General features: G+C 39.5%; 7 protein-coding genes and 1 pseudogene across 10 annotated transcripts; 5 read left to right on the forward strand and 3 right to left on the reverse strand.

Annotated features, from left to right (window-relative positions):
- Positions 1 to 3,135: 3,135 nt before the first annotated feature.
- On the forward strand, positions 3,136 to 39,976 carry LOC104598841 (Polynucleotidyl transferase, ribonuclease H-like superfamily protein). Of its 4 annotated transcripts, none has more exons than XM_010261082.2 (11): positions 3,136 to 3,270; positions 14,934 to 15,080; positions 16,689 to 17,373; positions 17,510 to 17,594; positions 21,797 to 21,881; positions 32,776 to 32,960; positions 34,981 to 35,113; positions 36,804 to 36,940; positions 37,108 to 37,182; positions 38,982 to 39,101; positions 39,659 to 39,976. In XM_010261082.2, the coding sequence occupies exons 2-11, from the start codon at positions 14,942 to 14,944 to the stop codon at positions 39,755 to 39,757; spliced, it is 1,743 nt and encodes a 580-aa protein (XP_010259384.1). In that variant the 5' UTR covers positions 3,136 to 3,270; positions 14,934 to 14,941; the 3' UTR covers positions 39,758 to 39,976. The 4 variants fall into 4 exon arrangements, with proteins under 4 accessions (XP_010259384.1, XP_010259382.1, XP_088757556.1 ...); XM_010261080.2 differs by having other exon boundaries at positions 3,160 to 3,270; positions 14,923 to 15,080; XM_088901430.1 differs by lacking the exon at positions 3,136 to 3,270 and adding an exon at positions 11,032 to 12,851 and having other exon boundaries at positions 14,923 to 15,080.
- A 3,306-nt stretch (positions 39,977 to 43,282) lies between these two features.
- On the forward strand, positions 43,283 to 43,612 carry LOC104598840 (uncharacterized). Its single transcript, XM_019198016.1, has one exon. It carries the CDS (start codon positions 43,283 to 43,285, stop codon positions 43,610 to 43,612), a length of 330 nt encoding a protein of 109 aa, XP_019053561.1.
- Positions 43,613 to 56,512: 12,900 nt separating this feature from the next.
- LOC104599048 (uncharacterized) lies at positions 56,513 to 57,418 on the reverse strand (annotated as a pseudogene).
- A 3,862-nt stretch (positions 57,419 to 61,280) lies between these two features.
- On the forward strand, positions 61,281 to 72,527 carry RECQI1 (RECQ helicase l1). Its single transcript, XM_010261078.3, has 10 exons — positions 61,281 to 61,541; positions 62,906 to 63,306; positions 63,737 to 63,994; positions 70,011 to 70,174; positions 70,324 to 70,420; positions 70,544 to 70,587; positions 70,963 to 71,077; positions 71,154 to 71,507; positions 71,605 to 71,829; positions 72,010 to 72,527. The coding sequence occupies exons 1-10, from the start codon at positions 61,427 to 61,429 to the stop codon at positions 72,118 to 72,120; spliced, it is 1,884 nt and encodes a 627-aa protein (XP_010259380.1). The 5' UTR covers positions 61,281 to 61,426; the 3' UTR covers positions 72,121 to 72,527.
- A 3,911-nt stretch (positions 72,528 to 76,438) lies between these two features.
- On the reverse strand, positions 76,439 to 76,981 carry LOC104598838 (uncharacterized). Its single transcript, XM_010261077.3, has one exon. The coding sequence runs from the start codon at positions 76,979 to 76,981 to the stop codon at positions 76,439 to 76,441; it is 543 nt and encodes a 180-aa protein (XP_010259379.1).
- A 6,816-nt stretch (positions 76,982 to 83,797) lies between these two features.
- On the forward strand, positions 83,798 to 84,379 carry LOC104598837 (uncharacterized). The gene has a single exon (XM_010261075.3). It carries the CDS (start codon positions 83,798 to 83,800, stop codon positions 84,377 to 84,379), a length of 582 nt encoding a protein of 193 aa, XP_010259377.1.
- Positions 84,380 to 88,033: 3,654 nt separating this feature from the next.
- Positions 88,034 to 89,683, reverse strand: LOC148801815 (uncharacterized). The gene is made up of 2 exons (XM_088900427.1): positions 88,307 to 89,683; positions 88,034 to 88,108 (listed from the first exon to the last, which is right to left on the reverse strand). Exons 1-2 carry the CDS (start codon positions 89,681 to 89,683, stop codon positions 88,034 to 88,036), a joined length of 1,452 nt encoding a protein of 483 aa, XP_088756553.1.
- Positions 89,684 to 118,764: 29,081 nt separating this feature from the next.
- On the forward strand, positions 118,765 to 119,148 carry LOC148801816 (uncharacterized). Its single transcript, XM_088900428.1, has one exon. The coding sequence runs from the start codon at positions 118,765 to 118,767 to the stop codon at positions 119,146 to 119,148; it is 384 nt and encodes a 127-aa protein (XP_088756554.1).
- Positions 119,149 to 121,546: the final 2,398 nt, after the last annotated feature.

A 121,546-nucleotide genomic window follows, 5' to 3' on the forward strand; every position in this document is an offset into this window, starting at 1 on the left:
CTCATTGAATGTGCTTTCTATGTTGTGCCTACTAGATCCCATCCCAAAAGATAGCAATGGAATATGCCTTGCCTGAGAATTAATGGAGCTCACCATGTTTGGTTTGTACGTCGCATATGACTAAGACAACACCGGCTGTTTTGGTTCCATTGCAGAGATTAATTTTTAGGAGGTTTTAACAACAAAGAATGAAACAAAGATTTTACTTTGGTTAATATTGAGTGTAGATGGGGATAAGTTGAGGAATAAACATAATAGTGTTTTAAAATTCTAACATTTTCATTAATATTTAGGGCTGTCAATATTTGACACAACACATGAATATGATCCAAACATGATACAAAGTTAGTGAGCTTGAGTTTACCTTAATCATGTTCATGTTAAAATTGTGTTAACCCATTTAATATGATTGATAAATGTGTCAATCTTAATAGTGTTTTTAAAATTCTAACATTCTCATTAAGATTTAGGGCTGGCAATATCTTTGACACAACACATGAATTATATTTTGTGATGTATTTTGTAAAAATATAAAATTATATTTTGTGTTTTTAATAAATATTTTAAAGTTATTATATAATTTTGTTAAAATATTTAAGTAATTCTTAAATTTTTTAATCCAAACTTTTTGTAGATAGATATAGATAAAAGGTAGGGGAGAGGATAAATAGGAATTAGAGATAATTTAGTAGAGAAACTCTCTACTAAATTAGAGGTAATTGTGGAGATAAATAGGAATTAGAGATAATTCTCGAGAAAGTGGGGGAGGTAGTTTAGGATAAATTTTAGGAGAAGAGATTATTTAAGTTATTGGGAAAGTGCATCTTATTGGTTGTTTCAAAAATGACATGGAATAAAAAAACAAAAAATTCAAAAAAAAGGAGAAAATTTCTTGACTGTTTTGTTTTATATATGTATATATATATATAGCAACTCTTATTCTAACCCCTAAGACTTTGCTCTCGCATCTCCTACGGTCCTACCATAAAATCTCTATCATGAGGCTTTGGGGGCAGTTTATTGATTTGTCTTTTTAGTTTGTAAGCCATATATTAAAGGGGAAATTCATGATCAGTACCATGTAATTTGGCTCGAGTGATAATTTGGTCCCTGAACTTTAAAATGCGATAATTCAATATCCGAACTTTCAAAATGTAACAATTCAGTACCTACCATTAACTAGTCCGTTAATCAACCGCTAAGTGACATTTGAAAAGTCAAAGATGCCCTTAGAATGCCATCTAATTCTCTTTATCAACCATCCAAACATTGACAATAAAATGAACAATCCCAAATTCTAGATTATTCTAAATATTCACAAACTTTTTTTAATAGAAAATGTTAGGATTTGAGACTGTTCAGTTTTTTGTCAATGTTTAAATGATTGATAAAGAGAATTATATGGCATTTAAAGGACATTTTTGACTTTTCAAATATCACTTAACGATTCATTAACGGCAAATACTGGATTGTCACATTTTAAAAATTCTGAATGGATTGTCGCATTTTAAGGTTAAGAGACCAAATTGCCATTCGAACCAAAATACAAGGTAGTGATCGAAATTTTCTCGTATTCAGATTCTTACAGCTGAATGGAATATTAGGTTTGTATTCCTTTATTCGACTATATTACCATATGGCCTCTAAGATATTCAGTCACCTGGCTGTTACCAACCGGTCCCTTAATCTGTCATGTGGCCTCATTTGATAACACTTGGTCTAACATGAAAAACCCACTTTCCAAGACATTGGACGTGTTTGCGTATGAATAGAAGATCTGAAATAGTATTTTAAACCTAGACCAAAGTAAAAAATAACCTCATGTAATTTTAAAATGATTCGTTATGCCATTATTTTAAACCCAACAATAATACCTCATTCGAGCTCTTCCTCTCGAACAAAAAAGGATTGAGACTTTATCATTCAAAATAGAACCCATAACAGGGGTAAAACAAGAGAGTTAGGTAGGCCTAGATCAGCCAAAGCTAAAGACCTTAACCAGGGCAATTAAGAACAAATTGACCCTGATCCTGGAGGCCCTTCTTAGCTACATAGTGAGTTAGGCCATTACAATTTATGTTTACAAAAAACTTTGGGATTAAAATCTGAAATATTCTGTTAGCAGAAAGAACCAAGCTCAAACAATCTGATTCTAGAATAATTTGAAAAAACTCACATTGACGGGCCAATAATAGGCCTTGACACATAGCAATTGCCTCCGATTGAATACCTGAGAAAGAAGGGCATGGGCCAAAACAAGCAGCAATACAGTTTCATTGCCTGTCTCTAATCACAATACCAAAACTAGCGTCATTAAGACTAGTAAAGCCTCCATCAGAATTCAACATGTATACACCATAGTTTGGAGGTTGCCAAAAAGAAGAGCCATTTCTAGAAGAATCACTTGGAGGTGAATCTCTCCACCATAGCTTCAAATTCTCCTTCATTTGTGTGGCAAATGAAAGATAGGAAGAAATTAGGAGAAATGTTAGAATCATCTAAAGTTAATTGACTGCACAAACCAATTTAGTTAAGAACTGAATGCAATGTAGGCATCTTTTTCAACACTATTCTCTGCATTGCACGAGTCTATTATATTAAAACTTTCTAAATTCTAAAATTTTTGATTTCCTTGTAGGGTGTAAACGGACCGAATTCGAATCGGATCAAGCAATATCCAAATTCGAATCCGATTAGAAAATTCGATATCTGACGGATTTTGAAAATTAATATCTGAATTCGAATTCGATTAAATATTCGAATATTCGATTCAAATTCGATCAATTAATTATTCTAGGTAATTAATAAATATTTTATTTATAAAAGATATATAAATATATAAATTATTTATATAATTTAATTATTATATATATAAATTATATAAAACATTTAAATATTTTATATATTATATATAAGAATTAAATAATCGATCAAATTCGAATATTTATCGAATGAAATCATGTCATATTCGAATTTGAGTCCGATTGGAATATACAGAATATACAGAATATCCCCATCATTCGCTCGATTGGAATTAACTATTCGGTATATACAGAATATCCCCATCATTCGCTCGATTGGAATCCGGCGCAAGATAGCAAACGGAACGAGGGAAAGACGATATAAAATCCAGTAAGTGAGGTTGCATGTCGCACTGTTCATTTATTTATTCGATGTAGCTCGCAGTTCTCGCACAAACGGAAGGAGGGAAAAAAGCTTCTTAAGCAGTTTTTCAGAAGCCTTGAAATTCTTCGGTTTCTATCCAGCAAGGTAACTGCTGTTGAACTCGAATCTGTTTATTTTCTTATTTGCAATATCTGTTCTTTTCCTTCATCTTAATCCATATTATTAAGTTACCCCAAACTACTTTGACATTTATGCATGCCGGCTATTCGGTCAGCTATCTCATCGACGAAGTTCCTATTTCATTTCATTTCCTTTTTTTTTTTTTTAATTTTCGTTTATATTGATTTTTCGATGAGTTCTTTGTTTTGGTCTATCTGTCTAAGGTCTTGTATCGTGGATATTGCTTCATTTGGTGGTGTGTAATGGATTAATGGTGAGATTGGTGATTATGAATTTGCTGCAATGCTTAGTCTTTGTTTGTATGAAACGGAAAATTGATTCCCGACTATACACTGTGTTCTGCTGTTCAAAAAAACGCCCGTGCAGAATGGCGAAACCTGCTTTTTTGGTCTGTTTGATCAAGCATTCACGGCTTTACTTGTTACTCGTGTTCTCTAATCTCCTTTCGAACTATACCAATATTATTGTTGACTTTGATGGAAATGTTCTGCTAACGTACAAAGTCGTACTGGGTGAAGTTCATTGTACTGGCATCTATCTCAATCCTTTGTCATGAGGGATGAGGAGAAGAAGAAGAATTGCATAGTAACATATACAGATTGAAATAAATTTTAAAATGAGAGTTGTAACATGTAATAGGTGGAGATATTTCATCTCTTTTCTTGTAGCCTTACATGCAACACATATTTCAAACATTGCATGGAAATGTTTAGCTTGACTGTTGGCATTATCATGGAATTAGAATGGCACGAGTGTTTTTAATGTTTTCATTGTTGTGGTATTAGCTCTGTGTTTGACATTTCAAACAACTTTTAGTGATGGAATATTTTGTTACCATGCAAGCTCATTTGGTCAGATTTCTGTTACAAGGATTTTCTTGTTACATTCTGACCAATGAGCATACCTTTTTTTTTTCAAAGGTCACCCTTCTCTAGGTGGTAGATTTGGGATCGAGTCCTGTGTACTCCTTTGCAACAGGTTGAAGGAGTGCGTGTTCAACCCTTTTTGTTTTGTTTTTTGTTGGATAGAGATAGATAACAGTGAAAAACTTGTCATTACTGTATAAAATGCTAGTACAGAGAGATACATAGAAGTGGCAAGGCTAGCCACCAAGAGCATTACAATTACAGCTCCCTTTTACAAAATCAGACCTCAATACATTTTCTCCCTGCCGACTCCTTGCCTTGCAAACCCATCCACCAGTCCATTAGCCGATGCACCCATTTTACAATTTCTCCCAACCATTGTTTTAATTGCTTATATTCTCTTATAACGTGTTGGTATTTCAATGGTCCAATGTGATTACTCCTGTCTATTCAACTTTTTCTCCTCTCTTGACAGTATCTACATGGTAGATCATTTCAAAAGAGAGGCTATAGGATGCCTAGTGTATTATGAGCAAAAAGTATGAGGGAAATGCAATACATATGCTCCTAAAATGTGAGATTTCCAAAAACTGAAGACTGTTTGAAGGAAAGTGAACCTAATTTTTTTTATCAGCGGAAGTGAACCTAATTAACATGCTACATGATAGGATATCGTGTCTGAAGGAGTCTGAGGGCTTGGACAGGGTATTTTGGAAATTTATAACTAAAATAGTGTAATGTACCGAGAACAGAAAGTTTCTTGCATCAGGTAAACCCGCCCTCTAGAATTATTAGAAGACCTATCATAAAATCCTGGGGCCCTCATTGTTTCCTTTCACACCTTTTCTTGTTATGGTTTCAGGTTCTCTTGGTTTAATGTTAGAAATATTTATCTATTTTTTTGATAAATGAGTGAAATTTTATTAAACCAGCAAATAAGAGTTACATGCAACCCGTGGAAAGGCACGAGATGTGACCTTTCCTTTAAAGCTAATTACAGAATTATAAGTACAAAAGAAATTACACTGAAGCCCAAAATAAAGTATCCCGGGAAACCCCTTGTTTTGCAAGTGAATCAACCAATGGATTTGCTGATCTGCCTACCCACTGAACTCTGATTGTCATATTCCTTGTTAACCATTTAACCTTTTGAGAAGATCTCTAAAACCCCAAATCACAGTGTCCTTCAGCCAACCCACTATCACTTGGGAATCTCCTTCAATAATCAGATGCTCTATGCCTAGCTGATTTGCAAGCTGGATTCCTTGTACAACAGCCAGTAATTCGGCCCTTAAAGAGTCTCCCACACCCGCACAAAGATATCACGTTACTATCTTTGTTTCTTAGCACTCCTCCTATGCCTGAAGGTCCTGGATTTCCTCAGCTACTTCCATTAAAGTTCAGCTTGATAAATTTCTCCCCTGGTGGCATCCATTCAACCCCATGTCTGCCCTTCCTGGTAGAAGTATTAGCCACTGCTAACCAACTTCTCCATAGGTCATCAAAAGAGTACGCATCAAAGATCTTTAGAGTTTTCATCCACTGAATTGCCCTTGTCAAAATACATTCTTTAACTTCCGAGAAGCTCCGTTATTTTTCACAAAAGATTCTAGTGTTCCTTTCTTTATGCAATTCCACATAATTCTCCCTCTCTTTGTGTGCCATTCAAAAATAGACGGACTAAACAACAAACTAGTATCAAATGGCAGGTTCCACCTACACTCAAACAACGTAAGAATCCAATTCCATAAAGCTGTAGCAAAGGAGCAAGAGATCAGTAAGCGGTGACTGTCCTCATTCTGAGATTTACAAAGAACACACCAATTAGGGGATAAGCACCAATTTAGTCTTCTCTTTTGTAGGTTTTCAAAGGTGTTAATCTTACCATAATAAACTTCTCAACGAAAAACAACAATCTTTGGGGGAATGGGCCTAGTCCAAAATTCTTTAACTGGGAAATTCTGAGGTGCAGAAGTGGAATAAAGGGACTTGAAGAAAGAGGAGCAAGTGAACAAACCATTCAGGTTAGGGGTCCAAATTCTTGTGTCAGGTTTGAGGGGATCTAAACAAATAGACTCAAGTGAAGACAATAAATCTGAAACAAATGTTAGAAATATTTATTTAGGACTGCAATAAATATTTATTTGTTTAGGGGCCACCATTTGGTGCAAAATATGCTCTAGTTGACTTAGGACTAGGAATAAGTCTAAGAGTGGTCACTTTGTGCAAAAAGATGTCAAAGGTTAGATCCGTATCCAGTCTATCCCTCCCAAATCCCTGGATAGCCGGGACCATCATTGGGTAATGGACCTTTTTTTATACACAGACCAGAAAAATAAGAAAAAGAGGCTAAGATGGCCTAGAAAACAGCACCCAAGGAATCAACCCCTAGATCAACTATTAGTAATTGACACCTAATAGCTTTTAGAGGAAACCAATACCATGGAAAAAAAAGAAATACTCAAAATTTAACAGCACAACAACAAAAAAAAGAAAAGAGAGGGCCATAAAGGTATATATAGGCAAAGAGGGGGAACACTGGCCTACCCTTACCTGTTTTTCCTATCTAGAACCAACCAAGAAACAATACAAAACGGTTATTGGGAATAGGACAACTCTTACTTGACTTATCACTAGGACTTTGACGTGTGATTCAAGTAGGACAAATCCTACTTGACATAGGACTAGGAATCAGACAACTCCTACTTGACTTAGGATTATGACTCTAATATGCTAAGATGGCTCTGTCGAATTAGAAAAACAGATCCTAGTTAATTAGGAAAAGCAACTCCTATATAATTAGGAAAATTGACTCCTAATGCAATTAGGAAAAACTATTAATGACTCAAAAAAAAAAAAAAAGATACAGAAAGATTACTGCAATGCCCCTACTATCAAAGAATACATTAAAATTCCAAAAATCCCAGATTTGATATATTGGCTTCTACATTATTCTCCTACAATTTTTTTTTTTGATTTCTTTTGAAGGGCTACACAACAGGGGTAGCCCATCCAACCCAGGTGCAGGTGGGATTTGATCCCAAGTCTCTGCTATGACCAGCAGGAGACCTTACCAACCAGCTGGTTAGCACCTTGCTTTCTCCTACAGTTTATCACCCTTGAGCTTTAAAGAACTTGAGGATAAAAAGCTGCTTGTCTTAGAATGCACTTCAGCAAATTTCCAAAGTTCTTCAACAAGATTGGATGTCAAGCATGTCTCTCATGCATGACAAAAAAGGATCTTCATAACTACACATGCTTGAAAAGTGATTGGGGCCGCTCTTCTCTTAAAGCCTAAAACATTATCCTCCATAATCTTCTCAACTAGATTATCAGTACTATCAACTACTAGCTAACTTATCTTTTGTTGAATCTTCTTTTCTCTTATCATTGCAAACCTTTTGGATCTGAAATCTAGTGCTATATTCAGTTTAATTATGATATGTTCCTTAGTGTCTTCATTTGACTCTACCTCTGAGGTCTGAAATCTACAATTACATCTTCTTAAACATTAACGTCAAACTGATCATGAGTATTAACATTCTTCTTTGAAGAATTTCAACCTCGGATGACTCAACTTCAAATTGAAGCTCTTGTAATTTTTAATATCAATTTTTGTTTGCATGTATGTATTTCTTTAATGTCATTCTTCATCACTTTAAAGTATTATCATCTTATTGTTCTTGCAATTTAGAGATATTGGAAGTTTTTTTTGCAAGATTTAGCATCTTATTTATTCCAACATTCCAACATTCAATAAGATGTACGAGTAAATAATATCTCCTTGGTTTGCAAAGAATTTATGCCATAGGGTTGGCCACTTTAATGTTTTGAGGAGGTGGTAGTTGGGAGGTTAGGTGTGGATTTGGGTAGGAGGGGGGAAGCAAAAAAAGATTTTAATGTGGTTGAATCTGCAACATCCAATCCGGGTAAGCATTTGGAATCTGGTCAACATGAAGCTGTAACTGAGAATGAGTCCATTTTTATTGTAAAAGGCCTTGATAAAAGTCTCGAAAGAAGGTTGGAGAAATTTGGAAGTATTTCTATTGAAGCAGCAGTTAAAAGGGATGTAGAAATTGTTTTCTGGGGAGGTGAGGAATTTGCTAAGAAAGCCTTTGAAGAGTTTGAGAGGAAGAAGAAGGAGGAAAGTTCGAGAAAGTGGGCATTTGGTAGAGGGAGTTGGGATGAACAAGGCAATAACAAAAAGGAGGTGTTTATAGGGGAAGATTAGTTTCTTCCCTCTGTTAGTCTCATCTTGCCTGTTCTGTAGCTGACCTTGTTTTGGTCTAGGATCTGGTTTTGGAGGAGTTAGTTTTTTTTTTTCTTTTTTTCTTCAAAGTGTTTCTTCATTGCTGGCTGTTTTAGTGTAAGAAGTGTCTAAGGTAGTCTGTTCTTCTCTCGGGTGATTTCTTATCACCTTTCTTCCGTATTCTCTTTTTATTTATTATGGAATTTTTTATTTACTCTTAAAAAAAATTTATAAGAACATAGCGGCAGATTATAAGCTCTAATACCAATTTGATGCAGGACAAACATGCAGAATAAGAAAAAGAGGCTAACTTTTATGTAGGAATCAACACTTGGGCATCTTTGGAACCAACACCTAAAGGAACTATTAGGAATCGTATCTAATAGTTTCTTGAAGGAATCAACACCACCAAGAAAATTAGAACCAGTCCAACATTAGAAGTAAAACTCATTATGTCAATTGATGTCTAAAAGAGAAGGCCTTAACATGTATTTAATGGCAAAAAGTGGAGCATTGAACAACTCTTTTCCCTTGTTTCCTACTCTAAAACCAACTAAAAAATTACTAAGACACTAAATTAGGAATAGGGTAAGACATTCTACTTGAGTTGTGGGACTGTGACTCCAATGTTCAATCTACTAACATGATAATGTCCAATTAGGAAAATCATGCAAATGCAAAACTACTAGCGTACCAATCAAAAAATAGCTACTTGAAGATTACCAAAGTACCTCTATCATGTATAACTACATAAAAATTCAGGGAATCCCAGATTTGACTTGTTGGCTTCTGCATCAATAATCATATACATTTATAAAATAAGTATGATATATGTGTTGTGTGGTCGTAATGTAATAAATATAATATATTTGGAAAGAGATTATGAAGTTCAATAAGGAATTCAGAAGTTTAACCGTTTCTCAGTAGGGGAAGGAGCAAGGATTAGGTTTTGGGAGGATGATTGGTGTGGGGTAGGCAAGCTGAGTGAGCTATGTCCAAGATTGTATAGGCGGCCGGGGACAGCTGGTTTGATGTCCAAAATTCAGAAGACCTTTGTTGGATAGGGAAGTCAATGAATGCATTTATTTGCTGGAGAATCTAGAGAAGGTGAAAATTTCAGATTGCTCAAGGGATGAATTATGGTGGAAAGAATGTTCACATGGGAATTTCTGTGAAATTCTACTACATTGCTCTAGCTAGGGACAATTCAAGCTCAGATCAAGCTGGAGTCCAGTTCCCCCCAGGGTTGAAGCCTTTGCATGGTTAGTGGCAATGGACAGTATTCTGACAGTGGACCACCTGAAATCGAGAGGTTTTAATATGGCAAACATGTGTTTTTCTTTGTAGAGTGCAGGAGGAAAACATTTGCCACTTGTTTTTCTCCTGCAAGATAGCTGGTTTTATTTGGAGGTTGTTCACAGCCATGTTTGGGGTTAGAGATTTTCACCCAAGATCACCTGCAGAAAATTTTTTCTTCCTGGCCAAAGATAAGAGGAAGCAGGAAAGCAAAAATAATTTGGAGCTGCATCCTTTTTAAAATATGCTGGAATATCTGGAAGGAAAGGAATAGAATAATTTTTGAAGACAAATCTTGGTCAATGGATAGGCTAGTGGCAGCAATCAGCAAATCTGTTTTTTTTTTTTTTTTTTTTGATAAATGATGATAATTTTATTAGATCATAAATAGGTTTGAGATTGAAAGCTCATACAACCCTTGGAGAGGCGCGAGTTGAAATCCACAATATAACAAGGGAAATTGGTGCATGCTTCAAATGGACAAGGAGATCAGCCAATGGTTTAGCTGACACGTTGGCTAAACAAGGGATTGTGAGGGAGAGTATGATCTGGGCAGTTTTGTAAGAATGATTACTGGGGGCTCAACACCTACTTAGAAGTTGACAGCTGTACTTAAATCTGGAAAGTTATTTAATGAAGTTACCGTTTCCAATAAAAAAAGTTGCAGCCTCCCCCAACAAATTACAAGGAAAATAAAGAACAACACAAATCACAATTGAGCCCAGAAAAGGTCTTCCCTGTTTGTCCCTTGCTTGGCTAACACATCTGCCAAAGCATTTGCTGATCTCCCCACCCACTGAATAGAAGTAGATATATTCTTTATCAGTCATTTGAACTTCTTGATTTCATTTGTGACGAGGCAAGAAAAAAAATAAATGTGTGAATGTATTCTGTTTTGTATGTTTTTCTTGTAGTAGGATCCCAAATTGTTGTTTTAGGGTAGCTTTGTTGCCAGTTTGGAACCAAGGGATATTTTCGTCATTTTATAAGTTAGACTTTTGGTTGGGGGCGGTTGGGTGCATATCTGTTGGGTTTTGGTCTCTTGAGTCTTTTTGTAACAAAAGTTATCTTTTGAGGGTTCATTTGAAGTTTGTTTGTTCTTAAGGTTCAGTTTGGAAGGAGTAGAAATGCAAATACATACAAAATAATACAAAATATAAGGCTTTGCACTCTACATCTTTGCATTTGTACTCCTTCAAAATTGAGCCTAAGGAGTTGCTTGTGAGAGGGAAACATTCTAGGGGCTTATGTGTAAATATTTTAACTGGCTTGCTGGAGTGAGTCTTATAAAAGAGAAGGGGGCTGTTTCTGTAGGGGTCTTTTTTGGTTCTTCCTCTCTTGTTTGAGCTGTAGCTCAGGCCCAACTAGGGTTTTCAAGCATTGGGAGCTTGGGTTTTGAGGAGTCAACCCATTTTGGCACCTTCCAATCCCTCCATTGCTGCGTGTCCACGCGGGAGGCCAGCTTGCTGCCATTGTTATTGTAGCGGAACTGTTCCAGGAGGAGTTTTACTTCAGGTTCAGGTATGAAATACTTAAAAATCTAACTTATTTTGCTGTTCTCAGCTTGGTATTCCTTGTGCTTATTGCTGTATACTTGAGGTATTGCATGTAATTTGTCTTTCTGTCCACATCAAGTGGTATCAGAGCAAGTTCTTTCCTTGGGTTTGTTTCAAAGTTCTCTCCTCCTTGTGTTTCTCTATATTATCATGGCTGTAAGGGGTGGACATGGTAGGGGTGGTAGAAGACCACAACATGTTATTGTAGAGGTTTTCCAAGAGGCTATAAGAGGATTGCAAGAATAGATTGAACATCTTGCCCAACTTGTAGCTCAAAATGCTGCTAGGGGTGGTGACATAGCAAATGATTTGGGGCTAGGAAGAAGAAGACAAGCTCCTAGAGTTGATGAACAACTCACTGACATTATTAGTGAAGCATCAAGTGAAGACATTGAGCAACCTAAAGGTGATCAGCATGGAAGGAATAACAACCAGCGCTGGGAAGACCGAATAGTGCAAGCTTTACAATCCAATCAAGGTCATGGTGTTCAACTTCATATTTCCGAGTTTGATGGTGAGTTGGAACCTGAAGAGCTTCTTGACTGGTTGGAAAACATTGAAAATTATTTTGATTGGAAAGAAATGAATGAAGAAAGAAAAGTGAAGCTTGTAACAACAAAGATGCATGGGACAGCCTTAGATTGGTGGAAAAATTACCAAAGGGATAGAGAAGGGAAGGGGAAAAGAAAGGTTAGTTCCTGGGGAAGAAAGAAAGAGAAGCTGAAATCCCAATTTTTACCACCAGACTATGAGCAAACTCTTTACCAAAGGGTGCAGAATTTAAGGCATCGGGAAAAGAGTGTGAAGGAGTACACAAAAGAGTTTAATAGATTACCTCTTCAGAGAAATATGTTAGAAACTAAACAACAAAAAGTTAGTAGTTATATCAATGGTTTGAGGTTGCCAATACAAGATCAAGTCAGCCTACATTGCTCGTATACGGTAAAGGATGCATATCAGCTAGCATTAAAGGTTGAAGCTCAATTGAGTCGAAGCTCAGGGCAGAGGCCAAGTGCTGTCCAAGGTACATCTTCATCAGTAGGTCGAAGTGTTGGGGCTGGTAGGGGTTGTGTGATCAACCAAACACGATCTACAGTCCAAGGGACTTCAAATGCAACAAAGAGCAGTCAAGGGCAGCTTACTATTAGATGTTTCAGGTGTATGGAGTTGGGACATCGTTCAAATGAATGTCCTAAGAGAAGGATTGTAGGGCAAACACATTTGGTTGATGAAGTCACTGATGAACAACAAGATGATATAGGCCATATTGAGGATGAACAAGTGGCTGAAACTACTGAAGCTAATACTTTAGAGGAAGAAAACTTGGATGGGGATATTAAGGGTGAAGCTCTAGTGATACGACACTCTATGGTTGCACCTCAAGAATCACTATTATGGGACTGGTTGAGAAAGAATATCTTTAGGACACGTTGTACAACTGGTGGGAAGTTGTGCAACTTGATTATTGACAGTAGTAGTGAGAATCTTGTTTCTCAAGAGATGGTGGATAAATTACAGCTCAAGACTATTCAACACCCCCGACCATATCGTATTCTGTGGTTCAACAAAGGAAATGAGGTAAGAGTTTCTTCTAAATGCCTCGTTAATTTTTCTATTGGTAATACATTTGAAGAATCGGTATGGTGTGATGCTGTCCCAATAGATGCATGCCATATTCTCTTGGGTCGCCCATGTCAATATGATCATAAGACCATTCATTATGGGGACAAGAACACATATAGCTTTGTGAAAGACAATAAGAAGATAACTCTTAAACCAATGCAACTTGATTCATTTCCAAAGAAGGAAACAAAGCCAATCACTACACTCTTCACCTCAAATAAATTGGCTTAAGAAGATGGGAATTTGGATGTTGTTTATGTGCTGGTTGCAAAAGATGTTAACACCTGTTCTAGAGTTGGTGAAGAAGCTACTTCATGAGTATGCTGATGTGATGCCTGAAGAATTACCCGATGGCCTTCCTCCCCTAAGAGATGTACAACATCATATAGATTTAATGCCGGGAGTAGCATTGCTTAACCTACCCCACTATAGAATAAGCCCTAAGGAGCATGAGGAGCTCCAAAGACAAGTAACAGAGTTGTTGAAGAAGGGGCTGATCTGTGAGAGCTTAAGCCCGTGTGTTGTACCAACTTTGCTCACACCAAAGAAAGATGGTAGTTGGCGTATATGTGTTGATAGTCATGCCATTAACAAGATTACAGTTAAATTCAGGTTTCCCATACGCCATCTTGATGACATGTTAGACACATTGGCCGGCTCACAAGTCTTTTCAAAGATAGACATGAAGAAATATAACAATGATTACAAGAAAAATAAGGAGACCTTTATACATTATTAAGTTTATAAAGGTCTTAGTCGGGACACAAACCACAGAACCATAACCAACATAATCAATTTATTCAGGTCAGTTCCATTGGGTAGACCTGATCGATTGACAACTCCACTTAACCATTGGGGAGCCCTTGTCTTTTTATGCGTACCTTCCCCATCTAAGTTACTTAATGTTCAATGATTATACTGTCATCAATTTGCCTTCTGGTGCCCCTCAATTCTAATTGTAACAGTATGAAAGTATGGAGGTTATTCAGGTAATATAACCCGTGTCTTTCGTGACATTGACATCAGTCATGCTAACTACTTTTCTATGCTAGCTGGTCACTTGTTTAACTTCGACAATAATGGAGAATTGCACTTTTCATTTGTTGTTGAATCATGTTTGTGGGCTTTTAGTTACCAAATGCATGGGCAAAATTGCAGAAATGCTTTATGTATAATATTGGAGATCATTCAGAGATGCATAATCAGTGAGTGTAAATCATCCATATTCATAAGAGAGGTGGTGCTCACATTTTACCAATAACTAAACCAAGCTATCGTTAAGTTAATTATTGCTATTATTTATGGTAATCACAGTTATTTGGAGCTATAGTTCTTTACTCATTAATTAGTTCTACTAATGTTGATTGTCTGAGTTATAGATATGCCATGTAATTGGCATATTCTGGAATAGAATCACATTAGGTTCTTCTGCTTTTTTAAGATTGATATATCCCCTTAATAACTTTTTCAAAAAGGTTATGGGCTGTTTATTTGATTGAACAGATAGAAATTCTAGAATTGAGATGATCTTATAGTTTCTTTCCTGAAGGTCTTCTAACATATCATTTTAGCCTGGTTATTTATGTTGGCTATTTTCTATAAATAGAAGTCTAAGATGATATAATCAAGTTTAACGTGAAAGTCAAATAATCCACACACAATGGCTCTTTGTTCAACATATGATAGAAACAAACTCAATATATGGACTTAAATACCGTAAATAAATCAATTTCTAGTAAAATCTTTAAAACAAGTCACCCTTGACAAAACTAAATATAATCAAAACAGTGACAAAGTAGATAACTGATTTGTAATTGAATTGATTTGAATCACAATGAATCATAGGAATTGTATAAATTGTAAGATTCGAACAAAAATCATGAGATTTTTGCAGAAAAGGATTCAAACATAAAATTCATATTGAATCCCTTGTGGTTCATGACTCAAATCATAAATTGTATTGTAAATCGTAAAATTTTAACAACATTGTTTCTATTAGTTTCATTTGCCCTACTTTTGTTTCTAGGTTTTCCCTAGTTTCTAGCATGGAATCGGTGGAAAGAGTTGGGAGTGAGGAGAAAGAAGCTCATCAAATGTGGACCCTTTGCTTGCATGCTTCCTCAGATTTATCCCGTGTTTCACCAGCTGTATTTGTGTACCTTCTTAAAGAATGTTATGCCCATGGTATGTTTAATTGGACTGAATCACAATCACTTTTTTATATTTGCTTTGCCTTTCCATTATTTGTAATACATTTAACGTCCTAAGTTTATAGCTTGTCTATTTATTTATTTATGTTGTCATCTATTTGCAGTAGAGATTATGTTCTTGTGTGATTCAAATAAAAGGCTATCTATGGTATATGCCTATATATGAATCAGATGGTAATTTCGACCAGGCCAGAGTTCCATACTCATGGTGACCACATCCTTATATGTGACTGAATGAATGAGTAGAGTTTTTCATTGAAAATATATGGATGACAGATAAACACTGGGCCAAGCCAAAGTTCTGTAGGCATGGGGTCATGCCCTCAATTGCATGTCAAGTTGGTGCTACAAAAACCTAGGTGTATCTTTTTGGACTGTACTTGGAAAATTCTCTTGTAAAACTAGTTGACAGGATCAAATCTAGGGTTTACCTTGGTTTGATATGATATGGAACTGTAACTTTGCTGCAGTAGTGTGGAACCATTTCTTGAAGGCAGTAAACCTAAACTGGTGCTTTCCCAAATTAGTGAAAGCACTCTTGGAAGAGTGGCAGGTCTCTGGAATGACTTAAAAAAGGGAAAGTTTGCTGGTTGGCTATTTCCCTGGCAATGATTTGGGCTATTTGGTGTGAGAGAAATATCAGAATTTTTGTACAGAAAGCTACATATGAAGAAGTCATCAATATGGTGGTGGGGTTTCTTAGAGATTGGCTGTCTATTCATAATGTATTTAAGAATGATAGTTTTGCTGTTTCTTTTTTGAGGATAGACTTTTTCTGAGGTCCTGATATGGCTTACACTTGTACAGAAACTCATTGTACAGAGGACCATATACTTTTGAATTAATAGAATATACTTTGCCTTTCTTCAAAAAAGAAAAAAAAGATATGCAACTACTTGCAGTCTTGACCTGAGAGGCCAGGGGACTGGGGTACATTGACAATAAATGAACCTTTATTGGGCTATAGAGACCTCAAAAAAGTGAAGTGGCTGACCAGCAATATGATAGTTGATGTTAAATGGGTAAGCAGGTTGGCAAATACTGTGGCTGATTCATTGGCCAAGCAAGGGGTATCAGGGAAAATCTTTTTAGGGGTAGTTTGTAACTTGTTCTAGTAAATCTAGGAAGCTGTATCTAACTTTTCTGGAGAGGTCACATCTCGTGCCTCTCCTTGGGATGCAGGATGCTTGTACTCCTTATCTTTGGTGATTAATAAAATTCATTCATTTATCAAAAAAAATAAAAAAGCAACCTTTTTTTTTTTTCAATTTCTGCACTTGCAGTCTTGACCTGAGAGGCCAGGGGACTGGGGTACATTGACAATAAATATACCTTTATTCCATTTCTGCATTTTATTTTAGACTAAACCAAACTAAGATATTTGTCCCCTTCTCTTCCATGGCTTTGTGCCAGACCTCTTAATTTGTTAAAATGCAAGAAAAGAGAAGCATTGTAAAGGTCAACCTGGTTATGCTATGTATTCTTTATTAACTAACCTTGATAGTCTGCAAAGGCAATGTTTTGTGCATATTTCCAAACACTTGTTTGCTGTTGATTGCGTTCTAAGTTCTAACCTTTTTAGGTACATGCAAGGCAACGATGAAGTTTCAAGTTCTTCAGCAACAAGTCCACAAAATGCTGCATAATGATCCTTACCCTGGACCTGCCACTTTTGTTGTTCAATGTCTCTATGTCATACCCTTACTAGGACCTCCATATACTGAAGGCTTCAGTCACCTGGTGGTATCTGCTCTTCGGCGGTTGCAAATTGGACAATCCATCCCAATAGATCTTTCTGAAGCAAAGAATCTGGCAGCGCAGTTATTTATCAATGTGGTTGCTGGCTTGATCATCCACGAGGACAGGATCATTGTAAAGCTGCTTGAAAATTTTGATGTTAGGTTGGAAGACATTGCAAGAGTTATATGTGGTGGATCAGAACTGAGTGGTGGTAGTTTGGACACAGCAAGGGCATGTATTGAACAATACATATGTGGATTGATAAAATCTAAATCTTATATGACAGCTGTGAACCTCTCAGAACGCTTCTCCATCTGCCAATCTAGCCAATGTTTTTTAGACTTGATGCTGGAAGGCAACCAATTCAAAGCAGCAGAAAAGTGGGCAGCATTTATGGGAAAGCCAATGTTATCTATACTTGTCCAAAAATATATTGACATGAAAATGCTAAAGAATGCTTATGAGATTATAAAGAATAACAATCTTCAGCAGGAATTTCCACATGTATACCATATGTACAAAGAGAGGTGTTTTTTTACAACTTCATTTGTCACCTCACTTTCTTTTCTATACGTTTTTATGGATTCTTGACACCCTTATGGTTAGAGGAGTGGTTTTCTTTTTTTCCCCTCAGTTAATTAGAATATTCCATTAAAATTGCAGTACACTAAAGAAGTTAGCGGAGAAAGGATGTTGGGATATTGCCGAGACAAGGACTAACAAAGATATTCAACTTGTTCAATACCTGGTAACAACTTGCTTTGGCATTAGATGTTGTTATATCACATCTTCGGGTTTGGGAACTTTGTTGGAATTTGTTCTTCAAATCATATGCATCTACTATTCTAAGAATAATCTGACTTTGGAATGGAACTCCTAAATGGGTTGCAAATTAATTTTTTTTTTTTTTTATTTATTGATAATGGGATGGATGGCTGAAGGAACTGGAGACAGTGACTTGGAAATACTGGGAGTTAATGAAAGGATTTAAGTGGTTAAGTAGAGATATGACTACTATCATCCAATGGGAAAGGAGACCAGCAAATAAGATGGCTGGTTATTTTGCAAAACATGGGGTCCATAAGTGTGTACTATTTTTGGCTCAATTGTAATTTGATCCTGTAATGGGGGGCTGCACCTTGTGCCTCTGTTTGGATGATTTATTGAGAAGAATAGTATATTTACAAGCATTACATTTTCTGCCCCCCCAAGCCAAGGCGTCAGCCAATCTGTTAGCTGATCTACAAACCCACTTAAAGCTAGTCCAGAAAACTTGGCTAGTATTTTTAAGCCAATCCACCACTACCTTGGAATTTCCTTCCAACTTTACATTTCTGAAGCCAAGTTTTCTACTCAGTCTTAGACCTTGAAGGGCATCTGATAATTCAGCCGTTATTGAGTTTCCACTTCTATTGGTCCAGAAAACATGGCTATTATTTCTCCATGGCTATTTCTAGATACTCCTCCAATGCCAGTCAAACCTGAATTGCCCATATCATATCCATCAAAGTTTAGTTTTGACCTGATAGGATGGTTTAAGGATCCAGAGTCTATAACCTGGTGCTTTAGGGATGAGATGAATAAATTTAAATGGCTAACCAGAAACATGAATTTGAGAATACGTTGGGTTAGGATAACAGCTTAATGCTATGGCAGATGTGTTGGCTAAACAAGGGGTAAATAGGGATAATTTGTTGTATTGGGCTCAGTTGTAATTGACTTTTGTAATTTGTTTGTTATGTGAGAGGTAGCATCCCGTGCCTCTTTGATACTGCCTATTTTCATTTCTCTTTAATAAACACTTATAAAAGTGTAATCCATGGTGAAAGGGGCAAAGATATCTAAAGTTTTTTTTTTTTTTTGCCACTGAATCACTTGAACCAAGAGGAGGCACGAGGTGTTACCTCCCCTTAAAGGTGATTCCAAGCCCAACTCTTTTCAGATTACAGTTACAAAACAGCCAAAAACAGAGAATCCCTTGAAGCCCCTTGTTTAGCTAAAGAATCTGCCAAAGCATTTGCCGATCTACTAACCCACTGAATCTAACTGACATGGTTCTTGTAAGCCATTTGACTTTTTTGATGATATCCCTATATCCCCAAACAACAGTTTCTGGGTCCGACATCCATCCCACTATCACCTTAGAGTCTTCTTCAATTATCAAATTAGTCACTCCAAGTTGTTTGGAAATCTGTAGTCCTTGTACCACAGCTAATATCTCAGCCCTTGTAGAGTCTCCATAACCCACTGGACTTGAGAATAAGGATAGAATGTTGTCATCATTTTTCCTTAAGATCCCTCCTATACCTAAATGTCCTGGATTACTTGACTGCTCCCATCAAAGTTCAACTTTACAACCCCTTCCATAGGGGGTAACCAACTTGCTTGTGTTTTATTTTTCTTGGATGAGGTGGAGGCCACTTCTGCCCAACTTCTTCGAAGGTCATCACTAGAGTAATCCACAAAGAGATCAGTAGTTTTTAGCCAAAGGATTGCCCTTGTCAGTATACAATCCTTTATTTCAGCAATGTTTCTCTCCTCCTGGAAAATTCTAGCATTTCTTTCCTCCCAAATGGTCCATAAGAGGGCTGCCCAAATGCATTTCCACATTACTTTCCCTCTCTTTGTTGGCCAACCAAAAAAAGACGGATCAAAAAGCAGATTTGCTTCAGGAGGCAGGTTCCACCTGTACCCAAACAGCATAAAAAACCAATTCCAAATATTTACTATAAAAGAGCAAGAAATCAGTAGGTGATAACAGTCCTCATTCTGCACTTTACATAAAATGCACCAATTGGGGGACAAGCATGAATAAGGTCTCTTTTTTTGTACATTGTTTGCAGTATTAATTTTACCATAATACACTTCCCAACAAAAACCAACAATTTTAGGTGGAATTGGCCTTGACCAAACTTCTTTAACTGGGAACAACAAGGGGGAAGGAGTAGAGCATAGGGACTGGAAGAAGGAAGAACAAGAGAAGAAGACACTCGAGGTCAAAAACCAAAATCTTCTATTTGGTTTCCTATGAACGAGATCTCTCTGTAAATATTCTCTCATTCCTTTCTTCCCAAATAGACGAGAAGATTGCTGCCCTTGTACATTTCTCCAGGAGAGTTCCACCTGCAATCAAATAGAGAAAAACCACTCTCAAATGCAAGATGTAAACAAACAAGGGATTAGTAAGCGAAAAGTAGATTTACTGCTTGCATTGCAAATAAAGCATTTATGGGGTGATAAAGCCTAATATTGCCTCTTTTCCTTTAAGGTCTCACAAATGTTGATTTTCAGATAATAGACCTCTTAATAAAAAGCCCTAATTTTTTCTTTGGAATTAACCCATTTCAAATAGCCTTAATTGGGAAACCTTGTGATGACTTTGGGGGATTGCAAATTAGTTCACCTGGTTTTAAGGTCTTAAGGCATAGATAATCAACTAATGCAATTAAAATGTAAAGTTACTGGTGTTGCAGTTCTATTTGCATTATGATAAATTGTGATCAGTCCTTGTAAAATCTAAATTTTGCATTGGATAAAATAACTAAGGTACAAACACTTCAGAATAAATTTGAGTTTAATGACTGTAAGACCCTATCTACGTTATCAGTGTTCTTCCAGAAGTTTCTAATTATGAACCATGGACCATTGAACATGGTCCATCTAACCACATGCTATGGTTTTTATTAATCTAGAATTATTTGTTGCTTTTATTTTTGGTTATTTGCAGTATCTCCCTCTGCACTTAACTTTAGTGGCCTGTAATCCGTATGTACTAGCAGACAAATTTATTCTTAGCAGAGAATGGTATGGTCATTTTCTAATAGAGTGCAATCCTTTTTTTTTATAATTGAAAAATTAATTCATTAATCAAACAGATAGATAAGTTACAAGTATCCCCAAGAAAGGCACGAGGTGAAGCCTCTCTCAAAAAAGGTTACACCCAACCAAAAAGAGGAAAAGTCTGAATAGACAAAACAGAAGGTTACACCTTGTAATCCTTTATTTTTATGCATCCGAAAATTTGAGTCTCACAGCACAATATTTGTGGTTATGGCTTGCGAGTTCCTAAATTCTTGGAGGGGTCAATGTGTTGAATAGGGTTTCCCACCATTTTTTCTACTGAGCTAAAATTGTAAATTGTGGACAGTTGTTGAAAATGAGGAATATATGGAAATGGAAGAACATGCACCATGTTGAATTATTGAAAATCATGTTATCAACTAAAAATTGAAAAAAAAAGACATCATCTGCATGTTCTTGTCTATTGTATTGCATTGCAGTTTATTGCAGTGTGCAAAGAGGCCACAACAATCTAAGGTTGTCTTAACACATCAAACCTGATATTGATGCTAATGTTTTTGATGTATTGGATATACAAGCAACTATGGTCCTTGTCTGGTAATGGAGGCTTCACATGACAAGAGGACAAAATATAAACCTTTTTTTTTTTGGTGTGTGTGTGTGTGTGGAAACACAAGGCGCCATTGAGTGTTAGGTGTTGTCCCTTTTATGATTAAGGGGCCCATGATAGCCAATCCTGTGAAATCAGCACCTATCTTGGGGATGTTCCTATTTCTCAATATTTGTTGCATCTCAAGTTCTGTTTGTCAATAGATTTTTTTTTTTTCTGCTTTCTTTTAATTGAAGTGCAGCAATATGGTTTCTAAGTACATTGTGACAAATAATAATTTCCTCCATTAGTAATGGAAACGATGAGCTAGCTGATAGAAATCACAAAATCTGCAAAAAAGATGAATGAATTAGAAGTTCTAGGGCTCTGGAATTTTGTTAAGAAATAAAGCACAGAGGTTGATCAATGTGGTAGTTTAGTTGTGTTGGAAATGGAGTATTCAAAAAATTTCTATTGATTGGCACTGGATTTTCTTTGGAAATCTTATATGTCAACATGCTACTTGAAAGTTTTTGATGGATATATATGTTTTCTAACAGGTGTATTTGGCAATGGAAGCGGGCTACTCAGAGAAGGTTGATGAATTATGTGAGAGATACTCCCTTCAAAGTCCTATGAAAAAAGGCATGCAAAGTCCCTCTCTCTCTCTCTCTCCAGAGAATTAAATTTGATTATTGGAATGAATTATTTATGGTGAGGGTGGTGAACTGGGTGAAAACTATGCCTCTCTTTGCACATTTCACTACAGAATATTATCACAAATTGGCAAACCGTTGCTGCCTATCTAGGATAAGATTACTGATCCAATGTTTGCCTCCAACTCAACCTAAGACCAAATTGAACTTTGAAGGCTGCAGCTTAGAGAATCATGGGACCTCTGGGATCGAGTGTAATTAGAAGATATTTTGGGACTTAAATGACATTTGTCTTGGGCCCTGTAGATATGGTGGCTCTACTAAGGTAGAGCTTTTGGAAGTTCTATAAGGGCCAAGGCTGAGTCAGAACTTTAACTATAGGAACATGGTGGAGCGTAATTCTAAAGTAGTAGTGGGATGGCAGAAGAATTGGATGCAAAATTCCATGTTGCTCCTAGATGTGCTAATAGTGTGGCTGATGCTTTGGGCAGACAAGGAGTAAATAGGACTCATCTATTTTGGGAGGAGGTCCCTTGGGAGAGCCTGATGTAACTAAATATGAAGAAAGGGGTAGGTAGTATATACTTGCCTACAAAAAGGGCCACCTTAAATTATGTACTAAACTTGCAAACCATTCTTTTACATATAAATAAAATGCTTAATGATAAAAAATTAGTTGTTGAATATTATTGGGCCAGTATTTTTTCTAGCTTAAATGTGCCATTTCTTATTTTTCTTTATTTGTTTGTTGAGTGGTCCCATGAATTATCATTTCATCCTTTGTTTGTAGTTTTCAAGGTGTCGAGGCAAGGCTAGGCAATAAAGGGGGCACCTTGTCGCCTAAGTTGGCACTAGGCGTCCCCTAGGCAATGGGATCTTTTTGAGTAAAATCCATGAATACTAGGGTAATTCCCTAGAGCATGTGCCAACCATCTTTCACTATTAATTGTCTACATAAAAAGTGTATAAACTTCATTTAAAACATAGAAAATCAACATATTCATGAAAAAAGTGGAAAAAAGAAAGAAATTTCAGAAAATAGAGGGGCTGAGCTTCTATTTTTATCCTAGAAAAGAAGAAAGAAGGAAGAAAAAGAAGTTTAATTGTTGATTGGACAAAAATTTGAGTTTTCCATGCCTTATTGGTTCAGGTTTTGAAGTCTTTGAGTTAAGAAAAATAATAAAAAGAAACTAATATTTTAGTTCAAGGTTTTGAAACAGGAACTGGAAGATCTTCTTAGGAAGGAGGAGATAAGTTGGAGGCAAAAATCTAGGTGCAAATGGCTAAAGGAAGGGGACATCAATACAAGGTTTTTTCATTCGTTGGCAAATGGGAGGAGAAGGAAGAATTTTGTTTCAAAATTGGAGTGGGATGGGCAATTGCTGACAAGGGAAGATGATATAGCTCAAGCTTTGGTTAATCACTTCAAATTAGTGTATGACAACCCAGGGAGACCTAGTGAGAGGTTAGAGGACTTGGAGTGGAAGGTGGAAGATAGTGTCTTATTGGAATCTTTGGAAAGAAGATTTGAGGCCCAAGAAGTGAGAAATGCAATCTTCTCCATGGATCGAGCTAAAGCTCCTGGGCCTGATGGTTTTTCGATGGCCTTCTATCAAGATTGTTGGGAGATAATTAGAGAGGATTTGTTGGAGGTTTTTGAAGAGTTCTATGAGAGAGGCAAATTTAACTCGGGAGCAAATGCAACTTTTATTGCCTTGGTTCCTAATAAGAAGGACGCTCTCCAACCAAAGGATTTCAGACCTATAAGCCTGGTGGGAAGCATGTATAAGATCATCTCTAAGGTCCTAGCGCTAAGATTAAAAAAGATCCTCCCGTCTCTAATCTCACCGTATCAAGGGGCCTTTGTAGAAAGAAGACAAATTGTAGATCAAATACTTATTGCCAATGAATGTGTTGAGGTGAAGATGAGGAAAAAGGAAAAGGGGTTGGTTTGCAAATTGGATCTTGAAAAGGCATATAACATGGTGGACTGGGATTTTTTACTAGAGGTTCTCAAGCGGAGAGGGTTTGGGGAGAGATGGTGCAGTTGGGTAAAGGGATGCATTTCTTCATGTCATTTCTCAATATTGGTGAATGGTGTAGCTAGGGGTTTCTTTCCTGCAAAGAGGGGTATTAGGCAAGGAGATCCATTGTCCCAATGCATCTTTACCCTAGTAGCTGATGTGTTGAGTGCCATGATTTCGAGGGTGGTCACACACTTACAATTTGCAGATGACATCATCTTGTTTTGTGACAGGAAGGAAGGGGAATTACGGAACTTAAAGAGTCTAGTGCTTCAATTTGAAAGGAAGTCCAATCTTAAAGTGAATTGGGGAAAAAGTTGTGTGGCAGGGCTCAATCTAGGCGGAGAGGAGGTGGATTCCCTAGCTAGGATTTTGGGGTGTGAAGTGGGGGCTGGCCTTTACAATATTTGGGGCTACCACTGGGAGGGAACCCAATGGTTGAGAGTTTTTGGTACCCTGTAATTGAAAGATTCTCCAAGAGGTTAGCAAATTGGAAGAGGAATTACATCTCTTTAGGGGGTAGGATAACCTTAATCAAGTCAACCTTAGCCAACCTGCTAGTTTATTTCCTATCTACCTTTAGAGTACCAATGAAAGTAGCTAATCAGTTAGAGAAGATAAGGAGGGATTTCTTGTGGGAACCAGGGGATACTAAGTAGGATCACTTAGTGAAGTGGGAGGTGGTTTCTAGGAGTAGGGATGATGGAGGCTTTGGGTTAGGAAATATAAGATTAAGAAACATGGCTTTGCTGGGGAAATGGATTTGGAGACAACCGATGGAACAAGACAGACTTTGGTCTAGAGTGATTGTTAGTATTCATGGATTGGTAGATAACGGCTGGGATGCAGGACTCGACCCTGGGGCTTCTCAGTGTTCTCCTTGGAAAGCTATTCAAGGTATTTTGCCTTTTATGCTTCCTTATTTCAAATATGATGTTTGGGTTGGTGAAAACTCCCTTAAAGATAGATTTCCTTCTATTTACTCCTTGTCTGAAAACAAAAGAAAAGTGATCTCTTCAGTGTTTGTTGATAACTCCTGGGATTTGGGCTTGAGAAGAGGTCTAAGGGATTTTGAAATGGGGATGGTTGATGATTTGATCACTCAGTTAAGGGAAGTCTTTCTTGATCAGTCTTGTAGAGATAGCAGAATTTGGAAACTTTCCCCTTCTGGTTTTTTCAATTGCTCTTCTTTCTATAACATTTTGCTTCAGACCTCTAACCTTGTAGGGAACTTTCCTTCAAAGGTGGTGTGGGGTAGCCCTGTACCCCCTAAAATTCAGGCCTTTTGTTGGGAAGCGGTACTCCAAAAAATCAACACCTTGGATTTATTGCAGAAAAAGAGGCCAAATATGTGCCTCTCCCCCCATGTTTGTTGCCTATGTTTGGGTTCTGGTGAGACAATTTCACATTTACTAATCTCATGTCCTTTTGTGTTCTTTATTTGGTCTTGGTTCTCTTCTCTCTTTGGCTGCAGGTGGACTCCCTCCTCAAGCGTGGTGAACCTCTTTGATCCAACTTTTTACAGGCAACCAACGGTTCGTGGAAGGATTATGTGGAGAGCCACTAGAGCTGCTGTATTGTGGTCAGTGTGGGAGGAAAGAAACAATAGGATCTTTAAAGGCAGATGTAGATCCAAGGAAGAGGTTGTGGAAGGAATAACTACTAAGGTTATCCATTGATTGAAATCCTGTGATCTTTTTAAGTATTTCTCAGTTGAAGACATTTATAGAAGTTGGGGTATTGTGGCATCTACTACTACTTCCAAAGCTATGATACAGGAAGTTTGGTCCCCACCGGCACAACAAAGGGTGAAACTGAACTTTGATGGAAGCTCTATAGGTAATTCAGGCCCATCTGGTATAGGAGGTGTTTTCAGAGATAATGAAGGCAAGATAATGGCTTTGTTTTCAGGTCCAATAGGAGTTGGAGATTCCTTAAGAGCGGAAATCTTGGCACTACATCAAGGTGTAAAACTGGCCAAACAGTTGGGGCTACAGCAGATTGAGATAGAGGGAGACTCCAAGTTGGTAATTGGGTGGATGCAATTAGGGCAGCTGGGAATTTGGCAATATAGACAGCTGATAAGGGAAATTCTTAGCATAACAAGGGAGGTGGGTGTTTGGTTCAAGTGGATAATGAGATCTGCAAATGGTTTTGCTGACGCCCTAGCAAAACAAGGGACTGCAAGGGAGAGTCTTTTTTGGGTAGTGCTGTAATGTTTGATGTTTATTGGATCAACCTTTTCTAATAAGGGTTGAATTCTGTATTTCAGGTTAATTTATCTGTAATGAAAGTTATCGTTTCTGATAAAAAAAAAATTTAGTTCAAACTAAAACTAAATAGTGGGTTCTTGTATCATATGGTGTAGGAATAGTAGACATGCTTTCTGCTGATAAAAAAAAAAGCTGACATGCTTTCACTGGGTTATTTGTTTTTTCATTTGATTGATGGCAGCATACTTGTGTTTTATTGGATTGTTGCAACTATGTGAACTCATGAAAACCAAATCACTTATGCATGCACTCACTAGGTAATTTGGTTTATCCTTTGACTTTTAGCATGTTTGGGTGTTTTTAGAGGCCACAAGAAAGTGTTATGATTATGTGAACTCATTGCTCCACATGTTAGGCTACCTTTCCTATTTTTTATATTCCTAGTGTTAGAATCGATAGTACAAGGCTACCTTAATGAGGGACAACACTGTCTTTTGTAATCTATTACAAGAGTATAAATACAAAGTGGGTTGGTTGAGAGAGGTGACTTTTCTTCTTCTCATACCGAACCCTTTCTCCTTCTTTTCCTTATCTTACTCTTCTTCTTCTTCTTCTTCTTCTTTTTTTCCTCTTCTTACTTACTTCAGACCTAGAACTGAACTAGGGTTAATCGAACTATTCACATGGTACCAGAGCTCTAGGAAATCAGTTTAGAACTCAGTCTTCTTTTCTCTCCCTTCGTCCTCCTGAGGTTGCCATATCAGAAATTTTCTTCGAAGTAACTTCTAAACGGATTGGAGGATCGATATTCGATAAGGGACCAAAAAGGAGTGGTCGCTTTTCCCTCTTGGAGGTAAATATGCCTCTAGTTGCTGTGGTGGTGGCCGTTGTGGTGGTGTGCTAGAAGCCCTCTACTCGATGACACGAAGGGAGTTGGTTGTGGACAGGTGTGAATAGAAATCTCTAATCGACTAATAGTGGAGTGTGATCCTTTTTTGGGGGTTCGATTTCATTCATGTGGCAGTGTTGATTGGTAGGTATGCATATGAACCTCTTTTTTTTTCTGTTTATACCTGGATATGTGCGATGATAGTAGGGTTTTCGGGTGCTGAACCCTTAACAACAGCAGTGTGGTCATAACACTACTTTATTGTGTGGTGTAAGGTGTAGTGCTGAATGGTAAAGGGCGATTTGTTTTGCTTATCATAGTTGAATTCTTTGTGGTTTGAGGTGAATTGGTTATGATGGCAACAACTGGAGAGGGTAGTGATAATAAGACAAGTGTTATGATTTCTCTTGATTACCTAAATGTTCAGATGACCTCTATCAAATTAAATGGTGAGAACTATGTGCCATGGGCTAAATCTGTGGAAGTGTTTTTGAGAGCCAAGAAAAAGGTGAAACATGTGAGAGGAGAAACCATCTTCTAATTCTCTAGGGTTTAGTGATTGGGAACAGGAGGATGCACAAATTATGACTTGGTTGTGGAATAGCATGGAACCTAAAATTAATGTGAATTTTATGTTCCTGAATACAACTAAGGAAATCTGGGACCATGCTAAGAAACTTTATTTTGGCCAAGATAATACCACTAGAGTGTATCAACTTTACCAAGAGTACTTCAACCTGAAGCGGGGTAATCAAAACATAGAAGAATACTATGCAAGGATGAGAAACCTCCGTAATGAGCTTAATGTGTATCACCCTTTGACTTTAGATGTTCAAATTCAGCAGCAATAGCAAGAGCAACTTGGTGTGACAAGGTTTTTAGTGGGTTTAAATTTTGAATATTGGGTGGGTCTGTTCTCCCCTCTCATGAGGAAGTGTTTGCCCGACTTCGGAGGATTTCTATTGACCCTACGGAGTCTTCCTTTCTCTTGGACAGCTTTGGTTTTGTGGTGACAAGAGGGGGAGGTCGTGGAAATAGAGGTGGTGGATGTGGTCGTGGATTTCCATGGACCCGAGGTGGTCCTATGTTTAATCATATTGGTGGTCACAATGAAGGTCGAGAGTCAAGGGGAGGTCGTGGTAAAGGAAGAAGTACTGGTCCTAGGAAATGCACATACTATGGATTAGAAGGACATATTGTTAACTTTTGTTATGATTTACATGGTCCACCCAACACTTGGGCTAATCATGCTGTGAGTGTGACTAGTAGTGGTGGTACAGTTAGTGAGAACCAACAGATTGATCAGACCCCCTCCACATCAACTAGTGCTTTTGGGAAGGAAATGGTGAGCGTCCCACATGAGCTATATGAGAAGTTTCTTTAGACATCCTCTCAATAGAACACAACTACTATTGCACATTCAGGTATGGCTTGCTTGGCTTCCAAACCCTTACACTGGATCATCGACTCTGGAGCCTCTGATCATATGTCTGGAATTTTGGATGTGTTTTCTTCACTTTCTCAGTCTTCTACGTCCCAAACAGTTACCCTTGCTAATGGTTCTACCTCTCCCATTTGCGGTGTTGATGATGTTGATTTTACCTCCTTATCTTTATCCTCTGTCTTATATGTACCCAAGTTTCTTTTTAATCTTATGTTTGTTAGTAGATTAACCAAGTCAATTGTTCTATAACCTTTTATCCCTCTTCTTGTGTGTTTTAGGATTTCAAGATGGGGATGAAGATTGGTGGAGGGCATGAGGCAGGTGGATTGTATTATCTTGATGGTGGTGGTCCGGAAGTATCTCTTTAATCCTCTCTTACTCCTCTCAAGTCTCCAGTGGCACTGTAGACTTGGTCATCTGTTGCTCAAGGCTCTGAAGTTATTGATCCTGTCTTTAAGTTGTCTTCCATCGTTAGATTGTGAGTTGTGTCAGCTTGGGAAACACCATAGAGTTTCTTTTAGCCCTAGAGTTGATAGTCGTATTTTGAGTCCTTTCTCTTTAGTTCATTTAGATGTTTGGGGTCCAAACAAAGTAGTGTCTTACAATGGTTATAAGTATTTTGTAATTTTTGTTGATGATTTTTCAAGGATGACATGGCTCTATCTTATGAAAGACCGAAGTAATTTGTTCTTTATTTTTCAAAAATTTTATGCTGAAATGCGTACCCAACTTGGAGTTCATATTAAAATTCTTCACTCAGATAATGCAAAAGAGTACACCTCAACACCATTTCAGAAATACTTAGAGCACCATGGGGTAATTCATCAAACTTCTTGTTCTTATACCCCACAACAGAATGGCGTGGCTGAACGGAAAAACCGAAACTTACTTGAAACTGCTCGGTCAATTATGTTTGATATGAATGTCCCAAAGCGTTTTTGGAGTGATCCTTACATCATGTTTTATCATCAATTGGATGCCCATGTCCATCCTTGGAAGTCAATCTCCTTTCTCAGTCTTGTTCCCTACTCTTTTTCCATTCCCTTTTACTCTTAGAGTCTTTGGTTGTGTTTGTTTTGTTCAGAATATAGGGCTTGGACTGGACAAGTTAGATGCGCATGCTACAAAATGCATCTTCCTTGGATACTCTAGAACCCAGAAAGGGTACAAGTGTTATAACCCTAGCTCTCATTGGTCCTTTGTGTGTTTTGATGTCACTTTGTTTGAGTCGGTTCTATTCTTCTTGAATACTGATGCCCCTTCTCTTGCTCCTATGGTTCCACTTTCAGTCCCAATTGAGGACCCCCTTTGGTTTCTGTTCTACCTTAGTTGCCGTCTCCCCTAGCGCAGGTTAATACTAAGAGGCCACCAATCACACAAGTGTATACTCACAGAAGAGCACCGGCCCCTCCTCTAGTTCAGCCCTCGTTGGCGGATCCTGTAGTTGTATCTCCTCCTTCTGACCTTAATTTTCCTATTGCATTGCGGAAAGGTAAATATAGTTGTACATCTCATCCTATTTCTCATTATGTTTATATTGCTCACCTTTCCGCTTCCCATCAACATTTTATATCCTTGTTATCATCTGTTTCCACTCCTAAGACTGTCCAAGAAGCCCTTACTTCTCCAGGGTGGTGGCAAGCAATGGAAGAGGAATTGTATGCTCTGGCACACAATCACACATGGGAACTTACCACTCTCCCTCTTGGTAAGCATGTTGTTGGATGTAAGTGGGTCTACACAGTGAAGTATCTTCCAGATGGTAGTGTGGAACGATTGAAAGCCAGGTTAGTGGTCAAAGGCTATTCTCAGTTATACGGTGTTGACTATACGGAGACATTCTCTCTTGTGGATAAGATTGGTTCAGTTCGGGTGTTGATGTCTTTAGCAACAATGTATAATTGGCCTCTCTTTCAGCTTGACATAAAAAATGCCTTTTTACATGGTGATCTAGTTGAGGAAGTATGTATGGAGCAACCACCAGGGTTTGTTGCTCAGGGGGAGGATGGTAAAGTTGGCAGACTTATGAAGGCGATTTATGGACTGAAATAATCTCCACATGCGTGGTTTGGCAGATTCAGTGAAGTAGTGAAGAACTTTGGCATGAAACAGTGTCAAGTAGACTATTTTGTGTTCAACTGTGAATCAGAAGATGGGAAAATCTTGTTAGTGGTGTATGTGGATGATATTGTCATAACTGGTAGTGACAACAATGGGATTGACAGGTTGAAAAACTTTCTACAGGATCACTTCCACACAAAAGATCTGGGTAAGCTAAAATACTTCTTGGGAATAGAAGTTGCAAGGTCAAGGGATCGAATTAACTTGTGCCAAAGGAAGTTTGTCCTTGATTTACTTGAAGAAATAGGGTTGTTGGGTGCCAAACCAGCTGAAACACCCACGGAATCGAATGTTATGTTGAGTATTGATGCAGGTGATGGGAAAATTGAACTACCCAACTATTACTCAGCCAAATATATCATTTACTGTAAGCATGTTGAGTTAGTTTATGCAACATCCTCGGGTCCCACATTGGAAAGCAGTTCTAAGAATAGTTAGGTACCTGAAGGGAGCTCTAGGTCGTGGGCTGTTATATAAAAGTGGAGGAACTCTTGAGATAGAGGGGTATACAGATGTTGACTAGGCCAGATCTGTGTTTGGTTGGAGATCCACTACTGGGTATTGTACCTTTCTTGGTGGCAATCTAGTAACTTGGAAGAGCAAGAAACAAACAATGGTGGCAAGAAGCAGTGCGGAAGCTAAGTAAAGGGCTATGGCTCATAGTACATGTGAACTAGTGTGGCTGAAAAATCTTTTGCAAGAAATGGGGTTCTCAATTGACAAGCCAGGAGGGTGTACTATGATAATCAAGCTGCTGTCCACATTTCTTCCAATCCAGTCTTTCATGAGAGAACAAAGCATATCGAAGTTGATTGCCACTTTGTAAGAGAAAAGGTGATCAATGGAGTGATAAATACAGCTCATGTGAGTTCAGAAAACCAATGGGCAGATCTGTTTACAAAGGGGCTGAGTCGGGGAAGAGTGGATTACATATGTGACAAGCTGGGATTTATGATATATATTCTCCAGCTTGAGGGGGAGTGTTAGAATCGACAGTACAAGGGTAGTTAAGTCTTTTGTATATCTAATTAAGGTTAAATGGTCTATTATGTCTAGGTTTAAGTTGTGTGTCCCATACTTAATGAGGGACAACATTGTTTTTTGTAAAATAATACATAGAGAGTATAAATACAAAGTGGGTCGGATGAGAAAGGTGACTTTTCTTCTTCTCAGACCGAACCCTTTCTCCTTTTCTCTCTCTCTCTCTCACACACACACTCTTCTTCTTCTTTTCTTACTTCAGACCTAGAACTGAACTTGGGTTAATCGAACTATTCACACCTAGTAAGTTTGATCCTAGAGGTAGTTTTCATTTTATCATATAATAGCAAGTAGTTCATGTATCATTTGGAGTGGCAACAACGGGCATGCACTCATTGGGTGATTTGGTATTCATTTGATTGATAGAATGCTTGTGTTTTATTGGAAGGTCATAAGAAAGTGTTGTGACCATATGAACTAATCGAAACCAAATTACCAAGCCATGCACTCACAAGGTGATTTTGTTTAAATTTGATTATTAGGATTCCGCGACTAATTGGAGGGTTACAAGAAAGTGTTGTAACCATGTGAGCCGTTGAAATAAAATCACCTAGGCATGCACTCACTAGGTGATTTGGTTTTTCTTTTGCTTGATAACATGTTAATGTTTTATTGGAAGGTCACAAGAATGTATTGTCACCATCGGAACACAGCACACACTACTTTGGCATTTCTTGATTGTCATAGTAAGGTAGTAGGCCTTAGAGGTAGTCTCTATTTTTTCATATGTTAATGGGTTATTTTTGTATCATTTGGGGTAGGAGAGAGGCATGCACTCATCGGGTGAGTACATTTATCATTTGATTGTTAGCATGTTTCTGTTTTATTATAGGGTTGCAAGAAAATATTGTGACCATGTGCACTTATTGGAATCACATCACCCATGCATGCACTCGTTCAGTGATTTGGTCTTTCATTTGATTGATAGCATGCTTGTGTTTCATTGGAGGGTTGCATGAAAGTGTTGTGGTTGTGTGAACTCATTATTCAACATTAATTTTTTGCCTAGCACCCTTAAGAGAAGCATTTAGGCCAGCCCTACCTACTACTATGATACATATTATGCCAATATGAACTTGTTTCCAGGTAATATTAGTAACAATGTTTCCTGATGTACTTTTGTGTATTTGTTAATTTTCAATATGCTACAGATCTCGAAACAATTTCTGTGCAGACTCATTATTTACATCTTAATGAGTTAACTTTGGAAGATGTTATATGGGTTGATGAAATTGATGGTTTGCTTAATGCCACATCCCATATTGAAGAATGTAAAGTTGTTGGCATTGATTGTGAGTGGAAGCCTAATTATGAAAAGGGCAGCAAACCAAATAAGGTAATTGTAGGTTAAAATTTGCCATATTCCTTAGAGTTCTCATTTTCCAGTTCTCTATTCAAGTCACTCATTTACATATTGAGAATTTGGTATTCCTCTTCTTTATGTTCTTTCATTTCATTCTAAATTTGAGAATGGACAAGATATTGACATGTTTCATAAGCAAACAAGGAAGAATATTTTAAAGCACTCCAATAACATACATTTTTATGTTGGGTACTCTCATGTGGGTTAGAGGGTTACATCTTATTTTGGTTAAACTTTAGTTTACTTGATTTTATATCTGGTATTGTAGCTCCTACCATTTAATCATCCATTTGAAACCATTGTTCAATATACTGCACGTTCTTTGATGGTTTGACTTTTAAACTTGTTCTAAATCCATTGTTAAAATGTTTAATGTCTATAAGGTTTCAAACAAGATTGAAAGACTGCATAGTGAAAATGGGATTACAATTTAAATAGAGAAAGAGAGATAAGGTTTAAAATATCGTAACGTATCGGCCCGTATCGGCCGATACGTACCGTTTCCATAAGATTCTGATACACGGGACATGTAAATTTCATGTGTTCCGTATCTTTTCATATGTATCAGCCGATACAGGCTCGTATTGAGCCGTTTCGGATCTATATCGGCCTGTTTCGGGATTGTATCGGACCGTTTTGGATTTGTATCGGCCGATACAATCCCGAAACAGGCCGATACAAACCGAATCGTTTCGGTTTCCTTGTTCAATTAATCTATATTTAATACCAAATCTCTCTCATTAGTGTCTTTTATTACTTATCTATTTAAGTCTAGCTTCTTCATTAATTAGTTAATTACTCCTATATTTAAGGCAAATTTAAATTTAAATTTGAATTTTAGCGCCTAATTACATATCTCTCATTAATTCTATTAATTAATGACTCTCTCTTTCTCTCTCTCTCTCTCATTAATTTCGTTTTGTTAGTGTAAAAACTACAAATATTAACATTAGCTAGACTCGAACCTTGGTCACCAGATTTTAATGCACATAATTTTGCCACTAAACCAATCCAATTTGTTTGGTGTAATTACATGCATTTTTAGTTTTAAGTCAATTGTTTTTCTTTTCTTAGTGGTGCTTATTAATAAATGCTGAAATTAATTATTAAAATTTATATATAAATAAATATTAAGATAATTATATCGGTTATTTGAAAATCGATGTATATATACATTCACATTTTAGTTTTTTTTTTTGTTTTTTTCACATTTTAGTTATTCCATCATTTTTCAACGGCTACTAATTATGTATCGATATGTCACATTTTATATAAAAGTTAAATTATGGTTTTTTACATTTAAATGATTTATTTACAATCATATAAAACTTGTAAGCATTGTTAATGATATATTTTTTATGATTTTGAATTTGTTAACATATTTATGCGTATCTTGATTTTTCGTCTGTATCCATGCATATCCAAAACGTATCCCGATACGTCTCTTAAAATTGTCTTTCCGATACACCTTGCGTTTCCGATACTTTAAACCTAAGAGAGATAAAGATAAACTCTATCCAAAATTTATCCTAATCCAACTCAAACTTATTCTATCTTATCATAACAACTCAACTCAACACTCTATCTTTATTTTATTCCCTAATATGCCCCCTCAAATCCATGCAGATTGTTGTAAATCTGTTAATAAGTGCCAAAGGGGCACTTTAATCTTTTTATTTCTTTTAATTATGAGCTGTACTGCCGCCCTATTATAAATAAAGTTCTGGGTGCCGCCAGCCCAGATTTTTGGGTTCCTATCAAATTGTCCTTTATCCTTTTTCCTAGTTTCTTTTTGAGAAACTATTTTGCAACTGCTTTTTTTTGTCCATCTAAATTTGTAAGTCAATTTTATTCAAGACAATTAGATTTGTCAGTTAGAACCATATTGTGATGGAATAGCTATTACTGTTTTTTTTTTTTTTTGACTAATAATGATCATTTGATTTGTTATTCAGTTTCCAGCATTAATAGTGTTGACATTTCCATGACACAGGTCTCCATCATGCAAATTGCTTCTGAAAAGATGGTTTTCATCATTGATCTAATAAAGTTGTTCAAAGACGATGCCAAAATTTTAGATCACTGCCTAAAGTGCATTTTACATTCACCAAACATTTTGAAGCTTGGTACATTACTATCTGAAAGCCTTATCTCATTGGGTTCATACTTATTTAAAATTACTCTTGTGGTAGTATTGAGTAATTGAGATTTTCCCCCTAAAATACCATATTATTTGGCATCCAAAAGGTTGATTACAATTACAACCTACCTAAAAGGTAGGGGTGGCAATTTTTCACCCAACCCGCTGAACCCACCCAACCCACCCAGAATCTAACCCGCCCATTTACTTGGTGGGTTGTGTGATCAACCCATCACCCAACCCACCCATTTAAATGGGTTGGGTTGGGGATAACCATTGGGTTAACCATTACAAATATAAGTATTAATTCCTTTGCCTTTTTTTTAATTTTCTTCATTTGAATTAAATAATTTATAATTAATGCATTAATTTTCTATTAATTATTGACTAAATTTAGTTTTGTCTTGAATCAACACACTTCACCCAACATAAATCCAAATCAATTTCACCCAAGTTCGGACCAGTTCAACACAACCTGACCCGATCCAACATATACCAATCTGGGTCAACTCGAATTCGAAATAAACCTCAAACGGGATGGCTCGGTATCGCTTGCTTTGCCCGGTTTGGGTCGTCCGGTCCAAGCATCATTCACATAGCCCGACCCGACCCGACACAAGGTGATTCGGGTATACCCGAATCCGAACCGAGCCGGATCGGGTGAAGTTCGGACCTTAAACCACCCCACTTGCTTTACCCGGTTGGGATCATCCGGTTCATCTTGTATCCGTACAACCCGACCCGAATCAAGCACGGGTCAGCAATGCTTGTTGACCTAGATCCTTTGAGTCTCTGACCTGGGACCAACCCGAATCCAGCTCCGTCCGGTCTTTGTCCGGTCTGGCCCGACCAAAGACCGAACTGAACCGGACCGGTCGGGTGGTCCGACTAGACTGAATCCGGTCCGTTCGGGTCTGATCCAAACCGGCTCGGTCGGGGTCTGGTCCGTCTGGACTGGTCCAGATCTAAACGGTTCAACCACTCTTGATGTGATTAACTCAAAGACAATCCAAAGTTCAAGTTGGTTTGACCGTTTTGAAGCTAAGTGGTTCATCAAATCCGAAACCCGAACATAGTTAAATGGCTTTGCTGCTTGTGTAAAAATAATGCATGTAACAACTACTATTACCACTAAGCTATGACCAACTTATTTGTTAAGATGGAGTTAGTTTTTTGTTTTAAGTACATAAATATAAAATTAATGGGTTTGGGCGGGTTGGATTGGGTTAAAGCGGGTTTGGGTTGAACACAACCCATTTAATTTTACATAACTGGGTCATTAACGGGTTGGCGGGTTAAATGGGTTGGGTTTAAACTCAACCCAAACCAAACCCAACCCAACCCGCCCAATTGCCACCACTACTAAAAGGTTTCATGAACATAAATCACTTGCATTTAATAGGCATATGTACCATTATAACCATCCCATGTAAGCTTTTCTTTTTAAAATTCTTTTGGCATCCATAAAGTAAAGAGGGAGTAAAGATGGTTTTGCATCTCGGTTTTTTATCTATTGCCCAAATGAAATCTATCAAGGTGTTGATACATGTTGAGGGTCCTACTAGAGTGGACTAGAATTTCCATCTTATGAAAACCTAATCTCCATCTCATTAATTGTGAAATATTTATTGCAAAATAGTGATTGCCAGATTGCTCTATGGCTTTGTGATTTATAGGTTATAATTTTCAGTGTGATATAAAGCAGCTGGCTCATTCCTACGAGGAGCTAGAGTGTTTCAAGCATTATGAAATGCTATTAGATCTACAAAATGTATTCAAAGAACCTTGTGGTGGTTTATCTGGGCTTGCCAAGGTAATTTATAGATAATGATATTCCTACATTTTGCAACTTTTGCTTATTTATTTATTTGTGGGTTGGTGCCTTTTTTTAGAGATCTGAATGGATGATGCATAACATGGCAAGCTTTAGTGCTTTATATTTATCATGAACATAATAATTGTGATTATTATTTAAACCAGAAAACATTGGGGGCTGGTTTGAACAAAACAAGACGTAACAGCAATTGGGAGCAACGGCCTTTGACTCAAAATCAAGTAAGCACTGCAAGCTTTTCTTTCGTGTCATTATTTCTGCAAGATCAAGCACCATGAGCTTTTATTATTATCATCTACCCTAAATACAATGACTTTAGCACCATGGGCCTTCCTCTCCATACCTATACCTATACCACCTGAATATCTCCTTCTGCCTTGACTTCAGTGAAGCCTAGACCATACACCTGCAGTGCCTGAACCTTGGTTTTCCAAGGAATAACCATCAAGTTTGAGCTTCTACTTGATTATTCCTCTGGGAGGGGAACTCCAAAGTAGATGAAAATCCTCTCTCGAAGCAAAAAAGGAAGCTACATGAGCAGTGGCCTACCTCTCACTATGTTTGCATATTCTGAACATCATGTTATGCTCATGTCTGGCAGTTAATATACTAGCAAGCTTCAATTGTTGTCTGTTGGATCTGTTGCTCATATGTTTCATATTTTCCAGAAATTTTTCTTTAGATTTATTGCAATTAAAATTGTAGTTAGAAAAGCCTAGGTTACAATAAAGAATAAAGCAAGGATGGCTAACCAAAGGTGTACAGCCAAACACACGAGTACATTGAAGGCAGTGAGGCCCATAAAATGTCCTTTTGGTGTGAGTGCTGTGAGGAGCAGATCCGGTCTTGATATTGTTAACAAAATGCCCTTTTGGCATAGGGTGGGTATAATCCCAATAGGTATCTTCTTCAAAGGCAAGTCTATTGGTTGAGACCTTAGCAGCAAGTATCTGGATATAAACATGGTTTCTGTTTATTAGGAGTTTTTGTTTAAAAAATATATTAGAACTTTATCATGCAAGTTTAGTAATCTGGTTGTGTTTTGAGCCACATTACCATGTCTAATAGATGCCTATTTAATATACCATGCATGTTGTCAAGAGAGGATTAAGTGTAAAAAGGGGATGTCAAATTGTTTTACCATGAAGTGGTGTCAGCAGTAGAGGTGCAATTTAGGTCAGACCCATTCAAATTATAATATATTGCCAACCTGAGCCTGCCCAAGTTGTAGCCCTAGTCAGTGGAACCATAGTTAAGTGCATTTATAAATCTTTGACCAAAAATGTATTAGATTCTAAATTATTCGTAGATGTAAAATATGTGAAATTTTCATTAAATGTGTAATAAATTGAATAATATGTATTTTCAAATTACAGGGTACAATGCAGAACTCAATATAGATGTATTATTAGTATTTGTAAATATGCACATTTTAATACATCATACATACATTTGCATGTAAAATTTTCCAAGCTTTTCATTCCATATAATGAAAATATAACATACTAAAAGTTTATTCATTTTTAACCAATCATTTTGCTATACCGTGTATGTTTTACTGAATTTTGTACCCTATTTTTCTTTCTTGAAACCAAATTGTAGACAAATTTGTCAGTATTGTACTTTTTCCACATGGCAGAGCCGGTGAAGTCATTCCATCCTACTCTCTTTAAGGTCCTATTCAGTATTACTAAATAAGATACTAATTCAATCCTTTCTACCTAAACCATTATCTACTGTACATTTTATTAGTGCGGTTTATCTACCTTGAGCTATCTGTTACTACACTCATCTTGAACAAGTAGCAGTTATTAGTCTGGTCCTTGAACTTCTTCAAAATAATGGGCAGTTTCTAAACAATTGCCCAAAAATATTACCTTTTTTCAGTAAGATAATCATAACATATCTTTTAGATGATATCATGAAAAAGATAATGCTACCAATATTAGGTGAAATTTCTAGTTTTCATGTTCATCCTAAATGGTTCATGTTGTAAAACTAAATCGGAACTTGCGTGCAGTTAGAATATGCAGCTCTTGATGCTGCTGTGCTTATTCACATATTCCACCACGTCCTTGGTCAATCTCAGCCAACAAGTGTCAAAGAGGGCCAGGTCAAAAACGAATGGAAATCCTATATAGTAAGTGAAAGGCAAAGAAGATGAGCACTATAGAGCTAAATGGATAACCACCATCATCCTTTGAAGTTTCTGCTCAATATCTACATCTTAGGGGGTGTTCTACAATATGCATGTTTTTGTTTTCATTTGTTTTGAAATCACCACATCAGCAAAACACACACACACAAAACAAAACAAAAACATGTTGTTTGTTTTCAAAGAAAAAAACAAGTTGGTTTTCTTTCAAGAAACAATACATGTTTTTGGAACCTTCAAAATAATGGTTTTTAAAACATAAACAAATTTTATAAAAACAATCTACACACACACAACCAAGAACATGTTTTTTGTGTTTTTGTTTTGAGAAATAATCTGTTTTGAAACTAGATTATCTTTTTTTGGGAACCGGAGGCATCTAAAACAATTCATGTTGTAGAACGCCCCTTAGTTAACTGGGAAATTTTGTTACAGACATTGAGAAAAATGGAAGTCAATTTGATTTACTCTTCATATGCATGAGAAAACAATTTGTTCCACAATCCAAGCCTAAACTGTTTTTACTTATCAATAATCCACAGGTTTCCCACATGGATAACACAAAGAAGGCCAAGAATACATATACATATAAAAAGAGAAAGGAATTCAGAAGGAAGGACACGCCTTCTCAATCCAAATAATGCCAGCTCACTTTTTTTCATAGCCTTTGATTTCTACAATCTTCATCTGTATATGTTCTTTATTTAATTAGTGAACAACCACAGTGAATCTATGTAAATATCCCTCGTTCCTAAACTGGATCCATTTTACTCGAGAAAAAAAGGGAAAAAAAATCTGATTTTGCATTGCCTCTGGGAGCAAGGCTTGGCTGGAGAACCAGGGGGGCTCCTTTCCTGAAACTACTGCTAATCAAGAGCCTTGCTAAATAAAAATTAAATGATTCAGTCCCTTGTGAGTTGAGGCATAATATCATATATAGTTTCATTGGTGGACAGCAATGTGATGCAGACATGGTATGACCCATATCATTATTTTGTTTGCTGATGTCATATACCATGGATTCCACCGTGTCCACCGCTGAAACCCTTGCAGCGCCTGCTACCAATTTCACAAGAAGGAAAAAAGAAAAAGTTGCAAGGAACTTCATTAAAATTTGCCTGAACATCATGTGGTATTTTGCACGTTGTAGAACCAGATTGCATTATTCCAATGGACTATTTTTTGGGGGGAGGGGGCTGAAATTTTACAATACTGATTCTTTTTTCCAGCCTGCAAATTTCTGGGCTTGGGCCCAAGTTTTGGATGTGGGTCTAGTATGCTCCTGGGTGCGATATTTCTAGTGGGCCCAATGTATAAGTTTGTAATATGAATGCAGGCTGGGTCCAGGCCTAGGTTAAATCGTTTATCATAGTTGCTAAGGCCAGCACCTAGTACCTGTTTGGGAGTCAAAGGAATTCGAGAGACCTGAAAGCTGCTCTGAATCACCGGCTTTGGCTTGTTAGAAATGCTACCAACCACACTTCCGGTCCATATTCAACCTGTAAGTTTTTCTGGTATCATAGTCACTTCTAACTTGATACCGGAAGAACTTGTAACCAATCAAACGGTATCAACAAGTCATGTAGTTATTTATCAAATTCATCGAGGGCTTTTGATTTATCTAAGCCCTTCCAGTATTGTCTTTGTGGCAGCATTTTTTTTTTCCAAATTTTCTTGAATAGACTTGGTGTCAAAGAGCTAACTCGTGCGACTGAAGAACCAACATTCTTTGGACTGTTTTGGTCTTTCTTGGAATCGAAGAACTGGTGGTGCTCACCCAATTCATTGGATTCTCCCACCATTAGCATTAGGAAGGACGGAAGAAAATTCTCAAGCAGAAGAAAAAAAGAACTGAATAGTTGGAATTTCAAATTCTTTAGAAGAATTGTATCGTGCACCGCTTTTCGGTTTCAGATTAAATTAATATCCCGGTGGAATGAATCGTCAGCTGCGGATTATTCTACACTCTGCGTTGGGTGGGGCTGTTTCCACTTTCTAGCGTTGTTTATTTTATGAGGTTGATTTCGTAGGATATTATTAACATTTTCAGTTGTGACGACAAGAAGGATATTTGGGGTCAAGCATCAATCGCGGAAAGGAGCTTTGGGAAGCAAAACTTGGCTTTGGAGTTCGTTTTGTTCATCAATCAATTGCGAATTCGTCACCCAATACGATAAACAAATGCCAGTCAAGCAGTCAATGATAGATGATAGACATACCCCTATCCATCAACTATAGCAAGTCTCAAAGACTCGAACGAACAACGAAGCTTCTTACGACTCGGTCAAGCCAAATAAATAACTAATTTAAACATTACATTAAGATTATTATAAACAAATAAATGAATAGCAAAGTTGAGATTCTTTTGTTGGTTCTAAGTCGATGATCTTCAAATAGAAAATTCGTCCACCAGGTAGGGTTGGGATCCGAGCTTGAGTTGAATAGAATATCTATTTGAGTTCGAGCTCAAGTTTGATTTGAATTAGAGATTTGAGCTTGAATTCGGCTTGGCTCAAAAGCTTGTAAGTTCAAGCTCAACTTGGTTTGAGCTTCATTGCAAGCTAAGGTTTCTATAAAAATAAAAAATTATTTATTATCATACATATAATAAATAAAAAAATTATGTATAATATTTTATTATTATACATATAATAAAAATTATATGCATGTGTGTGTATCATTAGGCTCGATTAGGCTGCAAGCCTGACGAGTCGAGTTTTATTGGACTTAAGATTGCTTCAAATAGCAAACGAGCCTATATATCGGACTTGAACTTGGTTCGAAGCTTGGCTTAAACTGAGCTGAATCTAGCTTTTCATGAACCGAGCTCAAATAACTCGTGAAAAGCTCAATTCATTTCCACCCCTACCACTAATTTAATAATTTTCTTCTATAAAAAATTAAGTGTTAGCTGATTTTGTTGCAGTTATGCAATTAACCTTTGAAGTGGGGAGTTGGCTGATTACCAACCAATAAAACATGAGATTGCGACCCACCATAAAAGTGGTACTCGCCATGTTTGAGATACGGGGTATTGGATTATGTTATGTTGGGAGAGTGTTGAAATGTATTTTATTGGTAGGTGATCTAGACTCTGAAGTGGGATCAATTTGTGACAGATGGTAAGTAAGGATTTAAGATTACTTTAATGTATTTTGGGGTTTGACCTATTTCAGAGAGTAACCAACCCTTAAACATGTTTGACAAAATAAAAAATAAAAAAGAAAAGTGAAACGTCCATTGATACAGACGCCCATTCGACGTATTGACCTGTAGGCTGTATCATTATTTAGAACTTTGGATTTCCAAAATATTGTTAATCTGGACAGTTGGACCATTCGGCCCAAAAACTGGTCAGGATACTGGTTCTATTTCACCCTCAAATTGCTATTTTCTCACCATTTCACCTTCAAAACTGCTATTTTATCAAAAGCACTGAGTTGGTCAATATCCAGCTGACCTGGGTGGCTAAAGACCCATTTGACCTAAATCACGGCTTTTGGGTCATAAGCGGATACAATTGGACCAGATGGTCGAATTGCTGATCCGGAAACAAGTCACTGGAGCGGTTCCGGTTCCGGATCGGTTTTAAGACATTGTCTTTTATGCCGCTAAATAAAAGCTTTTATGTTTATTTTGTGCTTGAAAATCCTTTTTGGTTCCTTGATCAGTTTTTAAGTTCATGGAATACAATGCATCACTCATCCTAACAAGATGATACTGATCTGACGAACAACGTTTTTTTTTGTCCGGAGCTCGTCCCTTCAGATATTCCCTATATGATCCGACGGTTGCTTTTGGAGGTTATGTCAAACCAAGACAAACTGGCGTGTCAGCGATAGGACACTCCACTCCCTCGCTAGTCGCTCCCGAGTCCTGACAACGAGTCAAAACTCAAAAGGCCACCTCCTCAAACATAGAACCAAGGCCAATATCGTAAATTTATCTCAATTTTGAAACATGGTAACAAAACCTAGAAATCCGGAGGGAGGAAGTCGAGGTCGTCCACAACTTTTATTTCCTTCTCTCTCTCTCCCGCTGTATCCCCTCCTAACAAAAACCAGGTCAGCTTCATCCCCCACCCCCTCTCACCCCAACTCCTCTTCCTTCTCCTCCGATTCCATTGGTCGATCGACGGGCTCTTCCTTTCGCCGTTTACGGTGGGGATGGAAGAGTTCCCGTCGACTTACCGGCCATACGGGAACGACCAGAAGTTCGAGACGTCGAAGGGCAACTTCAACGGTGTGAATCAGGTAAACGTAAATCGGCCTTGGTCGCTCGATCCGCCTCCGTTTCCACCACCACCGCGCACCGCTACCAAGGTCAGTAAAGCTTCGTCGGCCGCGAAATCATGGAGCTTTAACGATGCTGAGTTGAAGAGGCGAAAGCGAGTGGCAAAATATAAGGCCTACGCTGTCGAGGGGAAACTCAAGGCTTCTTTTAGGAAAGGACTCCGTTGGATCAAGAATAAATGCTCTGAGATCGTCCATGGCTGAGAGAGAGAGAGAGAGAGAGAGAGGAAGAAAGTACGAAACCATACAAATGAGATAAAGAGAGAAAAGAAAAAGTTGGAGAAATAGAAAATTCATTTGCTTTGACGGGTTGATTCCGTCCTTCAAGGTTTTCCTTTCCTCTTTTTCTTTTTTAACCTCTTTTTGATATGAGTGAATTATGAAACCATTTTTCTTCTCTTGATCCTTTTTTGTTGTACTTTTCAACTGGACTGACCAAAAAGTGTCACGGTAGCCCATGGAATTTACAAGGAAAATGAAAAACAGAGAAGTTTTTTTTTTTTTTTTTCTTTTTCTGAATCCATCTGAAGGTTCCTCTGTGTTCTGGCTTGGGAACGCATCCGTAGTTCACTTGTTTGTTAATAAGAGAAGAATGCAAAGGAAGGGAAGGGTTATACCGAGGAATTGGAATTCGAAAGAGAACGAAGAAACGGGGAATCTGTGACTGTATTAATTGCATTTTCAGGATAAACCTGTTTTTTCTATTCCTCTGCTATTGATCTTCTCTGCATGTCATTCTCTCTCTTCTTTCTCTTTTCTCTCTGTCATGAAACACGGTAGAGGGTAGTCCCGTGAAGCCGTGATCGGGTGTCAAGGGTTGCAGAATCTATTCTACAAACGAGTACTTTTTTTATAATGTGTAGGACATGGTTTCTCCTTCTGATGAGAAATCTGGATCATTGGATCGATCATGGATGATTGGCAGGGAGTGGGTGATTGGTCGAGATCACTTCACACACTAGAATGACTCAAATTCAAGATTTCATGCTACAACGCGGGAATCAGCATCGAGCCTCAGTGTCAACTCTCAAATTAAAGCCAATGTATGAGGTCCGTTTGGTTTACAGTCAGAATTGGAATCTGATGATGTGCATCAGGTGCTCCTTGCTTGTACACAGTTCGTACGTTAAATTGAATAGGTCACCCTACTTGAGTTGCAAAGAAAAGATTAGAGTGTCTTAGTTGTTTTATCCGGGGGTAGGCATTTTGATGCTTAAGTTAGCGAAGAGTTCTATAATTCAATAAGCAAGAGTGCTATGGGCTTTTTGAGAGATAAATCGGGTATATTTTTTTTGATGAGGGGATTTCTTTATATAGGCTAGCAGCTATGAGTTCCACGAAGTGGGTCTGATATCATCGGCTCGTCTGATTTAGAGGTAGTTTCTCACCTGCAAATGGACTCTGCGTAAGTTGGTAGTGCTTATCCGATTGCGTCCGAAGTGGGTAAGGCGATAATCAGCTCCGTCAATGTGACATCATGATTCCAAGGGAGTCGAAGACGATAACTCGCTAGAGGAGGTCACCAATTGTGCCATGCAGGTCGTCAAACTGAATCTTGACTAAGTCAGGGGAGGAAGGTCGCCTCTTATGCCAACCTAACATCTTTCGATTTGTTTGTAAGTCGGCCTGTTGAGGTGGGGTCAAGGAGGTCGTTGCAAGGTGCCTGAAGTGCTCTCGAAGTCCGCTTACATGGTGCGAGATGTCACCTGACGATTCTGTGACGTCACATGTCATGATGTCACTTGAGGGCTAAATCACCCCTCATCTAAATCAAAATCACTTAGAAAAGAAATGGAAAGGCCTATTCTTATAGTATGTTTGGTTTAGATAGGAATGAGAGTCTGGAATGGAATTTCATTCTTAGGGATTTCGATACCACCCAACCCAACAGATGGAATTGGAATAATTCATTCTATTCCAATTCCAAACCCTTATTTTTATAAACCAAACAGGCCCTAAATCTCTCTCCTCTCCACACGGCATTGAGCATTCCGTTCTGGTGTAATGAATGGCCCACTACGCTTGGGCCTGGGCCATCCACCAAATACCACCTGAGAATGGCTGTCCTGCCTAAGATAAGAGGTTGTCCATGTAATAATTAATCTTTTTCCTTCCTTTTTTTTACTATGAGATTTTAGATGACTTTTTAGCATGTGATACTCTGCAGTCTGCACTTTCCTATGTTAATTTAGGGTTCCATCTATGGCTAAAATAATAGATCCACCTTTCTTGTCCAAAAGATACGTGTTAGACTACTATAATTTTATGTAATGCCTCCTGCTTTTGATAATCTAAATTTCATTTTTGAGGGCTGATTGCTGGATGATCAAATTCCATTTCCATTGTTTGTAGCCTTTTAGTCAAAGATTGAGTCTAAATAATGCTGGGTTTTGGAATAAGATATTGGATTCATCCTTCGGCACCTAAGACCGAGGAAATTGATTCCGAATATACAGGATTCTAATAGACGGTTTTAGTTCTTTCGGAGTAGGTATGCATTCTGAGCATTTAGTAAAGCAATGAGGGTATTCATTTAAATTTCACTTTACTTTGAAAGACAAGGGTTTGGGAAGACAAACTAATACAACATCTAAGGTTTAGTAAAGGCTCCTTCCACTGAGCCTTTAAAAATTTGGAATCCCTCTCTTTGGATGGTTTCCATATGCTCAGGTATTACTAATTATTAGTTTTAATTCATTATAGAAGCAAGAATGAAAAGTGTATTATTCCTTATTGTTTTTTTCTCCCCTTTGATTTACCTGTCTTTTCTTCCTAGCTTCTTCTCTACCAGGAAAAAGGAGGTATTCTTTCTGTAGTCTTCGCTTTGTAGCAACTGGTTGAGATAGTATGAAAATGCAAGGCTCAAGGCTGGTCATTCATCTCAGTCTACACATTCATGCTTGAATTTGAAAATTCTTTGATAATTTTTACGGAAAAGTACGGATAAATTCAATACAGATTTTTGAATTCTAATGTAAATCTATAAATATTCAAAATATCAAAAACCCTCACTTTATACACCAATGTCCGCCTATGAATTGACATTAATTCCAAGCTGTCACCCATCCCAACTGTACTTTGCGCCTAAAGATTCTGATTCTAGACTGAACTGTCATTCTCCCTAATTTTTATATCTCATTTTTTCTTCTTTCTACATTAGACAGGAGAGAGTGGTTGTGGTCCCGGCCATCAATGTGAAGAAATATTAATTTTTTTTTTCACTACTTATAGCGAAATCTTGTTGATTTTGCACCACGCAATGGAATATATAGTGACTGGGAATCTGGGACAATGCACTAGCGAACGTGAGACTCATTTGAAACCAAGTAGTGTACCAGATGAGATGTGTGGTTTGTAGTCAGAACCGGAATCAGAATGGCCTAATCCAATAATTTGTTTGGTTTAGATAGAAATCTGAACGAGAATTGAAATCAGTTAGAATGGGATTTCATTCCCTAGGGAGGGGAGGGAATGGCTATTCACTCAAACTAGGGAATGCCATTTTATCATGAATGATAATAGGATTCAAATTTCATTCAACCAAACAGTTGGAATCAAAATGGTCCATTCCTACGAACCCCTATTCCTACCAACCTAATGTGCCCTAATTTTCTTTGTGCACTATTCTAAGCATCCAACCCCCCACCCCAACTAGTATGGTGCTATACTCCCGAGCAAGGTTTTTAAAACCGGACTGGATAGAGAACCATTATGGGGACCGGTTTCCAAGTTGAATGGTTTGGTTGTCTGGTCCGAACAGATGACCCATTCTGTAGTCAACGGTTTACAGATCAAATCAACAATTTTTGGCCAAAAAGCAATTTTGGGATGAAATTGAACCGATTCCTGATTTTTCGGTTCAACCATCCGGTGTGGTCTGGTTTTGAAAACACTACTACCAGGGATTTGCTTAAATTTTATCACTAGCATTTCTGTGTGGTCGGGTCAATAGGTTGACGGTTCGACCACTTGAGTCAATGGGTTGTTGATTGATTCAATGGTTTTTGGCCAGGGACCGGGATTGGGGTAAAACAGAACTAGTTACCTAGACAATTCTCAATTAAGAAAATAAAAAAAAGGACAACCCGTTCTGACAACAAAAATTACAGGCAAAAAATTGAGTGTGTGAGGTCCATTAAGCAGTACCATACGTGTTATGTCATTCAAGCGTGTGACTCATACGACCTGAAAACGGAATCATTCTAGCCATCGGTTTTTGGGTGGACAGTTCGACTATTCGGTTCGAACAGATGGCTCGTTCTGACAATAAAATAAAAAAAAAAATAAATGACCAAAAACCATTAAACAAGTCAATGGTTCGACCGCCCAAGCCAATGGGTCGTTGATTGATTCAACGATTTTTGGCTAGGGACCGAGATTAAGAAAAAATGGAACCGGTTGCCTAAATGGTTCCCAATTAAAAAAATAAAAAAAGAATGACTAATTTTACGGGTCAACGGGTCAATGGTTCGACTGCTCGAATCAATGGGTCGTTGATCGATTCAACGGTTTTTGGCCAGGGACCGGGTCAAAGGATCAATAGGTCAACGGTTCCATGTTGACAACAAAAATTATAGGAAAAAAATTAAGTTTGTGAGGTCCATTAAGTAGTATCATAGGTGCGTGTGACTCATACGACTCGAAAACGAAACCTTTCTGGCTACCGGTTTTTGGGTCGACGGTTCAAATGGACGACCCATTCTAACAACAAAAAATTACAAAACCATTATGGCCACCAGTTTTTGGGTCGATGGTTCAACCGTCCAGTTCAAACGGATGATCCATTCTAACAACAAAAATTATAGGCAAAAATTGAATGTGTGAGGTCCATTAAACAGTATCATACGTGTTATATCATTCGAGCATGTGACTCATACAACCCGAAAATGGAACGACCAAAAACCATCGAACAGGTTAACGGGTTAACGGTTTGACCACTCAGGTCAATGGGTCGTTGACCGATTCAACGGTTTTTGGCCAGGGACCGGGATTGGGGTAAAACAGAACTGGTTGTCTGGACAATTCCCAATTAAAAAAATAAAAAAAATGGATGACCCATTATGACAAAAAAATTGAGTGTGTGAGGTCCATTAAGTAGTACCATACGTGTTATGCCATTCGAGCTTGTGAATCATACGACTTGAAAACGGAACCGTTTTGGCCACCAGTTCTCGGGTCGATGGTTCGAACGGATGGCTCGTTTTGACAAGAAAAATTAAAAAAATAAAAAAACAACAAAAACCATTGAACGGGTCAATGGTTTGACTGCCTAGGTCAATGGGCCATTAACTGATTCAACGATTTTTGGCCAGGGAGCGAGATTAGGATAAAACGGAATCAGTTACCTGGATGGTTCCCAATTAAAAAAAAGACGGCCAAAAACCATTGAACTGGTCAACGAGTCGACGATTTGACCACTCAAGCCAATGGGTCATTGACCGATTCAACGATTTTTGACTAGGGACCAGGTCAATGGGTCAACGGGTCGACAGTTCCACTCCAGACCATGCAAAGCAAGGCCCCTCCGCTAGTATATCTATTAAAGGGATAGGTTTGTTCTCCCCTTTCGCCAAATGGCATATATATATGCCAATTCTGCCACCCGTTCAATACACACACACACACACACACACACATATATATATATATATATATTAAATATATATAATAAGAATTTAATATATATATATAGGCCTCCGGTTTTTGGTTGACGATTCGATTGTTCGGTTTGACTGTTCGGTTCAAACGAATGGTTCTGACAACAAAAATTACAAGCAAAAAATTACGGAATTGTTCTGACCACTGGTTTTGGATCAACGATTCGCCTATCCGGTTAGAACGGACGACCCATTTTGACAACAAAAATTACAAGAAAAAAATTGAGTGTGTGAGGTCCATTAAGCAATATCATACGCGTTATGTCATTCAAGTGTGTGACTCATACGACCCAAAAAGGGAACCATTTTGGCCACCGGTTTTTGGGTTGACAGTTCGACCGTCCAGTTCTAATGGGTCGACGGTTCGACAGCTTAGGTTAATGGGACATTGACCGATTCAACCGTTTTTTGCCAAGGACCAGGATTGGGGTAAAACGGAACCGGTTGCTTGGATGGTTCCCAATTAAAAAAATGGCGGTTTGACCGTTCGGTTTGAATGGACATTCCGTTATGACAAAAAATTATAGACAAAAAATTGAGTGTGTAAGGTCCATTAAGTAGTATCGTACATGTTATTTCATTTGAGCGTATGACTCATGCGACTCGAAAACGAAGCCGTTTTGGCCATCGTTTTCAGGTCGACGGTTCGACCGCCCAGTTTGAACGGACAGACCATTCTGACAACAAAAGTTAAAAAACGGCCAAAAACGATTGAATGGGTCAACGAGTCAATGGTTCGACCACTTGGGTCAATGGGTCATTGACCGATTCAATGGTTTTTGGCGAGGGACCGGGATTGGGATAAAATGAAACCGGTTGCCTGGACGGTTCCAAATTAAATAAAAAATGGTCAAAACCATTGAATAGGTCAATGAGTCGACAATCGACCACCTGGTCAATAGGTCGTTGATCGATTCAACGGTTTTTGTCTAGGGACCGAGGTTGGGGTAAAATGGAATCGATTGCATGGACGGTTCCTAGGCCAAAATGTTCGTCCATCCGAGTCAACGGTGGTTCAAAAACCATGGTTTTTTATGCTTTTGGATTTTCACTATACAAAGGTTTTTTCTATTGTTGGCTTTATTCAAGATTCAAGAGTGTGCAATATGTTTCTTTTTTTTTTCATTTTCTGCTTTTGTTTTTTTTTTGGGTATTTGGTCTTCTTCTTCAAGATCCGCCAAAACGGGGTTGGGTTTACCACCATTTTATTTCTTCCCTTTTGTTTTTTCTTTGGGTTTTCTTGTGCAATTTTTTTTTTATTTTCTTACAAGACGATCTGCTTTGTCTCTTTCTTTGATTGCATGTATGTTTAGCTTCGTTTCAAAGTGGAACTTTGGACTTAATTTTCTAATTTTTTCCTTGGTTTTTCCAGTTTGGTGGATTTACTGCCTTTTTTTCGTGTTTAAGGTCACTTTGGATTTATCTTTCAAGGTTTTGGAATCCCTTGCAATGTCTACCATTCCCATGACTATGACTACAAAGTTATTTCGTCTAATTATTGGCATTTAGAAAAATGACCCAGAAACGGAACCGTTCTGGCCATCAGTTTCTAGAACGAATGGCCCATTCTGACAACAAAAATTAAAAAATTAAAAATAATTAAAAATAAAAAATGGTCAAAAACCATTGAACGGGTCGACAGCCCGAGTCAATGGGTCGTTGACTGATTCAATGATTTTTGGCCAGGGACCGGGTTTGGGGTAAAATGGAACTAGTTGCCTGGATGGTTCCCGGACCAAACGGTCCTACTGTTTGGGTCAATTGGGAGTTCTCGATGTGAAACAAAGGACAATTATGAAGTAGAACTCAAAGTTATCACTGTATAATCATATTCTTTTACATGAGATGTTTTGCTAAAGCAATATTTAAAAAACGAGTAGATGATGATCTATTTTAAGTCTTTATATGAATTTCAAGACTTGAGTACTTAAAATTACAAGTTTCTTATTAAGAAAGTATTATTTTTTTTTGTATAACAAATAACAATGTTATAATTTCATTTCAGCCCCTACGAAGCAGGGGCCCTCCACTAGTAATTCATTAATCGAATATGGGACGCAAAATCCTTGCTTTCCTTTTTAAGTTCAGTAATATAGATTTGGAGATTCGGACATGAGGATGGCAATGAGCATTGTCATTTGTCAAAACTTATATGAATTAAAAGAAAATCAATTATAATTTAATGTCTTAAAAGGAATAAGGAAATGGGCAAATTTAGAGAGAGATTACAATGACCATGTAATATGGGTGATCAACTGACATTACTTTAGAGGATTTGGGATGGATAATCACATTCATACCTGCGTGGGTCTGCAGTTTGCACTGCTATAAACAGAATTTGATTCTAAGCAAGGTTCAAAATATCGATATGCCCGATACTCCGGTATGGGTGTATTGGGCAAATTGATACTCTTTTTGGTGTTTTTTTTTTAATTTTTTTTTGCCAACTGGTTAAGGGGAGCCGGTTTAGGTCTTTGCCACACCCTGAACCGGCCAGACCACTAATACACCCACTGTAGGGGCGTATTGATGGGGTGCCGGAATGATACATATTGGCCGATATAGGCCGATACGTGTCAATACTTTGAACCTTGATTCTAACCAATTGGAGGAAAGGTAAGATTGGCAACAGGGTGGGGTGGGACTGGGTTTTACATGCCTCGTTTCCGACCCTGGACTCAAGTGCCCTACCCCAAACCACATTGGGGCTAGAAATTCCAATTCCATCTCCATTCTCATAGGGAATGGAGATTCCCAACAATTCCCGAGGCAAATTCCAATTTCATACATGTTATTTTATTTTTATAAATTTATGCTTTTTTGTAAAAAATCGTATAAACCTACATAGAACTATATTATATTATGTAATATAATATGGTATAACATAATATACAATATTATAATATAATATGTATTAACATATATTAACAATTTTTGCATATATTATGTAATATAATATAGTCTGAGTAGGTTCGAAGTTGGGATCAGAGCAGGGTGGAAAAATGCCATCTTGGTCTTGTCCTCGATCCACAGAGTTTCAGATTTCTCCAAACCCACCCTGAACCCTGATCAGTGGCAAAAAATGCACTCCAAGCCTCCAACCAAATATATGTTTGGTTTTGTGGGCGTTTATTGAAAAATGCTGCCACATCAGTGCCACATAAGTGTCGATGTTTATTGCATATGAAACCATAGTTTGATTTCACTGTTTATCAAATAAACACTAGAAAACTAAAACACTTTGATTTATGTGCATGGGTTATTTGGGAAAATTCATGTTTCCCCCAATGCTTGGGCAATTCTTGAAATGAAATGCTGATGTAACACAATTTATATGAGGTGGAAAGTAACTTCATGGGGTGTTATTTTTATTTTTTTAAAGGTGCAAGTTATATTAAGGAGAACAAACATATACGAAGTCCTCTACCCTTGGCATCCCATATTGATAGTAATTATAGGTAAAAGAGTATAAACAGTGAGTTTTTGCTAGTTGGGATACCGTATGGGCAGGTCTATTAAAGTTTTGATCTATAAAAAAGTTCACATTTTTTAAGTTCTACATATAAATCCCACTGTTTTCAAAATCGGACTGGACCGGACGATCGGATCGGAAAAACCGGAAACCGCTATTTTCCTCCAAAACCGCTTTTTCCCCCAAAACCGTTGATTTTGGTCAGCAAATCGCTGAACCGGCCGATTAACTGTTCGAACGGTTTTGACCATTTTTTAATTTTAATTTTTTTTTATCAGAACGGGCCAACTGTTTGAGTCGAACGGTGGGACCATTCAAACCGATAACCGGACCCCTGACCGGTTCGGTCACCAATTCGTTTTTAAAAACCATGCAAATCCCTAATCCTATGCAAAAGCCAAAGATAGGACCAGAAAGTTTTGATTTTTTATAAAGCGCCTACACAACCTATTTAGCATGAGAATATATACAAACTTCTTGGTAAGACAAATTGGATAATTCTAACATAAAGTTCAGCTTGTATAGAAGATGCTATATGGGGTGTTACTTGAAATGTCCATAAAAAGTCAAAAAGCAAAATACGTTTAAAGTAATTTTTTTTTTGAATATCTCATGTTATTTAAATCCCAAGACAATAGAAAAAGAAGCAAGACCTCCCTTTCATCATCATTGTTCTTTCTGATTAAATCAATCTTTTTCAAGTAGGGGGTGCAAGTGTGCAAGTTGGGTTTGCCTGGGTTAGCATTTAGCACTACTTCGGACTTGGGCCTTCAAGCCAAGTCATTCAGATTTTAACAAAAGTCCGACCCAAACCCCCCAAGTTGCACAACTACTCCAAGATGATTTTGATGGGGTCGTACCCCAACCTATATTGTTGACCATGTGGACACTGACATGGCTAGAAACTAAGCCACATCCTCAGCCGATTCAACAGTGCGGAATGCTACACATCGGAACCAACAGTCGCATCATTAGCGAGAACCCGGAATAGAAATGGGGCATGTGGCAAAAGGTGAACATTCATGGCTGCCCACTGCCCAATAACCTTTAGCCAATGCCACATCGCACATGCCCTATAAAAGTGAGAAACACAACAGTACTCTCCCAGGTGGTTATTTAAGGGCACAATTTACGAGTTTTTTTTTTTTTTTTTTTTCTTTCAGACTCTTAGAACATTCTAACTCTCTTGCTTTCTCGCTTTTTACTGCTCTTTATTATAACTCGACTAAGACGAATTCATCTCAAATAGTTCATTCTATCCACCATTTTCAGTTCTTACCGACTTGAACATTAGAATGCCTCTCCCTAAATAACCTCCCCAAGCACCTTTGATTTTACTTTCTTCCAGGTCACTCAGTGTCTATTACTTTGCCCTACTTGCCTCCTTCAACACAGTTTGAGGACGGATTAGCCGGAGACAAAAACATATACACCTATCTGAACTATCTATCACAGTTGAATACGCCAGTGTTCAATACAACTGAGTCCCACATGAAACCCACAGTAAGCATTGATGTATTCAACTGTGGTTGGTAATTCAGCTGGGTGTGTATGATTTTGTCTCCAGCTCATCCGAATTCACACAGTTCATCCAGTAATTCCAATTCGATTCACTGAACTCAATAGGACTTATCTGTTGCTCATCCACATCAGTAAGTTGGACAACATCAGATTTAAAGGTTTTTGTCCACTAAAACTCCAAATTTTCCTTCTTTTTTCTTTTCATTGCCCATTTCACTTAGATTTTCTTTACAAGAAATCACGTGGAAACAAATACAAGAGAGAAAAAGGCCCTGAGGAGCGACGTGTGCAAGCAGTGAGTGAGAAGAATTTGGGGAGTCAATAGCTATTTTGCCACTTTTTTCGTGGCAGAATTTGGTTTAGACTCACTGGGATTATTTTACGAATCCAAATGTATTTATTGGATCTGGAGCGGATCTGAAAGTGCCAAGAAACCATACTTTTACCATGTATCGGAGAACTACGTATACATTTCCTCTTGAGATGGCAAGTGTGAGATCACATCTACGCCACACAGAGGGTGCCCCACATGCACATATCAGCCTGCATTGGGAACATCTCCGAAGGTTGTCAGCAGAAATGTTTCGAATACATGATTGGGATATGCTATGGGAGGCGCATATGTGAATTCCCCCTGTCTGTATTGAGGAATCTCACCACTTATTCCAATTAGATTGTATAGCTGCAAAAGGTATGGTAATATGACTGTCCAAGTTTGAATTTTAATTCAATGATCCCATTAAAAGTGATCCAAATTCCATTCATTTATAATTGGATCAACATTGGATTTGATTTACATATTTATATTTACCGGTAAGTATGTATATGTTTTGCACGTGACAATTTTTTATGATAATGGTGATGATAGTAAATAATATATTTTCAAATATTTTTATATTTTTATATTTATGAAAATTATTCTTGTTTGTCATACATATTTTTATTTAATATGATGAATATATGATATTAGAAATGTGCCTAAATGTTTTCTACAAAATTTTCTTTGTATTTTTATACTTTTTTGTATTTTCATTATTATTATTATTATTATTAAATTGTGACACCAATGGTTGACAAATTTGACCAAAAAGGTTTATTTGTTTATTTTCCACCAAATAGAAAAACAACTTTATTTTTTGTTGGTTTTAAATTTGTGTTTTATTTATATCATTAATAAAAATATTTATTTTTTGTTACTCTTACTTTTCTTTAATATGGTTAATTAATATAAGATTCAATAAAAGAATGGGAGTTAATACCATAAATATGAGACTTGATGAAAATGAATTGGGTGAGATAAATGAAGTAGTTCAAATTACATTTTGTGCCCTCACAATTAGAGAGAGACCAAATTCAAAAGCAAGGGTAATCTTGTCTAGAAGACAAGAATATGATTCAATTAATGTTAATGGGAATTAATACCTATAACATTTAATGAGAGAGATTCTACCCTTATGGTTAGAGAGTCACTAAATTCAAAAATTAGGGTATTTTAGTTAAACAAAGTATATATTTGGCTCCAATGGCATTTATAGATGAGCCATATGTTTATTTGTACAACTTTGCTTTAAACGTTTTTTTGTTTTTGTTGTTTGGTGGGCATTGCTTTAAACATTTTTTACTTTTCACCTTAGATTAACGCCTCATAAAATATGCTACATAAGCATTTCATTTCAATAAATGTTGGGGTGTTGGGGGAAACGAGATGCCTTAGGCACACAAATCAAAGTGTTTCAGTTTTTTAGTATTTATTTGGTAAATGGTAAAACAAAACAATGGTTTTATATGCAATAAATGCCAATGCTTATGTGGCATTGATGTGGCGACATTTTTTTAATAAATGCCCATAGAACCAAACACCCCCAAAAGTTTTGCATAATCATAAGCTTCTAATAGTACTATAGATATGTATTTAAAACTTATATTTTGTTTGTTACTAAAGTTGGTTTCAATTTTTTAACAATTCATTTTTTTTATTAAATATAGGTGATGTTTAGTGATGTGGCTGTTTCTACTTGAAATGTTGCCAAGTTAGCACCACCTAAGCATTTTGAGTTTAAATAAATGTTAAGGCTGTGTTTGGATGGGGTGTAAAACTTGGTTCGGTGTATTTTTACATTCCGGTCCAATTTTGCAGTCATTTGGATGGGATGTAAAAATACACTGAAAATTGGTGTAAAAGTGATTTCCGATTTTTTTTTTTACTTTGATTGTCAATGTATTTTATACATCGATATTTTTGATGTAAAACTCCATCGAAGTAAACAAGGTGTAAAAACTCCGAATTAGCCAACAACTCTTCGTCTCCTTTGATCCTCTCTCTCTCACTATTGAGCACTTTGCTAGCACCCTCACCACCGTTCTACTGGTCACCCCCTCTCTTCCACTCCCTCCCTCTCTCTCGCTCTTTCTCTTCTTTTCTCACTATCTTTCACATATTCAAACGCCCTAATCTCATAACACTGAGGACGCTCTCAAGTTGTCATCATCCCCACCTCGCAACGAACAGAAGGTACCAGATCTAGAGCTGGCTACACCTTGGCCCTGTTCATGACTACAACCATTGCCAATGGCTCTACTCGCATCGTTCCTACAACTCAAATGGGAATGGCACCCTATACACATCAGAACATTCAAATTCAAAACCCTAGCTCTGGCTCCACCACCACCAACATTCTTGCTCTGCCAACTCTCTAATCATTCCTTCTTTACCCCCTTATTGGCATTCCAAGCCAGAGGCTTGGAGCTTCTTGCATCGGAGCCTCCACGTCGTACCTGACAAACTGGGCTACTCCTCCCCACATGGATCCCACCTCAACCAAGACTACTTGGCCATTTCCAGAACTTGTACTCCCCAGTTGAGTTACTGCGTGAGCAAGGGGCACTACTAACCTTTCAAGAAGCCACCCTTCCAGCAGTCATCTTTGGTCGGTTTCCGCTATTCCCAGCCGAACGACTTATGGAGAATGGCCATATATTGATGTTGAGCTTCGTTGCGTTCACACCACTACTACTTTTCCTTTCTTTCTTCTTGTCTTTGTCTCTGTCTTCATGATTGTTGGTGGTTGTAGAGGATGCCACGGCTTCTGCTTTCCTTTCACCCTTCTTGAAAATGTCCCCCCATCGCTTGAATGTCAAAAATACAAGTGGTGACTCGGATAACAAAGTTGCTGACTCTAGTCTTGACCCAAGCTCTGATTCGGGTTCTGGAGTGTGCATCTCCTCTACATTGGCTTTGGGTTCCGAGACAGGTGGGTTGGAGTGGTGGGAAGGGAGGTGGAGTGGGAGCAGAATGCCGTCAACGAATAATTCATCAGTAGAGTGGAGGTTGGGTTGTGGGAAGGATGGGTTTCTAACCATCTAGAACTTGAACTCAAGCGAGTTGGAAGCACTGCTCCTCCTTCCACTATTGCTGGGTGAGAGAACTTTGTGGGTTGCAAGTGTTTGAGCTTCTGGTTCAATTCTGGGTTTCTCTATGGATGCGATCATGCGAGAGCCGGCCAAAAAGGGAGAGAGAGAGTGTGTGAGAGGGATGAGGAGGGAAGTGGGTAGTAGTTTTTGTTGTACAGAGGTGAGTGGTGTGAAGTTTCTTTCTTTCCTCGGGAATCGGCACATGGTTCCGTGCAATAGTTTTTATGTAGGCTTTTATTTCAAAACAATTGAATTTGACATTAATAGGCATTTTTAATTCTGGGTGTAGTTTTACACCCATGTTAATTCCAAACACACATAAAAAATACTCTCATGATTTACACTCATCTTTCAAACGCACAACAGTGTAAAACTAAACATTGACCGGTTCAACTTTTGTGATGATACATTTGGCCGTTTTTAATTTACATCGATGTATTTTTGTATTTACACCGAAAACAAATATAACCTAATTTTTTATTCAGTTGAGACTGTTTTGAGTTAAAAGTCATAAAATGTTTTTTTTCAAAACCATGGGCGTTGGGAGAACATTAATTTGATGTTTCTTCCATTAACCGCCCACTTGAAAAAAAAAAAATTAGTCCAATGGCCTAGCTCTTACTTGGCAATGAATTATATTCTAGTGCATCATATACAACCAAAGATGGATATACATAATCAATTCCCAAATACCCATAAATCCCACCCCCAATACATCCAAATCTATGTGTAATGAGTCAACTAGCGGAGAGGCCCTCATTAGGCTGGAATGGAACCGTCGACCTGTTGATCCATTGACCTAGTCCTTGGCTAAAAACTGTTGAATCGGTCAACGATCCATTGACTTGAGCGGTCGAATTGTTAATTCGTCGACCTGTTTAATGGTTTTTGACCGTTTTTTTTTAATTGGAAACTATCTAGGCAATTAGTTCTGTTTTTATCCTAATCTCAGTCCCTGGTAAAAAATCGTTGAATCGGTCAATACTCATTGACCCAAGTAGTCGAACCATTGACCCGTTCAATGATTTTTAGTTATTTTTTTTAATCTTTATTGTCAGAACGGGCCATCTGTTCGAACCGAACAGTCGAACCATCAACCCGAAAACCAGTGGCCAGAACGGTTCCATTTTCAAGTCGTATGAGTCACAAGCTCGAATGACATAACACGTATGGTACTGCTTAATGGACCTCACACACTCAATTTTTTTGTCAGAATGGGTCATTCATTTTTTTTTTTTGATTGGGAACCGTCCAGGCAACCAGTTCCGTTTTACCCCAATCCCGGTCCCTGGCCAAAAACCGTTGAATCGGTCAATAGTCCATTGACCTGAGTGGTCAAACCGTTAACCCATTGACCCATTCGATGGTTTTTGGTTGCTTTTTATTTTTTTAATTTTTGTTGTCAGAATGGTTTGTCCGTTCGAACCGTCAACCCGAAAATCAGTAGCCAGAACAGTTCCATTTTCGACTTGTATGAGTCACACGCTCGAATGACATAACACGTATGATACTGCTTAATGAATCTCACACACTCAATATTTTTCTTGTAATTTTTGTTGTTAGAATGGATCACCCGTTCGAACCGAACGATTGAACCGTTGACCCGAAAATCGATGGCCAAAACGGTTTTGTAATTTTTTGTTGTCAGAATGGGCCGTCCGTTCGAACTGAACGGTTGAACTGTCAACCCAAAAACCAGTGGCCAGAACGGTTCCGTTTTTGAGTCATATGAGTCAAACGCTCGAATGACATAACATGTACGATACTACTTAATAGACCTCACAAACTCAATTTTTTGCCTATAATTTTTGTTGTCAGAACGGACCGCCCGTTCGAACTGGATGATTGACCTATTGACCTGAAAATCGGTGGCTAGAACAGTTCCATAATTTTTTGTTTGTAATTTTTGTTGTCAGAACGGGCCATCCGTTCGAACCAGACGGTCGAACCATCGATTGTCAGAACGTTATTAACAACATTTATCAATAATAGTAAGTAATTATACTATTTAATTAAATAATCATTAATGATAGTTTTAATAATATTATTTAGTTATTTTTAATATAACAATAAATATTAAATTTATGAATAGGATTTATTAACAATATTCATTAAATTAATAATTACCAAAATTAAATTAAATTAACAATATTTATCAATAATAGTCAGTAATTATAATATTTTATTAAATAATCAATAACAATACTTTTAATTATTTTTAATATAACAATAATTACTAAATTTATTAACAATATTTATAATTTTAATTTAAAGTAAAATTAAAGTAAATATCTATTTATTAACAATATTTATAATAATAGTAATTATTAATTATAATCACTAATTATATATTTATTAAATTATTGTAATGATCAGTAATTTATTAACAATATTTTTTAATAACAGTATTTATAATTTTAAATTAAATATCTAGTTATTAATAATATTTATAATAATAGTAATTATTAATTATAATCACTAATTATGAATTTATTAAATTACTGTAATAATCAGTAGATTCCATTAACTGTCCATTAATTACTATAATTACTGGGTTGTGAACTCTCACGTGGGAATCTACTCGCATGAATAGATTCCATTTGCTGCACGGAGAGAGCATCCGTTTTATATATATATATATATAACAATTATTTTTAAATTCCACCATTGCCTGAGAGATCATTATAGCAGGATGGTTAAGTTGCAATGCCAATACCAAATACAATACAACTCAAAAACACATGTTCAACCTCTAATCAGCACAAGTAACAACAAAACAAGTTTTATGTGAGAATGTATATAGTGACACTTTCATATGAAATTAGGGATGCAAATGGATTGGATTGGATTTAAATTGTATCTGAATCTAATTCTATAATATAAATTCTATATCCGATTCAATATGATGATTCAATGGATATTACAAAGAGTCAAAGATTAATTCAAATTCAAATTCGTTAAAGATGTCAGATATCCAAATCTGATCAGACTCGATTTAATTATCCATTGGTATTAAAATTTAACAAATTATTAACAGGAAAAAGACATTGTATACAAAGAAAAAAGCACAAGCATTTTTTTCAACCATTATTGGATCTTGAAGTGATAGATAATGATATCAAACACAACCATAATATTAAAGTCAAATTTTAGTTCATTTTATTACCAATGTATAATATTTTTTATCATTTTTTTACTTAATTTATTTATACCACTTGATATCCTATTGCAATCCGAGTCCGATATAAACTTACCTTGAACTTTGGGGGTTGTGTCAAGTCAGTCCCCAAACTTCAAAACATGTTTTTATAATACCATGAACATTCAAATTGTGTCTAATAGCTCCCAACATGTCTTTGTAGTACCATGAACATTCAAATTGTGTCTAATAGTTCTCTTAATTGACCCTTAGTTATTTTTCAAAATAACAAAATAATTTCAAAATAACAAAATTATCAGGTATACATTAAATAATTTCAAAATAACAAAATTATTTTTTATGGTATTTTTCTGATCATTTTACCCATTTGTGTCTGAGTGTTAAAAGAAGAAAAAGGGTTGCGAAACCGGGCAGTGACCGTCCAATTACAATTGATCGTTGAATGGAGGAACTTGAAAACGGGAGCGGGAGCTTTAACAGTTGATTGGTGTCTGGTGTCATAACCCTATTTCCCCTTTCCTTCTTCTAACAAAGATGGATAAAATGGTAATTTTACTGTTTTTTTTTTTATCTATCACTTTGTTAAAACATTGATTTGAATTCGAATAAATAAGCAAATCAAATCTGGATCTACTACGCATCTGATTCAATTCAATGCCCCAATCGAATCGAAGAGTGTTTGTCAAAGGCTAACGTCACGTCGTCACGTGAGGCCCCACGAATGTAAATACAACGAATATATAAGCAGACAGAACCCCTGGTTAAGTTTGTGCGTTTGATTTGAGCGGGAGATAACAATGAAGGATCACGAACTCGAACTAGAGAAAGCAAAGCTGCTTAGCTTAGCTATCGATTTCGGCTTCGATGAGAAGTCTTCAAAGAAATGTCTGGATCGTCTGGTTCAACTCTACGGTAATCCAAAACCCTAGCTCTTCTTTCTTACTCGTGTCCTTTCGAAACCACTCGCGCGAACCCCTTCCCCCATGAAATGTATTCATACGTTGGTTTGTTGAACGAATCAAGATGTTATGCAATTTCAAAGAGAGTGTAGAGATAACGGAGGAGAGGATGGAAATCTGAAAGGATTTACTGAAGTCTTTCGGATAAAAAATGTGTTGGGAGGTGGAGTTTTCTAGCAGTTGATAAATGAAGTATAAGCTGTTTGTTCGACAGGGGCACAGATGACTCCGTACTTAACGGAATGTATAAAGAAGTTAACCACAATATGAATGCCCGGTGTTTATATTTCCTTGCATTGTCTTCACGATTAGTGTTCCCCTGTCCTTGATCGAACTAATCACTTGGGTTGTCCTAAATTTTCAAACTCGACCATAGTGGCTGTGATAAATTTCAAGTAAATTGATAGAAACAACGAGGAACAATTAGTGTGAAGAAGAAACCATAATATTTATTGGTATTAATAAATACGAGGAGCACAATGTATAGGAGGAATCTTCGAGTTGAGATTTAATACAAGAGAATACCTCTTTATTGGTAGAATATCGGCCGAAAAGCAGCATTTTTTCAAGCTTGATAGCGGCTGCTTCATGCTAAAATGCCGAAACTGTATTCAGTCCACTCTTCTTTCCCAATTTGCATAGTATTTGCTGGAAGCTTTCAAAAGCATAACTTTTATCTCCCTTATTAGATAGAAAAAAGGGACATATCCCCAGTTATTTGGGGTCTTGGAAGGGGTGGATAGGATATGGATCTAACCCCAGCATTTTTTTACACAAAGTGGTTGCTCTCATACTCAAACCTGCGTTCACATGCCTGTCATCCTGAAATTTTACTATTCCACAAATCAATGGCCACTTAAGGTGTCCTCTCATAAAGCTAAATGAACTATCCATACTATACTGCTAAACCCTATGAATTTAATGAAATCATAAGGTCTTAAATACTCGGCACATAGAAAGCTTAACATTAGTTATTTGATCTAGTTGGTTGTTGATTATCTTTCATGAAAGCAATGCAAATAATGAAAATTCATGTTTAATACTACAAAAATATTGCCACATTTAAGTCAAATAGGTCACCAGTAATTGACATTATTAATGATCATACACCGAGGTCCTACATTTTGGTGATATAAAGAAAAATTGTCATGATTTTCTCATATACGTCTATAGGAACTTATGATGAAAGTCAAACTATTTCCCATCTATATTAGATGGAATTTCCTAATAAACAATAAGATTTTACCCCAGATTTCTTGATCTCATTTTTCACCATCCATCTTCTTTTTCATTTTTTTATATGTTTCTCTCATGCAGGAGAAGATGGAAAGGATTTTGTTACTGTTGAGCATTGTGGTGATGATTATCTTGCAGCACTGGCTGAATCCATGCAGGACAGTGAAGATTGGGATGATTTGCAAGCAATGGAATCAGAAGCTTGTGGAGCTTTAACTAATATGTTTGATAAAGAAACCAAAGATGACTATGAAACAGAAAATGAGGACAAGTCTCAAAGCTATATCAGTGTTAGTGAAGATTCACCTCAACCTATGACTCAAGAACATTTCATGACAATTGATTCATCTAGTGACGGGGAAGGATCAGATTCCGGGTTTCCAAACAACAACCCTAGGGGATCTTGTTCTTCATCTTCTTTTGATAGAAAGAATAGCTCTTCCTTTGCTCAAAGTTCAGGAAAGCATCCTCTGAAATCTAGTGTAAGCAATTCTTCTGAAGGAGCTTTCTTGCTTTCCATTGTTTCCTTTTGTGCAGTATTGAAGGTGGAGTGTGCTTTGTTTAAATCAACCATGAGTTTCACTACTTTGTTTCTGAAGATTGCAATGATAAAAGATCATAAAGAGAAATTGGTTTTTTTTCCGGGAAGGATTGGGATGGAATGTGAACTGAAAAGTCTATCTTGTGCATCTGGTTGAACTCGATTATGTATTCCTCAGTGATTTTCTGTCCTAGTTTTGACTACATACTGAGCAATTTCTTCTAGCATGTACCATAAAAAAGTTTTAAGATGTTGAATGTGCATAGGCACTAAAATTTTGAACCTTTCCAAGTTATTGTCTATTCATTAGTTTGAGCCTTCCAGTTACTGAAGTTGTTTTTTTTTTACTTTTCTTGATTGTTTTGTTGGAGTGTAAAAGCAGCATCATAGAGCATTCAATTTCATCAATTTCCAATGGAAAAACATGTCAGATCAAGTCAAAAGATGAACAAGAAACTTTAGCATATGAAGACCTGCAAGCTCTGGATGATATTGAATTGGCAAATGTAGTGATTTTTGGTAATAGAACATTTAGACCTCTGCAGCATCAGGCTTGTAAAGCAGCTATGGAAAAGAAAGATTGCTTTATTCTTATGCCCACAGGTGGTGGTAAAAGTCTATGTTACCAGGTAATTCCCACTTTTCACCAAGTCTTTTATGGAAGAACAAAAGTCCAGACTTGTGTTTTCTATTATAGTGAAATTATACCATGCTCCATGGTGTTTCTTTTTCCTTTTTTTTTGTTTTACTTTAATGGACTATTAATGTTTCCCCATATGTCGTGCACTCCATCATGTTTTGTCCTTCCCTTTTAAGGTTTAGTGCATATCATATGTGTTTCGACTGCTGCTACAGTAACCTGAACCAGCAAGAGGAAGAAGAAGAAAAGGAAGAAGAAGAGAAGAAGAAGAAGGAAAAGAAGGGACTGTCGAATCTGATAGGTAAACCCTATCAGTCGACCCCTTAATAGTAATTAGTCGCTAATAATTTCTACAAAGACTAAACTGCCCTTACTTAAGTGTGGAGCAGAGTGTCTCTAATAAAATTGCCACATGAGCATACAACTTAACAAAGATAAGATGACTAAACTACCCTTATTTGGCTCACTTTAACACTCCCCCTCAAGCTGGAGAATATATGTCATATAATCCCAGCTTGTTACATAGATAGTTCACTTTCCCTGAGCTTAGAGCTTTTGTAAACAAATCTGTCCACTGATCATTCGAGCCCACATGTTCTGTGCTTATCTCTCTAGCAAGAATCTTCTCCCTCACAAAGTGGCAATCAACCTCTATGTGCTTCGTTCTCTCATGAAAAACAGGATTGGATGAGATATGAAGTGCAGCTTGGTTGTCACAGTACAATTTCATAGGTTTATCCATGTGGAACCCAATTTCTTGTAGGAGATTCCTCAACCACACTAATTCACAGGTAGTGTGTGCCATGGCCCTATACTCGGCTTCAGCACTGCTTTTAGCCACAACCGTCTGCTTTTTACTCTTCCACATCACAAGATTTCCTCCAAGAAATGTGCAATAGCCTGTAGTAGATCTTCTGTCATTCACTGAGCCTGCCCAGTCTGCATCTGTATACCCAACTACTTTAAGTTTTCCTCTTGGTTTATACAATAGTCCACGGCTTGGAGCTCCCTTCAAATATCTTACAATTCTAAGAATTGCATCCCAATGAGGTATACGAGGGTTCTGCATGAATTGGCTCACCACACTGACTGCAAAGGAGATGTCAGGTCTCGTGATAGTCAGATAGTTTAGCTTCCCCACTAGTCGTCTATACTTTCCAGGATCTTCAAATACTTCCCCTGTATCACTGCTCAACTTAACATTTGGTTCCATAGGGGTCTCATTCGGTTTTGCACCTAACAGTCCTGTTTCTTCCAATAGATCAAGAACATATTTTCTTTGGCACAGATTTACACCTTGTTTTGACTTGGCAACTTCTATGCCCAAGAAATACTTCAATGTCCCAAGGTCTTTTGTTTGAAAATGATTTTGCAGAAATACCTTTAGTTTGTCAATCCCCAATTTGTCACTGGCAGTAATAACAATACCATCCACATAGACCACTAATAAAATCTTTCCAGCTTCTGAGTCATAGCTGAACACTGAGTGATCAACCTGGCATTGCTTCATTCCAAAACTCTTCACCACTTCACTAAAGTTCCCGAACCAAGCACGCGACGATTGTTTCAACCCATAAATTGGCTTTTTCAGTCTGCACACCTTACCATCCTCCCCCTGAGCAATAAACCCAGGTGGTTGCTCCATATATACCTCCTTCACAAGGTCACCATGAAGGAAGGCATTTTTTATGTCAAGATGAAACAGAGGCCAATCATACATAACTGCTAGGGAGATTAGCACACGAACAGAGCTAATCTTAGCCATCGGAGAGAATGTCTCCATGTAGTCCACTCCATACAACTGTGAGTAACCTTTAGCAACGAGCCTGGCCTTCAGACGCTCCACACTACCATCTAGCAAGTATTTAACAATATACACCCATTTACAGTCCACAACATGCTTACCAGGTGGGAGAGTAGTGAGCTCCCACGTTTGAGTATGTTGAAGAGCAGAGAGTTCCTCCTCCATTGCTTGCCGCCACCCAGGTGAACTAAGAGCTTCTTGGACATTGTTAGGTATGGAAATAGATGACAAAAGTGAAGCAAACCGACGATGTGAGGTGGAAAGGCAAGATAATGAAACAAAATTGGAAATGGGATGGAGAGTAGTAGAACTGCGTTTACCTTTCCGTAAGGCAATGGGTAGGTCATGTTCTGAGGGTTCAGCGGCAGGAGCCATGACAGGATCCGCAGATAAGGTAGAAGCTGGAGGAGGGGCCAGTGTTGTTCGACGTGTATACACTTGCCGGATCGGTGGTCGTTCAGTGGTGATCTGCACTGGATGAGATGATGAGTCTACTCCAACAACAGCATTCGGAACTGGATCACTAACAGGAAGAGGAAGAGGAAGAGGAAGTAAGGATGGAGACGAAGGCCTTTGGGTTTTGAGAAGAAGGGGACAGACTTAAAAAAGGTGACATCGAGACAGACATAGTACTTTCGAGTAATGGGATTATAAAACTTGTACCCTTTTTGAGTCCGAGAGTAGCCAAGAAAGACACATTTAATGGAGTGTGCATCTAGCTTGTCTATTCCAGGACTCAGATTGTGGACAAAGCACACACAGCCAAAGACACGAGGAGTTAATGGAAATGGAGATAAAGTGGGGAACGAGATAAAGAAGGGGACCAACCATGAAGAATAAAGAAGGGCATCCGATTAATGAGGAAACATGCAGTGAGTACAACATCACTCCAAAACCGTTTAGGAACATTCATATGATGAAGAATAGACCGAGCAGTTTCAAGGAGATGACGGTTCTTCCGTTCATCCACCCCATTTTGTTGAGGAGTGGATGCACATGAGGTTTGATGAATAATGCCTTGCTGTTCTAAATACTGTTGAAATGAAGTAAGAAAGTATTCACGACCATTATCTGAACGAAGGACTTTGATTGGAACACAAGATTGTGTACGTATTTCAGTATGAAATTTTTGAAAAATGGAAAATAATTCACTTCTTTCTTTCATTAAGTAAATCCATGTCATCTTTGAACAATCATCAATAAAAGAGACAAAATACTTGTACCCATTATAAGACTCTATTTTGATCGGGCCCCAAACATCTGAATGAACCAAAGAAAAAGGATTCAACATACGACTGTCAACTTTAGGACTGAAGGAAACACGACGGTGTTTCCCAAACTGACATGATTCACACTGTAAAACTGACAAATGACTCAAAGACGAAACTAATATCTTGAGTGCCTTGAGAGAAGGATGTCCCAGTCAGCAATGCCACTGTAGAGGAGTAAGTGAAGTCTGAAGAGCAATTGAGGATCCACCACCATCAAGATAATACAATCCACCAGCTTCATGCCCCCACCAATCTTCTTCCCCGTCTTGAGATCCTAAAAAACACAAGAGGAAGGAAGGAAGGTAACAGAACAGTTAAGAGTCTTGGTTAATTTACTAACAGACATAAGATTGAATTGAAACTTAGGTACATATAGAACAGATGATAAAGAAAGAGAAGACATGTCAACATTACTAACACCACAGATGGGAGATGAAGAGCCATTGGCAAGTGTAACAGTTTGTGATGTGGAAATTTCAGAAAGAGAAGAGAACACACCTGGAGTCCCGGTCATGTGATCAGAGGCTCTAGAGTCAATAATCCAGGGAGAGGTTTTAGATGACATGCAAGCAATACCTGAGTGGGCAAGAGTAGCAGTGGTATGTTGTGAAGTGGTTTGAAGGAACCGTTCATACTCATCACGCGGTACACTCACCATCTCCCTCCCAGAAGCAGATGTAAATGTGGAAGGAGTTAGGTCTGCTTGTTTACTGTCACTGATATCAACCTCACCAGCTACAACATGATTAGCCCATTTAGAGGGAGGGCCATGTAGATCATAACAGAAATTCACCGTGTGTCCTTCCCTGCCACAATGAGTACACTTCCTTGCAGAGTTACTCTTTCCTTTTCCACGGCCTCCCCCTGAGTCACGACCACCACCCCAGCCAAACATGGAACTGCCACGGCCTCCTCGGGAGGTATCTCCTTCCCCTCTTGTACCATGTCCACTTCCTCTAGCTGTCACAAGTGCTGATCTATCAGACTGTGTGGGATTCTCTGTCTGTCCCAAAGAAATCCTACGAAGCCGTGCAAATACTTCCTCAAGAGTAGAAAGGGTAGAGCTCCCTAATATTTAGGCTCTAACTAGTTCATACTCCGATTTCAGCCCCACTAAGAATCTTGTAACATCTAGTCGTTCCCTCTGTTGTTACTGAACTTTAACATCTGAAGTGAGGGGATGATAGACATTGAGTTCATTCCTTATATTCTTCGTGCAGACATAGTACTCTTCTAGGGTTTTATTTCCTTGTTGCAAATCAAAGTATTCCTGATAAAGTTGATATACCCTTGTAGTTATCTTGTCCAGAATACAATTTCTTAGCATGTTCCCATATATCCTTAGTCGTATCTAGGAACATGAAGTTGGCACTAATTTTGGGTTTCATACTATTCCATAGTCAGGTCATGATTTGAGCATCCTCTTGTTCCCAATCATCAAACCTTGGAGAGTCAGCCGGTGGTTTATCTTCTTTTACATGCTTCACTTTCCTCTTTGCCTTGAGGAAAACTTCCACTGATTTGGCCCATGGAACATAGTTCTCCTCATTCAGTTTAATTGAGGTCATCTGTACACTTAGGTAGGCAGAGGGAACCACCACACTAGGTTTCTGATCATTATGCCCATCTCCCATTGCTGCCATGGTATTCTTTCACCGTTGCCTCTAACCTGAATTCTCAGCTACAAACTGAGTGTTGTTATTAGGAGTTTGATGTTCCAACACCTATAGCAGCCCCTAAACACAATAATAGGTACACAAGCCTTGTTCTTGTTCACACTACTACTGATTTCACAACACCACGAACCACATAAACATCAATTCAACACTTACTAATCACATGCAAGCCCTCTTACAACCACTCAATAAAAATTGTGCATCACAAGCACCACCACATATTCATATCTATTACACCCGGTACAGACCTGTTTAACACCTTTAAGAGGGCACCACACGACCACAAGGGACTCAGCTAGGTCACTGCATTACACTTTACACCACTCGGCCACTTACAGCAGCCCCTACACCATTCGGCTACTGTACACACAGCCCGTTCTTGGGATTTTCTCCAAGAACTAGGGCAACAATAAACCTAGTTCTCTAGGTTCTGATCAATACTAGCAGGTTCTTGAAGATTTTTTACCCAGAAATACCAGCAGCACAAGGAGAAGAAATAACTGACGACCTTTTGAGAGTCTCAACCAACCATTCACTGCTGAGGTCGTTTTCCTTAATGAAGAAGGTTATGCGCAGCAGAGAGAGATGAGCTGAGATGTTTCAGACCTAGGACGAACCAGCTTTCTCCATTAACAGCCCAGAAACGAAGAAAGAGAGGACACGAACACTGCTGAGATGTTTCACGAACTGAAGTAGGTCAGGAACCTTGCTCTGATACCATGTTTCGACTGCTGCTACAGTAACCCGAACCGGCAAGAGGAAGAAGAAGAGTAGAAGGAAAAGAAGGGCTGTCGAATCTGATAGGTAAACCCTATCAGTCGACCCCTTAATAGTAATTAGTCTCTAATAATTTCTACAAAGACTAAACTGCCATTACTTAAGTGTGGGGCAGAGTGTCTCTATAAAACTGCCACATAAGCATACAACTTAACGAAGATAAGATGACTAAAATACCCTTATTCGGCTCACTTTAACAATATGGGATGCTATGCAGACAATGTCATAATTGTTATTTAATACTTTTCACCTAACCTAAAATTTACTATGTTCTCTTTGTGACAGTTAATTATCTTGCATTTTTTTCTTTTTCTTTTTTTGCAACATGGAAGTTTGTTTGCTGGTGTTTGTTTATCATTAAAATGTGTTTTGAAGTGTTTTGGGCTTTAGTGCCTAGGGCTACTCTGAACATTTTACTGCCTTTTCCTTGTGGTGTTTTAAGTTGCTACTTTATCCATTATTTTGCATCATGTACAGCTACCAGCAACTCTGCATCCAGGTGTTACAGTTGTTGTGTGCCCCTTACTTTCCCTCATTCAAGATCAGATTGTTACTCTGAACCGTAAGTTTGGAATACCAGCAACATTTTTGAATTCTCAACAAACTGCTTCCCAAGGAGCAGCAGTCCTCCAAGAACTGAGGCAAGAACCCTTTACTTTTGTGTTTTTTTCCTTTTATTTTTCTTGTGAAAAAAAAACTTCGTTTATGAAATTTGGCAGAACTACTTTGTTACTGTTCAATTGTTATGATCGTTCCACTGTCCAGTTAAACTTTATATTCCATTTTCTAGGAAAGCTAAACCATCATGCAAGCTCTTATATGTCACTCCTGAAAGGGTTGGCGGAAATCTATCATTTATTGAGGTCCTAAGAAGCCTACACCAGAAGGCAAGTGTTTTGAGTTTACATTTAAATCTGATAATATTTTTATTTGCTACAGAAAGTTCAAATGTTTGCGGCTATCCATCAGATATAGTGCTTTGGAGGAACCTAACCATTATAACGTAACAGGGACAGCTAGCGGGATTTGTTATTGATGAAGCACATTGTGTAAGGTATATTTGCTCTTTGGTTCATTAGTAATGGACTTTTTGCTACTGCTTCTACTTATGCATATTTAGGGACCAATCATTAAATCAAAGATGAAAGTGAGATGACCAATAGGCGGACTGCCATTAGGAGAGGTCCTAGGAGAAAAGTCAGATTTACTGGATATTTCAAACTACCCATTTAAGTTCATAACATTCTCCAAGCAAGAGATGGCCTGCCAATTTAATGTTTATGATTTCTGCATAGTCCTTGATATTTTCATTAGATGTATGACATTTTTCTCTCATTTAACCTGAGAAACCCACTGCTTATTTACTTTCTAACTTAATATCCATATCTAGCTCAAGAATCCCACTGATATTTCCTTCTTTATATATCAGCCAGTGGGGACATGATTTTCGTCCAGACTACAGAGGATTAGGATGTCTTAAGCAGAATTTCCCAGATGTTCCAGTGATGGCATTAACTGCAACGGCAACCCAATCAGTTCGGAAGGTAATAAGATTATAACAAGGACTTTTTATGGGGTTCTGGGTACTGAGTAAATTTGTCCTAATTTTGATGATTGCAGGACATCTTAAATACTTTAAGAATTCCCCATGCTCTTGTTCTTGAAACAAGCTTTGATAGACCAAATTTGAAGTATGAAGTAGTAAGTAAGACCAAGGATCCACTGAAACAGCTTGGACAGCTACTTAGAGATCGTTTCCAAAATATGTGTGGAATTGTCTACTGTCTTTCAAAGAATGAGTGTGTGGAAGTCTCAGCTTATCTGAACGAGAAGTGTAAGATACAGACCGTATATTATCATGCTGGGTTGGCTGCACGGCAAAGAGTTGCTGTCCAAAGAAAATGGCATACAGGAGAGGCCCATGTTGTATGTGCCACAATTGCTTTTGGAATGGGGATAGACAAACCTGATGTTGTAAGTCCATATCTGCGGATAAAATGCTTGACCTGCAGTATAAGGTGTGCTTTTATTTATTTATTCTGATATTTTTGGGTGTTCTCAATTCTTCCAGCGTTTTGTTGTCCACAATACAATGTCCAAATCCATAGAAAGCTATTACCAGGAGTCAGGAAGAGCAGGAAGAGATGGTCTTCCGGCAGTATGCATTGCCTTGTACCAAAAGAAAGATTTCAGCCGGGTTGTTTGTATGTTAAGGAGTGGACAAGGATGTAAAAGTGAAAGCTTTAAGACAGGCATGATGCAAGCAAGAAAAATGCAACAATATTGTGAACTGAAGGTATTTTCATTTCTTGATAGTTTAATGCAGGAAGCCATTCCACATGATTTCTTGTAGTGCATTCTACTTCGATAGCTCAGTTCAATCTATAGATTCTCTAGGTCCATCCTATCTAATCAGTTCTCAGATCATAGATTTCCAGCCTTTTTTTTTTCACACCAAAGTATGTGGATTTTTCAGACTGAATGTCGGAGGCAAACCCTACTGGAACACTTTGGAGAGGCCTTCAACAGAGATGGCTGTAAATATGGTCCTAATCCCTGTGATAACTGCCTCAAGGTATCCAAATGAGCTAAGATGGTTATACTCCCACCGGTTGAGGTGGTTCAAGTTCCAGGAGTACCTGTTGTAGCTTCACCAGCCAAACATCAGTGTCAGTTCCGAGCAACAAGGGGTGCGTGGGATGTTGGGTTATTATTAATATTTCTATTCCTATTTGCTACATTTGTAATGGAAGCATTTTAGTAGAGTGCTGGCCTGTGGACTAAAGAAAAAACTCTTGGTTATCATTATGGCTAGGGCGCTGTGTGGGGGTGATCTGTGATCAACTGATCATGACCCTTGCACCTGGAATTTTGCGCATGAGCTAGTAATGATCACCCCTAGCGCTGTGAAAATGGTTAGAGATGCTCTTGCAGAAATTATTTTGCTGGACTTCTTGTAATATTGCTCTTAATTTCCAGCATCCTTTTTCTTTATCTTTCTTTTTCCATTTGCCCTTAGGCTCAGTTTTGAAGGAGTACATGTATAATGCAAATACATAAAAAATAGTATAAAATATAAGGTTTTACACTCTAGATATTTGTAAGAAAATGTTACAATTTTGGGAAAAAGTACACGCGTCAGGTAGCTAAAGTTCATTAAGCCCTAGGGATACATGGTTTCAACATGAAACTATGAATGGTTCATTTTCTCTCCATTAGTGAAATCAAGTATAGAATAACAATTACTCAATCAATAAATCACCAAGTCTTTTGATAAGGTAAATCTACCCTCCTAAGGGATTAATGTTAGATGAAATGTATTTAGGTCCTGTGCGCTTTTCATTAAGTTACTTATTTGGGTAAATGTATTTACCCAGGTAAGTGTTTCCTAAGAAAGACTTACCTGGGTAAGTGCATTTGTCCATGTTCTTTAATTTCTCATGTAAACAAAGTAATGATCATTTGTCATAAAAATTCATTATTAAAAGGGGTAATTTTGTCACATTCAAGTGTTGCTAATTTCTCCCATAGTTGGAAAAGTTATTTATATACCTAGGAGATGGGTATCTAGGAAAATAAACTTTTCCTGGTCCCTACATAAATCTGAAAAAAGAACATGGGGTTCTTGGTCAATGGGAATCAAAATCCCATTGACCAACTTCCTCCCTCTCAAAATCCAAAAAAAGAACACCCCCTTAGGGTAAATTGCTGAAACCTCTCCTGAAGTTTCTAACCATTGCTGAAACCTCTCAGTTGCAAGTAGACTTCTGATGGAATCTTTAAAAAAGACAAAAATGTCTAAGATACCCATGCAATTACTATTTGAGGCTGGTTTCTATAGAAAAAAAATGCAACTTTATAAATCACAAAAAATAGAGAATTTAAAGTTGCATATTTACATTTGAGGCTTTTGAGTGATTGATATGAAGGGTAAATTTGAAAAATAAATCAATTTTAGAAAAGAGATTAGATTTGGAAGGGCTTAGGCTAATGGTTGTGTGAAGAAAAAATTTGGAAAAATAGCATTTTGGTTTAAAATTAACTGCATGGGTATTTTAGACATTTGCATGCCCTTTTTTAGAAGATTATGACAAAAGGGGTTAACTTGCAACTATATTAGAAAGTTCAGGCAGGATGATTATAATTACCATGGTTTTCAAAATCGGACTGGACCGAATGGTCGAACTGGAAAAACCGAGAACTAGTCAGGTGACTGGTTCCATTTTTCCCAAAACCGGATTTCCTGGTCAGTGAACCGCTGAACCGGGCGGTTAACCATTCGAACTGTTCGAGTGGTTTTGACCGTTTTTTATTTTTTTGATTTTTTGATTTTTTGTCAGAACGGGTCGAATGTTCGATTCGAACGGTCGAACCGTTCGACCCGGCAACTGAACCCTTGACTAGTTTGATCACTGGGTTGGTTTTAAAAACCATGATAATTACTAAATTCAAGGGAGGTTTCCACAACAACCAGAAACTTCAGGGGAGATTTTAGCAATTTCCCATGAATTTAAAAAAAAAAGCATTTATATTGTCATTTCTTTCCTACTAATTAGAAAATCTTTATAAGAATTGATTTAAAAAAGTCCAGATCTATTTCTCACGGTGCACGCCTTACACCGTCCTCACAGCATGTCTTGGCCGCACATCAGGAACATCTCCCATACTTAAATTTAGGGAAAATTCCCGCTGTACTTTAGGCCAAGTGCCAATTTAATACCTGAACTTTAAAATGCCACAATTTAGTACCCTAACTTTCATTTTGCCACAATCGAGTACCTGGCGTAAATTTACCATTAAGTGTCATGGGAAAAGACACAAATGCCCCTTAAGTTTTATCTAATTTTTTATTGTTCACCGCCACTGTTCATCGTCTCCTTCGTTGAACACCGCCCCAACGTGGCTGCTATGCCACCGTGAAACTCCTCCTCCTCTATAAGAATGAGACCGTAAAACTCATTTGCCTGTACCTTCGCAAAGCTACAGAGAGAGAGAAGAGCCCCAAGAGAAGAGAAATATAGAGAGAGATGGAGATGGGACATGCAAGTGCAACTCCGCCTGCATCTGCTGCCACCGGATTCGGGGGATGGAATTCTTATTACCATACCTCTTCTCCTCCTCCGGGGGAAACCCATGAACCCAATGAGGAAACCAGCATTAGATAACTCGACTGTGATGATTGACGAGATCAACTTGCTTAAAGAGAAGTTGACAGAGAAGGAGAAGCAATTGGACATGGTTCGGGAAGAGAACGAGCTCTTGAAAAAGAAGGTGAAGGAGACAGCGGTGAAGCCTGCTTCTTTTCTAGTTATGGAGGAGGAATCCGCTCTGAAGAAACACCAGATGACCTGACCACTTTCGGCTACCTTCATCTGTTTTGACCACCACTTGTCTAGCATCGTTGAACAACTTTAATGCGGCAGAGGACTGGGAACACTATCAGAGCTGAAGTGGGAAGTGGAACATGTGGATCAGTAGGTACATCTTCGTTGTGATTTAGAAACACCAGAAGATATTGAGGGTGCAGACAGAGCAGTGGAGGAAGGCAGTCGATGCAGCAACGGCGGTGTTGGCCGACGGAATGGAGATGAAACTGAGGAGAAAACAACAAAGCCCACCAGCCCACCGCCCGACACCAAGTACAGGGTTGTCATCCTCATGCCCGGAGACAACGAGCCAACATTCATCGCAAAGCCCGTCTCTTCACCCAACATTAGTAGCAGTGATGAACAGAGCCCCAAGAGAGAGAAATACAGAGAGAGATGGAGATGGGACCTGATGCCACGACTTCCATTGCTTTGATGCCCGACTTAGTTGCGGCTTGACAAATGCCCCCTCTGTTTTTCTCTGCTGAAGCACTAAGAACACTGCACATCAAGAACTGTCCTCAGTTGACTTGGACGCCATTTTCGCCATCGCCATGTCTTCTACAACAGCTTGAGGAGTTGGAGTTAGAAGGTGACGTAGGGGGTTTTTCAAGATCATTACCGTCAAATAACAAAATAAAGGTATCGACTATATGGTCTTCACCTTTTGAGTCACTCCCCAGTGATCTGGAAAATTTAACGGCACTTCAAACCTTGTGGATCCGCTTTTGCTACTTTATTATGTCCATTCCTGTCGAGTTGCAACGTCTCACATCGCTACCGAAGTTGGAGATTTATCATTGTCATCTACTAGAAGAACGTTGTAAGAAAGAAGCAGGAGAAGACTGGATGAAGATATGCCGCATCCAACGGCGAGCCTCCTGTATTCTGTTTCATTTTCTTGAGAAACAAGATGATAAACAGTGTATTTTTAAGAGTAATTTTGGCATTTTCAAAATTCATAAATTATACGTGAGGTCATGTGATATACATAAATGATGGTCCATTAATGGTAGGTACGTTATGAGCGCGCTCTGTTAGGAGAAGATCCCAATTCGTTTAAGAAACGCTGTCTGAATTAACGCTGGTCGCTGGTAATTAATCTTGCACATGTAATAAGAAACTTGTGCATTTGCATGTAAATTTAATTCTTCTATTTAAAATGTTAAGCAAGGTCACCAGAGGAATGCTTTCGTAGTTACCTATTACCACTCTCGAAGGTGAAAGAGTTCTGCAAAAGACAAAGAAAGCAGAACTCTTTCTCCTTTATCCACTATTCATGTGTATTTTTACTGTTACTAATTCTTTGTATTCAAATTTCTGGATCGAATGAAATATATTTGAAAAAAACGGAGAGAGAAAGAAGAAGAAGAAGCAGAAATAAGCGAACCCCTTCTTTATTGTCACTTATCACATACGTATAAGACATAAGACGAATTAAATAAGAAGAAAGAGAAGACCCATGAACCATGATTTCATGAAACTACAGCGATATTACTGGCGACCCCTCCTCGTTGCCGTTCGTCTCTGTATTACGAATTAACTATTGATTGAATTCAGATGCTGAAGCCTCATCTGCTCGTAGAAACGAGCGATGAACTCTTCAGCCTTTGCATCGATCATTTCGTCCCCGTTGTCATCATCTCCGTCCTCATCCTGCTCGCTCCTATCAAGCTCTTGGAGGTTCTGCGCCGAAGCATAGCGACTCATGCTGTCGGTGGAGCTCGAGGGGGTCAAGGTAGTTGACTTGGGCGGCAACGGCAACGAGGAGGGTTGAGGGTGCACGTCCTGGAAAGCTTCCACTGTTGTGGGGTTGTTTTCAATGGTTATGGGCGGCAGTGGGGATTGGTGGTGGAGTTGCAAGAGGCGCATTGCACCCAGAAGTCTCTTCCATAGGCTCTTGGTAGCAACCCCAACATGGACGGAGTTAGACTTTCCGGCCGACCGGTGTCGTAGCATAAACAGCGCTATCTTGATCAGGTTCAGTGGGCCATTCTTCTTCTTCTTCATCTTCTTCTGTTTCAGCGAGGGGGAGACAGGTTCTTGTTCATTATTGTTGTCGAAGGTGTCTTCTTTCTCCATCACAAAAGGGGAGAAAGAGAAGGACACCTGCTTTTATGTGTATGCGTCTGATATCCCTACCCTGCCTTAAGCAGGGCAGGGAGAGAAGAGAAGAAGGGGTCGAAAACTGAAACTACATCGCCATTATTTATAGGCAGATGAATTCCTTCGGTTTGCCCTGAATTACCATACTACCCATCACCGTTACACCTTAACTCGCGAGTAGGAATGTAGGATAGTTTCGAGTTTTCATAACCAGGTGAGTCAACTAGGAGACTTGCCACAGTCGAGTTGTTGATGAAACGAATGAAGACTGAGTCGAAGGGTTGAGGGTGGAGCGATTGCCTAGGTAATTTGCTTTTAGCTGGAGGGGGGCAAAATGTGGGGGCGATGTCTGGGGCGACGGAATCGGAAGGGTTGAGGGTGGAGCGATGTCTGCGACTGCTGTTTTGCTGTTTTAGGGGAATGGCTTGGCTGGTGGGCCTGGTCCCCGGTGGTCCCTCGTCATCGACCACTCTTGATGCGGAATTCTCGGGCGGTGCAACCCAAACAATACTCGTCACTTCGTCAGTCGTCACCAACGCCTACGAACGAACGAGTCGTCTTCCGCGTCAATGCGTTATATTACTCAACCATTCACCAAAAAACCTGGTCTAATCATGAGCCGACCCGGGCCAGGCTTCTGGGTCTATAACTTTTAAATATAGTGCCTGAATGGAGCGGAAAGGATTTTTTTTTTAACTTCCCCGACCGCTTTTTTCCTCAAGGTTTAGGTCTATTACAGATTTAAAAATAATAATTACAATTTTGAGGGTTAAAGGAGCATTAGAGTGATCCCGTAGTTCAGTTCAAGATTTGGGGGGCCAAGGACCCACTTTGCTACTTTTTAAATAAGCCTCCTTTTACCAGTTATATGATGTGTTTGGTTTGAAGGAAAAAGTAGGAAAACCTATGGCAAAGACCATGGTTTTCAAAACTAGATTGAAACAGACGGTCGTACCGGAAAAACTAGGAATCGGTTAGGTGATTAGTTTCAGTTTTCTCTAAAATCGGATTTTCTTCAAAAAATCATTGATTTTAGTCAGCAAACCGTTGACTGGGCAGTTAACCATTTAAATTGTTTGACCCATTCGAACAGTTGACCGTTTTTTTTTTTGTCATAATGGGCCAACCATTCGGTTCGAATAGTCAAACCGTTTGACCCAGTAACCAGACCCCTAACTGGTTCGGTCTCTAAGTTGGTTTTAAAAACCATGGCAAAGACCCCCACAAATATACTTGTCTCCGCCCCTATTAGGAGGGTTTTATGGATGTGGTTTATGGCGTCCAAATAAGGTAGTCTCCACACAAACAGGTGCGACTATGATATAGAAAATATATGATATCTAAAAAACAAGTGACTAATAAAGTGGAATCATTAAAGTAATAGCAAATAAGGTGTTACTTATCAAAATTTATGGGCGGGTTTTGTTTGATCAAAACTCTTTTCATACCATATTTTTTTCGCATCATAGATTTATCCCAAACAATAAAGCTATATTTGGTGCAAATTGTGTTCCTACATTTCAGATGCTAAAAATGCTCTAAGGCCCTGTTCACCTTTCGGTAAGTTACTTACCCGGGTAAATAAAGTTATTTGGATAAGTTTTTCCTAGGAAACACTTACCCGGGTAAGTGCATTACCCGTGTTTTTTTATTTTTCATGTAAATAAGGTAATGACTATTTTAGCCATAAAAATTCATTATTAAAAGTGCCATTTTTGACTCATTCAACTGTTGGCAACTTTCCCCCTATGTGGGAAAGTTATTTACCCACCTAGGAGATGGGTGTCATTTACCTGGGTAAGTGGTACCTAGGAAAATAAACTTTCCCTGATCCCCACAATAAATCTGAAAAAAGAATATGAGATTCTTGGTCAATGGAAACCAAAATCCCATTGACCAACTTTCCCCCCTCTCAAAATTCGAAAAAAGAACACCCCCCAAACACAAGTGCTCAATCACAATGGCTTTATCATTGCAATTCACCTCTGGTGCAGAAGTTGTAACAAATAGGTTTATAATATAGTGCTTTCGAACCATCGTTGACTCGAATGGTCGGACCATTTGGCTTAGGAACCATTCAGACAACTGGTTCTATTCACCCTTAACTTGGTCCTTGGCCAAAAACTGCCAATTTGGCAAGCGACCCACTGACACGGGCAATCTAATTGTCTATCCGTTCAACATTTTTTGGCCATTTTTTATTTTAATTGTTTTTTTTTTAAATTGGAATGATTCATCTGTTCAAACCAGACAATCAAATGCGTTGCCAAAATAATTCCACTTCTAAGTTGGTTTTAAAAACCTTGTCATAATGTATCAGGAGTTCAAAACAAGACTAGATAAAAGACATTTTGTGTTTTGGTAAACGGATAAGAAATCCAAACTCTATCCAAACAAAGAGAAAAGGGGAGGGAGGGGAACAAAAGCCACCAGATTTTGGGTCGATAGTTCAATCGTCTGGCTCGAATGAACGGTCCTTTCTAACAAAAAAAATTTAAAAAGTAATTAAAATAAAAATATTTAAAAACCATTAAATATGCTGAACGAATTGACAATTCGACTGCTTACATCAATGAATCATTAACCAATGGGATTGAATTTGAGGTAAAACAGAAAAGATTTTGGATCCGAACAATCTGACATTTCGGGCCAACAGCGGTTCGACAACCATGCTTTTAACTGAAAGAAATATCAATTCCAAAAATGTTTTATAACTTTTCATGCAACCTTCATGACCAGATGCTTACACGCATGATGCATGAGTGTCATAACACATAACCAAGCAATAAGAGTGGCGTACGTCCAGCCGCGTTTCTATTGAAATGGGCCCTAGTAGACGGTTTTATGTGATCTCATCATCTCTTTTGTCTGATAATTTCCATGTCCAAATGAATAATATCTTGAAAGACAGTAGGCCCCTTATAATTATTGCTTCGTAAACAAACGGTTTTTAAGGGTATATTTGGTTTGAAGGAAAAGATAAAGGAAAATAAGGAAAAAGTAGGAAAACCAAACACAGCGTAAGGTCTCAAAATTTTAAGTAACCAATTCGGTTTCGTACTTTCGTCGTTTATGATTATATACTTTGTACATTATTAAATATTAAAATATATTTTTTACGCAATATCCAATATAACAATATAAGCTTATTAGTTATTATAACTCTATCAATGTGAACTTATCTTATGCGATGTAATAAAACCTTTGTTAATCATTCATGGTCATGGAGCCTGCTGATGATGAATGTTAGAGTTTGGATCTAATCACAATACATTGCTAGTGACAGTCATCTAGTTGCACATTAGGAACATTGGTTGTATTTTAACATCACTCATATTTTTGACATGCAGTTGGGTGAGCATGGTCAGTTATGTGTTTGGTCTATAGATCTAGACAAAACATTATAAAACTTAGGGTATATTCGTTTCCTCTTAACTCTTATTTCTTAAGAGTAATCTTTTAACTTTAAGAGAAAATTGATCGTTCGTTTCCTCTTATTTCTTAAAGTACAATCATACAACTTTTTATTTTCCAATGATATAAAAAAAAAGCAAACAAAAACTCTCATATATGGGATCAAAATGGATATTTAATAGTTTTTATAATTCAAAATTCAGAACAACATTCTTTGTATTTAGAGTTCACGGATACCAATATACCTCTTAATGTAATTATTACACTTTCAGATGTCAAACTTCAAAGCAAGCCTTACTACATGACAATTAAGGCTCAGTTTGGAAAAAATATAAATTTATAGAATGCAAAATCTTGTCTTTTATATTATTTTGTATATATTTGTATTTATACTTTTTTCAAATTGAGCCTAAAGGAATAACAAACAATGAAAGAGATTAATTTAGAAAGTCCATTCTTTCATTCATTGTGGTCAAAGGCCATTTGAGACTTTATGTTTTCTTTTAATTGACTTGATCACATCACTTTAAGCATACACTTTCGTTTAAGTACCACATAAACGAAACAGAAATGCAACAAAGGAAACGCGAAAATAATATTTCCTTTAAATGTAATTTTCACATAAAAATACAAATTATTTATATGATATCAGCTTACCAAACAAGATTCAAGCATAATTCCTTGTATAACACGTAGAACAGAATCATAACAAACACATAACACCTGAACACCATGATACCAAACACCCACATTGTCTCTCCTTTCATATAAACCAAGTAGGAAGGGGGAATTTGTTCTTTCCAGTTTCCACTCCCCGTTTTCATCTGCTCCATAGTTTTGGATGCCATTGTCCTAAATTCTTTTTAGTTCTTTGTAACAACTTCATTGTCTTTAAAGAATCGAAAGAAGATTTTTTTTTTCTTTCTTCTCTTCTCTATTTTGTTTCATTATAGTTTTTTTTTTCAATTTAAAACCTAATACTAATATTGAAGATAAGAAAAGAAGAATATTTTTCTTTTAATATGGATATAAAGATTCATTATGCAATACGCAAGCATCTTTTTCTTAAGTTCTGTTTGGTTAATTTATTATAATATAACAGATAAGCTCTCACAGAAAGTTGAGGGCAAATCACTTAGGAATCTCATAAAATAATAGCCTTCCCTCAACTTACTATTTCTCTTAATTTTTTATAAACCAAACACAGTCTTAAATATTAGTGAATAAAAAATTGTAAATGAGCCATGAACTGAGAATGAATGACGTTCAATTCAGTTGCCTTTTGTATTTTCCCACCGTGCAGTTCTTCTCTTTTACTTGGTTGCCAACTTGTCACTCCAAAGTGGAGTGTTGGATGTGGGAGTTTCCTATTTCTCTCCGTATATATTCAAGAATCCACGCTTGCTGCGTGAATAATGCCAAGTTGTAATGTGGACCCATTTAGAGTATAGTACAGGTGGCACCGCGTATTCCCTAGCTACTCTCTCACAACGATAAATCTCTAATTTCGTGAAGCTGTCTCTTGGACTCCACAACCTTTTCTTTTCCTTCGCAAGTTGTCTTCAATTCATTTTCTTCATGACTATTAATATTTTTAAATCATTTTTAACTTTAATTTATCAATACTATTGAATTTCCAAGTTCAATTAGAATTCGACGGATAAAACGAATCAAATTTGGATCTTTGTATATCAGATTTGGGAATCTCCATTCCCACTCTATAAACTGTCACACCAGATCTCTACCCACAAACTCTTTCCTACCCACAATACACCATCTTCTAATACGTGATGCATCAGGTATAATCCAATTCATAAATGTTTTGGACTGGATTGATCGAATTTAATGTTTTATTGGACCATCTAACATGTTTAAAATGGTTTTAATTCATATTGAGAGCCAACCCAAACCAGGTCCATTGATCACTATACTTTTATCTTCTGTCATGGATTGGATATTGGTTCAATCTATTCTAGTCTAATATAAATTCATTATGGATGGATCAGGTCCAATTCAATTTAATAAATATTTTGGGCCATTAAGCCTTGATTGATCCAATTCAGTATACCTTATTAGACCATCCAACTCAATCAAATTGATTTTGATTCCAATAGGGTCCAATCTAAATTTGATCCATTGACAACCCTATTCTTATGAGAATATTCCCCACTTTAAACGTTTCTTACTTTTATTGTTTAGTTGGACTTCACTTTAAACGTTTTTTACTTTTTACATCAGATTAATATCCATTAAAATGTGATACATCAATATTTGGTTTCAAGAAACACTAAAACATTAGGAAAAATAAAAATTTAATATAACTATATTTTTTTAATAAACGTCCAGATCTGAGCTATACGAACTCTCCCCTCCCGGAGTCCAATTCTTGCCGTGTGAGATCTGAGATTAGGGATTATACGTAGTGATTTTTTTTTTATTTTTTAATTTCTTCTTCTTTGACTCATCAAATGCATGGAAGTATTGATAGCAATTAATTACTGACAATCCAAAACATGTAATAAATACCCCAGCAGTCAGCAGATCAGCCTCCGAATTACACGGGTTTTGGAGGCAATGACGCTCACAACCTGTAAGTGTATGCCTGGCTGTCCCTCTTGGACAACAATTCTACAGCTCTCTCTCTCTCTCTCTCTCATACATTTCACATTAAACCAGAGAGAGAGAGAGAGAGGTGCCTTCACTTGAAAGAACCAACAAGTACGAAATCATGGATGTTTCCTTGTAATTTACACAAACATTTGTTTCCAAGAAACAATGATTGGAATTTTTGGGGTTTGGAGACAACAGCGGGAAGCAATGTCCTGCCAAAAGTCGCAGCTAAGGCCCCAACTCAACTCAACTCAACTCATCTGATGGGCGTTGTATTTGTAGGGCCCATTGCTTGGTACTTGACCACTTTTCGTATGACCCATTTCTCCTTTCCCTCTCATTATACCACACTTGCTTTGGTTAACACCGGAATAACAAGTGGTAGAGATGTAATATTTGAGCACTCCAGAGGGACAAACCTGGAATACACAACATACCCTGATTCCCCCACAAAACCGTGTTCTTTCCGAGGCTCCACCGCCCATGTGGCCATCTTCATATTTTCAGTTTTCTTGAGTAACCAACCAAACACTCTCTCACATACATGATATTACCGCGTATCAAACTCTAATGTATATAAATATATATGTCCTCTCCTTCGTCAGACTCATCAGACTCCACCAAACAAGCTTGAGGTTGTTCAGCGACGACAATCTTTTCGAAACCCAACATCTCTTACAGGTTAGGTTTGAGATTGATTGTTTCGTGATTTCGTCATCTGTCTGCAACTGCTACTGCTTCTCTGATACTACCAAAACCCAGTTGAAAATGGCGAAGAAGAAAACGAGTTTGGGTCGCCGAGCATGGAATCTATTGCGTTTGGCCTTGTTATGGGCCAGAAAAGGCGGATTACTCAAACGAGGGCTTATGATGGACCTTCGCATCCTGCCCAACTACATCAAGAGCCTACGCAACACCGCCGCTCGCGACTCCATTCGTTACGGTGAGCGGGAGCTCTCCTTCGACGACACGCCGCTCTTCCACTTCAAAACGCCGCACCGTCCGGCATCACGCAGGTTTCATATCCCATGTATCAATATTCCACCCGTCGATTTCGATTTCGATTTCAGGGATGACTACTGCAACGACCACGATAAGAAAGATGGCGCATATAACCAACGTGGTAGGAGGAGTTTTCCAGGAGAAGAAGAAGAAGAAGAGAGAGATTATGATTGTGAGGGAAGTAGGGATGATGAGCAAAACTCCGAATTGGTGCCATGCGGAGAAGAGGAAGAAGGGATTGATCTCAGGGCGGAGGAGTTCATAGCCAAGTTCTACGCACAGATTAAACTGCAGAGACAGATTTCATATCTACAATACGATGAGATGCTAAGTAGAGGCGCCAGTTGATGAAGATGAATGCACAAAAAGAGTACTGATGCATGGAGTACCGTAAGCCTATAAATTCTATTTGATTAGATTTTTTAATTCGTTGTCTCGTTCATTCTTATATATGTAGTAGAACTTAGCGGGCGTTGCTGTAAATACCAGAGTTGTTGAAAGCTAGCTCCATCTGGAGGCTGTCAGATTGATTAATTGTTTACATTTTCGGAATAGATATTTAATAATATTGTATCCATATTGAATTGAATTGATAGAATAATTTGTCATCAGTTTGTTAAATCGAATGTTTTGTGATCGTTGATGTTGAGAAAAGCCGTCTGATAACGCAGTTTAATTATAGCTTAGAGCCTTAAACATATTAATATATATACCGATCCTGAAAACCACCATGGATCATGACTCACGACTATGAAGTCCGAATGCAATATTAGCTCTGCTGATGGTGCATGCCCATAGTGACTCTTCTTGGACACAAATCTCTGGTTTGGTCATGATTTTCAAAATTTTGGTGATAATCGTAGAATTTCTGGTTATGCCATCTTCTTTTCCTTCATAATTCATTTTCCCTATAATAAAAAAAATTAAGTACTTAGGCTGTGCAAGCCGATGCAAAGTTCTTGAGATTAATTAAATGGGAACATATGTTTCATTAACTTAGATGATCGAATATTTATAAATTAAGAGTAACTGATTTTGCACACGTGGCTGATAACTCAAGTAGAATGAGAAATTGTTCGTCTCTTCTTCTTATTGTTTTTCCTTTGCACGGGTTAAGAAATATATATACAAATATCTCCTAATTATACATAGATTCTGGTTCTACCTCTCCTGATTACATACAACTTAGGCTGAGAGTTATCCCTGAATTCAAGGGATATCCCCTAGTTTTATAGCTCATGCCAATACTCTCCCTCACGTTGGTGCGTACAGATCTTGGACGCCCAACTTGCCAAGTGAGTTGTAAAAGTTTTTACTGGATACAGCCTTTGTAAGTATATCTGCCAGCTGGTCTTCAGATTTGACAAAGGGAAATCGAATGGTTTTGTCTTCGATATTTTGTTTGATGAAATGTCAGTCCACCTCCACATGCTTTGTTCGATCGTGTTGGACGGGATTTTGAGAGATGTCAATGGCAGCCTTGTTGTCGCAGAATAGGTCCATTGCAGAGGTTGGGGGAAAACCAATTTTAGTCATTAGTCTTCTCAGCCAGAGTAGCTCACACAGCCCTTTAGCCATTCCTCGAAACTCAGCTTCAGCACTTGATAGGGCCACGACCTTCTATTTCTTACTCCTCCATGTAACCAGATTTCCTCCGACGAATGTAAAGTACCCCGAGGTGGATTTTCTATCTGAGACATTTCCGGCCCAGTCTGCATCTGTGTACCCTTCTATCTTCAGATGATCATTTTTTGAGAACATGTCCTTTTCCAGGTGAGGACTTCAAGTATCGAAGAATCCGCATTACATCATTCATGTGATCTTCGCTTGGGCAGTGCATGAACTGACTCACTACGCTGACGGCATAGGCGATGTCTGGGCGAGTATGGGAAAGGTAAATGAGTTTACCCACCAGCCTTTGGTATCTCTCCTTATTGGTAGGTACTTGGTCTGAGTACTCTCCAAGTCTATGGTTTTGAACGATAGGCGTGTCTGCTGGTTTGCACTCCAACTGTCCTACTTCGGAGAGTAAGTCCAAGGTGTACTTCCGTTGGGATAGAAATATGCCTTCCTTTGATCTAGCAACTTCAATCCCTAGAAAGTACTTTAGCCCACCTAAGTTCTTCATCTCGAACTCAAATGCCAATTGCTTCTGCAGTGTTGCTATTTCTCCCGAATCATTCCCTGTGATAATCATGTCATCCACGTATATTATTAGGGTTGTCACCTTTCCTCGTTGGTGCTTTAAGAATAGTGTATGATCTGAATTGCTTAGCTGGAAGCCATATTTTTTCATCGCAAGACTGAACCTCCCAAACCATGCCCGTGGAGATTGCTTTAGTCCATATAGTGCTCGTTGTAGCTTACACACAACTTGGTTCTTGGAGTTCGTTGTATAACCAGGTGGGATGTCCATGTATACCTCCTCTTCAAGATCACCATGGAGGAAGGCGTTCTTCACATCGAACTAGTGTAGTGGCCAATCAAGATTTGCGGCAAGAGATAATAAGACTCTGATCGTATTCAGCTTGGCTACTAGGGAGAAAGTCTCTTGATAATCTACGCCCTGTGTCTGGGTATATCCTTTTGCGTCTAGCCTTGCTTTGTATCTCTTGACTGCCCCGTCTACATTGTATTTGACAGAAAATACCCATTTACACCCTACTGGTCTTTTCCCTTCAGGTAGGGTGACTAGAGTCCATGTCTTGTTCTTCAGTAGTGCCTCCATCTCTTCTTGTATGGCTTGAGTCCATTTTGGGTTTGTCAAAGCTTCTTTGACACTGGTGGGAATATGATTAGAGGATAATTCTTGCACAAATGATTTTAGAGGTTTGGTGAGTCTCTTCGTTGATACATAGTTGGGAATTTGATACTTTGTCCTCCTATCCTCAACATCTAGAGAATATCTGTTTGGCGGTTTGCCACGATTATGCCTGAAAGGTAAGGTGTAGCCAGTCAAAGTATCGTTAGAGCTTGAAGGAGTGGTAGGGGAGGTTACCTCAGGGATGCTTTCACGTGCTTCCGGGATATCCTCAAGAGGTGGGCTTTCCAGTACTAGCGAGGTTGGGGTCTCTACTTCTCCTGCTGGTAGAGGTGATGCCGACGTTGAGGCTTTTGTAGATACTTCTGGTGTAGTCTCTGTAGGTGCCTTACTGGTTGCTTCATGGACCACCATTTCTGTTGAAGCACTCGTATTTGGCCAGTCGGGTAAAAACCAGTTCTGTTCTTCACTCTGACTCTCCCCCTGAAGAGAAGAATTGGTTGTAGGTCGAGAGTAGAAGGTTTCAGATTCCAGAAAGGTGACATCCATGGTAACATAGGTACGGTGGGTGACTGGGTCATAACATCGGTACCCTTTCTGGTGTAGCGCATACCCCAAGAATATACATCGAGCTGCCCGTGGATCCAGTTTTGTACGTTGATTTGGATGTAGATGCACGAATGCCACACAGCCAAAAACTCGAGGTGGAATCATCAAAACAGAGGGCAATGAGATATGAGATGAAAGAGCTTGTAATGGTGTTTTAAACTGCAAGACCCATGAGGGCATTCGGTTAAGGAGGTGCACGGCGGTAGCAACAGCATCAGCCCAATGTCGGTTAGGTACATGTGCTCCAAGTAACAAGGCGCGGGCAGTTTCGAGTATGTGTCGGTTCTTCCTTTCTGCAATGTCATTCTGCTGTGGAGTTTGGGGGCATGAAGTCTCATGAAGTAATCCATGGACCCGAAAATAATCTTGGAACCGTTGATTCATGTATTCCCCGCCGTTATCAGACCGGAGTACCTGAATCTGTGATTTGAACTGAGTCTTCACCATTATATGGAAGGATTGAAAGACAGTCAACACTTCATCTTTATGTTTCAGCAAATATAACCATGTCATGCGAGTGCAATCATCAACAAAGATTACAAACCATCGGAATCCAGAGACTGTAGTCACCGGGGATGGCCCCCACACGTCCGAGTGAATCAAAGCAAATGGAACTTGACTTTTATTCATACTTAAGGGATAGATTGTTCTATGACTCTTATATCTGAACATGCAAGTGTTACATTGAAAAACATGCGGCTGTATATCTGAAAATAACTCCGAAAATAAATGTCTCATATAACTGAATGATGGATGTCCTAACCGGCGATGCCAAATCCAAATCTGTTGTTCCTTGGCGTTACCTTGATGATGTGTATGATGCGTTTGACCCGTGCTAAGATCATCCATGTAGTAGAGCCCCCCTCGCCTAGTACCACGCCCAATTATCTCCTTTGTGAGAATACCTGAAGAAGACAGAAAGTGGGATAAATGAGCACAACACAATTCAGATCAGAGGAGATTTGACTAACAGATAGTAATTTGTGGGAGAGCGAGGGAACAAGCAAGGTATTTTTCAAGGATATAGCAGGTGATAAGGTCACAGTGCTTGCTCCTGTGACTTGAGAGATTGCCCCATTGGCATTAGCAATTGTAGTCCATCTTGGTAGTGAAGTCTTTGAAAAATCAGTAGCATCATAGGTCATGTGGTTAGTGGCTCCTGAGTCAAGTATCCATGCCTTGTTGTCAATGGTCTTGTTGGGAAGATTGTTACCTGAATCCGAGAGGTGAACTTCTCCCTGTGGTGCGAATGAGGGTTGAGATTCTGTTGTAATTGTTGCAGCCTTACCACTTGTTTCAGCCTTGTCTTGGCGTTTCCGAGCTTGGAGTTCATGCCACCAGTCGGGATAGCCATGTAGCTTGAAGTAGTTCTCCTGGGTATGCTTTGAGTTGCCACAATGAGAGCATTTAGTACCACCAGAAGATGCTCGAGATTTAGAGGTCTTACCAGATTTTTCGCTGCTTGCAGGCAGAGAGCTCATTGAAGAGGGCATAGGTTGCCCAGTCTTAACACCTTTAGAGGTCAATACTGCTCCTGGAGTTTCAATATGGTTGCCGGTTATCATGACCCTCTGTCGGATAGTTTCTCTTCGAACATGTGCGTAAGCCTGTTCAATAGTGGGAAACAGGTGCATTTGGAGTACATCTGCCCGAATCTTGTCTAGTCTGTCATCAAGACCATCCAGGAAGATATACACTCTCTCCTCTTGAAGGAGAGTATTGTACCGTTGAATATCTACCACACACTCCATCGGATTCAGACGGCGAAAATCAATTTCTCTCCACAATCCTTGGAGATCATTATAGTACTTTTCAAGAGACCCTCCAGACTGGCGCAAGCAGGTCACACGACGCTGGAGATCGTATATTTGCGAGGTATCACTGCCATCAGAGTACGTGGTAGCCACAGAATCCCACACTATCTTTGCTGTAGGGAATCGAATAAAGTTACCAATCAAGGATACGTCCATGGAGTTAATTAACCAACCTTTGACAATAGCATTGTCGGTGTGCCACCTTCGAAAGGTTGGGTCAGTTTGTGGAGGCTGAGGAAGTTCTCCATTAATATATCCCAGTTTGTCTCTGCCAGATATATACATCTCAACAACTTGGGACCAAAGGGCATAGTTGGTGCCATCCAACTTGATACCGATCTGAGCAGCAGAGGTTTCTGTTGTTGAGATCGGTCTGTGCAGGAGTTCAGTCATTCTGGTGGTCAATTCAGTGAGAGTAGGATTAGGTCGTTGTTCTCCAAACGGATCTGAGGTTTCCGAATTAGACATGATTATCAACGGGTTGCAGCAGAGCACCTGTCTGTCTTGCGACGACAGTAATAGTAGCCAACCACCCAAGGTCTGCGGTGAGGTTGATAGTTCTGGATAGATCCACTGCCGGAGTTGCAGCGGTAATGGCAGCGGATAGAGCCACCGCCGAACCTGCAGCGGTAATGGCAGCCCTTAGCTCCCGGTGACCAAGATTTCTCGGCGACCAAGATTTGCAACGGTGATAGCGGTGGTCCCCTCCTGGCGACCAAGTTTTCGCAGCGATCAGAACCTGCGGCGATGATAGCAGTGGTCACCTCCCGGTGACCGAGTTTTCGCAGGGATCACAACCTGCAGCGGAGATAGCAGCGGTCGCCTCCTGGCGATCGAGTTTTCGCAGCGATCACGACCTGCGGCGGTGATAGCAATGGTCACCTCCCGGCGACCAAGTTTTCGCAGCGATCAAAACCTGCGACGGTGATAGCAGTTGTCGCCTTCCGGCGACCGAGTTTTCGCAGCGATCACGACCTGCAACAGGGATAGCGGTGGTCCTCTCCTGGCGACCAAGTTTTCTTAGCGATCAGAACCTGCGGCGGTGATAGCAGTGGTCGCCTCCCGGCGACCGAGTTTTCGCAGCGATCACGACCTCCAGTGGGGATAGCAGCGATCACCTTCGATGACCAAGATTTCGCAGCGACAGGGATTTGCAGCGGTAATAGCAGCAGATGGAGCCTCTGTCGGCGACCAAGATTTTGCGGCGATCATATCGTCGAGTTTATCATGGATCGGTATGCTCTGATACCATGATAACTCGAGTAGAATGAGAAACTGTTCCTCTCTTCTTCTTATTGTTTTTCATTTGTAGGGGTTCAGAAATATATATACAAACATCTCCTAATTATACATAGATTCTGGTTCTACCTCTCCTAGTTACATACAACTTAGGTTGAGAGTTATCCCTGAATTCAAGGGATATCCCCTAGTTTTACAGCTCACGCCAATAGAGGCTTGATGACGTGTTGTGGCCAGCTATTGTTTTTTGAATCTTGTTATTGAGACAACTGTCACATATACTTACATAACCCCATGGCCAACAGCTTTAATGAAGATATCCGTAGGTTGAAGGGTGCCAGATATGTGGGAGGTGAGAATTTCGCCACATTGGATTTGTTACAAATAAAATGGCAATCGGTCTCTATGTGTTTTGTTCTTCCGTGAAACACCGAATTTGTTATAACGTGTAAGGCTGTTTTAATGTTAGAACAAATGCATATGATCTGGTAAAGATATCTGAGGTCAAGGAGGAGGCATTTCAACCATATAAGTTCAGAGGTAGCTGCTGTCGTGGCGTGATATTCAGCCTTAATGAAGGATTGAGAGACCGTGTGTTGTTTTTTAGTTTTCCAAGATAATGAAAAATCACCAAGGGGCATCAGATAACTAGTTGTGGAGCGTCTTGATATGGGGCAGTTGGCCCAGTCTGAATTGCAGTAAGCATCAAGTTGGAGAGAAGATTGAGCAGAAAAGAAGAGTCCTCGAGAAATCAAGCCTTTGAGGTACCGAGCAACTCTGAGGGTGGCATCAAAATGTTCATGATGGGGCTCAAGCATGAATTGACTGAGGCAATTGACTGCAAAGCTGAGATCAGGGCGCGTGATAGTCAAGTACACCAAGTGACCCACTAATTTGCGGTGTTGAGTAGGGTCAGAGCAAATGGGACTATTTGGATCAACAAAATGTTTTGTAGTGTTCTATGGGTGTGCTGCATGAAGTGCAGTCCAACATGTTTGTATCACTAAGAAGATACATAATGTATTTTTGCTGGCTGAGGTATACCCCATCTTGGGTACGCACAACTTCAAGTCGCAAAAAAAAGGTTAAGGATCCAAGATCTTTGAGGACAAACTTGTTATTGATGTAGGTTTTGAGTGATGTTATTCTCTGTGGGTCATTGCTAGTAATGATGATATCATCCATAGACTAAAACAACTACATAGGAAGTATCATTTGAGATGGTGAAAAGGGAGTAATCCGCAGCTGATTGTGTGAAACAAATAGAAGTGGGAGTCTATGTGAATTTTGCAAACCACATGCGGGATGATTGTTTTAGGCCGTAGAGAGGCTTCTGAAGTTTGCAAACTCTTTTGTTGCCTTCTTTAGCAAAGCCTTGAGGAATGGACATATAGACTTCCTCATTAAAATCACCATGTAAGATGGCATTGTTTACATCTGATTGGTGAAGGTTCCAATCACGAATTGCTACTACGGCAAGAAGACAATGAAAAGTAGATAATTTTGCTACTGGAGCAAAGGTGTCATGGTAGTAAATACCTTTAACTTGTGTATAGCCTTTTGCGACAAGCCAGGCTTTGAACCGCTCAATGGTTCCATCAGATTGATACTTGATATGATATACCCCTTTACTATCGATAGAACCCTCGACAATAGTCCAAGTACCATACCTTTCTAATGCTTCAATTTCAGCTGCCATGGCTTGGCACCATCTAGGATCACGAGTGCTTGATAATAGGTGGTTGATTCAATCTCAAGAGATGCAGCATTAGATCTAGATATGGATGGTGGGAGATTACACACGTAATCATTAAGCCGTGTCGGTAGCATGGTAGTAGGTCAAGTGGTAGAAAGAGTTGGGTTGGTGGAAATGGTGGCGGTGTCAATGGTGTGAGTGGTTTGTGACAATGGGTTCGGGTTATTAGTGATAGTGGGTTCAATGAAAATAGGCTTCGTGGGTGCAGGCTGAGAAGGCTCAGGAGGGCTTTGCATAGGTGTAATGGGCTGAGTGGTAGTGGGTTCACTAGGTTCCCCAGGATAGTCAACAATTTCATTGGATGATATAATTGGCAATACTTGAGTAGTATTTTGTTCAGCCATTTTGAATGAAAAATAGTTTTCATAGAAATGACATCACGTGAAGTAAATATGTGGTTGTCAAGACCATACACACGATAACCTTTCTAGCCATGTGGTTGCGCAACCACCATTGAGTTGCATTTCATCCAAACGTTCTCCTTCAGCGCTGATTCAGGCGGTTTTGGCAGCGATCCATCCACAAACATGAATTTATTTTTGGCACACAGAGAATTTTTCATTGCCCACTACCACATCGGGAAGTTGTCTCTGGTGAGGGGTGTTTAAACGAGCATGGCTCCTGGGCTATCGGATGGATGAAGAAAAAACGACGAGTTGCTTCCAAAATCCAACGACATGGTGGTGATTCTTCTTCGCAGCGGCAGATCATCTCTCTGATACCATGAAAGCCGATGCAAAGTTCTTGAAATGAAATGAGAAAATATGTTTCATTAATTTAGATGATCAAATATTTATAGATTGCGGAGTAACTGGTTCTGCACACGTGGCTTGATGACCTGCTGTGGCCAGCTGTTGTTTCTTGAATCTTGTTCTTGAGATATATTTACAGGTTGTGTTTGGTTTGAAAGAAAGGGAAAGGTAAGAAAACTTATACAAACTTTGTATGGGTTTTCCTTCCTTTTTCTACTTTTTCTTTTAAACCAAATATAGCGTTAATGTTAGTTTTTCTTGCCCAAGTCTGACAAATTTCTCCTAACAATTAAGGTGATATTTGGTATCCTTGATGTTTCCTGAGGAGATTTTTCAGAAATTATAGATCGTTGGCTTCTTAAAAACTAGAGAAATTGTTTGATTGGAACCATTTTTTTCACATAAACCAATTTATTAAAAATCAGCAATAACTTCATTTGATAGTGATTTTTTATGAGAACTATCTCCCTTGTCTATAATATAGGATGTTATGTCATTTAAAAAATAGATCCGTGCAAAAAAGAGGAATTATGATTCCTCTTTTAGGCCTGACTTTCATAATCGTTTTTAAGTGATTCACCGAATTCTCAAAAATCAACCAATCAAACAGCAGATTTATCAACATTTTTTCAATCACTGATGTGGATGTAAAACCGATTTCTAAGAAATTAACATCATCCATGCCAAACATTACCAAATATTTCTCAAAACTAGCTAATTATCTCAATATTAGACTCTTTTAAATAAATTATTTACTTTTGACGAGGACAAATCTACTAACGATCTCACCAACCTAAAACAGAAAACTTAAATATATATCTAAGACAATTATGTTCTTTGTTACACTTGAATATAAGCTATAAGCGATTATGCCCTATATTTAAACACAAACAATCAATAGACTATACCATATACTGCATCAACGTAAAAAAAAAAAAAAAAAAGACTGCTATTTACCATATTGACGTAAGAAAAAGACTACTATATCCTACAACTGCAAGAAAAATCCGAGATTGACAAACAATTCGAGGTTTTGATGGATCTAACATTGAAAATCGAAAAATCATAAGAACTAAAAAGGTTGACTATAGATAGCTAGAATGGCAATGAAGACGAACTAGGCCTCTTTGAACGCCCATCGGGCTTGATCATGTTGATGATAAAGGTCTGTTCCATTTTATTCTCAATTCTTGTTGAGACACTAGATTTCAGCTCCAATTTTGCCGGGGTTCAAAGTATCAGAAACGGAGGTGTATTAGGAAGACAAATTTAAGAGATGTATTGACATATATTTTGTATACACATGAATACCAACAAAAAATTAAGATACACTAGAAAATTCAAAAGAAGTCTTAAAAATTATATATTAAATATAAATTTTAGATGGCTATAAATGAGATTTAAACATGAAAAAGCCACACTTTAATTGTTTGTATAAATTGTGGGACATCAAGACACAATTGATAATTGATGAGGCACAAAATATGCCCACCAATAGATGAAGCACAAAATCTGTTCACTCCCTCGTGTCTGATGAGATGATTCAGACCGGGTTCAATCTGCGATGAGTTGAGTTGTTGTGCCGAGAGTTGAGATCTGTAGAAACGAAATAGAGGTTAGAGTGCCTGGGTAAATTTTACCCGGGAGGACACTCCGATGCTTAAGTCAGTGAGTGGTTCTATCAAAGAAATTGGGAGAGAGTGAGAGCTTATGTGTGCATACCTTTCGAAGTGGTCTTGGGGTCTTTTTATAGCTACCTGAGGTTTAGGTGCTGTTGGGTAACGTTTCTGAGCCTTGTAAGGAACTGTTTCCTAAATTCTGGGGTGTACTGGTCAGTTGATTACTAGATCCATGCGGCGGTTACAGGTCACCTATTGGACTTGAGGCAGTCAACTCAGTGGACCGCTCCCTGTGTTGCTGCTACAGCGCTTACGCGGGCATTGCCTTCAGGACTGTTTCGGGCGAGGTGGGGTTGTCGGAGATTGAGATCGCCCTAGCTCGGCCACGTACCAGATACTGACTGCCACATGTCACTTTGGCAAGTTGCTCTACTATGTTGGACGTTGTGGGCTGAGCTTGCTCTAGTTCGGCCATGTGCTTGATGTTGGCTGCCACGTGTTGAGCTGGCGAGCTATCTTGCAGAGTGGGATGTTGTGTTGTTGACAGCGTCCACGTGTCTACCATCAATAAGGTTGACCAAAATGCACCTCATCAATTGCCCCCCACTCTCGAGTCACTATTTAGTAGACAAAAAGAGTAGAAGTTCCTGAGGCAATTTTGGTTTACTCTCAGATCCGGTTTGCCTTTTGACCTGGTTTGGTTTAGCTCGTGGTTATCGATTATGCTCGATTGGTTCAACTCGTCCATTTTGGCGCAATTGATGAGGATGGAGGGATTTTTTAAATTTCGAAAATGCGCGTTGTTTTTTCAAACTCCCACAATTGACGTGCTGACAGGTTCGGCGCGCGCATCTACTGGCAGTTGTCAGCATCCTGTCAGGCATAGGCGCCGCTCGATCGTGGGAGACGTGCTCCTGTCACGTAGCTTCCAAATCTGGGCCGTTGACCTATTTCCCGTGAGCTTTAAATATGGGGGCCTTCGAGGTCCCCCCTTGTCACTATTCTTTGGCTTTTTGAGGATAGGTGTGTAGTGAGAGTTTGGAGTTTCCTGCTGAGGCAAACTCTGTTTTCCGTGGGTGAGCTATTTTTTCTTCCTCTACCAAGTTTGGCAGTTGTCGTTCTGAGTCCCTCCTAGCGTTTTCCTGGTGAGTACTTCATTCTCGACATGTCTCACAGTTCAACTGAAAATAGAGTTCGTTGTAGTGGGTCAGGGGGGGAGTCTAGTTCCTCAGATGAAGAGTCTTTCGAGGTTTTTTATGATGGGGCGCTGGTAGGAAAAAGAGAGGAGGTTGAGGCTGCAACGGGTTCATTTGGGAGGACCGACTTGTTAGGAGATGAGATAGTAGAACTGTGTCATTAGTATGAGATCCCAAACGAATACTAGTGGATCGCGCCTGGTCCTAGTAGCTATCCTTGGGAGCATGGGCCAAAAGGGCTGTGTCTATGGGGAATCTTTAGAGGCATGTCTTCATTTTCCCCTTCATCCTTTCATTGTTACGGTCCTGGCATACTATCGGGTGTCTTTAGTAGCTCGCCCCTAACGGGGTTAGGACACTAATTGGGATGATCAGCTTGTTCCATCATCGGGGTTTTGGGTCCCTTCTGTTTCTATCTTCCCTTCCGCAGTGGGAGAAAACTTTTTAATTTCCCAAATAAGGTTAGGAATTGGAGGCAGCGATTCTTTTTTTTTGAGAAGGCAGGTGGTTGGGGCTGTAGTACTTGCCTGGTACAGCAGTCCTCAAAAGGTTCCTGAGTGCAAGGATGACAAGTTGCGGGTTGTTGTTCAACAACTCATCCAAGAATGTGTTAGGATTGAGGATTTTCTGGCCGAGCCGATGCTCATGCAGGCGGGCCTGAACCGGATAGGTGGGTCGGATGTTTGGCCACTTGTTGCACATTCAGTTCAGGTCGCTTGTCTATTTGTTTCTTTCTTCCAATTTGGTAACTGATACTCTTTGTTTTTTTCAGGTATGGCGAGCTTGGCTTCCATGTTGTCTGCCAATGCCGGGCGGAGGTCTTCTCGCAAGAAGCGCCAAGCTGAGCACAGGCTATCAAGGGGTGGAGCTTCTTCTTTCGAACTCCTCCCATTGTCGATCTATAAGGGGAGGGGAATCCGATGTTTACAGAGCAGGATTCTTCTGACCTTTAGCCTGTGTGAGAGGTGGGCCCTTATCTTTCTGAGTTCCTCCTTTTATTCCCTGTATTCCTGACGTGAATGTGATTGATCGGTCCAGTGATGCCCGAGTGGCACTTCAAATCAGTAGGGGTACTCTTCTTCCAGTGGACATGTAGCGGATCGCCGAGATGGATCTTGTAGAGACTAGGGCTCGGTTGACCCAATGCATCGTGCAGGTGCCTTCTCTTTCTTCTTCTTCTCTTTTTTTTTTTTTTTGAAGTGCCTTACTCTTGTTCTTTCTTTTTATAGGCGAACTCTTACGGCTAGGCCTTGTTGGATCGTGCCTATTCCAGCCACAAGGAGCGAGCTAGTCTATAGACTAACGTAGGTTTGCTTAACACTGAGGTGCAGAAGCTCAGGCTGGACTTAGAAGGGGAGCGTGTGGAGCGTCAGCATTTGCAACGCGAGCTGTCAGAGGCAAGGTCGAAGTGTTCCCAGAAGGAGTGCCCAGGGGATGAGTAGGCTAGGACGGAGGCGGTTGCTTCTTACCTGAAATCCCTCGCATACGAGAACCAGCGAGCAGTGGACGGTATCCCTTCAATGAAGAGGGGTTTCAAGCTGTGCCACCACTATCTTAAGTCTCTTTTTCCTGACCTCGACGTCAGCTCTCTTACTTCTCGAAAGGTATCGCCCGAGTTCATCACCTAGGTGGACAATGAGCCACTAACCCCGTCGGAGGAAGAGGAAGAAGACGAAGAGGGGTTTGATGGGGGAGATGGCAAGGAGGCTCAGGATGATGTTGGCGGTGAAGAGTAGCATGTCTCTCAGCTCAACCGAGGAATTTGTTGTGGTCTGTTGGTGTTTCTTCTCAACTTTTCTGGGGCTTTTATGCTCCTATTAAGATCTTGGGGCCTATGTGTCCCATATTGTCCGAACTCATGAAATTGTTATATCTATATATATATATATATATTTAGGTAGGCACTTGGCCTGCTTCTTATAGGGGGGAGTTCTGGTTCTCCCCCTTTTTTCTCTCTTCAGTAAAGGAGTTTTGTTTCTTCCATCGTTCTTGTTTTTTTTGTGTGACCTAGATGTGTTGTGTTGTTTTGAGCTCGACTATTACTTGTTGCCGGTTGAGCTGATTTCTGGTACTGGTGAGCTATTCGAATCCTTATTTTAGGCATAGTATCAGCGTAGATTGTCTATGTTCCATGCCCGGGGGACCTTTTTGCCTTCAAGTGTCTCAAGCTCATATGCATTGCCACCGAAAATTTTAGAATCTATAAGGTCCTTGCTAGTTCGGGCCGAGCTTCCCTACTCTAGGCTCAGGCACCATTATTTTCCTAAGCACTAGGTCACTGACCCTGAAATTACGTTTCCTCACTTTAGCATTATAGTATTGTGCAACACGTTGTTGGTATGTTGCAGTCCGAATGTGAGCAAGTTCTCTGGTTTCTTCTAGTAGGTCGAGATTAGCTCTTCATTTGATTCTTCAGCATACACTTTAGATCGCAATGTTGGAATTTCTATTTCTGTCGGTATCACAGCTTCGGTTCCATAGGTTAGGTTGAAGGGCGTTTCACCGGTTGTTGTTTTGGTAGTGGTCCTATAGGCCCATAGTACGTTGGGTAGCTCGTCCACCCATAATCCTTTGGCTCGGGATAATTGAGCCTTGAGTCCTCGTAGTATTGCTCTGTTGGTGACTTCGACTTGCCCATTATCTTGGGGATGCGCTATCGACGTGAATCTCTACCTTATTCCCATTTGATTGCACTAATCTTGGAACTTAATGTCTTCAAACTATTTTCTGTTGTTAGAAACTAATACTCTTGGTAGGCCAAACCTACACACTACATTTCGCCAAAAAAAATTTTGGGCATGCGAGCTGTTATTGTCACTAAGGGTTCTGCTTCCATCCACTTAGTGAAGTAATCTACAACTACCACCAAAAACCTTTTATGTCCCTTGGCCATTAGGAAGGGCCCCAGCAGATCTATGCCCCAATGTGCAAAAGGCCACGAGCTGGTCAAGTATCTTAGGTCGGCAATGGGTTGATGTAGGATGTTCGCATGTCGTTGGCACTGATCACACCGTTGGACCAGCTCGGATGCGTCCGCTTTCATGGTGGGCCAATAGTATCCTTGTCACAAGGCTTTCTGGGTGAGGGCCTTACTCCCTAGGTGCCCTCCATAGAGGCCCTCATGGATCTTGTGTAGAACTTGGTTTGCCACAGCTCATCTTAGGCATCGTAAGTAGGGCATCATGAAGGAACTCCTGTAGAGCAGCTCACCCACTATCATGTAGCGGGCTGCTTGTCGCTCTATCCGTCAAGTTGTGCTTCTTTCTGTTGGTAGCGTGTCATGTTTCAGGTAATCGTAGAGTGGGTCAATCCAGCTCGGCTTGGCAATAGTGATGTTGGCGACCTCCTTTCTTGCCTTTTCTATCGGAGGTTGTGGTAATTCTTCTATGTAGATGGTTCGTTTTGTCGAGTCAATCGTGCTCGCTAATTTGGAGAGGGCATCAGCCTTCATGTTTTCCGATCTCGGAATCTGTTAGAGGTACCGTGATTCAAAAACCAGTAGGAGTCCTCTAACTTTGGTGAGATATGCCGTCATGGAGGAGTCCTGAGCCTCATAGTTCCCATTTACCTGGTTTATGACGAGTTGTGAGTCACACTGCACATGACTATGTGTTTGGATCCTACTTTCCTTGCTCTAGCAGGGTCTCATACTCAGCTCTGCTTCCGCCCCAGTGAGACGAGCCGTTTATGTGAAGTATCCAGGGCTCCTCGTCCCAGCTCACTATCTCGTGAGGTGGGGGCGCCGTGCTGGATAAAACTTTTATTGCTAGAACCATTTTCCCGGGTGACAGCGAGCTGAAGGTACACTCGGCGATGAAATCTACCAGGACCTGCACTTTAATTGCTGTGCATGGCTCAAATCGGATATCATATTCACTGAGCTCGATTGCCCATCTGGTGAGTCTTCTCGAGATTTCGGGTTTCAAGAGAATTTGCTTCAGCGGCTAGTCTGTTAGCACCACTATGGAGTGTGCCTGGAAATAGGGTCTCAGCTTCCAGGCGGCTAATACCAAGGCAAAGGCGAGCTTCGCAATGTTTGGATACCTCATTTCAGCGACACGGAGTACTTTGCTAACATAGTATACTAGTAATTGTGTTTTGTCTACCTCTCTGACAAGGACTGATCTTACCACTTCATCAATTGCAAAGAGGTAGAGTTTAAGCTCGTCTCCCACCTCCGGCCTGGTCAGTAGAGAGGGCAAGTTGAGGTATTGCTTCAGTTCGTCGAAAGCGAGCTGGCGTTCCTCGGTCCACTCGAAAGCTTGGTTCTTTTTTATGGCCTTAAAGAAGGGAAGACACTTCCCAGCCAATTTAGACATAAACTGGTTCAAGGCCGTTATTTGTCCTGTTAATCTTTGGGTTTCCTTAACCGTCTTGGGTGGTCTCATGTCTAAGATCGCTTGGATTTTTTCCAGGTTAGCCTCTATACCTCGTTGCCTGACGATATAGCCCATGAACTTTCCCGATGTCACACCGAAAGCACACTTGTTTGGGTTTAACTTTAGGTTGTGTTTTCGCAAAACTTCAAATACAAGATTTAAATCAGAAACTAATTCTTTTGAAAATAGAGTTTTTACAACCATGTCATCAACATGGCACTCAACTTTATTTCCAATTAACTTTGAGAAAACAAAATTCACTAATCGTTGGTAGGTCGCTCCAGCATTTTTTAAACCGAATGGCATGACCTTGTAACAATACAGGCCTGTCTCGGTGGTAAGTACAGTCTTCTCTCGATCTTTAGGGTTCATCAGGATCTAGTTGTAGCCTGAATAGGCATCCATAAAGTTGAGTAGTTCGAATCCTGAGGTTGCGTCTACCAAGAGATCTATGCTAGGTAGGGGGAAGCTGTCTTTTGGGTAGGCACGGTTTAGGTTCGTAAAATCTATAGACATCCGCCATTTTCCGTTTGTTTTTTTCACAAAGACTGGGTTTGCCACCCAGCTCGAATACTGGACTTCCTCTATGAAGTTCGCAGCTACCAGCTTCCCCACTTCTTCATTCACTACGTTCCACCTTTTTGGGGCAAGGTTTCTCTTCCTTTGTCGGATTGGTCTAACTGTAGGGTCCACATTAAGTTTATGAGTTATTAGATTGGAGTCTATACCAGGCATTTCAGTAGTCGACCAGGCAAAGACATCTAGATTTTTTAATAAAAAGCTTACCAATTCAGATCGTAAAGGATCTTTCATGTGGGCTCCTATCCGTAGGACTTTCTCAGGGTCAGTTTTGGAGACCTGTACTGCTACTGTATCCTTGGTCAGGCAAGCTCTTTCTTTAGTATTTTCTAGTGGAGGATCCAGGTCGATGTCAACTATCATTTTACCTTTGGCTTTCAGCGAGGCTACGTAGCATTTCCGAGACTCTAGCTGATCACCGTGTAGCACTCCCACCCCTGTGTTCGTTGGAAATTTCAGTGCTAGGTGGTAGGTGGATACCAAAGCTCGCAATGCGTGTAGGATTGGTCGTCCCAAGATTGCATTATAAGGCAATGAAGCAAATACTACTAGAAAATCATGTTCCAGGAGGGTTATGGGGGGGAGCCTGCTTCAATCGATAGCCTGATCCTGCCAATCGGGCGAACTACTTCCCCGCTGAATCCTACTAGCGGACAGTAGGTCAGCCTTACTCAGCTCCATTCTTTTGAAGGGTTCGGCGAACAAGATGTCAGCTGAATCTACCAAAATCCTTTTTACCTTGAAATCATTGATGAGCAATTTTACCACCAAAGCGTCATCATGAGGGTATTGGATTCCTCGCATGTCATCTTCAGTGAAATAAATGACTTCTTTTGTTCGGGTGTGTTTGTGTGGCTAGTTATCTTCCTGTTCCAGTTCACGTACTGTGTTCCTCCCAGCATATGAGGTGCATCCTGCTATAATCGAGCCCCTTGTGATCACGTTGATAGTTCCTCTAACCTGTCTCTCTAGTGCTTGTTGGTTTTTGGCAGGTGGTTGTTGCTGTCTACTGCTCTGCGGTGCTTCCCTGTTAGCTTCCACTTCTTGAGTTTGCTCATCCTTGATGAAATGTTTCAAGTAACCTCGCTTAATGAGGTCCTTGATTTCATTCTTCAAGTTCCAACAGTTCTCAGTATGGTGTCCAAAGTCCCTATGGAAATGGCCGTACTTGTTTGGGTTTTCGGCGTGGCAAGCTGCTACACCTTCTCCTTGGGGATCTACTTTTACGAGGTGACCTGCTCCTTCACCTGGTTTGACTTGTGCTTGCTTCTTCATCTTTCTGCTTCCTTTTTCCTATTATTTCAGTCTCTGCTCCTACTGCTTCTTCTGCCCTAATGAACTCATGGGCAACTATGGGGAACCTTTCCATAGTGGCTAGAGGGTGGAGTTCTAGTTCCCATTTTAGCTTGCAATGCTTGACGCCCTTTTTGGTTGCTATCAACTGTACAGAGGGATCTAAATCAGGAATCTGTAATCGTTCCATGTTGAAGCGCCGGATGTATTCTCTAAGTGGTTCATTGGGCTTCTGGACTATGTTAAACAGGCATGTAGCTGATTTTGAATGCGGCGTGCTTGTTATAAATTAGTTGATGAGGAGTCGGGTGAGCTGGTCCCAGTTTTTTATGGATCTTGGGGCCAGTCCCAAATACCATAGCCAGGCTTCTTCTTTTAAGGTAGTGGGGAACACTATACACATACTAGCGTCATTTGCTCCATGAAGGAGCATTAGAGCTTGAAAACTATTAGCGTGTTCTACCAGGTCTGATTTCCCTCAGTAGAAATCCAAGGTGGGTGCCTGGAAGTGTTTAGGGCATAGAGCTATGAGGATTTTCGGCGCAAGAGGGGTTTCCCTAGTCAAGCCGAGTTGTTCTAATAAGATAATTGTTCTTCTTGTTGTCGTGCTACCTTCTCCTAGACGAGCCTCGCCCCCTACTCGGGCGAGCTGTATCTTCCTTCCTAAACGGTGTGTTCTTTTCTTTTTTCTAGTGCCTTCGGTGGAGCTGGCTGCATTAGATTCAATAGGGGCCTCCGCCTAGCTCTCTTCTGGTTCTTGCTCATTTAGGGTTGTAGTATCTTTCTTGTTTGGTGCATGGATTTGGCTACGCACTCACGATTGGGGTAAACCTTCTTGATTCAAATTGTTGGATTGTGGGGGTTATTGGTTGTTATGAGGCTGACTGTCCTTTGGTGCTAATTGTCCGAACATCACCGGATGTTGTGATTGACACCAATGCTGAGATTGCAGGTGAAGTTATTGAGACTACTGATGAAGTTGCTGCTGAGACTGTTGGTGTGGCTATAGCGTGGCTACTGCTGGTACGGCCACTGTTGTTGTCCAGCGATAAACACAAACCTGTTCTCCCACGATCGCATTTGTTCAGTCATGGTATTGACACACCATACTAGTGTTAGACAGCTTTGTATGCCCTTAGCTTCAATCAGAATGCTGTACTTTATGAGTTTATTGTAAATGAATAAAGATACATATTTGATTCATGTTCCCTTGGTATGTTTCTGTGTAATACCCTTAAACTGGACACTTAATGAGACTCGTGTTAGTTTAGAATGTTCACAGCCGGTGGGTCGGTCTGGGGAGACCTATCCTGACAAGGCTGACACTGTGGTGCCACCAAGTCGGTTGGGGTGGCCTGTCTCAGCTGCCAGGGTGAGACCCTAGGCACATACAGTGTAGGATTAATTGAATCTTTGAACTGGACCAGATTTCCAATATTGCCCTGGACCTTGGAGATTGATGGGCAAAACTAGAAAGTTACACCCGACCCCTAGACTCGATTATGATACTGCAATAGGTGTCGGATTGGGCTATCTTTGATGTACCAATCAGTGAGATCCTTAGCGGGGGTCAAAACCTGGGTATGTTGGGACAGTTCGAGAATTCATCTGAGTGGGTGATCATAGTGACAGGATCAGCCCCTTTGTCGAACAAAGGTAATGATCGGGGATGCACTCTCACTGATGGAAACCAAGACTGCCGGCAGCCGATTTCAACCGTTGAGATTTGTTTTGCAAAATATATTTTATATAAGATATAAAAGAATATATATATGGTTTCTAAAATGTTTGCAAGAAGGTTTTAATTCCCGGGATCCATATGAGTGGAGAGTGCAACACTATTCCTTGCAGCCGAGGGAGAGGTCCTCTCTTATCGGGCAGTGTATGATCATTATGGGCTAAGAGGTTAAGTGTAAGACCATTGAGGATAATGCCTGATGGGCTAATCTTGCATCTGCCCACAGTCCCTGGGTGTTACAAGGTGGCTTGGCCCAGGAACCTCTTAGGGTAAGTGTTGGGCCCGTAGAGCCCATTTGATGGGTTTTAAGGGGTGCACTGTCTTTAACAGTGTATTCGGCCTGGCCTTGTAACAAAGGCTGGGCCGAACCCATGTGGCTGATGTGTAGATCAATGCTTGGGTCCCACGCCATACAAGGAAGCCCGACTGGGCAGCAGTTAAGAGGGTTAAGTGAGCACATAAGCTTAATGGGCCTAAAGCCCATTTCGAACTGGGCTGCTTATTTAGTTAATAAAGGGGCGAAATCTGAAGTGGATCAGCTAATAGGATTGGGCTTAGACCCTATCCACTTAGAGAGTCCAAGATCTAAATAAGATTTAGATATGGAAACCTCCTAATCAGATTAGGAGATGGCTGATCTGATCTCCAGATAAGATAAGGATTATCCCTTATCACTTAAAGGGACTTCTAAACCAAATATGATTTGGATTAGCAACTCCTAATCTGATTAGGAGCTGATCCCTTTAAGACTATAAAAGAAGAAGGGGGCGGCACAGCCTTTAGACAATACACACAGATCATCAGGTTTCTTTGGTGCTGAAATCTAGAAGAGAGAATTCTGCTCCCTGCAAATACTCTCTTGCCGCCACCCTGTTCTTACCGCCCTGCTTTCTAGTTCGATCTCCACTTGTGGGAGAAGTCAAGATTGGATCTTGACATCAGTCCTTTGAGAAAGGATTGAAAGGAAGTTGTGCTCACGTGCCATCTTGCTGATTCTTGCGAAGGACAGAGTTCTTGGAGAAGAACACTGCTGATTCTGCTCCACCTGCACTGCGCCATCTTCAGTGGGAGCAGTCTTTGGATCATTCCTTGGGCATGAACACCTTTGTTGGGAGATATTACTTCTCCGTATCAGGTATAATCCTTCCAACTTCTTTTTGGTTCAGATCTGGTTCAGTTTATGGTTCAAGATTGATCCTTGAAAATATGATTTTCTAAATAGGGAATACGATTCCCAGTTGAAGGGAGAGATAAAATTTTTGAAATTCGCCCCTTATTCCGCAATCTTTGGGCGTCCATAGGATGGATCTCTCATCCCTTCAACTAGGTCATTAAACTGTCACACATCCATTGTCGCGGGAGGTGCTACTAGTTCCATTGATGGGGGGAGCATATTCACATTCTCCGCTTGTGGCAAAGGAACGTCGATTTGGCCAATGGTGATGGTTGGGATTTGGCCGTTGATGTTATTGGTGGAAGGATTTCCTGAAGATGCCATTGAAAGGTTTCTTTGAGTAAAATGAGAGGGATAAAGAGATGAGTGAAAGGAAACACAAGCTTTTTGCTACATTTCCCACAGACGGCGTCGATTGATGAGGCACAAAATATGCCCACCAATAGATGAAGCACAGAATCTGTTCACTTCCTCGTGTCTGATGAGGTGGCTCGGACCGAGTTCAATCTACGGTGTGCCGAGCTGTTGTGCCGAGCTGAGGGTCTGAGCTGAGATCTGTGGAAACAAAAGAGAGGCTAAAGTGCTTAGGTAAATTTTACCCAGGAGGACACTCCGATGCTTAAGTCAGTGGGTGGTTCTATCAGAGAAATTGGGAGAGACTGAGAGCTTATGTGTGCATACCTTTTGAAGTGGTCCTGGGGTCTTTTTATAGCTACCTGAGGTTCAGGTGCTGTTTGGTAACGTCTTTGAGCCTTGTACGGAGCTGTTTCATAAATTCTGGGGTGTACTGGTTAGTTGATTGCTAGATTCGTGCATTACAAGTCGCCTGCTGGTCTTGAGGCGGTCAATTTAGTGGACCGCTCCCTATGTTGCGGCTAGAACGCTTACGCGGGCGTTGCCTTCGAGACTGTTTCAGGCGAGCTGGGGCTGTCGGAGGATTAACCTTGCCCTAGCTCGGCCACGTACCAGATACTGACTGCCACGTTTCACTTTGGCGAGCTGCTCTGCTCTACTGGACGTTGTGGGCTGAGCTTGCTCTAGCTCGGCCGTGTGCCTGATGTTGGCTGCCACGTGTTTAGCTGGCGAACTGTCTTTCTGAGTGGGATGTTGTGTTATTAACAACGTCCACGTGTCCATCATCAATTAGGTTGACCAAAATGCCCTTCATCAATAATCTTTGAAAAATGATGAAAGGACTAAATGTGGATGCCCTAATTGAAAAAACAATATAATTTGTATTAATAGTGATTTAACATTTAAATCACATTGGAAAAACTCATTACCATTCAACCGTCATCATAAAAGTGGGTAACCAATTGGATGGGTTTTCATCAAAATTCATGGGGTTTTGATTGGTCATAGTCTTTTTGATATCAGGAATTCCGTCATCATAGATTTTTCCTAAATTTTAATAATCAATTTTAACATTTATTGATAAACATCTGGCCAAAAAAAATTTACTCAATATTCGAAGTGCATATAAATTTAACAAGCAATTAGGGTATGTCATGGTAGTAGATTTATGGGCATTATAGCTAGGGTTCCAATCTTCTTAGCTTCAAATTATAGTTTTTATAGTTGGGAATTTTCCAAATTCGAATTTAAATCAAGTGGCGTATTTGATGATATGCAATTTGAATTTAATGATGTATTCATATTTCAAGTTTGATTTATATGTAAGAGTTGAGATTGAGAGACATGGGAAATAATTATACGGGTTTAAAATTCAAAATTTGCAATTTGAATTTAATGATGTATTTAAGATTCGATTTTGCCTTAAATGTAAGAGTTAACATTGAATATTGGAGTTATTGAAAGAGATGGGGAATAATTATGGGGGTTAGACAAATTTGAATTTGAAATTTATTAGAGGGGTAAAATACAAAAACCTCCCCTGAGGTTTCTAACAATCATAAAGCCTCCCCTCAAGTTTCACTTTAATAAAGACCTCCTCTAAACTTTGGGAAAACTCGGAAAAAGCCTCCCTCTCATCACTAATCCAGACGGAAAACGTTTGATTGATGCATTATTTTTTCAAAATATCCATTTTATCCTTTTGCATATGATTTTACATACTACTAAAATATACTTTAATTTGAATAACCCATTTATCGTCCACTTTCTCTTTCAATCTACCACCACTGAAATTCCCATCAAAGGAAGCATTCAACCACCTACAAAGCAAATGAAACTTGGGCATTCATTGCAGCCTGCAAGGCATTTACAACAACTGCTTTTACTACCGTCGAACTCAAAAATGAAACCTGGATAACAAAAGATCTTCTCACAACTGTGGTTATGTTATGCCGTTAATAAGAATCCAACTAACAAAAGGTAGATTGTACCATAGTACTGAAGAGGTTCAACTTTTTTGAGCCCCCAAAGAATTGAAGTTCTGATCAAATTTAATAATTGACTTATACAAAAATTCTAAAAATTTCATTATCAAAATTTGGAAGTGAAGTGATTAGATTACCTCCACCCCAAGGAAAAAATGTGAAAAAGAAAAGCATCCAAAGAGAAAGAGAAAGATAATGAAAACTAGTTAAAAGAGCTTGTTCTAAGGAATGCTATATACGGGAAGCAAATAGCAAAGACTACATTTCACTGAAAGTCGCTTCAAAATGAACCAAGGGAAAAATAAGGCTACTTCAACTGAAGCCTAGAAGGGAAGAAGACTAACCTGCTACAACAGAACCTCTGTTCAACTCCATTCATGATAACTTTGGTAGTTTTAGAGTAAGCCTTGCAAGCTTTGTGCCTCTTGTGGTAGTCCTTTGAGGAACTGAGATCCATTTCACCATGAACTTGGGAAAAGGGAATCTGAGAATTCAAATTCGTCATACGAGCTCTTTTTGTAGGTGTAGTTGACCTCATTTTGCATAGAAGTGAATAATGCTTTCAGAGTAACCACACAAGAAGGAGAAGCCTCTATTTCAGCTTTTGTTCTACTTCCCAAAAATCCCACCAATTTGGTTGTCAGGAAGTGGCTTCTTCGTGGCTACAAGGAAACCCAATTCCATGAATCCCTAGTTCTCGATGGCTGCTTGACTCTAAGCAAGCATGGTGCTTTTGTAAGTATATGGTGGGTTTCAAGTCCTAACCTGTGAACACTTTTCTACTTCTTGCAAGAGTGTCAAGGTCACTACAATTTCCCTTATTCTTGACGTATGCACTACTTTACAGTGGCTGAATGCTTCTTTTTTTATACGATATGGAGTTTCTGGGGTAGGAGATGGAAAGAGGAGAAGAGGAGACAAATGGGTTATTCAAGTTAAATTTTCTTTTATGGTTATTTTAGTAAAGTTCTATCTAAAATGTGAAATCATATAAAACTTAAAAGGGGTAAAATAAATATTTTGAAAAAATAATGCATTACTCAAACATTTTCCGTTTAAGTCAGTTACTGAAGGGAGGTTTTTGTTGAATTTTCTAAAAGTTTAAGGGAGGTATTTATTAAAATGAAACTTGAGGGGAGGTTTTTATGATGTCAGAAACCTCAGGGGAGGTTTTTGTATTTTACCCTTATTGGAGAGAAAGGGAGAGAGGGAGAGAGGGATATTATCTATACTATTATTACTATATATAAAAGTGTGGATGCAAAGTGAAGGTTTCTTGGACTAAAATTACCCACTTTTTTTTATTTGAGATAGGGTATAAAATTTATTTTTATTATAACTAGAATGTCAACTTTATCGGCTACTAAAATGCCCATATTTAAGTATTTAGTCCATCTCTAATTGTAAGGATTGAAAATGTAAATTCAATTATTACTTTCCACCTCATTTAATCCCCTCTCATTATGTCTTGTACTTAAGGTATTAACTCTCATATTCTCTTATTAAATCCTATATTTAAGTTATTTTTCATTAATAAATGCTATCAATTAGATTCATGTTAATATTTTTAACAATATAAACTTATATATTTTAAAATTGACTCAAAAGCAAAATCATTCTTTGTCCAAGTGGTGGCTAAGCAATTCAACCAGCCAAATCAAATTGATCAACCTATAAAATCATAGTTAGGTAATAAAAAATTTAAAATAGAAATATATATAAATTTACAAAAATGTAGAAAAAATTAAACACATTTATGATATTTTTATTAATCAAAGTAAAAAAATAAGTGTAATAAATAATAATTATTTTTATTGATAATGAAAATAAAATGCATAATTTAGAACTCACAAAAAATGAAATTATTTTACTGTTTGACAAAGATTAATAGTTCAACTTTTGGGTCAAATGTGTTAACATTTAATATCATAAATAAATAAATAAATTTAATAAAATATATAAATATATAAATTTTGCAAAAAAGCATTCAGGCACATATAACTATCATATTAAACAAAATTAAGTGTGGCATATTAGAATTATTGTTACACACAAAAATACAAAAAAACACTTATAGAAAAAATTGAACACATATGTAAGTTCTATATTTATACTACTATTAAGAATATGAATAAGATTTCGGAACATCTTTTAACTAAAATACTCATTTTTGAATTTAGTCCATATTTAATTGTGAGGTTTGAATTGTAAATTGAACTACTTCTTTTCACCTCATTCAATTCCTTATATTTAAATCTTACATTTCTTTGATAAATGATAAAAAAAAGATACACCAAAAAAGACAAAACATTACAAAAAAAGGAATCTAGCCAAGCAAGTAGGCCTATCAATGATACTTGAAACTCCACAACTCGATGACTATCACATATTTGGATAAGGTGTTTATGTAATCAGATTTGGATTTTGCATTCTACATCAGATCAATAATAAAAAAAATAAAAAATAAAAACAATATATATATATTGTTATATTATTACTATCATTATTATCATTTAAAATTGTTGTGTGCATGCTTACTAGTAATAGTAAAATTTGGACTATATCAGCTAATACACACAAAGTATCGATTTGAATCAGGTCTGTATCGATTGATACATGCTCGAAATGACCCAATACAATCCTTTATCGGTTCAAACTCTTAATTTCATTGTGTTTCGTGTATCGATTTAATGCTAGAATGATGTGATCAGTGATACATTGTGATTTTTTGAACCTTGAGCTTCACAAAAATGTACAAAAGTGGAGATAGTAGAGAAATGACACTTCCAAATCTGCTACCCACATTTTGACCCATAGAACACCACTACCATGTATTGGGAACATTGTCCCATGAATGACAAGGGAGATATTCCCAATATATAAATGTAATGTCCCTTGGGCCTGGTAGGGATGTAGGAATAACTTGTGGGTAGTAGATCCGAGCCTAGGGGGGAGTAGATATCAGTTTTATAGAGAAAACAAAACCTTAGCCCCATGAACTCCCATCCTATGGACCACTTGGTTAACAGGAAACTAACGATTTCATGTGGTCCATATAATTTTGAATCCCAAACTAACGATTTCATACCTCTAATAGTGGTGGTTCACAATGTTAGATCAACTCTAAATAGGGGTGCAATCAAGTTGAGCCAAGCCGAATTTCTATATGTCTTGGCTCAGTTCGACTAAAATACTATTAAGCTCAACCTCGAATTCTAGTTCGATCCAAACTCTATTTCCTAGTTTGAGCTTGGTTCAATTAAATATTCAATTAGCTCTACTTCAACTTGAAAAGTCAAAAATGAATACATTTTTACAAAAATATAAAAATAAATTTTCATAATATATATTATTATATTATATATGTATGTGTTAGTCGAACAAACGCTCAAACTTTCTGGCCGATCCTTTTATTAGTGCCTACTGACTAGTGAGATCTCCGATTTTAATAACTAATTGAGCTTATATCGATATTCGAATTTGATTAGAATTGAACTCGAACCGAGCTAAACTCAAGCCTAGGGATGGCAATAACTTATATTATTTTGGGTAAATTACAAAGACCCCCATGTACTATGGGGTTAGTGACAAAGACCCCCTGTACTTCAATTCACCACAAAGACCCCCTTGAACTTTAGCCATTAGACAATGACCCCCTCCATTAGCACTTTGTTAGTTAACTTCAAAAAAGATTCTCATCCGACTATTTAAAATTTTCCAAATACCCAAACTACCTTTTTCTAATTTATTTTATCTTTTTCTTTAATTTATAAAAGTATCTTACTTTGTTTTTTACACTTTGTACTGTTCATTGTCTTCTAGAATGGAGAAGATCCATTTATAGAAAGAGAGAGAGAAGAGACCAACAACATGAAGCCAAAAAATCAGAGTATGTTGCTTTCTTGGTCGCTGTGTTGAAGCAACATATCTTCACTTGGGTCAATTAGGTTTTAATAAAAAATGGCACGAAAAAATAGAGAAAGTTTAGTGGGGTATTTTGGTAATTTAATGCCTTTCGTCATTTGACTTAACAGACGAAGGGGTATTTGTCGCAAATTGAAGTACAAGAGAGTCTTTGTCAATGACCCCATAATACGGGGGGCCTTTGTAATTTACCCTATTATTTATATTACACATATATATAATATTATTTATGTTTTAAATTTTTTTATTTATTTTAAATAAATTTAATTTAAAAAGGGCAAATTTCTTAAACTACCCCTAAGGTTTAGGAAATTGACTAACTATACCCCAACTGTTTCTGACAATTGGCTAAGTCTTCCTTATCGTCAATGTCCATTAACAAAAGGATTAAAAAGACCATTTTGCCCATCAGAAAACTTAGACTCCTAGTCAACATAAGACATAATTGGTGATCTTCAAGCTCTTTGGTTCCAATAAATGTTAAGGATTAACTGGCCTTGAAATCTCATGAGTCTTTTATGAAAAAACCTCCATTAATACTGGTTGATACCGTATTCCCATCTTCTCGTCTTGCTCTTTGCCATTAATACTGGTTGATACTATTTTCGTCCACTTGTTTTGATGCCATTGTTGCCAACACAAACAACTCTAGTATTGCACTTGAAACCAGAGCGAAGGAAAAATAAAATATAAGCCTTCATCTTCAACGGTGTTGTTGCTTTTGGTGGTGGATCTTCTCGAGGAGATTGGGGACGATTTTTCTGAGTTCCTTGCCGATGGCATCTGCTACTCTACTCTCTCTAAGCAATCCCCAAGCAAGCTTCCATCACTATAAATTCAAGAGACGTGCATCTTTCCGCTACAAAACTCGATGAGATTGGCAATGCTTTTTTTGAGTTCCTTGCCGACGACATCTTCTAGTCCACTCTTGCCAGCAGTGTTGTTGCATCAAGAGGGAAATCACAAGCAGTGATTTTGGTTTCGATCTTCCTCTTCTCCCTCTTTCCCTCTTTTTCTTTCCTCCTTCCCATCATTGCCCCCTTGTTCTTCAAGCCTCCTGAAGTGTAACGGCTTCGAGAGGTACCATTTCCTTCGTAACTATGAGCTGCTCAACGGGCCTCATCACATAGAAGCCCCATGAGGTCGGGCTAGTCAGGGAGTTGCTGAGATTGAAATATAGTCTTAATCTTCCAACTATCAAACATCGGATAATACAAGTATGAAACGTTGCAATAAGTTGCTGAGGGACGCAAAGTGAGACAATCTTAGTCTTAGCAACTATTGGGGGTAACGACATAATCCAAGGATCTTCGAGCGTCAAAGTAGTAAGTTGGGTTAAGAACTCTATAATCATTTACCAAGGTTTATGATAGAGTATGAAGATTTCTGAAGGGAGATTGAGAAGGCTATTTCTTCTGCATTTCTTCAAACTGATTATGCTTTTGTAGAAGTTTGTTTTGTGGACACAACTCTTGCTTCTAGAGCAATTGTGCTGCCAGTTCTTGTTTTGGGGAGATCAATGTTAGTGGCAAATGTAGGAGACTGCCAGTAATTTTACCGTCAACTCGTCAAGAGCCATCACCATCTTCAATTTCCTTAATTCCAGACAGCAGCAACAACACAAACATGGCAGCCATGTCTGACTGGATAAAAATCAATGATAAATGAAAAATCCTTCAATCAATGATCAATGGTTGGATTGGAAGTTGCAACAAAAGGATTGATGGTTCGTTCTCCACCTCTTGTATTGGTTCTCTTCTGCTGTAGATGCTCAGTTCCCCTTCGACCCATACATGTTGTCCACTAAACTAGAGCGAGAAAAATTGAAAATCAAAGGTGAAGTGATAGAGCCAACAAGGAGAAGTCCTCCCAATAGAGAACCCAGTGACAAAAAAAAACTTAAAGTACCCCCACCGATTCAAACTCCATCTCTCTCGACCTTTTGGATTTTCAAGTGACAAAAAAAATAAAAAATCTATAGGGGTTCCTTACAGATTTGAGATGAGTTGTAGAAGGGGAAGAAGGGGGGAGAGAGAGTGAGAGAGAGAGAGAGAGATGTTTGGATGATGGTTAATCTAGCCGAGGATGCCATGTGGCAGCCTCCATGACTGTTCTCTCTCTATCCACATTAACGCCACGCGTAACGAAAGAGCACGACTAAGGAGTGTCCTACACGGACAAGGAAGTGGACTCCACCGGGGAAGAGGAAACCTCTCGAAGACCTCGACGGACGACCTCATCCCAACAACCTCGGAATCCCTATCCATCTAGGACAAGGACACCCAACTGTAAATAGGTATTCCCTGCTCGAGATAAGGGACTTTTGGAAGAACACTCTTTGAATATCTCTACACTATCTCTTTGGCTTAGACCGTCATTATTCCAACCTGCTCGGCCCGACCACCTCTTTCTCTACCCAATTGACTTGAGCGTTAGCGTACCTACCTGGGGAACAACTCCTCGGGCCTCTGACCTTTCTCTTGGTTGCAGGATTATCTGGTCGTGTCCTTGGTTTAGAATGCCTCGGATCGGACAGCATCAGAGTGGCATCGTTTGTGGGAAAAGTACAAAAAGTCATTTACCAAACATCCTTCCGCGCACTCAAAACAATCATCCCCAAGAACGCATCCGACCGCCCTAGAGCCTGTTCTCCATCTTGGGGATCCTATTCATTTCGTAACTCTCCACCTTGGGAGCCCTAGCATCAGACTACGGTTGACCTTGCACAATTCCAAGCCATGCATCAAAAAGTCAACCGCTTCGTAGCCATGATGGAGATGTTGGGGCAACCAACTCAAGCTCTCCAAGCAACTCGCCCTACCACGCTGGTGCCTACTATAGCCGTCAGCCAACCCTCGCACCGAGGACCCCAAAAGGCACCACGCAGACAAGCACAAGGCCCAAACTAACTACGAATGACCATAGTCATCCAAAAGATCCAACTCCCTAGCCTAGCCTCATGCACACAACGCCCACAGTAGATCTCATCACTCCACCTGAGTGCCAACGAAAGAACGGCTCGGTCAACATCTGCACCAACCGCCAATCTTGATAGCCGAATCTAGCTCGGTCCAAGATTGTCTTGCAATACCAAAAGGAGAGAAGTCCGCGAACATGGTCCCAACCAATAGAGATGCTAAGATTCGAGAGCTAAGAGAGTATTTGGCCGAGCTGGAGCGCAACCAAGAAAATAGAAGTGTGGCATCTCCAACGGTTCGACCCTTAAAGCAGCACTACATTCAGGTCATAAAGGAATTCGTCTTTGTCTAGGAGATCGTTGATGAGATCCCTCCAGCCCGCCAACCAGAGACACTGAAAGACATCGGCCAGCCTCTTGCAAGTGCGACAAAGGAAATGAGAAACTTTAAGGGAATACTTGGCGAGGTTCAATGCCAAGGCCCTCTAGGTCTGAGCCCTAAACCAGTCAATGGTTGTGATGGCCATCATGAGCGGACTACACTCCTCTCAATGTTCAGCTTCTCATTGCAAAAGAATCCTCCGCCCAACCTGACCGTGCTCATGAAACATGCACAAAAGTACATGAACGCCGAGGAAGTCCACACACTACAAAGGAGCGAAGAGGACCAATAGGAATGGAGGCAAAAAGAGCATGACGAGTGCAGATCAAACAGGGACAATAAGAGGCAGGATCGCCAACCTGACCGCAAACCACGAACCCCACCACCGACGTACAAAAACTTCACTCTTCTGAACGCTTCATGGGCTGAGATACTGATGCAGATTTGCGACCGCAACTTTGTTAGGTGGCCCCAAAACATGAAGTCACAAAGAAACAAAAGAAATTGAGACAAGTACTGCCACTAGACCTATTCATGGGCTGGCCCAGTCCAACCCGATCTAAGTCAGGCTTGGACAAGATTTTAGGCCCGCAAACTCAAGCTCGGGCCTAAAATATTGGGCCCGACTTTTTTTGGGCCGAGAATGGGCTTTCTCAAAAAAGCCCGACCCGAGCCTGAGCCCGACTTGATAATGTATTATATTAATAAAAATATATTTTATATAATAAAAAATGCATATGTATATATAATATTTTTCTTCTCTTTTTTCAAGTAATAATGAGACTTTTCATTATTTTTTTAGGTTTTGAGGTCTTTTGGTATGAATAAAACAACTTTTAATTGAAATAAAAAGGAAAAATCCTTTTTTTTCCAAATTTCTAGCCGGGCTTCGGGCTTTATAGTTGGGCCGGGCTTAGGCTTAAGACCTAGGCCGAATGGTCGGGTCGGGCTTGGGCTCAGGCCTGAACATTTTCTGTTAATGTAAAGGCAAAGCCCGGCCTGGCCCGTGAACAGGTCTAACTGTGACTTCCATTGAGACCACAACCATAAGACCAAAAGCTGTCGTGACCTACACCATCACTTGGAAGACCTCGTCCGGTGTGGATACCTCGACAGGTTCGTCAACATCAAGGAGCACAAACCGAAGGGAGAAGAGCATCTCCATGACTTGCCACTAGCCCGAGCTCCCCTAGCCGGAGTCATCAATATCATCTTAGGCGGGATGGCCTCTAGAGGGGAGAGTAGCTTGGCCTGCAAGGCCTTTTGCCAGACTACATTAGGTCAAAGATAGGAAACCAAAAAGGCAAATGCTCCTATCACCTTCATCGGCAATAACCTTAGGGGGGTCTAGACACCACATGACGCCCTCGTGATAATTGCCAAGGTCGCCAACTTTGAGGTCCGATGCTTATTGGTGGACACAGAGCGCTCAACCAACATCCTCTTTGTAGAAGCCTTCAAACAACTCAGCATCAGCAAAGACCGTTTGACACCAGTCAACACTCCCCTAGTGGGATTCTCCGGGACTCCCTTATACCCCAGGGAAAAATCACTCTGCCACTACTAATAGGCAACGACCTCATCACCACGACGACAATGGTCGACTTCATCGTCGTCTATGTCTTGTCCCCCTACAACACCATCCTCAGTTGACCCACGTTGAATGCTCTGCGAGCCTCAATCTCCATGTACCACTTGGTCATGAAGTTCCCAACCCCATATGGAGTGAGTGTAGCTCGTGAAAACCAAAGAACTATGATGCAATGCTACTTAACGACTTGTAGATGGAGACCACACTACATGAACCTAAGGGACGAACTATGGACACAACACGGCCAACCCGTAGAAGACCTCATCCAAGTACCCCTCTTCGGTGAAGACCCCGAGAAGACAGTCCAAGTGGGATCCTTCCTAGAAGGCTGCCTTCGAGATGACATTATGTAACTCCTCAAAGACAATGCCGATGTGTTCACCTGGTCGGTAGCAGACATGTCGGGGATCGATCCCTAGGTCATCACCCACCACTTGAATGCCGACCTGCGCTACCAACCCGTGAGGCAGAAGAAGAGGAGCTTCACCTCGGAATGGTGGCAAGCAATCAACGAGGAAATGCAAAAGTTGTTCAACATCGGCTTTATCCGGGAAGTGACATACCAAAAAATACTAGGAAGTGCAAAAGCTTATCTAAAGGAAGTCTTTCACACACTCAGAAAATACTAAATGAAATTGAACCCGAAAAAATGCGCCTTCGGCATTGGCTCCAGCAAGTTCCTAGGTTTTATGGTCACATAGAGGAAATCGAGGCAAATCTAGAAAAGATCCAAGCCATCCTAGACATGTAGTCACCATGGACATACAAAGAAGTGCAATGCCTCACTCGACGAGTGGCCGCGCTGAGCAGATTCATGTCAAAATCTATGAACCGGTGCTTGCCCTTCTTCAAAGCATTAAAAAAGGTAAAGGACTTCCAATGGACCGAGGAGTGCGAACGGTCCTTCAAAGAGCTGAAGCGTTACTTAAGCTCGTCACCCTTGCTCACGAAACCAAGCCAGACATACCAGCTTCTGCTCTACCTATCCGCTAGTGACGAAGTGGTCAGCTTGGTCCTAGTGAAGAAGGAAGGTCATACCCAAAGGCCAATATACTATACCAGCAAGGTCCTCACAGGTGCAGAAACATGATACTCGAACCTAGAAAAGATCGCCTTGGCTCTCATCACCTCAGTTAGGAAGCTTAGGCCGTACTTTCAAGCACATAGTGTCTAAGTACTTATTGACCAGCCACTCAAGTAAGTCATGCAAAGGAAGGAGACATTTGGAGGCCTAATCAAATGGAGTGTGGAACTGAGTGAGTTCGATGTCGACTATGCACCTTGGCCTGCCATCAAAGCCCAAGCCCTGACCGACTTCCTAGTTGAGTGTACTTTCTCAGCATAGAGTCCATCTGAGGTCCCTATAACATGGACTCTCCATGTAGACAGGTCGTCTAACCAACAAGGTAGCGGTATCGGGTTCATCCTCCTCAGCCCATACAACACCGTCCTTGAGCACGCCCTAAGGTTTGAGTTCAAGGCGTCTAACAATGAAGCCGAGTACAAAGCCCTGATAGCTGGACTTCGGCTCGCCCTGGACCTCGGAGCAAGGTACGTTGAAGCCTTCAGCGACTCCCAACTGGTGGTCAACCAGGTTACTAACTAGTTCGAAGCAAGAGGCAAGTTACCTACAGAAAGTGTAAGGGCTCATCCAACGACTCGAGCACTTCACCATACAATAGATCCCTAGAGTCGAGAAAATCTGGGCCAATGTGCTATCAAAGCTTGCATGCTTGCCTCATTCTGATCTCAGCACGACAATCAAGATGGATACTCTAGCACAACCTAGCATTTCAAAAGCAGCTCTAATAGTCCTCCCAGTCCAGCAAGAGTCATCATGGATGGACCCCATAATACAATACCTCTAAGATGGCACCCTTCCGATGGACTGAAATGAAGCGAAGAGGCTCGCCCACATGTCGGCCCGATATTGCCTCATCCAGGGGCAGCTCTAACGTCGATCACACACTCTCCCCTACCAGAGGTGTCTCCCCCCAATAGAGGCCAACTACGTCATTAAGGAGATACACGAGGGTATCTACATAGATCACCCCGGCGCATGGACCCTAGCATACAAGGCACTCCAGTAGGGCTACTTCTAGCCCACCATGAAGCAAGACGCAACTCAGCTTGTCCAGAAATGTGACCATTGTCAGAGGCACTCAAATATCCACCACCGCTCCTCTCACGCCCATCCCTAGTCTATGGCCTTTTGCCCAATGGGGGATGGACATGCTCGGAGCATTTCCCACTGTGGCCAGGTAGAAAAATTCCTCATCGTCGTGGTCGACTACTTCACGAAATGGGTAAAGGTCTAACCCTAGAACGCATCATTGCGTAGAACACCCAAGGGTTCCTATAGAGAAACATCATCTGTCGCTTGGGTATCCTCGGGTTCTCATCACCAACAATGACTCCTAGTTCATCGACCGGAATTTCGAAGCCTTTTGCGTGGAACTCAAGATTGGTCACTGAACCACAGTCGTCCATCAACCTCAAAGCAATGGACAGATCGAGGTGACCAACCAAATGCTCTACGGCCTAAAGACTAGACTCGACAAAGCCAAGAAGGTGGGTCAAAGAGCTACTAAGCATCCTCTGGGCCTATAGAACCACATCGCGTATGGCTACTAGAGAGACCCCATTTAGCCTAGCTTTCGGAGCCGAGGCGATGGTCCCAGTAGAGATCGGGTCCCCTACTTTACGAACTGAGCTCTACAACAACGAAACGAACAATGAGGATTTTCGTGCAGAGCTCGACCTAGAAGAAGAACCCCATGACCGAGCACACATCAGGATGGCAACACAACAACAGAGGATGGCCAAGTACTACAACTCCAAAGTTCAGAAGAAAGATTTCAAGACAGGAGACTTCATCCTACACAAGGTCATAGTGCCCAAGCCAAGGGAAGAGAAGCTTGAACCCAACTGGGAAGGACCCTACAGAGTGACTAGAGTCTTCAATCCGAGCACCTACAAATTAGAAGACCTCGACGGGAAGTTGGGGCCGAGGAGATGGAACACCGGGAATCTACGATGTACTACCAATGATTAAAGACAAGTGTCAATTGTGCACGGTTCAAGAAATAAAGTTCCCTTTTTTGTGTTTAGTAGACAAGAATGCACTACACACACACACACACCTAGCTGAACTCTAACGGCTATAGACCTCGAAATACGTCACTGTACACACTTTACACACATCGACCATGCCAAACCAATCTATGCTACTGACATACCTAACTGACCAACGGCCAGAAGCCAAACAAGCCCCATCGGGCACTGCGGGAATGACATCCCCGCCGACCAATGACAAGAGGATGGATACCGAACTCCACACACAGTCAACCAAGGGTCGAACCAGAACCAATCGAGGACTATGGCTAGCCCACCCGAAGAGTGTAAGGCTCTCCAAGACCAAGCGCCACCGAGCCCCCAGACATCGTCAAGATCTTAGAAGCACCTTGGCTAGCCCAAGACCTCAACCAACAGAAGACCTCGGCATGGCTTATGGACTCCATCGACCATCCACCTCTAAGCAGAACATCTCAATAGAAAAAAAAAAAAGAATGAAAGAGAAGGGAAAACAACACAGAAAGTGCTCAACCAAAATACCAAATTTCCATTAATTAAGGTGTTCATACTGATTATAAGCTTAGCATACTGAGTTGTTTTCAAAAAAACATATATAAAACAAGTACACATTAATCAAGGCTAACCGTGCCATCTACAAGGTTCGCCTCCTCGGGGGTGGTCGCACTGTCATATGGGGCGGATTGCTTGTCCAATGGTAACTCAGTGTCAAAGGGACCATACTGCTCCACTGTCGCAGCAATCTCAGGATGCTCACGCATGACCCTCCTCTAACAGCGAGTAAAATCGATCTACTAGGAGTTCATCATGTAATCGTCGAGGGCAATCTGAAACTCCTCGGACTTCTTGTACTTGGCAACCGCCTCCTCTTCGGCGTACAACAACTTCGCCTTTGCCTCCTTGACCGCCTTCCTTGCCTTGTCGCGGTCCCCTTTAAGCTCGCAACCACGACTCTTCAAATGTTGAAGCTCATCGTCCTTGGCCGCTTCGCCTGCCTCAACTCGACCACCTCTGCCTACAAGCGGGAAAATTCATCCTCTCGAGCCTTGGCCATCTGACGAAGAGCGCACATCCTGTTGTCAACATCGTGACCACATAGACGACCTAAAAAGCACACGAAGCCATCATTAAGCACAACTAGATAAAACCGAAGAACAGAGGAAACAATGAAAAAGACTTGCCGCGATAAACTCCAAGATGACTGCGCTCTCTAGCACTTCACTTGTGCAGTCGTTGGTTTCTCTACGGATGTCGGGCAACAGAATGCCCCTATCCAACTACTCGGGCACACCCTCTATCTCCAGCGTGTCCTCCGGCCAAACGCTCCAGTCCGGCCTGTACACCTCCGCAATCAACTCTACCAAACCCAGGGAAGGGATCTCAAAACCTCTCTACGGCGGGGACCCGTTAGAGCCTACGTACACCACATCTCCCTCAACCGGCCTTAGTCTCTTGCTCGGTCGAGGGTTCGCAATATCTAGGCATTGCTACTGTTGAGCCGCCCCAGCTTGGGCCACTGCCCTCCTTTGCGCAGCGGCCTGCATACGTCTGGTCCTCTCCTCCTCGTCCATGATCGCCATATCTACCAAAAAAGACAAGGCAATAGAATCCAAAGAAGTTAACCAAAAAGAAACACTTACAAAAGCAAAGAAGAGACTAGTCGGGGGCTCCATCAGCCCGTCATGGACCAACATTGAGAACGACATGTTCTCCTGCACGTCAACCCTTTCTATCCACCTGATGGCCGCTAACTCCTCCCTAGATAACTTGGTCTCGGTCGACGCCTTCACCTTGGTCCTTGGGATTGATAGCTCGACGGGGAATGACCAACCCCCGGGGTAGCATACAAAGAAGAACCCCTCCTTCCAGTGTTTCACCGAGGAGGGGGCCCCTACGAGCACCTTATTGTGCTACCAACCCGAGAAATAGTAGGAACCTTGCTAGTGCTTCTTTAGGTCCAGAAATTATGTAAACATCAGTAGGGTGATGTCTACGTCAAGAACAGAGCAATAGTAGAGAAGACTAACCAAGTACCTAAAGGAGTTGGGCATCAACTAAATCGGTTGGATGCGGTACCACCTCAGCACCGGTGCAATACCCTCACTTAAAGGAAACCTCAGCCTGATTATTAGGTTGTGCTTGTATATGCAAAGCTCATCCGATTGAGCCAAAGTAGCTCTCTCACCAATACCCAGACACCTCAGCTCATACTCCTAGGAATACAATAAAGGGCCCGAATTCAAGCCAAGTCCCTAGGAGTCAGTCTGCAAGGTGAAGACGCGAAGCAACTACTGAGCCGCGCAGGGGTGCTGGGCCCCTTTTCTGACACAGCCTCCACTTCGGCCTCTCGAAAGGCTACG

Source organism: Nelumbo nucifera, chromosome 3, assembly GCF_055504915.1.
Source record: "Nelumbo nucifera cultivar China Antique chromosome 3, China Antique-T2T, whole genome shotgun sequence".
NCBI classification, from domain to species: domain Eukaryota; kingdom Viridiplantae; phylum Streptophyta; class Magnoliopsida; order Proteales; family Nelumbonaceae; genus Nelumbo; species Nelumbo nucifera.

What these genes read in the sequence shown, in the direction of transcription:
- LOC104598841 (XM_088901430.1), top strand. An exon ending in TACCATATGTACAAAGAGAG is followed by an intron (nt 17,374 to 17,509) that starts GTGTTTTTTTAC and finishes TTAAAATTGCAG; the next exon opens with TACACTAAAGAAGTTAGCGG. An exon ending in TCAAAGTCCTATGAAAAAAG is followed by an intron (nt 21,882 to 32,775) that starts GCATGCAAAGTC and finishes AATATGCTACAG; the next exon opens with ATCTCGAAACAATTTCTGTG.
- LOC104598840 (XM_019198016.1), top strand. Translation starts at nt 43,283, where the DNA reads ATGGAAGAGTTCCCGTCGACTTACCGGCCATACGGGAACGACCAGAAG.
- RECQI1 (XM_010261078.3), top strand. Translation starts at nt 61,427, where the DNA reads ATGAAGGATCACGAACTCGAACTAGAGAAAGCAAAGCTGCTTAGCTTA. An exon ending in TCGTCTGGTTCAACTCTACG is followed by an intron (nt 61,542 to 62,905) that starts GTAATCCAAAAC and finishes TCTCTCATGCAG; the next exon opens with GAGAAGATGGAAAGGATTTT. An exon ending in GGATAGACAAACCTGATGTT is followed by an intron (nt 71,508 to 71,604) that starts GTAAGTCCATAT and finishes CAATTCTTCCAG; the next exon opens with CGTTTTGTTGTCCACAATAC.
- LOC104598838 (XM_010261077.3), bottom strand. Translation starts at nt 76,981, where the DNA reads ATGGAGAAAGAAGACACCTTCGACAACAATAATGAACAAGAACCTGTC.
- LOC104598837 (XM_010261075.3), top strand. Translation starts at nt 83,798, where the DNA reads ATGGCGAAGAAGAAAACGAGTTTGGGTCGCCGAGCATGGAATCTATTG.
- LOC148801815 (XM_088900427.1), bottom strand. Translation starts at nt 89,683, where the DNA reads ATGTCTAATTCGGAAACCTCAGATCCGTTTGGAGAACAACGACCTAAT. An exon ending in CCACTTTCTGTCTTCTTCAG is followed by an intron (nt 88,109 to 88,306) that starts GTATTCTCACAA and finishes AGTTATTTTCAG; the next exon opens with ATATACAGCCGCATGTTTTT.
- LOC148801816 (XM_088900428.1), top strand. Translation starts at nt 118,765, where the DNA reads ATGGTCCCAGTAGAGATCGGGTCCCCTACTTTACGAACTGAGCTCTAC.